General features: G+C 28.9%; 11 protein-coding genes and 1 long non-coding RNA gene across 30 annotated transcripts; 6 read left to right on the plus strand and 6 right to left on the minus strand.

Annotated features, from left to right (window-relative positions):
* Positions 1–10,351: 10,351 nt before the first annotated feature.
* Positions 10,352–11,032, plus strand: LOC111040679. Its single transcript, XR_002605229.1, has 2 exons — positions 10,352–10,812; positions 10,931–11,032. It is a non-coding gene; the product is annotated as an uncharacterized LOC111040679 (long non-coding RNA).
* A 2,192-nt stretch (positions 11,033–13,224) lies between these two features.
* On the minus strand, positions 13,225–19,744 carry LOC111040659 (farnesol dehydrogenase-like). Of its 4 annotated transcripts, none has more exons than XM_022324648.1 (7): positions 19,594–19,744; positions 19,113–19,274; positions 17,360–17,549; positions 15,767–15,893; positions 15,168–15,297; positions 13,545–13,694; positions 13,225–13,429 (listed from the first exon to the last, which is right to left on the minus strand). In XM_022324648.1, the coding sequence occupies exons 2-7, from the start codon at positions 19,242–19,244 to the stop codon at positions 13,346–13,348; spliced, it is 813 nt and encodes a 270-aa protein (XP_022180340.1). In that variant the 5' UTR covers positions 19,245–19,274; positions 19,594–19,744; the 3' UTR covers positions 13,225–13,345. The 4 variants fall into 4 exon arrangements, with proteins under 4 accessions (XP_022180340.1, XP_022180341.1, XP_022180339.1 ...); XM_022324649.1 differs by having other exon boundaries at positions 19,528–19,744; XM_022324647.1 differs by lacking the exon at positions 19,594–19,744 and adding an exon at positions 19,343–19,521.
* A 2,955-nt stretch (positions 19,745–22,699) lies between these two features.
* On the minus strand, positions 22,700–24,718 carry LOC111040684 (protein ABHD13). Its single transcript, XM_022324686.1, is given in 6 exon segments — positions 22,700–22,980; positions 23,045–23,205; positions 23,275–23,468; positions 23,530–23,761; positions 23,851–24,067; positions 24,271–24,718. Coding segments are annotated over 5 exon segments (1,047 nt in total). The 5' UTR covers positions 24,041–24,067; positions 24,271–24,718; the 3' UTR covers positions 22,700–22,710.
* A 1,265-nt stretch (positions 24,719–25,983) lies between these two features.
* On the plus strand, positions 25,984–29,444 carry LOC111040632 (tyrosine--tRNA ligase, mitochondrial). Of its 3 annotated transcripts, none has more exons than XM_022324601.1 (11): positions 25,984–26,211; positions 26,295–26,523; positions 26,683–26,830; positions 26,901–27,076; positions 27,225–27,438; positions 27,500–27,578; positions 27,895–28,103; positions 28,158–28,224; positions 28,288–28,476; positions 28,540–28,665; positions 28,946–28,983. In XM_022324601.1, the coding sequence occupies exons 2-11, from the start codon at positions 26,360–26,362 to the stop codon at positions 28,981–28,983; spliced, it is 1,410 nt and encodes a 469-aa protein (XP_022180293.1). In that variant the 5' UTR covers positions 25,984–26,211; positions 26,295–26,359. The 3 variants fall into 3 exon arrangements, with proteins under 3 accessions (XP_022180293.1, XP_022180292.1, XP_022180291.1); XM_022324600.1 differs by having other exon boundaries at positions 25,985–26,211; positions 26,269–26,523; XM_022324599.1 differs by lacking the exon at positions 25,984–26,211 and having other exon boundaries at positions 26,360–26,523; positions 28,946–29,444.
* Positions 29,156–43,898, minus strand: LOC111040633 (serine-threonine kinase receptor-associated protein). The gene is made up of 7 exons (XM_022324603.1): positions 43,784–43,898; positions 43,574–43,713; positions 33,240–33,387; positions 30,501–30,628; positions 30,318–30,430; positions 30,113–30,249; positions 29,156–30,044 (listed from the first exon to the last, which is right to left on the minus strand). The coding sequence occupies exons 1-7, from the start codon at positions 43,896–43,898 to the stop codon at positions 29,848–29,850; spliced, it is 978 nt and encodes a 325-aa protein (XP_022180295.1). The 3' UTR covers positions 29,156–29,847.
* Positions 43,899–47,829: 3,931 nt separating this feature from the next.
* Positions 47,830–64,535, minus strand: LOC111040620 (kinesin-like protein unc-104). Of its 7 annotated transcripts, XM_022324568.1 has the most exons (37): positions 64,147–64,535; positions 63,889–64,073; positions 57,964–58,208; positions 57,703–57,872; positions 56,851–56,933; positions 56,711–56,789; positions 56,455–56,624; positions 56,213–56,391; positions 55,816–56,071; positions 55,159–55,161; positions 54,940–55,097; positions 54,734–54,873; positions 54,607–54,642; positions 54,284–54,397; positions 54,082–54,215; positions 53,711–54,023; positions 53,594–53,653; positions 53,328–53,530; positions 53,151–53,265; positions 52,915–53,087; positions 52,676–52,845; positions 52,459–52,602; positions 51,974–52,230; positions 51,758–51,907; positions 51,525–51,696; positions 51,368–51,458; positions 51,187–51,308; positions 50,955–51,106; positions 50,513–50,898; positions 50,261–50,450; positions 49,908–50,131; positions 49,662–49,841; positions 49,468–49,571; positions 49,167–49,389; positions 48,908–49,044; positions 48,358–48,459; positions 47,830–48,287 (listed from the first exon to the last, which is right to left on the minus strand). In XM_022324568.1, the coding sequence occupies exons 4-37, from the start codon at positions 57,800–57,802 to the stop codon at positions 48,203–48,205; spliced, it is 5,205 nt and encodes a 1,734-aa protein (XP_022180260.1). In that variant the 5' UTR covers positions 57,803–57,872; positions 57,964–58,208; positions 63,889–64,073; positions 64,147–64,535; the 3' UTR covers positions 47,830–48,202. The 7 variants fall into 7 exon arrangements, with proteins under 7 accessions (XP_022180260.1, XP_022180267.1, XP_022180261.1 ...); XM_022324569.1 differs by lacking the exon at positions 54,607–54,642 and having other exon boundaries at positions 47,831–48,287; positions 64,147–64,534; XM_022324570.1 differs by lacking the exon at positions 52,459–52,602 and having other exon boundaries at positions 47,831–48,287; positions 64,147–64,534.
* A 270-nt stretch (positions 64,536–64,805) lies between these two features.
* LOC111040644 lies at positions 64,806–66,305 on the plus strand. The gene is made up of 4 exons (XM_022324618.1): positions 64,806–65,045; positions 65,114–65,328; positions 65,494–65,881; positions 65,975–66,305. Exons 1-4 carry the CDS (start codon positions 64,975–64,977, stop codon positions 66,270–66,272), a joined length of 972 nt encoding a protein of 323 aa, XP_022180310.1. The 5' UTR covers positions 64,806–64,974; the 3' UTR covers positions 66,273–66,305.
* A 925-nt stretch (positions 66,306–67,230) lies between these two features.
* Positions 67,231–69,068, plus strand: LOC111040681 (transmembrane emp24 domain-containing protein bai-like). Its single transcript, XM_022324678.1, has 2 exons — positions 67,231–67,601; positions 68,336–69,068. The coding sequence occupies exon 2, from the start codon at positions 68,377–68,379 to the stop codon at positions 68,989–68,991; it is 615 nt and encodes a 204-aa protein (XP_022180370.1). The 5' UTR covers positions 67,231–67,601; positions 68,336–68,376; the 3' UTR covers positions 68,992–69,068.
* A 2,579-nt stretch (positions 69,069–71,647) lies between these two features.
* LOC111040680 (activating signal cointegrator 1 complex subunit 2-like) lies at positions 71,648–75,587 on the minus strand. Its single transcript, XM_022324677.1, has 12 exons — positions 75,234–75,587; positions 74,289–74,440; positions 74,027–74,213; positions 73,772–73,969; positions 73,489–73,706; positions 73,253–73,414; positions 73,052–73,186; positions 72,890–72,989; positions 72,719–72,817; positions 72,500–72,654; positions 71,945–72,330; positions 71,648–71,880 (listed from the first exon to the last, which is right to left on the minus strand). Exons 1-12 carry the CDS (start codon positions 75,243–75,245, stop codon positions 71,732–71,734), a joined length of 1,953 nt encoding a protein of 650 aa, XP_022180369.1. The 5' UTR covers positions 75,246–75,587; the 3' UTR covers positions 71,648–71,731.
* Positions 75,588–78,057: 2,470 nt separating this feature from the next.
* Positions 78,058–85,150, plus strand: LOC111040646 (GMP synthase [glutamine-hydrolyzing]). Its single transcript, XM_022324620.1, has 14 exons — positions 78,058–78,307; positions 80,463–80,624; positions 81,277–81,474; positions 81,533–81,627; positions 81,690–81,807; positions 81,864–82,017; positions 82,099–82,408; positions 82,468–82,613; positions 82,683–82,898; positions 82,958–83,137; positions 83,932–84,057; positions 84,122–84,355; positions 84,413–84,604; positions 84,680–85,150. The coding sequence occupies exons 2-14, from the start codon at positions 80,554–80,556 to the stop codon at positions 84,779–84,781; spliced, it is 2,142 nt and encodes a 713-aa protein (XP_022180312.1). The 5' UTR covers positions 78,058–78,307; positions 80,463–80,553; the 3' UTR covers positions 84,782–85,150.
* Positions 85,151–86,527: 1,377 nt separating this feature from the next.
* LOC111040645 (DNA repair protein REV1) lies at positions 86,528–93,907 on the minus strand. Its single transcript, XM_022324619.1, has 10 exons — positions 93,442–93,907; positions 93,255–93,381; positions 91,789–92,689; positions 90,905–91,025; positions 90,677–90,830; positions 89,357–89,483; positions 88,564–88,759; positions 88,380–88,498; positions 87,438–88,139; positions 86,528–87,375 (listed from the first exon to the last, which is right to left on the minus strand). The coding sequence occupies exons 1-10, from the start codon at positions 93,481–93,483 to the stop codon at positions 87,255–87,257; spliced, it is 2,610 nt and encodes an 869-aa protein (XP_022180311.1). The 5' UTR covers positions 93,484–93,907; the 3' UTR covers positions 86,528–87,254.
* A 377-nt stretch (positions 93,908–94,284) lies between these two features.
* Positions 94,285–100,361, plus strand: LOC111040647 (cap-specific mRNA (nucleoside-2'-O-)-methyltransferase 2-like). Of its 8 annotated transcripts, XM_022324626.1 has the most exons (4): positions 94,292–94,337; positions 96,765–96,858; positions 96,959–97,218; positions 97,299–100,361. In XM_022324626.1, exon 4 carries the CDS (start codon positions 97,404–97,406, stop codon positions 99,531–99,533), a length of 2,130 nt encoding a protein of 709 aa, XP_022180318.1. In that variant the 5' UTR covers positions 94,292–94,337; positions 96,765–96,858; positions 96,959–97,218; positions 97,299–97,403; the 3' UTR covers positions 99,534–100,361. The 8 variants fall into 8 exon arrangements, with proteins under 8 accessions (XP_022180319.1, XP_022180317.1, XP_022180318.1 ...); XM_022324625.1 differs by lacking the exon at positions 96,765–96,858 and having other exon boundaries at positions 94,286–94,337; XM_022324622.1 differs by having other exon boundaries at positions 96,765–97,218.
* The last annotated feature ends 22,999 nt before the right edge of the window (positions 100,362–123,360 follow it).

Here is a 123,360-nt window from a genome sequence, read left to right on the forward strand (position 1 = left end):
CTAGACGAAAAAAAATAAAAACACATCATTATAAAATCAATACATTCATCACTACGATCAGAATCTAAAATGTCACACATTCTTTTTCATTGAGTTTTACTGTAATAGTACCTACTAGTGGGATGTATCATGCATGTAACGGATATAAGAAGAGGCAAAATTAAAAGTATGGCCATAAATTATTGCCATTAATATAATTTAGAAGGGGGTGGGCAAGATTTTATAATTATGTTTGTACATTTATATTATAATATATTGTAATTTAATACATTTTAAATTTGTTTTGATTAATTCTCACATCATGGCCAACCAGACTGCCAGACATTCAGACACACCAGTCGTGTCATTTCTAAATATTTGTGATCCTCGACTCGTGCCTAATTTACCGACAATTCGCCGGTACGAATCAATGAGCACCAATTGTAAATGGGAAAGCTCCTAGTTCCCACACAGCTGCTCACTGGTTAGTGTGGCTTATACAGTTATACAATTCAATATTGGCTTGCGAGTACGCCAGCTGGCTTAAATATAAAATAATAACGTTAGGTATTACCGCGTTGGTAATAATTTGTGTAGGTATATTAAAAACTACAGTATTTATTATATTTATATACTTATACGTTTTAATATTATATTATTGAAATACCTATATAAGTAGTATTTATACATAAACAATGGTTGATTGGCTATACAAAAATAATAAGAGTATTAAATATAAATAATAATAAAACCTTAAAAATATTCATTAATGTAGACATGTAGTAGACAGTTGTATATAATATTAGGTGTAGTCGGTACCCATAGATAATATTATGTACGATGTACATTTGTAGACAAATATATTTAATATATCTATAATATTATGCAGAAACAAATATAATTAAAATTATTTTACTACGACCCTGGTTAAAATGAAACCTGTCTAAAATAGAAAAAATGTAGATAATTTCCATATATCAAGCATACAGGTTTTACTGGTTATATTATTGTTTACCGACATGTTATAATGGCATAACTAATGCATAATGCCGTACATATTTCTAGTAGGTATGCCAAGATCTTTAAAACGTTTAAATGTATTACTTATGTAATTATGTATTATGTTATTGTTCATATTTTAATCCCACAAGTAACTAACATACATGATACACGTCACACGACTACACGAGTAAACTTTGAAAAAAATATTCAGATCGTAGATCAAGTAATATGTAGGCCTGTGCAAAATTGTATTTCTTTACAATTAACGAATACTTCAATTATTGGCTTAAGTACATTTTCTTAGACGTTCGGCGTCACTGATTATAATAAAAACAAGTATAATATTATGGACTATGGAACCACAGAGGAATTGTTTATAATTTTGGATATAATTTTCAAATAATTACGTATTTACATATACCTACATTCATCGTAATAATTTTTATACGCTCATTCTTATCATATTTTCTTTAATCTGATAATTATTATAGTTGACATTCTGCCAAAAATAATTACGACATATTTCTGTAGGGCCTAATAAGGCCAGTTTTTTTAAAAATCATATGAACTAGACAAATTAAAATATAAAATGAACTCCGCCATTTTTTGTGGGACTTTGAGAGTATGTTTTTGTTGGATAATCATGTTTCTACAAACAACGAGGCCCAACGCACAAGTACTATTGTAAAAACAAACGTACCAATATTTTCGGTTTAAAAATTACGATGTTAAAATCGTGCGAATGTACTTAGAGCGCTCAGGCAGCCAAACGAGGTAGTATAACAGCTACGTTTAACTGTTTCAGTTAAGTCGCAGTTTTTGCTTTTTAGTCATTCAAGAACAGACAACAGTTGTTTTTTATACCATATACTGATGTAATAGCAGTTCCACACAACACAAAAGTACCTACCGGTTTGTATACAAGCTGTTTATAAAATAAATATCAAAATAGTCAATAAAAAACAAATGTTATGTTTGTTTTATTTTATTTAACAATGATCCTAGTTTGTATTACCATACGATTATATAGAAATGACATTATATGAAATTATCTTGATTTTAAACTTTTATTAGAGTTTTAACCTGCAGTGATCTACTGATCTGAAGTCTAAACCTCCGAGAAACATGGAAACGAACCCGGGTACGTATCTGAGGTTTGAAATTTGTTAGGCGGAGTTAGTTATAATTATGAAAACGTTTTTTTGCAACCACGTTTAAGGCCAAAATCGTCCGATTCGACCAAACTACAACATTTAGTAATAAGCCATGTCACATAATATACTTTATTACTTTAGTATAGTGCAGCCTTCTAAATCATAGCAGTTTAGTTTATAACATATAACTTACATATCTTAAAATTAATATTAAGCTACTAAAAAATGTATGATTTGAATAATTAATTTTAATTTTAACTTTTAGGAAATTTTATGATAAAACGAATATTTTTAAACTTTGTATCAAACTTACCTATGTATTGTTGTAAAGGTAATTATTGTTGTGCTGCCTACAGTCAATGGTAAATTGGTAAATTGGTAAGTTAACAGTGGTTCAATAGAATAGGTGTCACACAATATAGTAAATAATTGAAATAGTCGTACTCGTTCACTTAATAAGCTCCTAACTCGTGATTAATATTTATAACATATGTAATACCTCATATTATAAGCATCCCCAACACGGTAAGATGCATAAAATGCACGAAAAAAATATAGTTTATTTACGATAATAGTCAAGCACTAGAGGCCAAGGCGTCTGGATTCTGGAGCTGTAAATCTTAATACAGATTATGAGCGCGGAGTAATGGGTAACATTTTGCAGATACGTCATAATACTTTGAAAAAAATATTCAGATCGTAGATCAAGTAATATGTAGGCCTGTGCAAAATTGTATTTCTTTACAATTAACGAATACTTCAATTATTGGCTTAAGTACATTTTCTTAGACGTTCGGCGTCACTGATTATAATAAAAACAAGTATAATATTATGGACTATGGAACCACAGAGGAATTGTTTATAATTTTGGATATAATTTTCAAATAATTACGTATTTACATATACCTACATTCATCGTAATAATTTTTATACGCTCATTCTTATCATATTTTCTTTAATCTGATAATTATTATAGTTGACATTATGCCAAAAATAATTACGACATATTTCTGTAGGGCCTAATAAGGCCAGTTTTTTTAAAAATCATATGAACTAGACAAATTAAAATATAAAATGAACTCCGCCATTTTTTGTGGGACTTTGAGAGTATGTTTTTGTTGGATAATCATGTTTCTACAAACAACGAGGCCCAACGCACAAGTACTATTGTAAAAACAAACGTACCAATATTTTCGGTTTAAAAATTACGATGTTAAAATCGTGCGAATGTACTTAGAGCGCTCAGGCAGCCAAACGAGGTAGTATAACAGCTACGTTTAACTGTTTCAGTTAAGTCGCAGTTTTTGCTTTTTAGTCATTCAAGAACAGACAACAGTTGTTTTTTATACCATATACTGATGTAATAGCAGTTCCACACAACACAAAAGTACCTACCGGTTTGTATACAAGCTGTTTATAAAATAAATATCAAAATAGTCAATAAAAAACAAATGTTATGTTTGTTTTATTTTATTTAACAATGATCCTAGTTTGTATTACCATACGATTATATAGAAATGACATTATATGAAATTATCTTGATTTTAAACTTTTATTAGAGTTTTAACCTGCAGTGATCTACTGATCTGAAGTCTAAACCTCCGAGAAACATGGAAACGAACCCGGGTACGTATCTGAGGTTTGAAATTTGTTAGGCGGAGTTAGTTATAATTATGAAAACGTTTTTTTGCAACCACGTTTAAGGCCAAAATCGTCCGATTCGACCAAACTACAACATTTAGTAATAAGCCATGTCACATAATATACTTTATTACTTTAGTATAGTGCAGCCTTCTAAATCATTGAGTTTTACTGTAATAGTACCTACTAGTGGGATGTATCATGCATGTAACGGATATAAGAAGAGGCAAAATTAAAAGTATGGCCATAAATAATTGCCATTAATATAATTTAGAAGGGGGTGGGCAAGATTTTATAATTATGTTTGTACATTTATATTATAATATATTGTAATTTAATACATTTTAAATTTGTTTTGATTAATTCTCACATCATGGCCAACCAGACTGCCAGACATTCAGACACACCAGTCGTGTCATTTCTAAATATTTGTGATCCTCGACTCGTGCCTAATTTACCGACAATTCGCCGGTACGAATCAATGAGCACCAATTGTAAATGGGAAAGCTCCTAGTTCCCACACAGCTGCTCACTGGTTAGTGTGGCTTATACAGTTATACAATTCAATATTGGCTTGCGAGTACGCCAGCTGGCTTAAATATAAAATAATAACGTTAGGTATTACCGCGTTGGTAATAATTTGTGTAGGTATATTAAAAACTACAGTATTTATTATATTTATATACTTATACGTTTTAATATTATATTATTAAAATACCTATATAAGTAGTATTTATACATAAACAATGGTTGATTGGCTATACAAAAATAATAAGAGTATTAAATATAAATAATAATAAAACCTTAAAAATATTCATTAATGTAGACATGTAGTAGACAGTTGTATATAATATTAGGTGTAGTCGGTACCCATAGATAATATTATGTACGATGTACATTTGTAGACAAATATATTTAATATATCTATAATATTATGCAGAAACAAATATAATTAAAATTATTTTACTACGACCCTGGTTAAAATGAAACCTGTCTAAAATAGAAAAAATGTAGATAATTTCCATATATCAAGCATACAGGTTTTACTGGTTATATTATTGTTTACCGACATGTTATAATGGCATAACTAATGCATAATGCCGTACATATTTCTAGTAGGTATGCCAAGATCTTTAAAACGTTTAAATGTATTACTTATGTAATTATGTATTATGTTATTGTTCATATTTTAATCCCACAAGTAACTAACATACATGATACACGTCACACGACTACACGAGTAAACTTTGAAAAAAATATTCAGATCGTAGATCAAGTAATATGTAGGCCTGTGCAAAATTGTATTTCTTTACAATTAACGAATACTTCAATTATTGGCTTAAGTACATTTTCTTAGACGTTCGGCGTCACTGATTATAATAAAAACAAGTATAATCTTATGGACTATGGAACCACAGAGGAATTGTTTATAATTTTGGATATAATTTTCAAATAATTACGTATTTACATATACCTACATTCATCGTAATAATTTTTATACGCTCATTCTTATCATATTTTCTTTAATCTGATAATTATTATAGTTGACATTCTGCCAAAAATAATTACGACATATTTCTGTAGGGCCTAATAAGGCCAGTTTTTTTNTTATGATATTATTGTGATTAACTGATTTTACTATTAGCCATTAATACTACGCAATAGGTAAAATTATTTTTGTCGTAAAAATTGCATTTTGAAATGTCATTTTTTATAAAATATAATGATATACTGATTTACCTACACTAAAAGTCACGAGTAGTGAGTACCCACAGATAATATTTTTAAATTACAACAAAATAACTAGAAATGTTATTCTTGGTTTTAATATATAATTTTATCTTGTAAAAAACCGTACTTATCTAATGCTTATAAACCTTAAATATTTTTCAACAGCTATTGACTTATGATACATTTTGTATTAAACTTTCAAGGTTTTTGACTCAACAAATAACATTTAATTGATATTTAAAGAAAAAAAAATTGAAAAAATCGCACAATTGAATACTAACAGATCAAAATAAATCAGAATATTTTGAAAATGTTATCAATAATATACAAAATGATACATTTTAACATATAGGTACTGTGAATTTCAAGTATCTAATATTGAATAATTGTTGTTTTTGAATTACAATAAAATAAGAAAATAGCTCCATGAGAAATCGAGTAAATATCTCAATGTTGTCAATATATGAACTTTCGATGATCATATAAAATTATTGTGGGTTTATTAGTTTAAAAAAAATAATAATAATCGACAATTTCATCTGCCCATAAATAGCTCAACAAGAGCCAAAATCGTATGGTGTATAGAAAATGCTAATATAAACATTCACTAAAAAATGCATGTATTTAGGGTAATTTTTTATTGAGTTATCTAGACGAAAAAAAATAAAAACACATCATTATAAAATCAATACATTCATCACTCCGATCAGAATCTAAAATGTCACACATTCTTTTTCATTGAGTTTTACTGTAATAGTACCTACTAGTGGGATGTATCATGCATGTAACGGATATAAGAAGAGGCAAAATTAAAAGTATGGCCATAAATGATTGCCATTAATATAATTTAGAAGGGGGTGGGCAAGATTTTATAATTATGTTTGTACATTTATATTATAATATATTGTAATTTAATACATTTTAAATTTGTTTTGATTAATTCTCACATCATGGCCAACCAGACTGCCAGACATTCAGACACACCAGTCGTGTCATTTCTAAATATTTGTGATCCTCGACTCGTGCCTAATTTACCGACAATTCGCCGGTACGAATCAATGAGCACCAATTGTAAATGGGAAAGCTCCTAGTTCCCACACAGCTGCTCACTGGTTAGTGTGGCTTATACAGTTATACAATTCAATATTGGCTTGCGAGTACGCCAGCTGGCTTAAATATAAAATAATAACGTTAGGTATTACCGCGTTGGTAATAATTTGTGTAGGTATATTAAAAACTACAGTATTTATTATATTTATATACTTATACGTTTTAATATTATATTATTAAAATACCTATATAAGTAGTATTTATACATAAACAATGGTTGATTGGCTATACAAAAATAATAAGAGTATTAAATATAAATAATAATAAAACCTTAAAAATATTCATTAATGTAGACATGTAGTAGACAGTTGTATATAATATTAGGTGTAGTCGGTACCCATAGATAATATTATGTACGATGTACATTTGTAGACAAATATATTTAATATATCTATAATATTATGCAGAAACAAATATAATTAAAATTATTTTACTACGACCCTGGTTAAAATGAAACCTGTCTAAAATAGAAAAAATGTAGATAATTTCCATATATCAAGCATACAGGTTTTACTGGTTATATTATTGTTTACCGACATGTTATAATGGCATAACTAATGCATAATGCCGTACATATTTCTAGTAGGTATGCCAAGATCTTTAAAACGTTTAAATGTATTACTTATGTAATTATGTATTATGTTATTGTTCATATTTTAATCCCACAAGTAACTAACATACATGATACACGTCACACGACTACACGAGTAAACTTTGAAAAAAATATTCAGATCGTAGATCAAGTAATATGTAGGCCTGTGCAAAATTGTATTTCTTTACAATTAACGAATACTTCAATTATTGGCTTAAGTACATTTTCTTAGACGTTCGGCGTCACTGATTATAATAAAAACAAGTATAATATTATGGACTATGGAACCACAGAGGAATTGTTTATAATTTTGGATATAATTTTCAAATAATTACGTATTTACATATACCTACATTCATCGTAATAATTTTTATACGCTCATTCTTATCATATTTTCTTTAATCTGATAATTATTATAGTTGACATTTTGCCAAAAATAATTACGACATATTTCTGTAGGGCCTAATAAGGCCAGTTTTTTTAAAAATCATATGAACTAGACAAATTAAAATATAAAATGAACTCCGCCATTTTTTGTGGGACTTTGAGAGTATGTTTTTGTTGGATAATCATGTTTCTACAAACAACGAGGCCCAACGCACAAGTACTATTGTAAAAACAAACGTACCAATATTTTCGGTTTAAAAATTACGATGTTAAAATCGTGCGAATGTACTTAGAGCGCTCAGGCAGCCAAACGAGGTAGTATAACAGCTACGTTTAACTGTTTCAGTTAAGTCGCAGTTTTTACTTTTTAGTCATTCAAGAACAGACAACAGTTGTTTTTTATACCATATACTGATGTAATAGCAGTTCCACACAACACAAAAGTACCTACCGGTTTGTATACAAGCTGTTTATAAAATAAATATCAAAATAGTCAATAAAAAACAAATGTTATGTTTGTTTTATTTTATTTAACAATGATCCTAGTTTGTATTACCATACGATTATATAGAAATGACATTATATGAAATTATCTTGATTTTAAACTTTTATTAGAGTTTTAACCTGCAGTGATCTACTGATCTGAAGTCTAAACCTCCGAGAAACATGGAAACGAACCCGGGTACGTATCTGAGGTTTGAAATTTGTTAGGCGGAGTTAGTTATAATTATGAAAACGTTTTTTTGCAACCACGTTTAAGGCCAAAATCGTCCGATTCGACCAAACTACAACATTTAGTAATAAGCCATGTCACATAATATACTTTATTACTTTAGTATAGTGCAGCCTTCTAAATCATAGCAGTTTAGTTTATAACATATAACTTACATATCTTAAAATTAATATTAAGCTACTAAAAAATGTATGATTTGAATAATTAATTTTAATTTTAACTTTTAGGAAATTTTATGATAAAACGAATATTTTTAAACTTTGTATCAAACTTACCTATGTATTGTTGTAAAGGTAATTATTGTTGTGCTGCCTACAGTCAATGGTAAATTGGTAAATTGGTAAGTTAACAGTGGTTCAATAGAATAGGTGTCACACAATATAGTAAATAATTGAAATAGTCGTACTCGTTCACTTAATAAGCTCCTAACTCGTGATTAATATTTATAACATATGTAATACCTCATATTATAAGCATCCCCAACACGGTAAGATGCATAAAATGCACGAAAAAAATATAGTTTATTTACGATAATAGTCAAGCACTAGAGGCCAAGGCGTCTGGATTCTGGAGCTGTAAATCTTAATACAGATTATGAGCGCGGAGTAATGGGTAACATTTTGCAGATACGTCATATTATTCCACTCTATACCGCTCATATAAACTTGAACAATATATTCTGTGGACTGTGGTCATGACAATATACGTATGCCGATAATCTTAGATCATATGATCTAAGGCGATAATAAGACATGAAAACCAGTCTATTTATAGAATTCTTGTATTGATACAATGATATCTGTTAATAAACTAATACAATAATAATTTTATATATCTTAATTCCTAATATTATTATTGTATTAGTTTATTACTTATTGGTTATAGCTACCTTGCTGACTACATGTTTTTAGTTTTATGTTTATTGAAAACATTTAAAATTGTTATTTATTTTTGTACGTTACTTAATTTGTTTTTTTTTTTCATTAAAAACTAAATGGCTTCAAGGCAATATTTGAATAGGGCTCAAAAATTAAAATTAAAATTAAAAAAATTAAAGAACTTAAATTAAAAGAGTCATTAGATGATTTTATAAAACCACAATTACTTGATTACCTGAAAATCTAAACACTAAACCTATCAAAGGTATGTTTTTAATAATAATAATTAATTTATTGCAATTAATGTAAAAGCGCTATGTAACCATCATACTCATACAGTCATACATTACTTGTTGGGACTTTTTTCTGTAGGTAAATAAAAATTTTTGTTTTTTAGTTTAATTTTAAAATAAAGTAATAAAATATAATAAGTAACCATCATTTAAAATTGTATTTTTTGTACAGAAGTTGTGTATAATTGTAATATTAACGACACCGATAATGACAATACGAATTATGCATGTGTATCTAAATCAACTGAATCGGTTGTTGTTATTGCAGAAGTAGTTAATGTTACTGATGATGAAACATTATTGTTAATGCAAATATTATTGGTAAATGTAAATAATATAATTCAATTTTGATTTTTGTTTTTTGGTGTAGTAGATCATTGAATTTAAAGCATGAATATCCAACTCATGGAGGTCATTTTAACGAAAATATCAATGATAGTTATATTAAAACATCTATTTTGGCTTATGAACCCTGTCGACCAAATATAGCTTTTCCTAGTGGCTAGTAGTACACTTGAAGATGTTAATACCCATAAATTCTTTTCTTACTTTTACTCAATAACATTAAAATCTAGTGTTCCAAGATCCAAGATTTTAGTTGTGTTACTCAGTTGGATTAAATGTTGCCTATTGTAAATTTATAAAACATGTTGGTTTTACTTATTTGCCAACTGAAATTATTTATTAATTTATAAATTAATATTAAATACGGGACGAGCCCACTTACATTGTACTGTATTAAATAATAATTTAAAGAAAATTACAAAAAATTAAGAATGAACAGACAATAATTACACTAAATATACCGTGGGGATTGTGGGTCCTAATTGGCCAGTTACATCCGCCGGTTGTCATTTGCGCATCGCTATTGTTAATTTAGACCTTTTTTGTAAGACATTTGCGCATCGTTCGATTTTTGGGTTATATATCATTTGCGCATCAGCCGTTTAAAAGGTCTTACATCATTTGCGCATCAATATTATTTAACAATAGAATTTTAAAAAAGGTGTACACCCAAAAGTGCTAGTTGTTTTCTAACTTTGATCTTGAAATTCATTCATCAACTTTCAAATATTGTACAGATATTTCTGTTTTAAAATATGTTTGACGACGCATATGGTAGAGAGAAATGGAGAGATTTTGTGATAGCAGCGATGGCACTTAATGGGCCGATAAGCTGAGAATATTGAGATAATATTGTGTAGGATTATCATTATAGTTAGCAATAACATAACTAAGATAAAAAAATTGTTATGCCTCAATAAAAATTGATGAACATTGAAGATTTATTCAATTTATTTTAATTATATGGGTTTGTTTATTACATATGATTTATGAAAATCATTACATTTTCAATGAAAAACTATTTTTTATACAATTCTATTGTTCAGCATGTTGATGCGCATTTGATGTATAATAATTTGGTGCAGGTAAAACGGACAATGCTCAAACGATAATTAGCGCTGATGCGCAAATGATGTACGATATTTTGGCACAGGTAAACAGACGATGCGCAAATGATGTACGGCCGTTACATCATAGGTACGGACAATAGGACGATTAGTAAAATTACAGCGGCTAAAAAGAATGCGGAAAGGGAAAAAGTATCTGGAACAAAAAGTAGGAACTCTGAAATTAGATAGGAGGACTAGGGCATTAATAAGTTTAGAAAAAACTTAGAAACGTTAGATTGCCTTGTTTCATCCTATCACATGGGCCATGGGGTAAACAAAAGGAGTAGCTGCAACACTGGTTCATAATCGTGAGGTAAGGTTAGGTACGCCAAATGCGAAAGCAGCAAATTTCAAAAATTTACCCTGAACGGTCAAAACTCTTTCAAGTTGACAACTACCATCAATTGTGCATGGTTAACAAATAATGATACCATATCAATCAATCTCATAAAAAAAACCCTTAAAAATTGTCGATGTTGTTCTGAGTTCATACGATATAATCGTTGTTTTAATTATACAGGTTAAATGTTTGATCAGTGATATTATAAATTACTAATTTTGTCGAAAAAAAAAATATCCAAGTCATGCGTTTTCGAGCTTATTATGTATAGCGACTTTAATATATCTGGTTTTCAATTTTTTATTTATGTAAAATATAGTATTACGAATACGAATTATATTATTTAGTTGCAAAATATTCAAAATAATTTTAATATTAATATTTCCGTATTTGTTATTAGAGTACTTATATGTATAATATAAACAATATACGGCTAGAAAATCCTGTTTAGAACCATGGAGCGGTACTGCTATTATTGCTTGCGGGGTGAAGCGGGCGTTTAGAAATTATAACGCTGAGTATCCAAGGCTGCCGCTGTGTACAGGCGCAACACATGTCGAACGTGATCAAACTTTTTTTTTACCTAATAACACGGTTTTGTAATTCGAGTAATACTGCTTTCTAGAGGGTTTTACAATAAAAACATAAACTAGAAAAATTGTTGAGAAGAATTTTTCGTAGAATCGTAGGAAGCCAGATTTGTGATATCGTATATTCAATCGTCCAATGACCAAAATACCACTATAAATTTAAAGTTTTTTTACTTTTTATAATTTAAGTATTTCAACAAATTAATAAAAATATTTATTTTTATATATCTATATTTTCTCTTCCACAATTTCCATACTAAATATTTACGCTGTGAACCCCTCCAGTACTCAGTAGGCAGTACCTAAGCCATACACTTTAAGTACGAAACCAAGTTCTAAATCCATATTATTTTCACTGTTAATTTTAATTTTGAGGTGCCAGGCTGACAAGTGACGGACCTCTATTGCGCTCTCTTAAGTTAAGAAAGTTGTTAAGCGGGATACCAGGGTCATACGCACTCACTCATACTACAATTACTTGCCAATTTCGGTTGTTAATTTATAATCAGGGGCCATATTACCATTAATTACATAATTAAATCCCACTGGCCACTAGATCTATTACTATATAATACCATCAATATAGTTTTTCAATTGGTTAAATACTAGCTGATCCTGAACTATGTTTCCTGAGACGAATTAAATGCCCGTTTGGCCTTGGACTACCCGTTCTTAATTTCCATTAAATGTTAACTACAAAGATTTTCAACCCAGTTGCTTTGACAAAATTTAAAATATAGGCCTAAAATAATTTCCAATCATGATAATTATTTTATTTTTTGAAACTAATGGCAACTATATTATATCAATGAAAAACTGATTATTTTTCACGAAATCCATTACAGTAGAAACTCGATTACCAGTCACTCGATTTACCGTCAGTTTCTGTTATCCGTCATCGGTCATCGTCAAAAAAAAGTTTATGTGTAGGTAATGCGATAGCGATAAAAACGTCGCGGTACCTAACGCGACGACTATCATATGTATAACAATAGTGATGATTAAATGATGATCAAATTATTTTTAATGTCACTACCGTTGACGAAGAAGTTGATGACGACGTCGAAGATTCAGTACTTGACTTAAAACCATCAACTAGTCACGCAGAAGTAGAAGCAATGTTATCAAAATGCATTGATTGGTTTGACTGTTTGAGGTACAACAGGAGGCAAATGCAACGCAGGTCTTACTTCTTCGTAAAATACGAAACATGTGTATGTCAAACAATTTAAAGTTAAATGCTCAAATTTAGAAGTAATTTAATCAATATTGTTTTTAATTGACAATTTTTGTTAAGTTCTTATTAGTATTTACATATACATAGTATACATAGTTAGTAGTTACAGACAATATAAACGTACTTATTATACACTCTTCAAGCAAAAAATAAAACATAAACATGAGTTCATTTTGAGTGGGATCTAATACATACTAGGTCGACTATAGGTCGTAAAATTAAATTTATTTATTAGATAAATTGACTGGACTAGGCATTCCGTGGGATTGTATAGTTGATCCTGTGGGAATAACTGTTAGTTCTGCTATCTGCGAAAAAATTACAAACATATTATATACATAATATAGATTCGTTGATTCGTCGAATATCGGAATATTATACATTGACTATTGATATTATCTAATTGTAACTTAAAATACAAACTTCCACACTGGGAGGCGTCTCCAAAGTAGCGATCACCATGGCTGCTACATCTTCCGGTTTCAAAGCTGGTCTTGAACTGACGACCTGAGATGATGGTCTGAATTTTGCGGTGTTGAAAATTTCCGTATCCACGCTACCCGGGCTGATACTCTGAAATACAATTTTTTTTAAATTATCTATATACATACTCAACGTACAAGATAACATATCAAATATGTATAGTTATTAATAATAGTGGTCAAGGGACAAAAAGTCCGTGGAATAAAATTAATATATTATTGATATTATTACGGCGCCGGGGTAGGCAACTTATCGCTATTCCCATATTTTATTTTACAATACTGGTGTCGGGTTGAACCACTCACAACAACAAGATAATAATAAAGTGTAGCGATAAAAATGTATGTATTATAGTTAATTCAAAACTTGATTGATATGTAATTAAAAATGTTGAATCGGTAGGTACTTAAAAATAATTGTGTATGAAACGAATAATATTGGGGAGCTAATCAAATAAGTGGTCTGCAGTAGACGAAGAGAAAGGCAGTAGCGCCGAATCCATGTATCAAGAGCGACAGCCGCTCCCTTGTTAGAATTGGTGGGTGGGTGAAATGTGAATTTGTTTATTGGGATTTGGGAATAACATTGTCCTTCAGAATCTCTATAAATTCACTGTATGCTACTATTGTAAATAACAACACTAAATATAGATTAAATTTATATTTATGGTACAGACGTGAAAATATACCCATCGTCGATTGAGTCAGCCACTCAGTCAAATGTCAAATGTCGAAAGGGATTACTGGAAAATGTTAAAGAACACAATCTATGTGCTATTTAATATGTGTGTGTGGTGGCTTGGTGCTATACGCATCGACTGAGTTTAATTCGTGTAGGTGTGGTAAGTTGTTGAACAGATACACAGAAGTTAACGACTCTGTTTGAATTGCTTGTGTGGGCAAGCTATTTCAATCCCATTGCCCCCCCCCCTCCCAAATAAAATTTAGTTTGGTGCCACTGCGAAGAGGGACCGAAGAACGAGTATGGCAGCAAAAGTATCATTGAAATATTGACACGATTTAGTATTTCGGGTCAGTAGATTCACCTGTCTCACAAATCGAAAGCGAGCAGTTTTTTGTTACATTTGATACCGCTTTATTAATTATATTAAGCATTACGAATTAAGACATACTAATCAATATATTAGAATACCTACTTATTATCGAATTAGTCGGCGTCAATAATCATTATGCAAGCATAATGTATTATATTATCTATTACGGCGATTAGAGGTGATGGTATTATTATATATATACCTACTATTATACAGACATTATACTGTATTAGGTACACATGCGCAGAGATTCATATGTACTAGTCATAATATGTGGGTACAAAACGTGTATAACAAAAATAATATCATAAATAATTTTTAAAAAAATGTCGTGTTAATAGGGGTCTGAGATCTCAAATATGTATTCATAATACACGTATAGGTATATCAAGTTTTTTTTACTAGCCTTTATAAAAAATTTAGCTCCACAATTAAAGTATCTTACAGCTAAAAATGCGAAATTACAGTTAAATAGCTGCAACCAGCTGTAAGTATATCGCAGAACTCACCGATACTTTGATTTTTGAATTTACAAGACTAAGTTCGTGTCGAAGACCTTCGCACAACACCGTAATGGCTCTTTTAGAAGCGTTGTACATTTTGTGCGCGTAATACGGAGTGATAGAATGACCGCCAATACTATGGATACATAGGCATAAATGCATTATAATATCAAAATAGGCATACGATTAAATATATATTACTTATTAATTATTAGTTATTATCGTTATACATTTATAATAATTAATAATAATACATGCGAGATGTGCATCAATATAAAACGAACAAAACTTATTTGTTCGATAAATATATTGGGCGGCACAAGCCTGCATTGCAGGGGTATAGCCGGTATAGTTATATTATATTTAGGTAATAAACTGTATTATCAATGAATAAACATTTACACATTATAATATAATGAGTTGCGAATTACTTACATAAGATCAATGTCACATATCATATGAGTATATTTATACTATATGTCTATATTATGACATTAGAAGTAGTATAACATTTCATAATATTATTACAATTATTGGATTATCAAGTGACAAAACGATTTTGTTCTCACCACATATTTTCTATTAAATGTTTGTATTGTATTTACCTGTTTATTTGAACAATGTGCCCGTTAATATTGTTCGTAGACATCGATCGGTACGCTTCTCTCGAACACACACATTGAGCAAACACATTGATGTTTATAAAACATTTCCAATCTTTCAACGTACCGTCTAATGAGTCCAATGTAGTTTACAACAACATAAAATTACGTTAATATAATTTTTTTAAAACATACGTGATTACAGCTGCATATATGTATTGTTAGTACCTACTACCTAATATAATAGGTGACTTCTATTCATATATTATACCTAACTAATAGTGCCGAAACCAAATTAGCCAATCTGTATAGATTCTCCTTTAATACACCTTTAATAGTGGGAGCAACTAATTATACAAGTAGATAATATGATTGTCAATTGTCATTGATATCGTATGAATTTGAAACATTATAGTCCGTCTTAAGAGGACGCTATACCCGGTGTGTTATCTCCGTTTTACAAGAGCGCAACGTATCAAATTTTTCGTTCAGCAGATCACGTTTAGTTCAGTTAGCTTAAAAATTAGAGTGCAGAATTAACTTCTTATTAAAATTAAAAGTAAGATTATTACGGAGGACTCCTCGTAGGCTTTTTATTATATTTTAATTTTAAAGAGAGTTATGAGTATTTTAAGTTGTACAAACAATTTACAATTTTTAAATACTCATAACTCTCTTTAAAATTAAAATATAATAAAAAATCCATGAGAAGCCCTCCTTAATAATTTTACCTTTAATTTTAATAAGAAGTCAATTCTTCACTCTAATTTTTAAGCTAACTGAGCTCAACGTGATCTACTGAACGTAAAATTTGATATGTTTCTGCTCTTGTAAGACGGAGACAACACATGCGGGTATAGCGTCCTCTTAATCAAAATTGTAAGAAAATTATATTGTTTGTCACTTTATACAAATAATCCAAAATCCCAACAATTATGTGGTAATTTCTATAGAAACCATTTCTACTGATGAATTAACAATACAATTTGTGAAGGGTAGATGATGGAGATGAGGCAAAAAATACAAATACCTAGGCAATAATGAATAAGTACAGGTATTATGTGAAAAGTTACAACAGAGATTTGAAGAATTTGGAGCAAAAACCAACAGTAGTTATCCTTTCAAATTTAACGGCTGTGATCATATTGGAGATATCTGTTTCAGAATTTCAAGTTTAAAAAGAAAAAATTTAGAAAAAAAAATTAAAATCAAGAGAAAAGAGTGATAAATTCAACAGCAAATAATGCAAGCACGAAACCTTTGATTGTGAAAATAGTGTTTATTTTTCAATAATTGGAGATCGATTAAGACCGTTGAAGATTCGATTACAAATTTTGTTTCACTAATTAAAATAATTATGTTGATAAAAAGCAATACCAATTTGACATTTATAATAGAGTTGAAAAATCTGAACAAAGTCTTTGTTTCCAAAAATTCAAAATAGTTATTATTTGTTTTTAGTTTTATTTCACCTGTTGTATAATTATCTATCCGATAACAATAACATTAAGTTTATTTAAATTCGGTGGCTTGGCAATCGGCCGGATGATACCTTAACACACCTATGTATATTGTATATTAAAATATGGTACTTGCCCAACAGACTACTTCGCAATATGATGCCAGCGTTGTTGACCAACACGCTGACGCCACCGAGCGCAGCGTCCACCCAACCAAACACATCTTGTACTGCTCGTTCGTCGGTGATGTCGCAGGTCTTGGGATAGAAAATTCCTCGCCGGCTGCCTTCCTGAGTTGAGACGTCTTCTAACGAATTTGCCAATTTCTAAGTGGCAACCAATATTATTTATATTTCACATATTATTAATTATAATGTCGCGTGACGAAGGGTGTAGTACATAGGTATTAAGTACCTATGTGTATATCAATATATTATATACAAATAAGGAGATCAAACCTATGTGGCAGGTGGGGGGGGGGGATTATGATTAAGATACTAAAAAAAGTTAAGCGTTGCACACTTTAATGACAAACATATATTTGTATATCGTGAATTGGTTCCAATTAGATAGGCATCTCGTAAGCCATGGCATCAAGGTTAAATAAAATATGTTCTTATAGTTTTGTAGTGTTATTGTTACGTGTAAATAGTAAATACCATTCGATATAAATGAACTCAGCATGCTGCAGTATTTAATTAAATTTGTCAGCTTGAATCCGGGCAGGTTACTCATCTTTGCCTCTGGAAATCTGGTACAATGCCCGACCAATGTATGAACAATTTGAGTACCTACTAACATCTTACTTCTTACATTTCCCAAAATGTGTTCGGGCGTTGTTATGCAATGCCCGGATTTCCTACTTTGACCTTAACATAATTGTCATAATATTATGTATGAGAACGGAGGTCAACAAATGCTGCATAGTATCTATAATCTTTAATACACTAATGTCTAATTCTTACACTTTGCCTTTATCTGGCCACTAGACATAAATACCTAATATACCAATATGATGGTTTTAATTGGAACAATTAATTCCGTGCAATAATTTATTTAGGTATACGTTCAACGATTTGTGAAAAATTAACTGTAACTTGAGAATACTATATTAGTATACTATAAACATCAAATAATGCTCTGAGTAGCAAAATTTTGTAAAATCATGAAAAAATAAAAATAAAATGTAAAATAAAATCACATTAAAATAATAGTTTCACCTAAAATACATTCTCGACCTAAAGAGCTATGTTTAACAAAACCAGAAAAAGAAATGACATTGCATCAAAATAGACTCGAGATAACAGTAATAATCGGTCAACTTTTTTGTTTCCAACAAAAAATAAACTATTTAAATTTTGGATTCTATGTGAAAAACTTTCCTGAGACTTTTTTCCTAATCTTCCCATATTAAGTATACATCGTACAAGACATACATGACACACCCATATCCTATCTTGTGTCATTACGAATATAGTTAATAACCCCCTTCTCACATAAACACACGCACTCTCTCTGACTCTCTCTCTCTCTCTCTCTTTCAGTAGCGTATTTATTCAATGTGTGCAATGGTTGGAAATGTGGAATCAATAATGATCATGCACGTGGTTTGGACAGTCTGGCGAGTTTATAAACCTTTTTTTTGTATTCAAAATAATTGAATAGAGAATTTTCTCGTCGATATTGACCTACTGCAGTTGCTCCTATCTCGTCGATACTGACCATGGCCATAACCCCTTGAAATATCCCATGTAAATACGCCACTGCCTGTTATTCCCTTTATAGTTTTTGTATGGCTGTATATATACACAGATATATTTTAACATAGACTATATATTGTGTACACTGTACACAATTACTGATTAGGAAGAAAAAAACTAGGTAAGTACCTCAAGCTTTTCCGACTGGATGTCCAACCCGACTACGTTTACTCCTTGTCGGAGCAGCTCTACTGACGTGGCCGCTCCTATGCCCGATCCGGCACCTGTGACGATCGCGTTTCTGCCTTTCCACTGGTCCATTTTAATGTACTGCAGACACGGTGGTCGGTGCTGCAATTTTATAGTTATGTTACTCATTGAGTTATTTGAAGAGTAATTGATATTGTCTATAGCCTAACTTTTTATAAGTCAAAAAACGAGTTTTTAATATTTTTTTTAGGTTCACGTATCGACCGAATGTTAGTTTAGACGCGAGACTCGACAATATGTAAGGGAGCCAATGGGTATAAATATTAACGGTGTCTCATTAACTAACAGGAAGGTAATATGACAAAAAACAAAAACAAAACTTTTAAAATAATACCTAACAATAGTTTTAACTTGAAAGCTATTTTTTTTATTAAAAATCATTCATTTAATATATACTTACCTATAGTAGATAGGTCGCAATGGAAATAATGTTGTGTTTCGACATTATTTTATGTTTTAATTAATTTGTGGCACTTAAGTTAAGCAATGATAAAGCTTTATTTATTCAAATAATAATAGTATGTTCTCTCTGCTGTCATCAACATATACACAGTGGGTTTTAAAAACCATACACTGCAGGATCTAGCAGGTTGACAGAACGATACGGTAATACAAAAAATCATTTTAATTTTAAGATTTGATATCATTATCATATCATTTTTCCTTTCAATACCTATATCATCCATAATACTACACTAGAGAGAAGTTCACTACTTTAAAATCGTCTATATTATTTACCTCTTGTGCGAACAGTGTATTTTTATAATTCCATGTTTCAAAATTTGCATAGGTAGGTAAAGCCAAATTCAAAATTTGGTTACTTATTTAGTTTATGACAAGGTACTTATTAAGGTTGGCGAATAATGAATATACGTCTATACCCATTTCCAGTTATTTTTTATATTGGTACCTATGTATAAATCTATTATGAAATTTAAGCTGTATTATCTGCGAACAAATTATTAATTTATTAATTAGGTGGGTAACTAGGTCATGCGTCATGAATAATCATAATGTAATTAATAGGCTATAAGCAAACAAATCAGTGAATCACTCTGTATAATTTGTATGACTTATCTAGAAACTTCAAAGCCGAATCATGAAGACTACAGAGATAAACCTCAGGTTTATACGTCACCGTGGTACAGTGGTGTATCCAGGATTTTTTTTCGGAGGGGGCTAATCAATTTTTTACACAGCGGTGGTTTAGTTTTTGATCGAATACCATAGACTATATTAAAATGATTTTTAAATTTTATTAACATTTCGGGGGCCCCTCAGCCTCCCCCCTGGCTACGAAACTGCCGTGGTAGCGGCTCGGTGCAGGTGGTTTGCGTAACCACTATCCAGTAAACTTATACCTAGTACATTTGTGCATCACATTTAATCACAATAATTTTTAATATTTAATTGTAATATTGGGTATTTTAGGTTTTTGAAATAAATAATCAATATATTAGTGAATGACCTATTCAGGCTGTTGCATATATCTCATATTTTGTTAGTGATAAAATTACGATTTATACACCTAGTTAATGATGAGCTATTAAAGCAGTAAACTTTTAAAAAAAAACAAGCCTATAATTGGACTTCTATCACAGATTAAATTTTATTTTATTTAATCTGTGCTTCTATCATAGGTACCCAATTATTAATTAATATTATTTATCAAAAGAAAACTTGACAATTTTTATCAACATGAATACTTTCAGAAACGTTTTACCGAGTGGCGATTTTATTTTTCAATATTTACTTAATATTATTTTGTACTATCTGGAACTCTTATTTCTTAAATTCTTATTATAACCAACTGGAACGAACGTAAAGGCTATTATTACGAACCGGAACGGCGTCTCGTGCGTTCCGATTTATTTCGAGCACTGGACACAGGTCTATATAGCCTGTATTACTTCATTACTTCATTAATTTATAAATATTTTTAAGAGCAGTACAAATACTTATTTAAAATTATGTTTTCATATTTTATTTTAAAGTAACTATTAGTAGTTATAACTTATAACTTACATTAAACATCTAACCATACGTCCATACCATATAGGTAATTAGAGTTTCGACACTTTTACCAATATTTCTATTTTTTGCAGTGTTTCTATAATTAGCCAATTTTACAATGAAATGTCTACGTATTGTTATATAAATCTAATGCCTAATATTTTTTGTCATAACCACCTTATGCTCATCGCAACCAACAAATGGTTATTATTTTTAAATGTATGCTTATAGCTTGGCGCTTATTCTGCTCTTTGTAATCAAAAAAAAAAATCTTGATTTATAATCTAAGTACCTAAACTTTTCATGAACAAAGTAGTCACAACAGACTACAATTTACAATCTTAATTGGCTTGAGTTTAATTAAAATATATATTGAATTTCAGAATGGATGTTATTTTAAATTATTTAGTTTATTACTTTTACATATTATATAACAATAACTGGGTTATATATGTTGGAATATATTCATAGCAAAGCATAATTTATAGTAAATTATAATATAGATGCAAAATCTCAATTAATACAACTTAAATGTTATATAAATATATGATACACATAATGATTTTAATTTTACAACTCAAAAAATCTGTGTAATTATTACAATGCTAAAATAATATAATAAATTCCTATACCTAATATGCAAAGTTTATTTGTTAGTTGCTACTCAAACAACTTAGACCCTACTGTACTTTATTCAAGTTAATAAATACAGTTGGCAGCCGACTTGTTCGCAGGGATTTGGCAATACTATATAGCAGGTATATAGATAGTTGACTTGGTAGGGGTTACAAATGGGTGTTGTCTCACTGCTGTACGCAATAACTGGTCACCGCTGACTAAAGTTTTTTAACTTGGAAAAAGTAGCTGCTCAACAATAAGGGTTTTCTCAACAACAAGACTTTTTTCTGTTAAAAGTGAACCATTAGGATTAAATTAGGAAAAACCAATTTAAATTATTTTATTTAACACTCTGTAAAATGACATGAATTAATTTTATTTAAAATACAAAAATATAGGGAGACACTCTACCTATAAAAGTAATAAAAAATCGGTATATCTAAAATTATTATTGTTTGGTTAAAGTATATAAGACAATCAAATATATATTAATTTATTATGCTGAAAGTAAAAAATTATTCAATTTTATTAAATAAAAATACCGGCATTCATGATACATATTATTAAAAGCATACAATGTTACTTCTTGGTGTAATATAAAATAGTAGACTAACACTTAAATAAATATTAAATTAAAAAATATATTAAGTATGACAAATAAGTAGAGAAACTCAATATATATTTATAATAAATAATAATAAATATTTAAAAAAAATTTCAGGCATTTAGTAATAATATACAATTGCAAAAATTTTTAAAAATTTGTGCATTTATGTAAAAATTAATATTGAAAAAATTATATATTACTATTTTTTTCAATAATCTACTCTTTTGTATTAACTATACCATTGTTTTTAATCATGTTTAGGAACTAATACAATCAATGTCAAACAATTTTGATGACACAATGGAGATCTTCAGCGGTAGGTCTGTGTTTTGCTGTGATCTTTAAAAATTTTCTAATCTTCCGGTAATAACCTGGACAGTTCCATGTAGTATTATGGGAACCTCTTCTAAATCGTACAATCTGTTTTAGAGGGCCACAATAAGCATCAAATAAATTTGTCATCATTGATGGAGGAACTAATGTATCTTCTTCGCCCGAAACAAATAATATTGGTACTTGCAGTTTGCCCATTTTCCAATTGGACATATACTTTTATAAAGTAAAAAGAGGATTAAAAATTAGATAATTTTTTAATATATTTCATTAAAATTACCTTATTCTTGTATAAAAATAAAGGGATGTATTTTAAAAGTTCAGAAGACATAAGTTCTGTTGCCATATCTGGTATACATGTAAATGTATTCTCAACAATTACACACCAGATTTTTTGGGTATATTCTAACCGAGCAGCTAAATCAATGGCAACTGCACCACCTATATAATAATATTCATGATTAAATATTTGTCAATGATTGGAAAAATATCCACAGAAAAATGAATTACCTAACGAACGTCCAAATACTATAATTCAACCAAGATTTAGATCATTACGAGTTAAAATAAAGTCTATTGCAGCACTTGCATCCATGTAGAACCCTCTTTCTGAAGGTGATCCTTGTGACAATCCATACCCACGATATTCCAGCATTACTATGTTGCACCTCAACTCATTATAGAAGCCCACTACATTGGTTAATCTATAAAAGCATTTTAAAATATTTTTAAAACCAATATACTTGAGTAAAATATTTCTCATACCTATGGCCCATGTTCCCTGCATTCCCGTGCAAGAATAAAATAGTTGGCACCATCTTAGAAAAATCCCCTGGTTGTTTAATCAAGAATAAGTGTAAACGTGTGCCATCTAAACTTTTGATGAATATGTTCTCATATGGTAGACCATACATTGATGGTTGAGGTACAAAAATACGAGAGTGATCAGGTAGGTCTGGATAATATAATAAGTAGTCTTCCGAATGGTAAACAAACCCTAAAATATATTTAAAAAAGGAAGAATTATATTGTTACACAATATTGGTGTGTACAATAGTCAATAATTAATAGAATGCATTTACTTACCGACAATACTCATAAGCAGAAATGATAGTGCCAGTAATCCGCCACAGAACCAGTATATCAAAAAAAATGTTATGACTGTGGCTCCAGCACTGAGGGCACTGAACGCCATGTAACATTTTGTCGACATAGTCCGCCACAGTGGCAGGCTTAGTTTGTCCTTGCGGACAAACCATGTTTGCAATCTTTCCATCTCGAGACAAGGCCAATTAGTGAAGAGCTACAATCAAAACACCATGAATTATTCAAGTAGATAATGTTGAGTACTGAAGGCAAGTATTCCTTGAAACGGTACTGAGGCCTGAGGGTAACAAATCTGAGAATATTTTACTTATGTACAGATGGAAGATTTTGAGACTTTAGTACTTAGAACTGCTTAAACATTTAAATCGCCGTTATTTGTCATTATCGTCGGGGTTTTACCTGTGAATCAAACGACGTTTTTTTTCCTCTTCGTTTTCTGTCCGCGTTCCATTTTACATAAACCAACAGACACCTCGGAGTGTGAGATTTGTGATTTTCGAGCCTTTGTGATTCACAATTAAAATCGGAAAGAAAAAATTTTAAATAATGTCTCCGAATATGATATAAAAAAAGTGTGTAAGTCCGACTAGTAGGCCGTAAAAAACTAAAAAGTAAATAAATAGGGAGAAAAAAAACAATCTCCGGCCCCAATAATCGCTATCAGAATACTTTATTTATATCACGATGCACTATAAGCTGGACGGTGTTATCTGCATTTTATATTATAAGGAAATTGAGATAACGAAATTGAACGGAGTGTACTAATCTTATATAGATCCAGTTCCGTCCGCTGTCCAGTACTGCACTATGCCACTATGGCAGCAGTGAACTAAAGGCTAAAGGCCACCAGTCTTTGCTCATTGTAGACAGTTTGTCGTCGTTTCATAATAACACCCAAGTACCCAACACGTACTGTTATCATGTCAAGACGTATTATATTATCATATCAAACCCATCATGGGTTCATGCCTTCATGGTTTCATGTGATCCATTGAGATACAAAATAAATAAATAATAAGCAATCTTTATAATCGTGATGAGTACAGAGTACAGACTAAATTAAATGATAATACCACAAAATAGATTCATGGGCCAAATATTAACTATATTTAAGCATAGACCCATTTATTTGTCTTCACATTTAAGCATGATTATTTTTCCCAGCCTCATCATTCATCAATATTAACTACTTGAATATCTATCGGAATATTCAAATATGCTCTGGACCCCACACTGAAGGTCAGAAAAAAGCCCAACAATATTAACTAAAGTTAATTAATATATTGTGGTGTCGAGGAGAATTTCTCCGTATCCATGGATACTCTGCTGAGTTACCTATGTTAAAATCTTGTAATCTATAGGTACTTATAAAATATCATTATTCATCTCAAATATTCTTCAACTGATAGGTAATATAACAACTTATGAAAACCTTGTATTAAATGTTCAAGCTTTTTGACCCAATAAAGAACAGTTATAGAAAAAATTTCAAATTTCAAATGTTTATAAAAAGCTGAAAACCATTCAAAATATTTTGAAAATTGTATAATGTGTAGAAAATTATAAAATAAACATGTGTATAAAGTATCTACGGACTACGGTTATTCGTTTTTGAATTATAACAAAATAAGAAAATCGTTGTATGAGAATTTGTTAATTTACGGGTAAATATCCGTGTCTCACTAAAAAATAAAATCTCTCTTAAAAAATAATTATACTCTTTTGTTTAAAGGGAGGAAAACTCAAAAAGGATCTATTGTATGAAAATTTCAAATCTTAGATACTGTGGATATAACTTTTTTTTTAATTTCCAGTTTCCAGAAACAATAACTTATGAGAAATTTGTTTTACATTTTCTAGTAGTTTGATAGAGACAAAAATTTTATCGACGACAATAATTTAAAAAAAAAAAAACTATTAAAACTACCTATTTACTAATATAGTTTTAATTTATTTCGTCATAATAACTTTGTCTATACAAAGCATGACGAAAAATCTTCGGTATTTATCTGACAATGATTTTGAACACTTATTAAAACTTATAAAATAGGTCTTTGATTTTGATTTTTGAACCGTTTTTTGTAAATCGTTATCACATCATTATCTTTATGGGTTATGGTCATGTTATCTAAATCTAATATTATTGCCGAGTGCCTCCGAACATAAAAACTTTTTACTATGCTATGGCCTATTGCCTTATGCCTATTTCCAGTTGTATATTTTAGAGTTATAAGTTATAACTTATTAGTCATTACCTATTTATCTGTCGGCTATCGGCAGTAAGTTGTCCCAAATACTATGTACGACAGTATATAATATTTGGTTGTTCACACTCCCAGAGTAAGTTCATTTTCCTCATTCCATAATGTGTGATATGATATTATTTCACTATTTCAGTACAATTTCCGAACCGTGTGCTAAAGAAACCCATTGCCATCATTGACGTTTGTTCAATTATTGCTTGTTTGGTACACAATTTATTGGAAAAATGTGCCGTTGTCTGTTATCCAAGCGCCTGCTAGTGGCAACTGTCGGCCGCATTTACGACGTTTCACACAGTCATCATCGTATCCAACGATTCTACTCGAATAGGAACGTGTTGAAATTGTATGAACGACAAATCATACAAAACATGTTTCCCGATAATTCTAGGTAAATAAAGTGAAAAATTAAATGTGGGTGGATGATTTTGAGAGCAGAAAACTTCCGAAATCATGACTACGAATTTAATTGTTCGCACCTAGTCTAGTATTTCAACAAAATTATTGTACCATTATTATTATTATTATTATTATTATTATTATATTCCAGTAATGAAATAATTGAATTATTGACAAAAAGAAACCAATGTGTTTATGCTGGATTCGACCCGACAGCAGACAGTTTACATATAGGAAACTTATTGGTCATTATAAATCTATTGCATTGGCAGCGTGCCAACCATAAAGTTATTGCATTGGTCAGTCATCCATTAATTAGTCGTTTTGTGAGTGGTCTTATAAATTGTTAAGTTATATTTTAATTTTTAGATTGGTGGTGCTACAGCTCAAATAGGTGATCCAAGTGGAAAATCAAAAGATCGAGATAAACAGTCTTCACAGACTTTATCCCATAACATTAAAGGCATTACCCACAGCCTACAATCCATTTTTGACAATCATGCAAAATACTTCTGGAAACAAAAAGATCCTCTACCAGAGCCAATGTGAGCATTTTGAGGTACTCTTGTTGACTTGGCTTGATTTTTTTATTAAAATAATTTAAAATTAATTGTTCAAGTTTTTTATGTGAGCTTTATTTTAGTAATAAACATTTACTGGTTTAAAATAATTATGATAATTTGTTGTTTCTAGAATAATTAATAATATGGAATGGTATGAAGGTATTGGGGTCATAGACTTCATGAACAATATTGGTAGACATTTCAGGATGGGTACCATGTTGTCCAGGGACAGTGTTAAGACTCGTCTATCTGGTAGTGGGATGAGTTTTACAGAGTTCACTTACCAGACTTTTCAAGCTTATGATTGGCTACATTTGTTTAAAAAATACAAATGTTGTTTTCAAGTCAGTATGACAAAATAATTTTTTTAAATTTTATAAAAAATATCTTTTTATTTTATATTAGTTAGGAGGAAATGATCAAATGGGTAACATTATGTCTGGTCAAGAACTAATTAGTCGACAAGAAAATGCTCAAGTTTATGGTAAACTAATTGTTTTTCATTAGTACATGATTCATGAATTATATACATAGTTATATGTTGTTTATATTTATTGTTTAACCATGGTTTAATTATATACTATTGAAACATTCTCTTTTTGTTGTTAAAATACTGACAAAACTTACAAAAAATTAAGTTTTATTTTATATTATATAAAAAATAGTTTCAATTATGAAATGTTAAGTTACTTATCGCCTACCAAATAATATTTATTTTATGGTAAACATGTATGTGCAAGCTATTAATTTCTCAACTATAAACTAACATAAAGCATGTGTAATTGTATAATTTTTTACAGGACTTACAGTACCATTAATAACCACAGACTCTGGGGATAAGTATGGTAAATCAGCTCAAAATGCTGTGTGGCTGAACTCAGATCGGACTTCACCTTTTGAACTATACCAATTTATGATACGCACAATAGATGCTGATGTAGAGAAACTATTAAAAATGTTTACATTCCTTTCACTGCCTGAAATAGCTGAACTGATGAGAAGACACAAAGTAAATATTAATAAAATATTAAAAGAATGATCACTTTTTAATTTTTTTGTTCAGGCTACTCCTGATAAACGAATTCCTCATGAATCATTGGCACGGCAAGTTACCACTTTAGTGCATGGAGGTATAGATTATAGTGTATATATTTTTAATTATCCTGTACTGATTATTGTGTCTACGTTTTTAGAAGAGGGTCTTCAAGAAGCATTAGTTGCAACATCGGCGTTATATGACAACAACATTGAAACCCTTAGTACATTGAGTGTTAATGATATTTTAAAAATATTTAATGGGGCAACTGTTGTTGAACTAATGCTAGAACCTGGCATTACTGTTCTGAAAATGGCAATGAATGCAAAATGTTTTTTGACAGATAGTAATATTCTTAATTTATTGTTTAAAATAAATAGAAAATTAATAATTATGTTTTTTTTTTCAGGAGATGCATATCGAATAATTTCAGCTGGTGGATTTTATATTAACCATCAAAGAATAACCAATATAGATGAAATTGTAACTTTGTCTATACACATTTTACCTAATAACATTTCTTTAGTAAGAGTTGGTTAGTAAAAATATTTATAAAAAGTTCTCTTAAATTAATTTTATGTCCAAAAAATCAAGAGGTAAAAGAGAAATAATACAAAGAACTAAAAAAATTATCTTCTATTATAAATATTTTAGTACATTGTAGTATCCTAAATGTATCATTTTCTCCAAAAAAATTAAATTTTAAACTCATTAAAGAAATTTATTGTTTACCAATATTTTCAACCTTGTTGATTTCTTAGACTATCATAAAAGTTATTTAAGTATAAATGTTTAATGTATTTTACCAATTGTAGGTAAACGGAACTACTGGATTGTCAAGTGGATAATGTGAAATGAGAAGTATAGATCAAGACTGCTGAGAAAAAAGAATTGATATACTAGACAATAAAAATACATTTTTGAAAAACATAAATAAATTGTTTATTTCAAAGTCCTTTCTCATAATATTAAGATCTTAAGTCTTGCGGTATAAATAAATATATTAATAAATAAAAAAATTATTATCAAGTTGTAAAAACAATTTAGTTACTTGGAAAATAACTTAAACCGCGTATTAGACATAATCTGCATTCATAAAATTGGAACACAGTAGATACAGTCTTGTTCCAAGCAATAGTAAGTAAATAACAATATTTCACAATAATTACAATTTTAAACAATTTGTTTGGAAATAAATATAATTACAAACATTTTCGTACCCCACAGTAAAATAAAAAAGAAATCAGCTTTTAGTTGATTTTTTTAACTTTGTATTTTCTTTACGTAATAAGACATTGACATTGCAATTGGAAACACAAAGTATTCTAGTATGCTATGTTTGTATGTCTAAAAAGTAAAAGATTTATTAATTTAAAATTCGACACATGATAGTGTGAATGGAAAAAATTAAATCTTATGGCATATTTAATTCATCATGAGAAAAATATTTCATACATTATTAGGGTACACAATTGATAAGTAATATTATCATGTTTTACCAAATATATGATTCATTATAAATTAAAGGTTGACAATTATGTAATCAACTGCTATTGATTTGAAAATATTCATTGATAAGATTTTAGAATGATAAATATTTTTTGACTGGTAACGTTTTGGTCATTCATTAAGTGATTTATATAAACGAAAATTAAATTTTCAGTAACATAAATAAATTGGCTTTGGATGAAATATGTGCTGCATTTGATTTAAAACATTAGATGGCTGTTATTTCTTGTTGGTGTAAATCTTGAGGTGAGCCTACTTTGTCAACACACTTCCATAATCCATATGTCTTTCCAATGGTTGTCTGCCACAACCGCAAAGTTCCATCTTCAGAGCCGGAAGCATATAGCTCACCGTCAGGTGAGAAGCGGACACAATGGACAGGCCCAAAATGACCCTTGAATGATTCTGAAAGTAAAATTAATTAAACATATACGTTAAAAAACTTGGTTGGCGTTCAAATTCACCACACTTACCGATTTCTTTTCCGGTGGTATAATCAAATTTATACATTTTAAGATCTTCCCCCCCACACACAAACATAGTTTTGTCTCTGTGCAATGATGCAGTATTAACGAGTGTTGGCACAGTGACTTCATTGACTTTTGACAAACTGTAAATTAACATAAATAATTATTAAATTTAATCCTATAAAAATATGAATACCCGAATAATTATTACCTCTCAGCGTTCCAAAAACTGACACAATTTCCATGTGCGATTGTCACAATAGATTCGTCTCTGGACACTTCTAAACTGGTTGGTATAGCACTGAACTCCATCTTGTGAATTTCCTTAATAAATAATAAATTAGGTATTTTAATAAAAAGAAATTGGTGCAACATTTCAAGTTTTTTGACGCACTTGTCCAGACAGGGGATCCCAAATTCTAACTGTCTTGTCATCAGCACACGAAATTATCCTTCTATCATTTTGAAAGAACATGACATGTTTTATACCAGACGTATGTCCATTGAATGTAGTAACAGCTTCTATAAATTATTATAAGACATTTAAATAATATTAAAAATAACTAGGGTTATGAATAAAATCAAATCGAAATACTTATAAAATCAATAAAAATGCATTTAAATTTGTAAAAAAAAATTATAAGCATCATTTCTTATTAAAAATTAAAACAAATATTTGTATGTTCTTAAATTAAAAAAATTTTTTTTATTTATATAAGAAGATAGTTACCGATTTTAAAAAGAGAATAATAATTGTTGTTGGAAAAAAAATACAATGCTTACAATAGAATTGTAATAGTGTCTAAAAACAATCGCACGTTAGAATAGTTGGATTTTCATAATTTATTGTATTCTGGTAGAGTAATAAATTTTTTAATTTTACAGCAAAATATTTTGTAGTGTTTTTATATATCACCACATTATAAATAAGTAAATATGCATCAATGTTTAACTTTCAAAGTGGTTTCTGGTTGCAAATCAGATATTTTAAGTACTTCGAGGTGGTCAAAACTAAAAAAATTGTAGTTGCAATTTAAAAATGAAAAACTGTAGGAACCTCTTACAATTCCCTAGGTATGATACAGCTTTCAAAATATTTTGCTATTTTTAGACATTGGAAATTGTTGATTTTTTATGATATATTATGGTATAAAAAAAAAAAAAAAAATTAAATCATTTTGTTGTAAAAAAGTCATATTTACACATAAAATAATGATTTCTCAACAAATGATCTTTGTCACTCAAAAAATATTAATATAATAGAAACTTGAAACATTTCATTATAACTTATATACATTTTCTATTTTACAGAATTAAATATACAAAATATTAAGACAGATTTTAGGCTATTTCTATTTTAATGGCATATGACATTTTGGAAATTTTAGATTTTTTTAGAGTTGACAAAAATTGCAAGGCTGACATAAGTTTTTCTTATAACAATTTAAAAATACATAAGTAATGTTTTTTTTTATTATCGTTCGTAACTACTAAAATTATTCATTAGATTAATATGATAAACATTTCAAGATCAAATGTTGATGAACTTTTTTAGCAATTTAAAAAAAAAAATTACAATTTTTAATATTATTAGAAAAATAAATTTCTAATTGTAATATATATATATAAATTAATATATTAATAATATCTCTTGAAATACAAGATAGACTTATTTGACAGACCTCTGGTCAGAATCTTGTTTTGTATACAATGAGTACCTGTATCATTGGATTCAAATTTAACATACCCAATGACGAGATAGACTCAACACATACTATACAGCAGAGCAAATTCCACAGTTATTTAAATTTAAAAATTCAAAATTAGCTTTAAATACCAAAGTGCTATATACATTTTATTATACTCAATAATTTGTGATGTTCATTATAGCTTCTGTAAGTAGAGTTTTTCAAATTTAAGTCTAATGCAACCCGAATAAAGCTAAATTCGACTTTTATCTTTCGAATAATAATAAATTGTTAAAATCTGACTGTTTCATTAGTTATGAGCAATTTTCTTGCTGTACAAGATTTTGTACTAAAAACGTGGTTTTGACTCTGACACCCTTGATTGAAAATAATTAAAAATATTGTTGACTACAATAAAAAGAAAATTAATAATAATATCAAAAATATTTTCTCAATAATGTAAAATGTGCTTAAGATGCAAATGATTATTGTTTTACAATGATTATTTTTTTGTCTATTTGTAGATATCTACAAGTTATTTAATGGATATTGTAAAAAATTATCAAAACATAGATAAACTAGTTCCTAATTCTCACAAAATTTTAAATTTGTAATGAGTATTTATCCAATTCTAATAAATATCCAATTATATAATGCAATTTTTATAAAAGCTAATTCATTAACATTTTTTTGAAAACCTGTTCCCAGAATTTTTTTATTTAATACATATAGCGTGTAGTATAATATTATACGACATCTTAAAATTGTTTAAATAGTTATTTAAATTTGAACACAAGGATATCATACTCCAATAATATTCCAAAATGTAAGTCAATAGTTAAAAACCACAAAAATAATAGTTAATACTATTTTGTGCAGAATGGGGTTTGAAAAGTGTTAGCAATAACTTTCAAATGTAATATGATGTTCATAAATAATCTAGGTATGTAAAATATCAATTTTTATTTTCGAAAACAAATGTGTATTGGAATTAATAAAAGTTTTATTTTTAATGAGTAAAAAAAAAATGCCTTAGGGAAAAGAAATATAACAATTGCCCCTCTCAATACCTGTACAATTGCTCCTTTTTTCATAATACTATTATATTTAGGCTGGGGTGGGATATAAAAACAGTTTGCTATTATAAAATAATCCAAGGCCAATAGGCCAGTGACAGATCGACCATGTAAAGTTTATTGGCTTGAGCTACTGTTACGAACATTAGAAGTGGAGGGCCTTGAATGAAAATCATATACAAAGATAATAGTGTTGTTTAAATGCATGAGAAAACAGTTCCTGATAAGACTGGATAGTACTATATTAGAAAAAAACAACAAAGGTATAATAATATTGTCACTAAAACTAATATGCCCATATATAATTCATTCCTCTCTAATAAATAATGTCCATTAAAACGTATAACTTTTCCTGTATAGAATACTAACCAGCTGATTTGTTGAGATCAAATATTCTGAGCAATTTTTCATTGGAGCCAGTTGCAAGGAAAACGCTGTCTCTTGAGAAATTTACACTTTTTACAATGTGTTTATGTTGAAAAGATTGTACTTCACCACCCGTTTTTGCATCCCAAATCTGAAAATTAAAAATATATTAATTGAAAATATTCCAAATTATGTAATTTTAAAATATTAGAGAATAAATTTATTTTTGGAACATAAAATTCAATAGCTATACTTAATTTTTATAATTGCACTTAATAGTTGATAGTTATTAGAATAGTCATTATTTACACAATTACATACTCAGTTTAAACATTTACAAATAATTCAAATATTTGACTTTTTTAAGAATATTTTTGGTTGCCTTTTAATAAATTATAATATTTATTGTTGTTAATTATTTATTGTTACCTAATTAAATTCATATTAAATTATTTTAATGCACTATTTAGAGATTGTAGTTCTAACTAAAGGATTTAATGATAACAAAATTGTGTTCTAAATAAACATATAGTAACACATAATAATATATATTTATACATGGATATAAAATAAAAAAATATAGTTGACACTTATTATTTTTCAAACAATTTAAGTCAACATAGTTCTGTTTTGAATTCAGTTAATTATGTTTAAAGAACAATTGCATTTTATTATGTATTTTTTAAATATTAGTAAAATGATACTTGATTGACAATTTATTATTATATAATACATAATATGATGCAGTTAAAAGGATCCTACACTCGTAATGCTGTCTTTGCCTTACAAGTGCAAAAACCGTTTTGCGAGGGATAGAACCACTCAGTCTGTAGTTTTAGTAGACATCAAAGGTTTACAAGAAGATAATATTTTTTGTGTCGTACAGTTTTTATTTATTTGATATTATTAATGAGAAAAAAGTTATAATACCTATTATATAATACTTAATGCTACTATTATGTAAAAGATAAACTGATATTATTCTCAATTTATTTAAGTTATTTTCAATTCATTGGGATTTAGGAAATCAGATGTGTAAATTATAAACCAGAATATGATAATCAAATCAAAATGTCCACTTTTTAAACATTAAATTTAATTAAAAAATTAGAATTGTAGAAAAATAATAAGTTTAATGAACACAAATGTCTAAATTCTTTTTTATCCACATTTAAATAGGATTAAAGAACTTGAAAATCTAAAAGAAGATAATATAATATTATTATACATAAGGGCATACCATACTGAAAATATAAAATTATAGTAACCAAAATAATAATTATTAGAATATAATTAATTACCTACACATATAATATCAAGTATTATCCAATCCAGTTGTAATTCTATGAATGAGTACAAATATAATAATAAGGAATACCTATTAACATTGACTTAAACATTATTAATCAATAAATTGAGATTAATGAGTATAGAAATGTGTATAGACTATGGGATACTGAGTAAATAGTTATATTTTTCTTTTCTCAATGAAGATCTCTAACTTTTCTGTTTAAAATATATATAATATACTCTGTGAATATGCAATAGTATAACCAGGGCTCAGCATGTTTGACATAAAATTTAGCAAATGGTGTCATGTTAGCACTACGTTCAATTATGAAATCTGAAATATGCTTATTTTGTTTTGCTGTTTTTTACATATCTCTGCTTAATTATGATTTATGATAACATGTGCCACTGACAAAAACCTAGACATTTTAGACTTCAGTCAATTTCTAGTTGTTTGTGTTTTGGTTCAGAGTAAAGCTAGAATTAAAAATAATTATTCTCTTTTGTATCATATTTCCTAGTAATAAATAACAAGACTCGTATTTGCTCGATCATCTACTAATCGGCCAAATTAATCAATTTTTTTTCGGTTATCTTTTACATTTTTTAATTTATATTAGAAATTCTATAAGAAATATAATAAAGAAGTTAAAATGTTTTCAAGTATAAAAAATAAACGATAATATAGAACAATGTGTGATGATAGTTTTTGTCTTGGTTTTTTTTAACTTATTTTAATATATTTTTAGGTGTTCACAAATTGTATTGAAGGATTTTTAGAGCATATTTTTTATGATAAAAGTGCTGTAAGTCCCGAAAATTGATGATAACCATTAGTGCAATAGTATAGTGTGTGGCAAAGGCAGATTTCACATTTTGCCCAAGACTGAAATTGTGTTCCTGCACGAGCCACACATACTAGTTTTTGTCACGCCTCTGCGTCCATCGATCACGACTAAGGTAAGGTTGTGATCTAGGCAACAACTAGATTATTCTACGAAAATAATTTCATGAGAAAATTTTTCACGCGTCAATGCATCATGCAAGGAGATTATAATATTAATATAAGATTAAGATGTAACCAGAAGTTTATGTTTTGTAAGGACTGTGGAATAGATTTCAGTGTCTGGTTGTATGGGCATACTTTTTTTTGATTTCCACTTTATTGCCCGCTTGGATGGGCGTTGGATCCAACGCTTCATTTGCAATTAAAAACTTAAATTTTGGTGCAGGCATACAAAATTGATTATTTATTACTTTCTATATTTATTAACAATATTTAATACTTCCTACAAAATACAATATATTATTTTAAATCTGTGGTTTTAAGACAAAAATAACTTAATGTGAAATACAATTAATCAACTCATATTAAGGTACCTACTTCAAACAAAAAAAAATTTCTATCTAATCTAACTCCCTAAGTTAGAATTTACTATTAAAAAAAAGTAACTAACTTGTTGTGTAACTTAGTTAAAAGTAACTAAACTTAAAATGTTTAACTCATTTATGCCCAGCCTTGGACTTATATTTAATAAAAAAGTAAACTGTCTTTAAATGTTAAATTTTTGAAGTTGAATTTAATAATAAAAAAAACTTGTTTATGGTATGAATAATGCTTGTGATGTTTGACTATTTCATAACTTAGAGAGCTTTGTATATAATATGTTAATTCTATATATTTAAAAATACCCTTAAGTTCATGCATACATTTGATAAAAATATAAAAAATTTACTTCAAGTAGTATATTTTAAAAGTACAAGATAATTTATTCATTGTAAAATTAAAGTAATTTGACGATAAAATAAAATAATATTATAAAATTGAATCAAGGTTTAGAATCTGTTTATTAAAAACCTGAATTTATTATTAGCTGTTTACTGTTATATAAATTATTTAAGTCATAAAATAATAAAAGAATTGTATGTTATTAAAATAAACAAAATTATATCCTGTTCTACAAACATTTATCCTTGATGAATATGAAATATCTTGCATGAACAGATTACTAATATAAAATTAAAATGATCTAAAACAACACTGATTTTATACATACATTTTTTATATAATATAGTAAATAACTTGAATTTCTAAAAAAAAAAATTCATATCAATATAATAGTTTTTAAATACCACACTGATTGTAATTTAATTTAGTGGCTATTAAAGAATCATTTAAATTTATAATTATTCTAATTAAGCAATAGGTATATAAAAATAAAAAATGTTATTGAAGTTTTTTGTGAATGCATCGCCTACATATTTTTGGGATGTAAGATGCATTATGTATGTTTGTGTAATTTTCAAAAAAATTTAAAACAACATACTGCATGACGGTATATAAAATGTTTGTCTAAAACAACTATCATGAAAATACAATAAAATAAATTGATTAGTTAAGATATTTAGGATTAGAAGATTAAAACATAGAAAATCCATACTTGAAAATGTTTGTAATGGGTACACTTCACCCATAATACTTGTTTAAGTAGGAATTTAATAATATGCTTTCAAATTGTAGATTATCATATTATGCTACCTATTTTAAATTATTTAAACTTAAATGGTTTTCTTAATATTATTTAAATTTTAATAAAAGCAATGATAAAATAATTAGTCAAAACTTAAATTTTATTATATATACTAAATAAATGTCGAAAAGAAAATATTTTTATCATTTTTATAATTCTATTAAATTTATAACACATTTTCTACCGTTTCATAATAAAATCTTAACTTTCATCAACATGTTCCGAAAAACAGCTCTACTGTGACAGTTGAAGTATCCTAATTTTTTTCTGAAACACCTTTTTATTGAATGCTATTCTTATAATTAGGATTTGCTGGAAACTAAGATATTGAAAATCCCTAAACAGTGGGATTGCTGAATCAATATTTTTTAAAGCTACTCCGAGAATAAAGGCTTAATTTTACATAATGATAATGTAAATATTCTTTATGACATAAATTATAATATAATTATGATTACTTGCTAATTATGATTTTTTGATTACAATGCTTTTCTTTTCTTTTTTTCCCCCCTTTTGAAACGCCTATAATTCCAAAAGATCATTCCACAAAAAAATCCCAGATTAGTTTTTTTATCAACAATTTGATTATCAAAAAAGAATAAACATATATAATTTAGTATTGTTCTATTATTTTTACTTAGCCAAAATTTATAGGTAATATAAAATAGTAAAATATGCAATACAAATATGATAAATTATATTTTAAAAAAATGGGAGCATCTTATTTTTTGAAGCACGTTTTTATTAAGTATTGTCATGTAATTTATGCATCATATTTACACATTAATGCATATTTTTATTTTTGTGTAAACTAATCACATGTAACTAAATCATTCTCGTAAGTCTTACCCATAAATAATCTTTTAAATTTTTAAATTTTATTTGTCAAACTCAAAAACCCTGATTTATTAAAATTTAAATTAAGAGTATAATAAATGCTGCGTCTACCATAATTTTACATCGCTTTTGTTTAATATGCTACTAAACATGTATTGTTTTGTTTTTGCAGTTAAAATTTGGCACAAGTAAAGTAAAAAGTAGATTATTTGTAACAATATGATGGAATTTGTGAATATTACTAACCAAATAAGTAAAAGTAAACTGCAAAAAAGATATATCAGTGCATATAAATCTCAGGCCAAATTATTTCATATCATAAAAATTACTTTTACTATTTTAAGTTGGAAAAAAATTTAAAAGTAAAAAAAGTTATTTATTTTATAGCAAAACAAAAATTAAAAATGTGTGAGTGAAACTTCTAAATAGCGGAGTCTGACAATCAATGCAATATTATCCGCTATTCAGAGGGGTTCAACAATATGAAATGAAGTCTATTTCATATTTAAAGTAACTATATAGATTTAATGTAATAATGATAAATGTATATTTTTACAATACCAATTTTTTCCTATACTGTTAAATATTTATGCTGCTGATCAACCCTCGTCCCTCTTTACAAAATACTCTTGTCACTGATTATTCCGACAACAAAGTCATAATATCAGTACACAATGATCCAGTAATTGCTTCAAGAAATTTACAATCTTATTAAAACCTACTCTCTGAATGGTACAGAAAACGGTGAATAAAATAAAATAATAGCAAATCCGTTCTTATGACCTTTACCTTTAGACCTGGAGTTTGCCCTAACATAACTCTAAATAATCTACCTATCCCTTTACTTGACCCAGTTAAATATTTAGATCTAAATTTTAATAAAAGACTAAGATGGCAAAATGTTAAAAAAATTAATACTCAATGCCCGCTCCAGATCTTTAAAAATTTAAATCTCAAAAAAAAATAAATCTTCAGCCTTAAAAACTAAATTTCAAATATATAAATCTCTTCTCAAGGTTAGGTAATGGAATAAAAGGATTCAACTTTGAGGATCGCAAAAACTAAAATTAAAATAAAATTCAGGCATTTCAAAATATCACACTTCGAAAAAATCACTAATGCGCTCCACCCTTTATCTCAAATCTGATCCTCTTCAAAGAGCTATAAAAAGGTATAAAAACTGTAGAAGAAGCTGCGGTTTTCTAAATATAACACCTTAGATTGGAAACCCCCGGTCAAAGTCTTAAAAGAAAATGATGTAGAGGTCAGTTAACTTAATCCATAACAAAGTGACTTCCAAGTTCAGTGGTTCTACGGCAATTGAGCGAAAGAAAAAGAGTGAACGTAAATGAGCGAATGAAAAAGAGCTCTTTTTCATTCGCTCAGTTGTTGGGATACCAAGTTCAGTACTGCTAATGGGTGGCTCCTCATAATGTTTTGTTATTCAAATCTCACATATACTTATTGTGCATAACTGTATAGATTGTATATTTCATGTGAAAATGTTCAAAAAAAAAAAAACAATATCAATCGATGGAGATGTTGTAAACTGTTATTTATACAATCCACAATCGAAGACATATATATCAAAAAAAATATGTCCCTTATTTGGACGTGTTCCTAAAAAAAAATTGTTAAAATATCCCCGTTCCCAAAAAAACGACTCCATTTTACACGATTAAAGCAAAATGTTCTAACCTATTGTTCACAAAATGTTCTGCAATAGTCCTTATTTATTATAAAGAATTCAAAAGTTATTGTTCCTTTGTTTTCCAAAAATCTATCTTTTTTATTTTGTGGAGATTTTTTGAACATGTTCAGCAATTGTAAACTCTGTACTTGCTTGTTCTTTTTGAACTTTCGTCATTTCAGAATAAAGATTTGAATGTGCTTTCCAATTACAAGGTGGGAGTGATTGTGCCAACCCTGCAGATGTTCTTTCTTTTATGTTAGTTATTTGGCAGTTAAATGCTGATTAGTGGTTATTAATTCTAGTCTTATTTTTTCTTTTTCTTGTTGTTCAAGCACTTAGAATTCATTGAAATATTGAATTATACCTATTACATGTTAATTTATAGCTATGACTACATACACACTATTTAATATACTTTTATGATCATACAGGCTATAACCTAATCAGAATAAAATTGTCGATAGAAAAATTAATTTAAAATTTTTATTTTCATGAGTCTTTTGGAAAAACTCATAATTAATAAATTATACATAATAAAATAATAACTAGGATTCAAGAATTTGGACTTATATTGTGTTACTACAATTTAAAATATGAAATTTGTAAGTGCTTTTCAATAATTTGTATACATATTTACAACTCTCGAGACAATACAACAAATGCAGGTGATCTACTAACAAATCCTAACTATGATTCTTTTCTCAGTGTATATCCACAATAGAATTAAAACTATCTAGCTTACACCTTAATAGTAATACTCAATTGTCTATTTTTGTCATATATTTGTTGTGCGAGTTGTAGTTGGCCATGGGATGCAAAAAATATACAACACTCTAATAATAAGGCAGTATTACGGGAAAACCAACATTAATTAATTCCTATTTCCTGGTATACTGCTGGTTTCAATAAGCAATATAAAATAATATTTGTTAGCAAAATAGTTTGAAGCTAAAAGGTGTTCGGAAACTATAAAGCTCAAGTTAAGAAAAGCTAAAAAGTCAATCGACATTTTTTAATTTTTATTAAATGCAATTCTTTTATTAGTTGTAATAAGTGTTAACACAGTTGAATGGAATAAAGATATTTTCTAAGAAAAAAGATCAGTCAGAATAAATGATTTATTTTGTAATTTTAGAAAAATGTACTTGGCACAGGCACATAGACCTAGTATTTTTTTTTTTTTTTTTAATATGAAAATATACAACTATACAATTAAGCACAACAAGTAATAGTGATGAAGAGGATTACATAACATGAAATGGCACGATGTAGGAGGGCTCCCAATGGAGCTACCTACTTGGGTATTTTATTAATTAATGGAGGAGGTCTCTAACCCATTTACGTTTGAGCCTTCGAGGGGGATTGTCAGGGATGTGTAGTGAAGCAAGAAAACTAATGTTGGGGTTACTATGGGAGCTAAATTTTTTGTGGAGTTTTTGGTAGGCAGTTTTAGTGACTTGGTTTACATAGTTTATTCTCAGGTCGGAGTGAAGGGTTTTGTTACTTAAAAACCAGGGGGATTTTGTAATAGTGCGAAGGCAGATGGATTGAAATGATTGTATTTTTTGGATGTTGCTAGGGGCAGCGTTACCCCAAATTTGAATACCATAATACCATAGAGGAAAGATCAAAATTTTGTAAATAAGGATTTTGAGTTTGATGTTTAAATTTGATAGTAAGAGAGGACGTAGTAGATGTAATCTGGAGTTTAGTTTCTTTCTTTTGTCGAATATGTGGTCTTTCCAAGTTAACCTTTTGTCAAAAATGAGTCCTAAGTATTTAACTTGATTGGTTTGGGGTAATAATTGGTTACAAAGCTTGACTGGTGGACAAATGTCTGGGCGAAGGGAGAAAGTAATGTGGCTGGATTTGTTTGTGTTAATTTTTATTTTCCATAGTGTGAACCAGTTTTCGAGTAAGTTGAGGTGGTGTTGGAGTTTGAAGCTTGTTATTGAAGGATCAGAATCGGTGGCTAGGATACAAGTGTCGTCGGCAAAAGTATTGAGGATGGTGCAAGAGGTTGTAGGTATATCTGCAGTGTAAATTAGGTATAAAAGAGGAGAAAGGTCTTGGGGTACACCGGCGTTAATCATAAATTGGTTTGAAATTGAGTTGTTTAGATTTACTTGGAAAGAACGATGAGTAAGATAGGATTTGAGTATTAAATAATATGGGGCTGGAAAGTTTGTTTTTAGTTTGTAGAGGAGTCCGTAGTGCCATACTTTGTCGAACGCTTGAGCGACGTCAAGGAAGACACCCGAGCAGTATTTTTTTAGTTCGAGAGAAGATGAGATGGCATCGGTGAGGCGGTGCAGGGGGTGGATAGTAGAATGGTGAGCTCGGAAGCCGACCTAGTATTTTATAGTATAAAAGGAAAAACATGGAAGTCTGAAAAGTGAAAACTTATTTTGATGTTTTAGGTGCTTTAAAACTTGGACTCTGGTATTAAGGTACCTATTTAATATTATAACATAAGTGTAACTATTTTTTGATGAAATAAAGCTAACTTGTTGTAGTATTTTAAAAATAGGCAGTAAATACAGTAATAACTAGAGAAAAGTTACAGAAAAAAGGAGAAAAGTGTAATTTAACTCTTATCATAATTTTATAACTCAAAAAACTGTTCAGTCTTAGAAACAAATAGGACTTAACATATTTTGTACAGGGAATGATAAATTTACTTATGCCACTGTGCCCTCTTTGAAAATAAATGTATATTTTTTTTACATAATAAGTTTGATAACATATTTGGGTATATATTATATTTTACTGAGAATGTTTGTTTTTTTTTATATATTAAAAAGCTATTAAGCGATATTTAAGATAATATTTAAAGTGCTATAAAATCCAAACCCTGGTAATGAGTATATGGACTCAAGTAGATGAAATTTATCAACGGTGGCACATGAAAAATTAGAATTTTCCAAAACCTGTTTTAACCAGTAACCAAAAAAAAACTAATACACGGCTATAAACGTTACTGGTTTTCCAAAATTTCCTACAACCAATTTTTTTGGAAACGGTTTTAAGCCCTGTTTATAAGTCAACTAACATCAGTTTTGTTTGTAATTCGTGTAGGGATATTATTTTTTAATCAACTGAGAAATTAAAATGACATAATCCAGCGGTTCCCAACCAGGGGGGTATTTAGAGTCTGCTCGGGGGAGGAGAGGAATATAGCGATGATGGAATTACAAAAATAATTATGTTATTTATAATTGAAAACACTATTTTACTTTTCAAATTATCAGATAACAATTATATATTAGGTATAACAATAGAGTCGATAGACCGAGATATTATTTATACTTTATGTTAATATTTTTGTTTTTAAATTCAATATTTTTTTTTTATATTTAATATTATTACTTCGTAAGTTGATTTATAATACATTTCTAAAATGATGAAAATAATAAAAGTAAATAGTTGTGTATTGTATAATATATAGTTATTTTGTATGTTTTATTTGTAAGGCTTATAAAAAAAAATTTGCCTAAATTCTTATTTAAGGGGGAATGAGATTTTAGTAAATTTACAAGGGGGCGTAGAATGAAAAAGGATAGGAACCGCTGACATAATCAATATAAACTATCAAGATATTAAAAGAGATATTGATTCTAAATAATGTTTGGTCCTGTAACACATATTAGTCCAAGTTAACTATGTAATAAATACATTATTAAGTAGAGTTGTACTAATGTCTTATGACTTATTTGTTATATAATATTATCAATTGATTGGTTATACTGATTATAATAATTGTACATTTTATACTTTTCAGTCAATATTATTTAAGTATAGATATAACTATTAAAATTAAAAAATTAATTCATTTATTTTTGTTAATTATTTAAACAAATAATAAAACAATGTCCATATACAAACACGTACAATGATCTAGGAAGCAAATAAACAATAACACACAAGGAAGTTAAACTCAAGGCTGAAACTAGTTATTTATTTCATTAAAAAAATAGTATTCATACCTTAGCTTCAAAATCTGCAGCACCACTTGCAGCTACTGTCGCTTCTTTGTTCAAGGCTACCCCCCAAACGGCACCTTTGTGGCCTTCAAACGTACCAATCCAATCACCAGTATCTCCTTGTCTCAACATAGGTTTTCCATCTGAACCAATAAATAAAAACAATTTAATAAACAAATCATACTAGCAGCACCAAAGGAATTTATATATTACCTTTGCACGCAGATATTAAGAAATATCCATAGTCGGTGTTGTCGCTGAAATCCAAGTGTACGACGGGCCTGGTGTGTCCGCTGCAGGTTAAAGGCGTTTGCTTAAAACTCGACATTTTTCACTTAAAATATAGACAGTTAAATACAATTATAATTTCCGATGTGTGTGTGTGTATAGGACTTTCAATTAAATCGAAAGAACTTTGTAAATTAAATAAAAAACTTTACTGGAGGATACATTAATGGCAACACGTTACACGAACGCTACGCTAAGTCGCAAACGAGTTACTGAAGTTGTAAATAAATGTAAAAAACAGGTTGATAAAAGATTGTATCGTACAGTGTAACCGGATTAGCAAAACGGAATTCCCCTATCCTCACCTTCAAATACAGTGTGTACATGCTTAAAAACTGAATTTGTAATAAATTCACTAAATAGTAAATTGTATTAAGGTTGGTATTTAAGTAAAATATAAATAACCATAGTTGTAGGTATTTTTCATTTTTATTCATGAATAGAATAAATTTTAATATGGTATAATTCTTTTATTTATATATTTTAAGGATAGGTGCCTTATATCACGAACTAAGATATCTTAGTTCGTGACTTATACATAGCTCACAGAAGTGTTATAATATAAGCATGAGGGTGCGGGTGCCACACGCATAGGTACCTACGTACTATTTTCCATATAATTTATGTATGTATATGTGTATACAATTAAGTACATATTAAAAATGTTTCTTTCTTTTTGTATTGTATTGTATTTACTTCGGAAATAATGGAACAAATGCACTTTACCACCCCCCTCACAATTTTCGATTTTTTTTTTTTGAACTTATTTGTATTAGTTATTTAAGAACGATGGTGCAATCAGAATTTGTCGATCGGACTTAGTTTCGAAGTTATGGGCTTTGGAAGTTAGCAATTTTGCGTTTTTTTTTGCATGAGCGCAACGCTGCGTTTATCACGTCTTTATTCTTGAAACTTGCGTATATTAATGAGTTAAGAACGATGGTGCTGTCAGAAATCATCGGTCGGACTTCGTTTCGAAGTAGTCAATTTTGAAATTTGAAATTTTGTGTTTTTACTCATTTAATTATAAATATGATTTTAGATAATATGTTAATTATAAATACGATTTTAAATAATTTGATATTATTATGAAAATTGATATTGACATACAATTAAAATAATATAATATCCTTCGACTTGCTATGCAACAAAATCTTAAGTAGGTCACAGGGTAAGTTATGTCGTTTAGTATGTGCAGAGATTACACGTTTTGCGGCACTCGTCGCTACGATCCTCGGCGCCGTCGCTCCGCTCCGCAAATCAAAAATATCCCTCGACTTGCTATGCGACACCACCTCAAGTAGGTCACAGGGTAAGTTATGTCGTAGAATGAAATACACATGTTTCCCCAAAAAATAATTCAAAAATTTGTTATAAGAGCGGTAAAATAGAGCGCCGTGAGCATGAGTAAAACACCGAAACTCGTGAACTCCGTAAGTTAAAAACTTCAAAACTAATGAACACAGAACAACTGTATTTAACAACAACAACCTAGGCGCTAGGCGTATAAATAAGTTAATTAGATATGTAGTTTTTACGTTATATAATATAACCATAACTAAAATTCTGACTGCACCATCGTTCTTAACTACGCAAGTTTCAAGAAAAAAAATTAAAAGAATCTTAAAAGATGTGATAAACGCGGCGTTGCGCTCATCAAAATTGCTAACTTCCAGAGCCCATAACTTCGAAACTAAGTCCGACCGACAAATTCTGATTGCACCATCGTTCTTAAATAGCTAATATAAGTAAGTTCAAAAAAAAAAAAATCAAAAATTGTGAGGGGGTGGTAAACTGCACTTTAGCCGAAATAATTGTTGAGCTGTTATAGTTACTGGCTATAAATGCTAACAAAAAAAAAAAATAATAAAAAAAAAAAAAAATGAAAAGTGTGAGGGAGATTGATAGAGTGAATTAATTGTTCCTTAAACTATATATAGACTTATTGAATACAGAGAATACAAACTACAAAATAAGTACTGATATAGTGATATCTGTAAGTAGTCACATATCACCATTGGCGTGAGAAACTGAGAACAATTCTAGTTTAGCAACCTATCGATTTTTTAAGTTCTTTTTTCCAGAATACATGTTTTAGGGTATTGAATAAGAATGTAAAAAAAAGTCGGACGTACTTCGTTTTTTAAGGCATCGGTGAAAAACATCAAAAAGTAAATGTTTTTTGTAACATGTATTTAAAAAAAAAAATACTTAGAATTGAATATTTTTCAAAGTTTTCTGAAAATTATACTTAGCCCCCCCTCAACCATGTCTTTGGAGTCGCTCCTGCTTCGCCTACCGGCTCCACTCGTAGGAATTTTTTTTTTTGCACCATCATTCTTAACTCGTTGAACTGTTGAAGTACGTATGATTCAAAAAAAAATAATTCAAAAAATGCTGGGTACCTAAAGGTGTAGTTATGTCAAAAATGTAATCATGTTTACAACAAAAATATTGCTAACAATGCACGCGGTATTCTCTATGATGAGATTAAGTAATACGCGTCCAGATGACTCACGTCATGCTATTTGCTACGCTAGCTCGGACTGTTTAAACTAAATTACGGAGTACCTAATCTTCTACTTACCAATTTTTTAATTTCTACTGGTCGTTAAAACCACACATTTGAAAAAATATTCAATTCTAAGTATTTTTTTTTTTTAAATGCGCAGTACGAGAAAAAAATGTCTTTTCTTAAGTTTTTCATCAATAACTTATAAAACGAAATCCGTCTAACCTTTTTTTTACATTTTTGTAAAAAACATATTTTGGAAAAAAATAACCTTAAAAATCGATAGGTTGCTTAACTATAGAATTATGCCTTAATTATATATTTTATTCTTATATTATTTTGGTATACCATGTACGTAAATGTAAATTTGATTTTAATGTTACGTCTATATATTTACATTACATACATACATTTGCAAGTTGCAACCACGTCTTTAGTATTAAAAACAAGTGCTTTTCTTTGGACATCAGACTTAATTATTTATTAACAGCTGTAGAAGTCGTTTAATCATTAAAAAAGTTCCTTATTTATATGAGAAATACTGCGTTTTCACAGATATTTATCAAAAAACCTTTTAATGTGTCGAAATCATGAGATTGAAAGTACACAAATGAAAAAAAGAAGTGTCCATTAAAATTGACTGTTCGAATACACAGTGGTATAACTATTAGTCAAAAGGAGAAGACATGAAGGTTTCTAATTTCTGTATAGATACTTTTCAACATTGAATCATATAATTAGTGGAATTAATATTAGATAAACTATTTCATATATTTTATAAGGTAGGCATCTACTTAAAAAAAGTTGTTGCAAATTAAAAAAAAAACTTAATTTAAAATTAATTAAATCTAAAAATCTAAATTATATGAATGATTGTAAAACGTGACAACTTCTACCGGTATTCAAGCAAATTGGCAAATTGAAAATTAAAAAACTTGATACATTTCAGTCATTGAAATTATAAAATATACATTTTTTAAAAAATTTCTATGAATTTTAACTGGAAAACTTTTTACATTTAAATTGAAATCACCCACTTTTTCTAAATCCACATTTATACTATAGGAGATTTTATACAATTGACTATTACATTATATTATATTAAGTTAGGGATGAGCCAAATATTTCCGTTTTAGTATTTTAAATATTAAATAGGTACCAGAATACCAGACAGTAGACAAGCATAGTTGGTTTTATTTCCCCTGCTGTAAACTAAAGAAACATTTTCTGTTGAATTATTTAAGGTTCTTTAGATTTTAGATACTTGTAGACAGGATTCAGCAACACAACTTTGTAATTTTTTCAAACTTTATTTCATAAATAATTTAATTGTATGCATTTGAACATAATAAATAATAATATAATATATATTTGACTAGAGCAAAGGATTAATTTATATACTTATTTTGCATTTAATTACAAACAAAACATTATGTATACAGCAAATATTACAAAACAAAATATCACAATAATGATTGAAGAAATAATAAAAATAGTATTATTTGATCTTTTATGCTTTTTACTTTTAAGTAATAGTTTGTATCGGTATACAAAAGAAGAGATAAGAAATACCGATAACTATACAATATTGAATCGACTATTTCACAACCTTTGTTTTAAAATTTAAAATGTATTAAACCTTTTTTAAAGCAATCATACGTGTTTTGGCAGCATAATAAAATAAAGCGCAACATTTCAATGGCACATTACTAAATGGTATATCGCAAAACAACAGTGCTGATATTTAAATGTGATTAAATTTAACATTTTAGAACATACACAAACAAATATACACATAGGTATAGAAAAAAGTATGCATAAATTTTTGATATTTATTGATGTGTGTCAATTGGGTTGGACACAAATGCAGGCTTTTGATTTTGTCCATTTGGCATTATTTGCCGCGATGTTTTCGACCTAAAAAAAATTTGAGTCAACATTATAATATTGTGTATAAAACTACTATCAATACCTACTAATAACATACCGAATTTGACCGGCTAAAAGAGGGTTTATGGCATACAGCCATTCATACACTTCTTTGTCTAATAATGTTTGCATTAAATAGCCTCTATGTTTGGTAACGACACTAAATGTAAAATAAAATATTCTTGTTAACATTTTTTTTAAAACAAAAAAATACAATGTATGTACCTACTTCAATGTGTACCTTTTTTGTCTTTTAAATTAAAATTGAATAATGAAATGCCCAGAATATAATACATGTAGGTGTATAATTGATAACCATTAGAAAAGATTAGAATTTTTTTATTTCTTTTTTCTGTTCATGGTTTATATTCTGTACAGTAATCTCATACCTTATACGTTCACCGTAGGAACTACCACTACACTCTGTCTAATAGTTTATGATTGTAATATTATTATTACTAGATGTTAGATGTTAATAACTTAATAAATTGGCACTTGTAAATGTTTGTACCCTAGGTCCCATTTTAAATTAATACTATATTTTTTTAGTTTCAGTATTTTCAAATAAAAGTATTTTATATTTAATGAACTGGAATGTAAATAGCTACCTGAATGAATTTGGTACTTTGACCATGGCTAATTGATCTTCAGAATATTCAACTTGAGCTGTAGTTAAGTTGATCAGTGCCCTTTCTACTGGATCTTTTTCATCTCTGAATATAAACACATATGGACGTCTAACTGTCTGAAAATTAATACACGTGAAAAATATCTAATAACAAAATGTGAACATTAATCAATAATTCTCAATTTTAAAATATGTTCTTTTATGGTCAAATGTAAACAATAATTAGAAAAAGGATTTACCACCCATCGTTTCTTCCATCCATTAGTTTTATGTTCTAGTATGTTCAGATAACCTTTTCTCGAAATTACAGGACTAATTCTTATCTCTTCAACTTCTGGCACATATAACACGAGTTGTGGTTCAGATGTTGATGAATGAGAAGAAATCATAACATCTTGATTAAGGTATATAGAGTCACTCATATTTGAACCACGTTGAAGGCTACGGTCCGGAGAAAATAATCTAAAATTAACAATTTTAAGAAAATGCTTGTAATAACAAATACATTTTAATTTAATAATAATAATTTGGTTATTATACTCATGATTTGAAATGGTAACACAACTTGATGAATGACTGATGTTTGAATCTGTTTTATCTTCAGTAGGAGTTAGTACATTGGTGTAAGATTGTAACAAATTTTCCTAAAGAAGGATAATTTATAAGATTAATAATTAATTTATATTTTCTTTATATTATTTATCAATTCAAAATATTATAATATGTCAGTATACTTTGGATGGGATTCTTCCTTGAATAAGCTTGATACATTTGGTAGCCAAGAATCGTTCTCTCTCATTCATCTGCCAAGGTTCGTAAACACTAGGGTCAATATTGCGCAATGCCACAGGACTAGGCGGCCTCATTATATCTTTAGTGGAACTTGATGCTTTGGCTATTATGTTACATACCTCCTATGATACATATGATTTATAATGAATATTAAGTATAAGCTAACATGGACAAGCATGGATTTAAACCTTTTCAGATTTGGTAATTGGTACTTTGTCAAGACCCAGGCGTTCTCTAAGAAGAATCATGTGTCTTGTACGGCCTACTTCTTCGAGTCTGGTAAGTTTCTCCAGTTCCCATTGATGGTCAAATATTAAACTGTCACCACGTGGTTTCCAACCTTCAAGATTTTCTTCACCTCGGACATATGTCGAACTTGTATCCAAAACACGTCTTTGTCGTCTTTGGACACCTGCACAAAGTATTACAATCAACATCTACCATAACACATTTCTAAAATGGAATAAGCTTTAACTACAATATCTACAAGCCAACAACTCTTGTGGTTTCTACTGCATTTCTCTTTTGTCACGAAAACTACCTGGACTACCTGCTTCTGAAGCTCTTTTCAGCACAAGTTCGTAAATGCCAGATAACCGATTTGCTTCACTGTTTTTGTAATTGCCACTGAATAAATGTTTCAAGGATCTAGGTCCCGTACGTGCATCTCTACCATAGATAACCATGCTTAAGTCTTTGGTAATTATTGCTGGACATCCACAGTTTTCCAACTGTAATTTATTAGATACATTTATTTAAAATTTCATAATTTACTAAATTTTTCAATTATTGCCTCTAAATAAGCTGATATAGTCATGAAGATGTGTTCTCCACCAGTTGATATTCTATTAAGAAGTACAGAATTATGTAATGAACTATCCCATGCTGCTTCAAAACGAAACATGCATCGATCTTCACCAGGTATTTCAAGGTATTCTCCAGGAAATAGGCCAAGCGAGAGCACTGAATTGTCTGTATCGTCATCTTCTGATTGAGGTATATTGCGAATACGACCCACAACAAGTTCCCGTATTTCTTTCCAACGTAACTCTGGAGCAGTTTCATGTACTACTGTAATACGTATACGGCGCTGTAAACCTTGATGTAGCATAAACAGTCCACGACATGGTAGCTCTTCACTATGATCAACCACACAAGGTACATAATCCCCATCAGGACCTAATACATATATTATATTTTATTATAACAATATATTAATTAATTAAGTAGCTTACCAAGTTCACATATTTCAAACCAAACCAGTAAATCATACTTGGCATGTATATGTGATGTGCACAATGAAGGCAATACTCCAAACTTTGGAGAACGCACTGGTAAACTAATGGGTATTGATGGAGGTAACATTCTTCTTGGAGGCTGCCGAACACTAAAATATTGATAAAACAATAAGATATTCTATTTTATAGTAATATTTCTGATTTTATATAAATATTTAATAAATCATACAAAGTACTATCTTGTTTAGCATCATTGTGAAGTGGGTGTTTTTGATAATGTCCAAATACTTCAAATACAATTGGCTGTGTCTTTATATATTCTATAAATGATTTTGTAACAGGAACAGTAATCTATGATAAAAATAAAATTTTATTTCATGGAACATTTTATAACTTCTAGGTGTACTTACATTTTGAACATGATAAAATCCAACAGGTGTGCCTTTACCACAATTTTTTACAGGTTCAGTAGAAAATGCATCATCATGTCTATGCAAGAAACTAAAAATAAAAACATATATTTGACAATTATTAAAACATTTATAAAATATTTAAACATTAAATTACTTGAATTGACAAAAAATATCAGCATATTCGTCGGGAACACCAACAGCTTGTAATAAGGTAACTCTAAATGTAAAATCTTTACTAATTAACAGGTGACTTGGAAGTTCTTCATCTTTGTTATCAGAGGACATAGAACTATCTCCATGACCACTATCGCCATCCGCTTCAATTTCTAAATTTATTTCTTAACAATTATAATTTCAAGCAGACAATATAAAAACTATATTTAGTACCATCTCCTTTGTTGCTACTTTTTCCTGTGACAATCCTTTCAATAATATCAGTATTTTTTTTCCCAGACAACCGGCCTAACAGATCTTTGTCATTAAAAGAAATTTTTGCAAATTGTCTTACTCCACAAGAATTATCAGAAGTCTCGTCTTCTATAAATACATACATAAATAATTATTTGAATGTAATTAAGAATCATTATACAGTTATCAATCTACCTGAAACTGCTTGTATAGCAACACGAAGGTAACCCTTGACATCACCTTTTTCATTAACGATTGATACTTTGTGAATTAAGGGTACAGGATACATAAGATTGCTTAAATAGATAAACGCTCTGCCAATAAGTCTAAACCATGGAAATCTATCATAAAATGGATCTCCACCTGTAATTGCTTCTATATTAAAGTCTGGTGATGTAGGCGACATCTCAGCTTCATTTTGATACATTTCTCTCATAAGCTCCAATCTTTGTCTGTAAATATCATAATATATATTTAAAAAAAAATACAATGATATATAAATCAATAAAAACAAAAATTGTAAATAGTGCAGCAATATCTCAACAATTTTGATGTCTTAAAATATTTATGGGAAAATTGACAAAATATAACGGGATAATTAGCCTAAAATATTCTCGAAATAAGTATGTCTGACAAACCACTTAAACATTATGTATAGGACTTATATAGGGAACACTAACCTTGAGGGTATCAAATAGGAGAAAGACTTGTTAGGGGTGCAGGCAGTCAGACATTGGAAAAAATCATCCTTGAGCTCGCAAGGTGAATTCTGGGGGCTTTCAATATCCCCATTATATATTTGGCGCATAAGATCCAACCTCGTTCTAACACAAAGACAAGCGTTAGAATCACCCTACCTGATAACCTGATAAATGTGAGTAACTCACAAATACTCACTTTAATTTATCTAATGTCCAATAATGGGTAGCACCATTTTTTGTGTCAAGTACTTCGATTGCAACATATGTACGAGGGAATGGTCTATCTACATCATCATCATCGGACAAGAAATCCAGAAGTAATGGAGAATACAAAGTATCTGTTAACAACGTAAATTGAAATTGAACCTGAAAAATTAAATTAATAAAATAAATTAAAATAAATTAAAATATATTATGTTCGTCAAAATGTTATACTTTTTTCTTTAATTCGACTGATATAGCATTGGCTTCTTTTAAAAAGACAGCATTTCCCCATAAATCATCTCGCAAGGATGTAAATTGGTGATACTTCCATTTACGACAGGTTGTCAAAACTAACTGATATTCTTTGTCAGTCCAATTGCATTCAGCATCAAACAATGGGTTAACTAAAATTCCAATTTAAAACAATTTATAATGCTAGAAAATTAGCAATAAACAATATTATATACCAAAAATATCTTCTTCTTGAATAAAATCATCTGGAGTATAAGAACTGTACATTGACATAGTCATACTTTGTTCTTCAACTTGTTTCTGAAGTGCATCTATTCTAGCCTCATAATTCTGCAAGTAAGAATGAAAATATTAGAATATTTATTAACTATTTAAACATTTTTTTTTTTCACTTTGCGTTGTTCTTCAAATATTTGATCTGCCGTTTCTTTATCTTTTTTGAATTGTTCCTCAAGAGCATTTAGCTTTAGTTTCATATCTTGTTTCAGGTCTATTCCTTGTTTTTCTAATAATTCAATTTGTGCAAAGTTCCAATCAACATACTCATTACTTATTGGGGTTTCAGCAGGAGAACTCTTTTCTGGTTTAGATGTGACTAAAACATAGTTGTATTCAATATTAACAACAATTTTAAATTATAAATTAATATTTCTATTACTTTCTTTAATATTTTCTGCCGTTGCTTCTGTCTTGTTTTTATTTTCTCTGCGCTCTCTCACTAAACATAATTAATTCAAATTATTTTATCATATTAATGATATAATTATCAGTTTACCTTGTTCTGGATGATTAAATCGGAAAACATGATTTTTTCCAAGAATCACCCTTGAACCTGTTTTCAAGACAATAGGTTCTGTAAGCTCTCGTCCATTTACATAACATAAGGCACCTTTTATCGGTATCAAAGTAACAACACCATTAGAATTCTCAAACCGACAATGTTCACGCTGTATATATGAGCCACACAGTCGAATATCTTGAGTGATTTTAGATTCAGCAGATCCAACACGTGTTACACCCTCTTTGATGTAGTATATAAGGCATTCAGACATAAATGGATCTTCATTTAGATTGACTAAATGTGGAGTCTTAACAAATGACAAACAATATTAATTGGCTGCCAACCACAAACGTTGAAATATTTACCTTTTGTGGAGAAAAAACTCCAACTGTATCACCATCTTCCTTAACCGCTACTCCCATTTCAGCAAATACAGCTTCCCTTTGAATTCTTATTTCTTCTGTACGTTTTAATTTTTCTTCCCATGTTTCATTCAGTTCTTTTAAACCAAATTAATTATAACAGTTAAATTAAATACATTATTGAGCAATAGACATATTTTTATACCAGCAATCAATTTTTCACTCGCTTGAAGTTGATCAACAGCCTCTTCAGCAATCATAGATGAAGGAATATTAGGTTTTTCATCACCATCCTTAAGCATTTTTACTCCGTCATCTCCTAAAAATAAATTGAAAATTATTATAAATGTAAAATTGAATATATATTTTGAATGATGCAGATAATGGTAGCTAAGCGCATTAATTATTATTTTAGTTGTTTATAGAGAATTTAAGTATAATTATAATTATGTATTATAGTATATGTCAAAGCCAAGCTAGCTTTATAGAAACAGGACACTGAAAGCATGAGAGGAGACCCCTACTTACGGTTTTCTTTTAGTTTCCCATAAACCATTTTACCACCTGATGTTCATAAAAATAAAAACCACTGTCACCAAACTAATTGAGATAAATACTTAATTGTATAGGTACTTTTCAACTATAAATAATATACCTTCTTGTACTACGATTCCTTCAGCTTTTAATAAGTCTCGAAGTCTTTGTATTTCTTCTTTGAGTTCTCGGATAAGTTTAGCATTAGCATCTTCATTAACAATAGCTTTGCATACTATTTGTTTTGCACGATCAGCATACCTGTAATAAAATACAATAACATAGAGCAATAATAATTATCACAAGTTAATATTATTCATAACTTGCCTTAAAGTAGATAATGTTTCATCATAATTAATATCTGCAGGACTAATAGCAGCAATCATTGCTGTCTTAGAATTTCCCCCAAGATTCTCTCTCAAAAGCCAAGTTAAAACGGAATCACGGTAAGGAATAAAATCTCCTTTTTTCTTTTTTTTAGAAGCCTAATTTAATGAAATAGAAAATTATAATAAATGTCAAATAAACATCGACAAAAATACTTACTGACTATAAACCGTTTGAAAAATGAAAAGCATGAAAAACAAAATATAATAATATATTATAACATTCATTATTTTAGTTATATTCAAAATAAAGTATACCAAAAGTACTTTGAAATATTTTTTACATCATTTTTGGAAAATTAAAAAAAATACAATCCCAATATTTTTAAATGTACAGTAAAACCTCATTAGTCCAGACTTTGCTTAATCTGGGCAGCCGTTTATCACGCTAGTTCATGATGTAGATTCAGATAAACATGAAAACGAGTTCAATTATACAACGATGTACTATTTTCTAGGTTTAATATTGTTAGATATATGTATTAGATAAACTTAAGTATTGTAAGTATGGTAAAATATCCAATACAATTTTTCTAAATTTATAATTTACGATTCTTGGTTATTTTGTTTAATCCGGACTTTCAATAATTCGGCCAACCTAGAACCCCAATTATTCCGGATTAATGAGGTTCTACTGTATTTCAATTATTGTGTAGGTACTACATGTTGATATTTTTTTTTTAAATAAACTACTCCCTTAATTGCTAGAATTATTGTAAAATACAAATAATTAGGATTATACTATTGTACTATTATATTTATACTATTGTACATTCACTAAAAGATATTTCATTATACACATAATTGGAATTCATACCATTTCAGCTAATCCAGATATAACTTTTCCTAGAGTAGTCAAACTTTTGTTAATATTTGCACCTTCTTTAAGTCTTGTTCCTTTTGCACCAGTTGAATCTGCTCTTTCTGAACCAGCTAAATCGACTAAAGATATTTTACTAACTTTTTCAGTAGTTAGCTGAGTCATTTCATCTAGCCGTTTTTGAGTAAAGAATATAGTAAAAACTGCATGAGAACGACTAGATGTTTCATTCATATTTGTTGCTGCAACTGTTCTGATATAAAAAAAAAAAAAAACATAAACAATTATTTTTAAAAACTTATGAAAAAAATAGTTGACAAAACTAAAATTAATTAGTACTTTGAAAAAATAAATGTATACCTTTTAAAGATTTTAAACATATCAAAATGTTTACCTGGCTTTGTTGCCTTCGTCAATGAGATCATGGATATTTTGGTAAGTAGTAACAGCAAGTTTTGATAAATCTTCTACATAAGGTCCTAATAAAGGATGTTCACGAACTCGAAGATTACCTTTATTTTTAGGATTTAATAGATCGCGGACACGTTCACAGTATATTTCCATATAACTAACCTGCAGTTAAATATTAGATACATAATTATAAAATAAATAATTTTTTAATTAAGTATTTTTAACCTCAACAGAATATTGTAATTCATCACTGGTAGTTGATCTAATCCTGTGAAATAAATCTTTGCAAATCAATGGTATTATGCCTTCTTGGCCTTCTTCTTCTTGCCGCCCCATCATAGTGTATGATTTTCCAGCTCCTGTTTGACCATATGCAAATATGCATACATTGTAACCTACAATATTACAAACAACGATGTGTGAGTAAAAGAAATAATATTAGAAACGTTAGGGTTAAAAAGTAAAATGGTAATGAATATACCTTCAAAAGCATGCTGCAACATTTCTTCACCAATATCTCTATACACCATAGTCTGGGATGCAAAATTTGGATCTGAAGGCTAAAATAAAGAAACATGGCATTTTATTAAGTAAACAACAAAAATGAAGTTTATTACTTACGTTTTGAGACCAGTAAGAATAGTCAAAATTAAAGCTTTTTGTTGCATCCTTAACATTAGGGGGAAGTTTTGGATTCGTTATAGCTGCAAAATTAAAAATGTACAAAAAACATTAATTGCATCATTGCAACATTCACAATGGCTGTACTATTTAGATTCTTTTTGAGGACACAAATTCTAAATGTAATGGTCTAAGAATGGTCTAGGTGTTTTGTTTTAAATACTTTATTAATTAGTACTAAATAGAAACTTTTTTTCCAAAATTATGTCTGAAATTAATGGACACCTTAAGCTCATAAAAATAAATGTGCATACTGCATTTTAAAGCACACACAAATAGACAATTACATACGAATAAATTTTTTTTTTTAATGTAGTTCATTTTGAACAAAATCAACTTTTTATGTTATTTTATAGCCAACAAAAATACTACCTATAGTATAGGTCCTATACCACAATTTACGAGGTAAATTTAAAATTAATAGTCTACTATTATATTATTAATCTCAGTAGATATCTATTTATAAATAGGCACATTTAAACAAAGCAATGTTTGCTGCCTCCCCCTCCACGAAATATTTTACGAAAATATTTTTAATAATACATTAAAACTTTTAACTGTAAAAGCGTAATAAATGTTTAAATAAAAAGTTCATTTAGTTTTATTTTTTTAATTGTTAGAATGATAATAATTTAATTTATGATCGAAATGTAATATACATTTTTTAATTATATATATAAATACATAAAAACAAATCGTTTCTATGATAGAAATTATTGCAAGATATTTATGGGGAGGGGCCAATTTTTTTTATATGTTTACATTTTGAATGTTTTGTAGAACAAAACTTACATGTAGTGTAACCAGCCATTTCTATGATGCATTTACAATCTCTAGATATTTCTCGATTGTTATAAGGCCGTACTCGAACGGCTACTTTCACAGAAGACATGATTGACGCCTTATATGATCGTACCTATGATGTGACGTTATTTAAATGATTTTTCTCCTACCCTATAAGACTATAAAATACATAGATACACATTAAATATAAAATATAAAAAGGTTTCTATTTTAATTAAAACAAGTATGAGTACATGAATAATAAATTACCTGTAATTTAAATATCACAACATCAGTGGTGAAAATGTTCGACCTACAGACACGAACTCATCAGCCTCCACCAGTAGACTACTTGTGTATACCCCTTAAGTTGCGCCTGTGCATGGCCAAAGAAAGCAAGGGTGAAAATCAATAACAGAGATGTCGGGCGGGGGTTGAAGGGTGACGTCATTTCTAGGCTTCCGCCCACTCAGTATGTAGCTGCAGGACTAGGGCAATGGATTAATGTCGAAACTCTATACAAAACAGAGACGTTAAAATATATATTAAAACATTTTGCGTATTATAAGAGCAATAAAAAGTAATTTTGATACACAAATTATTTTAGTTTCGATAGCGTTAGGTATTGGAGAATATTTATTTCATAAAACTTTTTAGCTAAATATCAAGGACAGAGGTTGTAAAAATACAGTCGGGTAGGCAATCATATTAAAGAGGAGGTCGATACCAGTCTGTGTGGCGCCCAGGAAATTGTTTGCTGGTCGTTCTTAAGACCTACCCACCACATAAATTGTTATGATGAGATACACATTATGCACATGCACCAGAGACTGTTTGATAAATTGTCAACTTTAAGCATTTTCGTACATTAGTTATGTATGTATGGATAAAAACATATATGAATATAAATATTAAAATACATAATATACTAAAAGTACCTATATCGCAATGGCATATCAGCACATATCCGATATCGTATATATTTGTATGAAACATCATCTATTGATTAACGAATTGTGATTCATTCATACATTAATACCCAATAAGTAATAAATATATACGTTTGATTTTTTTTAACGTAATAAATCAGTAAATCACTTATTATTTTGGAGGTATATGTTGGTCAAATGAATGTTGTTTTTATATAGATTACATTTTTAAATAGTTATAAATTATTTAATTTTATGACGAAATCTTTTTAAAAAAATTGATGTTTTAAAATAAATTGTTAAAATGGTGATTTTCAAGATTTTTGATGAACACTTTGAATTTTAATTTTAGATTTCTATGCAGAATACTTTTCTAATGCATATGGTATATCAAATTTTGAATAATTTATGCTTTTTTTTATTTATAGAGATTGAATATTTTAATGGGAAAGGAAACTAACGAAATATGTGATACACTAAAGACTATAGTCTAAAAGTATGTAATAATAGTACTCAAACAAGAGTCATGCTAATCTAAAATGTACATCGATTATTATTTATTAAGAAACATTTTGAAATTTGATAGCTAATTATCTTTACATACCTAACATTTAAAAAGTAATAAATACCTATACTATACTATAATATGTAATGTATATAATAAAACCTCTATACTTTTAGATTCTGAGCGACGCGAATAAATGTATTAGAATTACAATAAATTTTTTTTTCTCTATCGGTCATCAACATTTGGGCCTTGGGATAGTAAAAATGCTCCAATAATTCTCAAAATCAGACACTTTTCTAATAGAAAAGTAGTTTGTTCTTTTGAGAGGTCAAAATGGAAAATTCCTAGAAGTTCTAGAAAGCGTCGGGAAAAACGAAGTAAAAATTAAGAAAAAAGTGAATTTAATTTAAAACCAGGTTTTGACTAAATCGATTTTATATTTGTTTCGTGTAACCATTAAGGCCTTAAACTAATAACTTTGCACGAAATTTTTACTTAATATTTATATATATATAAGTTTTCCATATATGCTAATATTTTCGAAATATTTTTGAGCTATTTATGGCTTTGAGAAGTTTTTCGAATTTATAAAAATTTTCTTATTATTAAAAACTTTTCACTAAGTAAAAAAGCTTGACAATTTATTGCAAAGTTCCCCATAAGTTTTTTAAGTGGAAGTTCAAAAATATAAAGAATATACAAGCAAGATTATTTTTCTATCATGTAAAGTTCAATTTTGACAAAATTCATCAAAATCTCAACAATTTCCAGATTAATTTTCAGTTATAAATTCGAGCAAATTTTTCTTTCCATGGCTAACATAAAAAATTGTATTCCAAGATTTCTACAAACATTTCTATGTTTGACAATAAAAAAAAAGTTTACCAGAAAGTAATTTTTTATAACAGGTTGAAAATTGTACAATATTGGATTTTCATCGGTAAATGATTATGATTTATTTGTAGCCAAGAGAAAGTTTTCAAATATTTGTAAATTATTTTTCGGTTGGAAATTGATAAAAGTTTTTCTTTTCATACCTAACATTAGACATTTTAATTCTAATTTATTTGTATTATTATTATTTAATGATTCTCAAAAAGTTTTCCTACCTCTATCAAAAAAAAGTTCACCATCCACCAGTTATTTAGCTATCAATGAGATATTTATGATATTTATAATTTTTTTTTAACTATTAAATTTGATTATTTATACACGTATGCTAGCTAGGATGACATAACGTCAGAAATCTCAGAATTATTTTTCGAATGCAATGATTTGTCACTGAATTCAATATAACACATCCATTACAATGACATCTAGACAAATATGACACATACATAAACTAACCATATTTTATAGCAAAACGGTACCCCCTTAACCACTTTTTTTTAATTAACAAAAACAATTTTCATTCGGTCGAAAAGCTTGAACATTGAATAGAAAGTTCCTCACAGATTGTTGCAAGTGGAAATTTGAAAAAAAAGTTGAGAGTAAATCCACATTAATTTGTGATGTAAAACTACTTAACGAGACGACCCATTTTTCAATTTTTTTTTTAAGTGTTACTTAATAAATACATACTTCTTCAAGTGTTTGTAAAATTTTGGGAAATTTTTGATTTAAAAGTTAATTTTTATTTAATTTTTCTTCCTGCTATATGTATTATATATAATATATGTGTATGTAAACTGAACACTAATCTAATGTACCTACAATATATTAGTAACAGTTTACTTTTTTAGTTATTATTTAATACCTAATTAAAATAGTAGGAATACTGAACCATTGGTGGTAATCGGATAGAAGGAGGAGAGTTATCCCCCAAAAATCGTCATAGTCACCCTAAAAACTATTGAATTATTTAAGAAATAAGAATTCTATAAAAATAATTTTATATTCTTTTAAGAATTTACAAAACGGGTAAGGTTAGGGTTATGGACATATCACATTTTAATTCAATGATAAAGTATATGAAAAACAAAGCTAAGCGCAGAGCGGAGACGATCTGGCGGACTATATTTTTAAGGATATTTTACTACATATTTTATATTGCTAGAATTATGGTATAAATAGCTTCAAATTATTCCAAATATTTTGAAAATTGAATAGTCAATAATAATATACTAAAATACATAATGGCGAAAAGTTTCAAATCCTAACGAATACAACTTTTGAATTACAAGACAATAACGAAACCCTTTTTTTTAATATTTATTTTTTAATAGAGCTTCTAAGTATTATTTTTCATTTTAATATTCAATTTTGTCAAAATTATTACTAGAAATGTGTATGAAAAAATTGTGCATTGGTACCTGTATATTTTTGAGATGTTAAAATTATTGTAAGAAAAACTTTTGAATACCTTGTATTTAATTTTAAAGCTTTTCTATTCAAACTAAAAATGTTATAAATTATTTACTACAAAATAATTAGGAAATTTTCATGTTTAGCAAATATTGTAAAAATTTGAACTTCAGACACAATAACTATGCCCAAGTATTTTCGATATTTTTAAATTTCCATGGTTGATAGAATTATGAGGAATCTTGTTATACATTTTAATTTACCGACAAAAATGATTCTATGTAAATCGTAAGTAAATAAAAGCTAATCATTGCTTCTCAAAAGACAAAACGTATAAGCTTGAAATTTTGAATAATGGTTTCAGCATTTCGAAGCATTCTCTAGATGTGCATGAAGAATTGATTTTAAGAAATTCGTAATTAAATTTAATATGCAGCAAAAATTTAAAATTTTTTATATACATAAAGAGAATATGGTGTCCATTCGTGATACAGAAAAAAAAGGTTATTAGATTGGTTATAATTTTCAATATTGGGTTGTTCTATTATAGTATTATATTTTCTGTCATGGAAACTTGACTCGTAAAGTAGGCTGGATTATATTTGGAAAAACCTTGATTTTCTAACTTTTTTTTTGATTTTCTATTTTCTATTATTCTATAACTGACACTTTTGCAATTCAAAACCAATCTTATTTTTTTATTGTTTTTCCATTTATTTATCTTGTATATCATCGATTAAAATATATAATGCATAATATACGCTGTGATTATTAAACTAACACGATTAAATGTAATACCTATCACATGAAATACACACATATACATTTTGCTATCGGTCTGTTTGTCTGGGAAAGGCTTCAAACACGGGTGCACTGATTTTGATACGGTTTTCACAGGCATTTTATTAACTGGTAAATATTTACCTGAATTTTATGTTTGATCAAATCAACCCAAATAACTGTCAAATATTATTATAAATATTTTAAAAATTATACCCTGCTTTTCGAATGCAAATAAAAATATTTGGTGAAAATTAAAAGTTTTGACAGTTCTTCAGTTTTGAATTACAATAAAAGACATTTTTAATTTTTGAAAAGTATATTTTATTATTTATTGTGATGTAAGTTATTTTGAAAAGTATTGAGCAATTTTTACATTAAATATAACCCATTGTTCTAACTAGATACAAGTTGCTAATAGAAACCACACTTGAAGTTGAAGATTGAAACAAAAAATAAAAACAAAAACATACATCATCGTCAAATTAATGTAAGTAGGGTTGGTTAAATATATTCAATTGACCTTGTAACTTATATTTTCACTATTCATTTTTCCTAATCGGTTGAACCATATAACATTATTAGATTTTGATTTGGAGCTATTGAGTAATTTTACAATTTTTTTATTTTTTAAGTATGTTTTTTCTCATTTTCTTTATAGAGAGCATCAATGCTTATATTTAAAATGGATGAATGTAAAAATATTCATTATATCAATTTAGATTTAAAACTATTGTAATAACTTATCTTTAATGTTGCATATAGGTAGGTAATTCATATTGTACACATAGATGAAGTTAAATGCAAGTAACAAAGTCATCTTGAAAGACCACATTAATAAACATCAATCCAAGCTTTGAGAATCTATTTAATTTATACATAATAATATTCAAGTTAACTTTACATCTATTTATATAGAGAGTGTGGATATGGCATTGATTAGGCAATGATAAATGTTATAAACATGACAATGTCAGTTATTACGAGGAACAGCTATAACTGTAACCGTTTTAGGCAAAAATAATACAATATATACGTTTATTATAAGATTTTTCTAACTCATTATTGCATACTTTAACTACAAAAAAAAAGAATGTTTTAAATTCATTCTAATTTTCTATCTAAATAATTCTTAAGACTTTAAACAGTTTAAACTACAAGTTTGATTGCATACTAAGAAAGTTAGTATTATTATTCATTAAATTTTCTTCATTTATACATTTTAGTTCAAATTATAGTTACTAGTCCTATCATTTAATATGGTATTTTCTTACACCTATTAGACTAGGGGATGCTTTTTCAGCACATTTTTTATTACACCAATATAATTCACAGATGTTTTTATCGATTAGAGCAACAGTTTAAATGCTCCTCACAATGTCTATAAAAAAATAAAGTAATATAGGAAAATTCAAAATATCAAAATAATCTCATGATTTATTTTACTAAAACTAAAAGGTAGGAAGGTAGGTTTAGTAGATTTTTTAAAATTACATAAAAATATTTATTTAATATTTTTTTATTTTTGTTACTTTGTTGTTAAGAACTTTTTATTTATGTTATTGTAATCATGCAGATTTATATTCTTATGACTAAATATCAGTTAGGTTAAGAATATGAAAAAAAATTAAACAAATAATGTAATAAAAATGATTATTTTTTAAAAAATTTTACCTTTTTTGATAAAAAATGGTTTTGAACTGCAATAAAATACTTTTTTTGTCTAATAGTCAACACTTTGATGTAGATACTTGCATAAGGTCTACTGGACAATGAAAAATGTATGGCATGACATTGTTCATTAATGATGGTGCTCCCACAAACTTAAAAGTTGTATGGTTTTGTAAATCTAATTCCAACTAAAATAATAAATTTTATGTACATACTACAATACAAGAGCACAAGCAAAATGTTATTCTTATTTATAGGTACCATGATCCACAGAAATTAAACTGAAATGATCTTCACAAATAATCATGGTTCTTTAGATTTGGCAGAATCAACGCATCTAGCTGCTTGAAACATTTGCCTAGCCGTCTAGGTAATAGGTTGAGCATCATAGGGGGCGCAAGTTGCGGGTATACACCCAATAAATAATGCTCAAAAACCAAAACCCACTTTACTTGTCGTTTGGTGATTGTGATCGTGATATTGTATACTACTAATTACTACATGAATCCTGATTTGTGAATGTGATAAAATTCCTATAAAGTATCTATAATATAAAATATTATAAATTATAAAAGAATTAAAATATAATAGGTACAATGAACAGACATAATATAGATCTAAATTATGTCTATGGTACAATATATAAAATACAATAACTTTTACAATATAATCACTAATCACCATGGACTAAGATATAGTCCGTGCTAATCACTAATCGCTGTTATCTTTGATACAACCATAGACCTATTAACTAAATGGACTGCGCCTTGAGCTCAAAAAAATCAGACAACATCTGATAAGCAAAAACCAGTATCTCGGAAGAAAAAATTAATATTTATTTGATTATTCCAAGACTTTTTATAATATTGATAAGTATTATCATAGACCTATTAACTGATAAGTAAAAAAGTGAATGATAAAAAAGTTAAAAAGATTAAAAAAATTGTTTGTTTACTTTGTCAAGCGCCTACTGCTCACGTGTTTTTTAAGAGTAAAATAAACTACATTTTGAATTCTAACTAGAACCGTGTTGTTTTATTGTTATTGCCATTTTTGAACGTTTTTTGTTGTTATACATACTTCATCAAAATGGTTTTGATGTGCTCAATTCCACTATGTAAAAGTGTTGCATCAAAACAACACAATGTTAAACTACACAAGTAAATATACAATATACAATATATTACATATGTAGTATTTTTAATAATGATTTTGCTATTAATTATAGGTTTCCAGCATCAGAAGAACTTCGGCATTTATGGATAGACCGTATTAAGGCATATTATCCTAATTTTAAAATTAGCAAATTCAGTTTAGTGTGTAGTAAACATTTTACTGAAATTGATTTTTTTAAAACCACTAGATCTACATCCTTTTCACTGCGTAAAGATGCAGTGCCCTCATTATTCGACGTTGATGAATGTGTATATGTTTTCAATGATGGTAAGTTATTATTTTATTATATTTTAGAAATTATGACAATAGTACATTGTACATAAGTAAATAAATTACAATACAAAACGTAGGGGTTAATATTCTATTATGTTAGCTATATACTTATGAATGTATTATATTATTAAATCTTTTTACTTTATATAATTATCTTAGGTGAACTTGATGGTGATTCGGATATTACTAGCCCATCTATTGTTGATGTTATGGAAACTTCCATAGGTGTAACTACACCTATTACTGTTGATGGTATGGAAGTAACACCATCAAAGATGAATGATAGTTTTGATATTGTTGAAGTTACACCAACATATTCATTTTGTAAAGATGCAGTATCCCCGTTGCTTGATGGTGATTCAGATATTACTAGCCCATCTATTGTTGATGTTATGGAAACTTCCATAGGTGTAACTACACCAATAAAGATGAGTAATAATTCCAATATATCTGAACCATCCAAAGCTGATGTCATGGAAACTTCCATATTGGATATTCAAGTACCAGTAACTCCAAAAAGAATGAGGAATACCTCCAATAAGCCTATGTAATTAAATTATTATTTATTTAGTTATAGCACTTTTTATTAGTTTAGTTATTGTTATTATTTAAATTAATACTATTAATAATGTGTCTACAGGGAAAGAAAATGGGTATTTGGTGATTTTAAAGCTGATGACTTGAATACTCCGAGAAAACGCAAACGATATTGGGATATATCACAACAAAATGTATCCAAATACAAATCTAAAACAAAATTGTTGCAAAATAAGAATACGTGGTTGACCAAGAAAGTGAAAAATTTATGTCAATTGATCGATCATCTCAAAGAAGAGAACAAAATTTCAGAAAACTGTTTTTCTCATCTTAAGGTTTGTACCAAAAGAATAAATCAGAAACCATATAAATATACAGGGTTAAATTCAAATTCAGATTAATAATCCTTAAAAATGGTTTTACAAAAATATAAACTATATCTTATATTGTATATATTTACAAGACTGAGCATTAACAAGTTAATAAGTTAAAATTTAAGTTAATTTAACTTACTAGTTTGCTGTTTTAATTATCTTAACTTTGAACTAACTCATTCAATCACGCCACTACATTAACTTAAAAATATCAACTCTTTTTATTTATTTATTTTTTAAAAATAACCCTGTATATAATTACCCCCAGTGGCGTATTAAGGTCGGGGCCCCAAAGTTAAGTCTAAGTTGGGGGGCCACAGGACTCACCTAATAGAATCACTGTTTAATTTTTACATTAAAGAGGGCCTCCAACTTTTATTGGCCCCAGGACCACAAAGTTTCATGCTACGCCACTGATTACCCCCCTTACTTTTTTTAAAAAGTAGAAACATAGTGGATATTTTTTATTGATATTGTATTAAGAAATTAAAGATTTTTGACACGTTTCATATTTGTACTATATTATATTATTCATTGTATTACGACTGGAAACCATGTACAAATGTTTTTGAATAACGTAAAATATAATTAATGTATAAATATATAAATGTGCATAATTAAAATACAATAAAGAAAAATTAACAAACAATCCAAGTGTTTTTATTTATTATTTATTGCCTTACAGAAAAGATGAGATATCTTCTTGTATGTTAAATATTATTACACTTTTAGGAGAGTCTTCCCACCGCTCAAAGAGAAATGTTATTGAAACAATTAAATCGCCAAACAGAAAAAAAAANAAATACAATAACTTTTACAATATAATCACTAATCACCATGGACTAAGATATAGTCCGTGCTAATCACTAATCGCTGTTATCTTTGATACAACCACAGAATCGAAATCGATGGATATTATCAGGTCTACAATACTGTTACGCGTTTATATGAAACTGTAAACATCATCAAAACATTTTTGTGATAACACTGTAATATTATGCTCATTGCTTATGTGTAACTACTACCTATGTGTAAGCCGTAGCCCGTAAGGTGTAACCTAATATAATTGTGTACGATTCACGACCATGATTTAAGTTATACCTACATAGCTGCTGGCTACACATTTTTATACGACTCGCAAATGACATGAATTCTTTTTAAAATATGAATTAAAATAATAGGTATATCAGTTAACCAAATTTAATGTAGTTGTTGATTTCACGTTACGTCTGAAATGAAAGTCTTATTTTAAATACACGAAAAAATGATCACCACCATCCACACGAAAATACAATAGCCGAGCACAACAAATACAATCGAAGAACAAATCATTTTTAACAGATAACGAATTTAAAGGTAAAATTTATTTTGAATTATGTTATACGTTATACATCATTCAACTGTTCAAGAACTTATGACTTGGTTCGACCATCCTTTGACACTTGACACCCTTTATGTTTTAAAGCATCATGCATTTTTAATCATTATTTACAGTTCATCTCCTTAAATATGCCTGTGGCCTGTTATCCCTAATATCTGTGTAAATAAAGTTTATTAAAACTTTCGTTTTAATATTTTAATACAAATTGTACCTATGTATGTTAATTTAATTCAGTATACTCACCTATAATATTATATAGGTTAGATTTTAACTATTATTTTGTTATTTTCTTGTTTTGGCTTTAAAAATCAAATATAATATTTTTATTTAAACTGAATACAAATGTTGCATCATATTTTCCCCACAATTGACCCATGTTTATTAGGTTTAAGATTTAAGGTATACACTCAAAAAAAAAAAAGAATTGTGCTCACGTATTCCAAATAATTTCAAATTGAATATTGTATGAACTTATGAAGATCCTTGTGTCACAAGGATTTTGGTTGTGAAAATAAATTCCCCATCACAAACCCAGAATCCTGGCCTAGCCACTGACTGCATATATACCAAATGCAGTTCAGATTTATAGTTTATACATAGCCATATAGGTTATATATTTATATCTGTTATGAATCTGTTCAAGTATATTATCAACTCGCCTTGTAAGCTTAACTATTAAGTTTATAATTTATTGTTTTGGTTATTACAGAGTTCAATTAGATAATCAAAAGGTGCTATTCATCAAGAAATATGGATGTTAAATTGAGTTTAATCCTTATGTTATCATTGCCATTTGTAACACCAATACGTTGGCTTATGCATCCGAACACTCAAAAATGTTTACGTGAAGAACTCAGACAAAATGTATTAGTAAAGGGTGATTATGAAATTGCACCAATTGATGGTCAATTTATGGATTATATTGTGAGGGATTCTAAAGGACACATCTTAGCTAATAAACAAGACATTACTAAAGGAAAGTTTACGTTTAGTACTGAAAATTATGATATGTTTGAAATTTGCTTTACCTCTCGTGTACCTGGGTATCAACGAGGAACTTTGCAGGAGGTTGCATTAAACATTAAAACTGGTGTCGAGGCAAAAACATATGAAGGAATTGGAGAGGTGGCTAAATTGAAACCTTTGGAATTGGATCTGAAAATGTTGGAAGATTTATCATCATCTATTGTTCAAGATTTTTCTGATATGAAGCATCGTGCCGAAGAAATGCGTAATACAAATGAATCAACCAGCAGAAGAGTTCATTGGTTTAGTATGTTTAGTATTATTTGCTTATTCGGATTGAGTGTATGGCAGATCTTGTACTTAAGGAGATATTTTAAAGCTAAGAAACTCATTGAGTAATATTAATTTGTTGCTATTAAAAATGTATTTTTTTCTCTTACAGTCTTACATTAAAATCAATTGTAATTAAAAGTTAATTTGGTCTAATACATTTTATTTGCTATGAAATTATATATTTACATTTAATAAAAAAAAATTCAATAAATTATGTTTTATCATTCCAATAGAAGTTGTATAAAAAAATTATTACATTTTTAGAGGTTGGAGATCAATAAAATAATAAAACATAATATCAGTGGCAAATGCTGACTCTGAAGTATGGGCATGCTCATTTAATATTTATACATTATACAGTCATACCTGGAATAGCCAAATATTAATAATGCAATTCATTGGGGAAACACAATTTAATGTATTAGGGAGGCCTGAGTGGTTAGTACAAATAGTACCATGATAGCTAGTAGTGCTGTTCTACGTACAGTTGGTAACAATTCAATTTGAAAATGCAAAAAAAAAGATTATCCTAAATGTTAAATTGTGAATCCATATTATATGTTTGTAAAGTGGTCCATGCACTATCAATATTATTGATCGTATATAGCCCATGGTTTGCTTAAGTCAAAGGCAGACAATACATGCTTATTGAAACAATAATATAATTGAAATTGTAACACCTATTACGGTTCTAGGCCTAGATTACCAATGATGAAGTATTTGTAAAATGATTATTAACAAAACATTATTGTAATACTACTCTAATACTACCTATCTACTTAATTGGCATTTATTAAATAAAATTCATGGGCATAGACTATTATGATACTGTGGCGTTTAAGCACTTGTAATATAATATATTAGTACCCCATAACATATAATTTTTTTATTTCAGGTTTTTCAAAAGTAAAAAATTATTATTTCCCAGTGTATAGTTTTAAATCAATAATATTATATATTGTAACAACAAATTAGTTGTTTTGTGTTGTTGTAGTGTTACAGCAAACTATTACAGAAAGTATAGTAGATTATTATTTATAGTTATTAATTTTAACTTAATCGTTATATAAAAAAAACACTATTTCTTTATTTTTCAGTTACAGTGTGAACTACTTAGAAACCTTGCTTTGAATTTTATATCTTCACCTATACAATTTGAACATTTTATAATTTTTTAATTATAAAATAATTTTGTAAATTTTTGTGATTCTGATGAATTTTGTCAACATTTGAACGTTATAAGTGGGTAAGTGGATGTCCCTTTGCTGTACATCAAGTGTCCAGAAGGTCGCTGTACCTTTTTGACCCAACCATTAAAATTTTATTGACGCTTATAGGAAAAAAATTGAAAATTGAAAATGTCCACCAACAGCTTAAAACTAGTAAAAATAATTTAAACATTTTATCATGTATACGAATTGATGAAATAAAAATATAGTGTAAATTTTAAGTATCTACAGAAATTCATTTTTGAATTATAACAAAATAAGAAAATCACTACAAGATAAATCGAGTGAATATCCAATGTTGTAGAAATTTCAACTTCAAACGCTCATAAAAATTTAATTCGACTTTCCGGTAGAAATTTTTTTTTCGATTAAGGTAGATAAACTTATAAGGAATATTGTATTAATTTTTTAAATTTTAGATATAAAAAATTTTTTTTTATGAATTCTTTAATCAAAATAATTTGCTAGTTTTTATGATTTTTACGTATTTTGTCAACATTCTAAATTCAAACGCTCATAAAAAAATATTGTGGATTTATGCCCAACTTTCTTTTTAATTTCTACTAACAACTTACAATTAACCATGTATTACATTTACAATATTTTTGACAGTGAAGAAGTTTTTATTGACATTAGTTTAAAAAAGACAAATAATAATCAAAAATTGTGTATGTCTATAAATAGTTCAAAACGAGCCAAAATATTTTGAAAATTGTATGGTGCATAGAAAATGCTAACACAAACATTCATTAAAAAAATTCTAGAAAGAATTTCCCAAAATATTTTCTTATTAATGTCATATTTTCTAAGAGTTGCACTTAAAAGTAAAATCGATTTTTTGGAAAACAGGTTTTACGTGAAAACTATAGGTGTTTAAAATTTTTACCTTTCGAATGCACCAACTAGATTCACTCTCCTCCCAGAAAAGTTGCTGTTGAAGAAAAGAATTTTTACTGTCCCAAACTGTGATGACCGACACAAAAAAAAAAAAAATAATTGTTAAATCAATACATTTATTGCTTTGCTTGGAATCTAAAAATTGTACGTATAAATCTTTAATGTTTTTAAACTGCTAATAGAATCTTGAATTGAATTTTGACAATTTTATACCTAGCAAAAGACATTTTATCGACATTTATAGAAAAAAATAAGTGAAAATTCCAGTCAATAGACAAAATATTTTGGAAATTTTAACCAGTATGTTTGTATAGACATTTGGTAAAAATGTAAAGTATCTCTAACACATCAACTGTTTATGAGTTACTACAAAAAAAAAAATTTTTTTTGATTGAAAAATGGTTTCTTGTAAAATTTATTTTTAATTTTATTTTTGCTCTTCTCAATGCTTTTGGAAATCACTAGGAGATAAATTTGATGCCAGAAATCACCCTCAAAGTTGAAAGTCAAAGCATTTTTTTTTACAATTTTTTTTGTACACACCAAAAAAACATAATTGCAGAATCAATAGATTCATCACACCACTGAGTATCTAAAACTATTTAAATAAGAATATTTATTATTTGTAAACATCTTTTATTTTTTGGTAATTTTATAAGAGAATAGACAAATAGAAAGCATCAAAACATTCCTCTCTGTTGTTTGTTTCTTGCAGCATTTCTTCTGTTATGATTACCGCTGAATGCTTTGTTCTCATTTTTCCTCTGCCGTTCCAACTCAACATTTGATCCAGACGAGGTAGCTGACGAAGAAGTTGCTTGTGGTTTACCTTACATAAATACACATGTTTTCAACAAATGTTAATTTTTTTGTTTTTACCATCAAATACTTACTTCGGTTGGATCTATTAGATTGCTTTGCAGCATATCTCCTAGCTTGTCGTTCTCGAACTTCTTCAGGATTTTCGCAGAATGGTTGAAAATTCAATACTTGCTGTGGTTCATCATCTGAAAACTCTTCTTCTACAAATTCAGTTACAGCTTTTTTCTCCATTAAAACCCTTGGTACAACATCTGGTCTTCTCTTTTCATTTTCGTCTGCTGGTTCTGGTATAACATACTCAACTTCATCATACGTGTCATCATATTCATCATTATAATATGATTCTAATTCAGCACATGTTATTTCAGTGGTATTATATTTTTCATAAAATGGCCGCATTTCATTTCGGAAAGATTTATCGTCTAAGACCGCCTTAAGTTTTTTGAGTTTCTTATTTCTAAATAAAAATAAAATATACTATTGATACAATTTAATTATTGTATTTTGATAAATATTGATGTACATCATATTATAACAGAGTCTCCTCCGTTGCCGGTTAAACAGGAAAAAAATATCTTATTGTATATTAATTTATTTCTTGAAGTAATAAAACATATTCAGCTTACTCTTTAATTGAAGGATCATAACCAGAAGCAGTATCCTCATACTCTGACATCAAAGGAAGATTTAAATCGTACTGTGTAAGTTCTGATGGAAGACAATCTTCCAAAATCATATTTATAACTTTTTCAGAATCCATGTCATAATATTCTAAACATTTCTAAAATACAAAGGAACATAAATTATAATTAAATTTTAGAATAAAAAAGTATAAATTAACTTACTTGGATGAATCCATCTCCTAAATGGGGCAATAAATCTTTTACGTTATTTATAAGAGACTGCAATTTTGCATTCTCTATATTTGTACTAATGTTTTGTAGCTAAAAATACAAATTCATAATTATCATTTTGTGATTATATAAAATAATTAAGAAACTTGACAAAATGAATACCTCCAACTGTTCTTCTTGTAATTCTTTTTGTTCAAGTTCAGTATATGGTTTGTTAATTAATTCTAATGATTTTAATAAATAATCATATCTTGTTGAGTCTCTAAATGGTGTTATTTTTATTAAAATGTTTTCAAATAAGTTTTGATCATTAAAAAATCTTACATTTCTTTATTAGATTTTTGATACTTCTTTATTTCTTTAGTTAAATTATACACAGTAGTATAGTCATTAACAAATTCATTGTATGATAACAGCTCGCTGACAGCGTCTAAATATTCTTCTACTGTATTCTTTGATCTTTACAAAAAAATAAATATAATTAACTTAAGATAGGTGTATTAAACTATCATTGTATATATTTACTTATTTGTAATTTGAGTAGGTATATGAATTAAACACTGTCTAACACTTTTCACAAGTAATAATCTTGAAGCGTGTAGCTTTTCCTGGAATTTTTCTAATTTATTCATAGCAATTACTTTCTTATAAATTAATGGTTTTATACTATGATAGAAGGAAGCTATTCTAAAAAACATAACAGAAAAAATGAAATGTAGAAATTAATAAAAATAAATAAGTTTTACTTTTGTAACACATACTTAAGATGCAATTCCTCTTGATAGAATAAACTAGAAGCCATTGGATAAATTTCCAAAAAATTTGAAATACTATATGATGTGTCTAGTAAAAAATTAATAATATCTTCAATCATACAAAGATTTCTTTCTTCAATGTCGGTAGAGGTTTTATTACTTTGTGATATGTGATTACCATATTCAATGTCTATTTCAATTTTATCTTGAAATTGACTTAAACACTAACAATTTTGTTATTTAAAATGTTTAACACAATTATTTATTTTAATTATTTTATGTAACTCACTTTAATTGTAAATTGAATAGAGTGTTTTAAATTTTCATCGTATAATTTTTGACAAGTAAACAATTCTTTGAAAATTATTTCTAACTCTTTTTTATATGATTGGCCATAAATAGAACATACATCATATAACATAGGAATACTTAAAATATTGTTATTACATAACAAGCTCCACATATAATGAGGTGACATATAATTATCCTAATAATATAAAATAAAAATAATTATATATTTTTTAAGAACACTGAATATTATTACTTCATTTTCAGAGGATGTAGTTAGCCGTTTAAATAATTTATATGCAAAATGATCAATTTCAATATAAATGGTCAACACATCATCATCCTGTGGAAGTTGGTCCATCAAATGAGGCGAGGCAGCTTCTTGAAGAAATGTACATAATCCCATAGTAGCTTGTTTGTTAAAAACAACTGTAGACCAAAATCTATACCATGAAAATAATATTAATAATAAACTTAAATAAATATTACCATACAATACTAATTATAATTTGATTTACTCTTTAAATGATAAATTGAGAAGCATTTTAAAATCTTGAACCAAATACTTCATCTGTTCTATCCAACATTCTTTTTGATCCAGAGCATTGGTGATAGATTTCAATGGATGAATATACCTCATAAACTGTCTTTTGATAGCCAACTTTTTATTCTAAAATTAAAATAATATTTAATGTTTCATTATCATAACAAATTTTGTTTTATTCCTAATTAATATTATAAGCTTATTTTTCTTAACTACTATATTTATATTGTTAAGAATGTCTGTATTCTTATTATTAATAATGTTAGAATATTTTGTTTATTTAAAAGTATTGAGTTGAAACTACACCAAACATGTTGTACAACATACCAAATTTGTATTGATTAATCTATTATTATTTTCATATTCAACAGGTGAAGCACAATTTATAATACTCACTCATGTTATAATAATAATAATAATAATAATAATTAGATTTAACAAATTAGTCTTGCTTAAATGAAAAAATTTAAAGGTAAGAATATTATATCATTTAGGGCATATTGTAAGGAATTATTAATACTTAAATTTTAAAACGAATTATAATTCACTTTAAAATTAAAATATTAACAAAAGCTAAATCACAATTATATTGAAAACAAAAACACATAATGGATTCCACTGTATGGGCATCTACAATCTACATATTAAATATTAATATATTTTGAAGTATATGTGTAAGTATATACTACACAATGTATTAAATATAAAATGAAATACAATAACAAAGACTAAGTATGCAAGACTTTAAAACTGAAGTCAAAAATAATAATTATGAAAATATTAAATCACATAATGCTCTGAATATTTAAGTCAAATTTGAGGTAGGTATTTATTCAAAAAAGAAAATATCAAATTAATTTTTATCCTCCTTTATTTTTGAGACTACTGTACAATTTAGTATTATATTTTAAAATTTTACTTCGACAGCCATTTAGGTGTTAGTTTTGTTCTGTTTACTGCGACAAAATACAAGTTTTAATGCTTAATGATAAAAAATTTAAAATTTAAAATATAATATATTTTGTAATACAGTAATACACTATCACGCTTTAAGTTATAATTCAGATATTTACTGTGAAATAAGCCAGGACTTGGGAAGTTAGGACACAGACAAATTTATATATTGTATTAATAAATAGGTAGGTAAGGATCACAAATTGTGGAAAGAATGTGATGAGGAGTAAGGAGTAAGGACTGAATTTTTAAATAAGTAATAAGTACTAATAATTTAATCACAATCACTGAATCCAACATGGGTTTTTTTATTTTTGTTACAAAAATATTTGATCTACTATCATTGATAAGGAAAAAAGGTAAACCATAGATATATAATATATATATATGTCTATGGAGTAAACAGGGTCGCTACCTTTAGTTCCACTATGTAGGTAATCTTTAAAATCCTTAGGTTTTATCTACATCGTGTTTAGTTCCAAACAATATTTGTTCCACAGACCTTATCACGATGTAGATAATACATATCTGTCTTTGACACGGACTAAGATATATAATAATGTATATCTTAGTCCGTGGTCTTTGATTATGAAATTCTGGAGTCTTAATTTGACGGCATTTAATGCGGGAATTGTCCGCCAGCAGCGCTAAAAAGGCCGTTTCTTTAAATAATTCTGTGTAGCGGAATACCCAAAATGTATACCCATTAATTTTAAGAACGAATGTAAATTTTTAGTCTTTTAATTTTTTAACCAGACGATTTTTTGGAACTGTTAATATTGTTATGCTCAACGTGTTGGTGAAATCAGAAATACCTATCTTACTTACTGTTTATGTTATTGTTAATAAACTACATACAATTTAGTTATAGGTGCCTTGTGTTTTTATGAACAATAATATAAAAAGTAAGTAAGATAGGTATTTCTGATTTCACCAACACGTTGAGCATAAAAATATTAACACTTCCAAAAAAAATCCAAAAAATTGCTTAGGAAGGTTAGCTGTGTTCGTTCGTAAAATTTTTATGTGTATACCGTTACACAGAATTATATAATCAATCTTCTTAATTCTTAGCGATCTTGACGGACAATTCACTGAACTAAATGTCGTCATATTATGCCTCCCTTGATGACGCTGAGCGACTACAAATAAAAAATACACTGTATTTCCTACATCGTGAACAGATCTTATAATACTCAAAGCCGGAGCATTGCCATAAATAATAAAGGATTATAAGAACCAATTTATGTATTATCTACATCGTGACTAGGGTTATTATCATCCAAGGGTTTTATACTGTGGCGGCTACTCCACAATACTAACGGACAAAGATGTAATGGAGTAATACACTATCTGTTTAGTTTGTCTTTAATTTGTCTTATCTTGGTTTAGTAACGACGACACGACTTGGTCGGCGGGGCCGCGAGACGGCCACGACTATAGTCGGGTGAATGAAAAGTGGCCGCTGATGCCCACGCGCCTAGCGGTGAATTTTTATCATTGTACCGCAAAATTATGGAAAAAAGCGCGCGCATTTTAAATTATTAATCATAATGCAATTACATGTCTTTACGGCTTATCGAAAAATTCAAAAAAAAAAGGTTCCTATCATATTGCCAGCGGCCACTTTTCATTCACCCGACTATAAAAGGTTCATCACACAGGGCACGGAATGTTTTCAGCGCTGACGGTGGTTTTATTTGGCTTCACATTTTGTAACTTGGTCTATGTTTAAGATCATAATATAGAATACATCATGACTAAATAAATATAATAATAAATTATTTATTTAGTCATGGAATACATTATGTAGTAGATTAGGTTATATATATAGTATATGATCAGCTAAGGTCCCTCGTTTTATACAGATGGCGTTGTATGCTCTAGGTGCCCATTGCCGATCCCCCGCACTTGACTCTTGCATATACATTCGTGGCCACTGATAAGCTGTCTCCCACATTTCAGTCCATTAAATTTATCGTTGTCCGTGGCACGAATAATATTACATAATAAATTAATAATGTATACTTTAATTTGTAATCCGTGGGTAATACTGTAGGTGTATCTTGAATAGTGGTACAGAAAAAGTGGTACAAGTATTCTGTGGTGGTACAGCACTACAGTGTATTCTGCCATCGACCATTTTACAACAAGATTTTACTCACACTGTGGTCCAGTGCTGCCAATAATGATTTCCCACTGATTAGGTACCGGGGGGAAACTGGAAACTTGCCGCCGCTGATTACAATTTACTGAATATACTTTTTGTAGTTATACATAAATACGTAGTTCATGTTGTCTAATGTGTTATTACTTATTACTACTTTGACAGTTGACTTGTACAGTAGTTCTAGTTATGCACTTATGAGCAATTACTACAACGAATTAAAATATTCGTGATTACTGCGTATGCGATGTGCCGTGCGGCCGTACTATGGCTTAAATAATACCTTATATTTAGGTGAATAGGCCTATAGACAATTATTGTTTATTAAAATGATTATGTATTTGTGTCTATGACCCTTCAGATTCAACCTCAAGGTGTTCGGTGTAAATTTCACTAAAATCGTACGACTTCTGACTTCACCGAAGCCCCACCACAATACGCTGGTATCGGATTTCGACGAGTCGGAAAAAAGCCGCAAAACGCCGCGTCGTATTAGATTTCTGGTACCATCGGTCGATGGGTGGGACGGGGGAGAAAACCGACGACGACTACCCGGCGTGCTTGGTTGGCAACATTGCTACTACGAGAGGAAAGATAGAGGAGAGCTCAAAATATAGTACGGCGATCGGTTGTTTTTCCTCCGTTTGTCACCGCTAACGCGTTTTGATAAATTTTGCGCGTCCGCCGACCGAACCGACCGGACACCGTGAAGTAACGCACGCTCGTCGACCGCAACGAGACCGCCGCCCGTCCGTTCGACCACCGATTCCACTAGCTACGTTGGCCGTCGTACGGTTTTTTTTTAGTTCATATCGCACACACCGCAGTCTCGTTCGACCATGTCTTCGGCGTGAATTAATCATTATCAGGCGGTAAAAATTATTGAAAACACGTTATTCTGTCGGTTTAGTACATATATATATACGTATGTATATTATACATATATGTATATGTAATTTAGTTTATTATACATCATATTTAAGTGTGTGGATGCTTATGTATAAATAGAAAAAATCATAATATAACATAATATTATATATTTTATGTATATTTAAAATACTTTAAAATTCGATATACCCATATCTAATTATAATTTCACCGGGACGTCCGAAAAGAGTAAGTTCCATGGTTGGTTTAATGGCTAAGCAATATACGTACGTGCCATATTTTTTATATTTATGTTATTCCTTTAAAAGTTTTTGTCTCGCTCCCCTCAACTGATCTCTCAAACTCCCAGTCGGTGGCGTGTGCCTTTCGATCAAACAAAATGTTCTTGCTCGTTTTATCCTCCCTGCCTAGAACCACTAATCTGTTAGTTGATTTTGTTTGCTTTGTTTTTATCATATCCCTGTATTTTGCATGTTACATGTTAATTCATAATTTGACTGTGATCATAATATTATGTGCTACTTCTTACTACTAACTTGTGTTCCATATGATTAATATTTCATTTCAACCCTTGCTATCAAATGCATTGGTTAAAATTGAATCATAATTTTGCATCGACACTCATTAATTGGTAAATATATTACTTGTATAATGATCTACCTATATTTTCATAGTTAGCGTACACTGTACAGTTATTTTATTGTACAACATAACTTATAATTTATCCTAGTAGGTAGTTAGTTTATCATGAACTTGTAAAAAATTAAGGTATCCTCTTTTATAATCTATATTATTTTATCCTAAATGTATATAGATATTATTTCCTTATTTTGATTTTAAATTTATTACGTACTTAAAGTTCAATGTAAAAACTAAATTTTTAATTGTTTTTTAAAATTATTCAATTTACAATTGTATTAGTGTATCTATTTAAACTTTTTTATTAGTTTGTAGAAAGTGTATGCATTCTAAAAATTCAGGATAAATTAAAAATTTAATTAACACTTACCAAAAATAGTAAAGTTAACTATCTACATGTATACTAATTTTAAGATTAGGAAATCAGCTAAACAATTTATAATTTGAAGATCTTATATAAGAATTTTAAAAGTATATATTCATCATTTCTTAGCAAGATGTCAGAGATATTAATTTAATGTAGTGAACTAACAGATTTTATCAAGAATCTATACAAATTGAATTCTTATATTATAATTCCTACCTAAGTACTATTTTTTTTATATGGTTTAATTACAGTAAGCTATTATAATACAATTAAATTAAATTAAATTTTGTCTAACTAACTAATTTTTTTGTAAATCATCTATATTGATTTTTTAACTAGTATTTAAATCAAATATAAATATTACAGACTCATATATTCTAGATTAATTTTTTATCTTCTATCTTTTAGACTTCAAATACATTTTATAAACCAAATATTGCATAGAATATTGTATAGTAAAATAATGAATAGGTACTCAATGAAAACTAGCCTTTAAATATTATCACTTGACATGTTGAGTATGTTTCATTTTTAATAATTAAAAAAAAATTAGTTTTAAGTTTGTTTGATTAAAATAATTGACAATTTAATATTCTTCAAACTAATATAGTATATTCTCTTTATTGGTTTAATGTGAATTAGCATTCTAGTTGTTTCAATCAGATTATAAAATATGAAGTATACAAGTCCCTTTTAATTAATGGTTTTCTAGGTTTGTAATGTTAAAGTGAACCTATATTTTGTCTGATTCCTTGATAATTTGTAAAAGTGTATTTTTAAATAGTTTGTAGTAAATATGTTACACACCTATATCACATGACTAATACATTAATATATATTTAAACTGATAGATGATATGCAAATTTAGTTGAGTCTTATCAATCAGAAATTTATCTTGAAATTAATTATAACAATTGACCTTTTTTGTATGAACAATTTTATAAAAATTTAAATTTATAAAGGTTTATATAGGATATTGATTATGAAATTGAAATGAATCAATTATATAGTATCATATTTAAATTTAGTTATGTATGTTTAATAGAATTATAGTCTATTATTAAATTTAATCAGTTAGTTATTCTCTACGTTTGATATATTCTTGAGCTTGATATTATACCATCCTCCTGCAGATTGAATAAAAATAAAAGTTTGTCGCTCTTACCCTGACCGGTCGTTCAATTAATGTTATTGAAATAAACGCATGAATCCGCAATCTGGTACATGGCCACAAAAATCGATGAGAACCCGATTAAACGGTACAAACCTTCCAGTCCGTCACTTCAGTTAAGATAGTAAGTTGTAAATAACCTAAATTCTTAATTACAATTTTACAAAATCATTAGGTACAGTAGGTATACTTTTGGTTTTGGGCTTGTATGCTTTTTAAGAACACTTCCTATGTGGTATAACATGCCTATATCTAGTAATGTTTGTTTGTACTGTATTCTAAAACATACATTTTATTTGCTTTGTGTTGCGTTGTTTTCTCTACATGTATGATTATTTATAATAACTAATCATTAAATTTTTTTCAATGTACGAATTGATTTTTTATGTTATTTATTTTATATCTTAATAATTATTTTAAAAAAATGATTATTATTGACTTGTTTCACAATAATAATCTACCTACCAGTTTAAAACTGATAAAACTTACATGTGCAACACATTTTGATTTTTAATTAGTACACTGTAATTACCTTATAATTTGTGCAGTACATTTAAAAAGAATTGTATGTTTTTTTTTATATAATACATTAAGAAACACTAGGTAATTGCTTAAAAATAATCGCTCTGTATATTACAGGTACTTACAGCCTACAGGTTTATTCTAAAATTGTCTATTCAATTATTTTTTGTATTCATTTCTTACTTATACATTTATAATTACCTACTTGTTCCTGTTTTTTTAAAAATGTAATTAATTGTATTTTTATTTAACAGTCAAGAAAACGGAAACAGTATAATGGATCCAATGGATATATCAGTTGAAAACAATGTAGCAACTGAAAAAATTGCCATTTTGGATGCAGGTGCTCAATATGGCAAGGTAATTGATCGCAAAGTTAGAGAATTAAATGTTGAAAGTGATATGTTGCCATTACATACTTCAGCAATAGCTCTAAAAGAAAAAGGATACCGGTAAGTTTCCTATTTTTTAGTTCATAACTCTCAAAAATATTAAGCATTTTAATTTTAGAGCAATTATAATTTCTGGAGGTCCGAATTCAGTTAATGCTATGGACGCACCAATATATGATTCAGACATATTTAGAATAGGATTACCAATTTTAGGTAAGATTGTATTTAAAAAAAAAATATTTTATAATAAAATTAATGTTTAATTTTTAATTTAGGGATTTGTTATGGTATGCAAATGCTAAATAAAGAATTTGGTGGCCAAGTTGCTGCAACTATTGGTCGTGAAGATGGTATTTATAATATTGATGTTGATTGTCAATGTTTATTATTTAAGTAAGTTCATAATGAAAACAGTATAGTTCAAGTTTTGATTTCTTTTAATCTTGTAGATCATTGAGTAAGACTCAAAGCGTTCTACTTACACACGGGGATCATGTTGTCAAAGTTGCAGATACCTTTAAAGTGATAGCTACATCCAATAATATGGTTGCTGCTATTGGCAATGATACAAAAAAAATGTATGGTCTTCAATTTCATCCTGAGGTTAGTTACAGTTGTATGTCCTTTACTTATAAAAATTAAATTAATTAAATTTTTGTTTTGTTTAAAAAATACATATATCAGGTAAATTTAACAGAACAAGGAACTCAAATGCTTAAGGCCTTCCTTTATGATGTGGTTGGATTAGCAGGAAGCTATACAGTCAAAAGTCGTGAACAGGAATGTATTAAATACATAAGACATCAAGTTGGCCAGAGTAAAGTTTTGGTCCTATTAAGTGGTGGTGTTGATTCCACAGTATGTGCTGCACTTTTACACCGTGCATTAGATCGAGAACAAGTGATTGCTGTGCACATAGATAATGGTTTTATGCGTTTGGGTGAAAGTGAACAAGTAATGAAGTCTTTAAACGCTCTAGGGTTAGATGTTAAAGGTATGTATACAATTAGATTTTTCTCTTTACTGTAACTTCATATAAAATTTGTTTTTCAGCTGTAAATGCCACATTTGATTTTAAATATGGTACAACTATACTGCCTGATTTGCATGTATCCAATCGTACTAGAATTTCTCCTCCCTTGTGTCAAACTAGTAATCCAGAAGAAAAAAGAAAAATAATTGGTGATGTTTTTGTCAAGGTAATAATTCATTTATTTATATAATTATATGATGATTCAAAATTAAAATTAATTTTTATTCATGTTTAGACTGCTGATAAGTTCCTTAAAACATTAAATTTGTCATCTGAAGATGTATTCTTGGCTCAAGGAACTTTAAGACCAGACTTAATTGAGTCTGCTTCAAGGTTAGCTAGTAGTAATGCAGATACCATAAAAACACATCATAATGATAGCAAGTTAATACGTGAATTACGAGATAAAGGACGTGTCATTGAACCTTTACAAGATTTTCATAAAGACGAGGTAAGTTCATATTATGTTTTATTTAGTGTAATTTCAAGTTAATACATTTTTTTTTTCAGGTTAGAAGGTTAGGAATGGATTTAGGATTGAGCGAAAGTATTGTATATAGACATCCATTCCCTGGACCGGGTCTTGCCATAAGAATATTATGTGGAGAAGAACCTTTTATTGATAAAGACTTTTCTGAAACACAAGTTGTTGTTAAAATTGTTGTTGAATACAATGATATGGTTTTAAAGGTATGTTATATTTGTGTGTGTATGTGTGTATGTATGTCTGAATTGATACAAGAATAGTTAATTTAACTTAATAGTAATTTTTATTTAAAAAAAATGTCATGTCAATTAAATTTTTTCTATTCAACTCATGTAATTCAGCAAGTTAAGAACAATGGTGCAATAAGATTTGTCACTTGGACTTAGTTTGAAGTTATAGCCATATTTGAATTTCACCAGTTTTCTATTATGCTCATATCCCCAAAACTACATAAATGAAAACAAGGCATAAATCCAATTTTTTTATAAATATGTATATTTTTTGATGATTATGAAGATAGTGTAATGAAAATTTGGTTTATAGGTACAAGTTTGGCTTCTGAACATAGTGAGTTACTACTTATTACACTTTGACTAAATATATAAATTGTTTACTTAGTTCTGCCATTTTAAATTAGGTTGGATAAACTTAGAATTACCAAATAAAAAATTATTATTCATATACTTTACAAACAAAACATTCTTAATACTACGATAAAACATTAACATACAGTACTGTGTGAATACGTGTAATAAATTGAAACTCCAATGACTAATTTCAAAAGTAAGTCTGAACAAATATTTCTGGTTGCACCATTGTTCTTAATTTGTCTACTTCCATAAGTTACAGTAAACTAAAACATCAAAATTTAAAAACCATAAAACAAACATTTTATTTGATCAGGATATAAAATTGTATCTTTGTTGTTTATAATGCTAACTTCTACATTTTTTTCAATGTTAAATATTAATGATAATAATCTTCTATTTACTTATAGAGCCATGCACTTTTAAATAGAATAGAAAATGCAACTTCTGAAAATGAACGAAAGTTGTTGCGAGAAATCTCATCCAAACAAAAAATGTCTGCCACGCTATTACCAATTAAAAGTGTAGGAGTTCAAGTATGTATTTATATGCCTATATACATTTTTATACCTTAAAAATAAATAATTAATTTTGTTGTAGGGTGATAAACGTTCTTACAGTTATGTGGTAGGCATTTCTTGTACAGACCCTGAACCCGTGTGGGAAGATCTTTCATATTTGGCCAGAATAATCCCTAGAGTATGTCACAATGTCAATAGGGTATGTTACATTGCTGGTCCACCTGTGGTTTACCAAGTATTGGATATAACACACACATATCTGAATGTTCAAGTGATAGATTTGCTGAAAGAAGCTGATCATGTTGTTAATAAAGTAAGAATTTAAATTAAGTCAAATATTTTTTATTATTACGATATCTCTGGGTTTTAGGTTTTAACAGAGTGTCCAATTAGTATGCGCAAAGTAAGTCAGATGCCAGTAGTACTTGTACCGTTACACTTTGATCGAGATATCGCTTATCGTCATCCATCATGTCAACGTTCAGTTGTCATTAGACCATTTATTACAGAAGATTTTATGACCGGCATTCCTGCGCTACCTGGGAAACATATATCCGCTGCAGTTAGTAGATAAAAAATTATATTTTAGTACCTATTCAAAATATAATTTTTATTTAAAAAATTTAATTATTTTTAGCTTGTGCATAAAATGATGGCTGCTGCTCAAAACATACCTGGTATATCTCGAGTATTATATGACCTCACACCAAAACCACCTGGTACTACAGAATGGGAATAAAAATTTGTTTCAATAAATGAATAAGATTTTGAAAACATAATGAAATAATGAAATAAAATTGCTCATTGGTGATTATCAGCAGTTAAAAACCAAAAGTAAAGAGTTATTTTTCTAATAGGTTTTCAAAAATCAAATTGTCTTACAATATTAATGATTTAACTATATTGAGCTATGTTGATTTTTTGAGGAGACAGTTATGGTCTTGATTGGTGTTTATACACTAAGTTTTTATTAACACAAAATAGATCCTTTGAATATTATTTACATTTTCCAATGATAACCTAATTGAACTGTTGATTAATATGTAAAGCTAAATGGAAATAGTAAGAGCCTTTTGTACAAAATCAATTCCCCATTTTAAAACTGTACCACCAACATTTAATTAGTTTGATATGTTATGCTAAATATATTTTAGTTTAATGTATTGGTATATATTTGTGTATGTTTAATATATATATTTTTATTTACCAATGAATGATTAAAATCAGTTTTATCTCTTTTTGTTAATGTTTTAAAATTGTGTAATTATTGAATAAAAATTAAATTAAAAAATATATGCTTTTATTTTTTACCATTTTGTTATTGTACATATTATTTTTCTGTGAAATATATTAGTTAATTAATTACATATATGTACAAAAACATAACGTAACATGTATATGATATTGGAACCTAAGCAACTCTTAACTAAATGTATAAGCTATTGTATAATTTACAGATTTATATGATAGATATTGTGTATTATGCATTTTTTATGTTTTAATTTTAAAAATAAATATCTACACATATAGTGTCTTAATGATATATAATATATTAGCTACGCGCAGTTGTTTAAATTCATGGAATGATGTGAATTTTATAGTAAGAATTTGTTATTTGTCCTCATATGACATAGAAAACAACTAAAAATAAAAAATTCTTAAATTAATATGTTAAACTTTTTTCATTATATAAAACTGTTAAATTTTAAAAGATTTATTTTGATAATTTTGTTTTTCCATTTGAGAGGAGTAAGATACTTGGTTTTACAATTAATGATTTTATTATTACTATCATTCTATGAATTAATTTGTTTAGTACATGTGATCAGTTTCATGTAGTACTATTACAGTCTAAAATTTAGGTGGATGTTAGGTATCTAATGTAGGTGTTTTGTTAAGAAATATCGGAAGTTTACAATTGTAAGTAGTTACTGAATTTTTAAATGCAATGATTTATAATCACTTTCATTTTAATATTACAACATACTACCCGACACCATGATAGATGTGATCATACCTAATATAATAAGCTAACCTGGCCAAGTTAAGGTAATAGAACAATTAAATAAATTACCTATTATATTTCTCGATTAGGTTAGTTGTAAATATTAATTTAACTTAAGTAAAAGATGACATTTGACATTTTCCAGTTGTTGAGCATGGCTCCCAATAGATGAATTTTTAAATTTTTCCTCAATAAGCTATGAGCCAATTTAGGAACCATGGGACAATGGGAGTGACAAGCTTGATTTGCTGAAAAAAATTAGTTAGTTCATTTACCTATTTAAAAGTTGAATCGACCACTGACCTATAAAATACAAAATTACGAAGTTGTGCCTTATACTTTGATATTTGAAAATAGAAATTGTGTATATCTTAAAATATAATACTTCAACATTGAGAATATATTAAATCATTAGGACTATAATAAAGTTATGACATTTTAAGCATATCTAATGTTCCATTAAACAAATTGCCTAGTTTCTTTCATCACAGTTTACCTTTTCAGCTTAAGTGAGACATGCTTGGCAAATAATCAAATTTTTAGAAATAATTAAAGTTATGTCCATCAACCTTTCAACAAGTGGTCCTATTTTTTTTTATAATATTAAAAATTAATTTCTTAAAACTCATTAACTTAATCTAAATTTTTAATTCTTCGCCCAATGCACATGATAGATAGCAGTGGCATACAACACCAGGGGAGTATCAAGACTATTTCCGGTGGTCGAGGGCAGTTCATTCAAATAATAATTAGGCATTCGTGTTTATGACTATAGAGAAAAATTGATGGAATAATATTGATGCGGAAGACATTATTGACACAGTTCAAAGTAAAAATAAATTATTAGATAAAAACTATGTAGGTACCTATTTTATATTCTGTTTTTATTCAGAGCAAAGTATGAGATAATTTGTTTGTGTTAAATAATTATTATATTGAGGGCAACATGTTCAATAAAACACACTTATATGTATAGTATACATTCTTTTATGTATTTATACCTTAAAAAAAATCATTAAATGTATCTCAGAGCAAACAAAATCTTGAGGCCCGGTAAAATAGTATTTTTTTAATTAACTTGAATTATTGTTGCATAAACATGTAAGATACCATTGGTGTAATATTTTAGCAATAGATTTTGGGTACATAGTTTTTTATTTTTTATTATTCAATCTCAAAAATTAAAATTATATATAAAATTGAATTATTAAAATTTAGTTTCAACTTTCATTTTAGCATTATACAAATTCAACATTACTTCTTGAACATCTTTTAATATATCAAAGTAACTTTGTTTCCAAGCCAAATGGTCTTTATTTTTTATTAATCTATAACATAAAATGACAGGTTTTTAATTAATTATATGGGTTAAATATATTTTATAATTTACCGATAAAGTTTTCTTATGATTTCATAGGCGTCTTCTGTCTTGGTATCTCTAACTAAATTACACAAGTATTTTGAAACCATAATATTGTCACACGTTTTTGGTTCATTTTCGGTGACCACCCATTCCTCAATAAATTCTTTCATCTGATCAATCTGCACATGTTGATATAACTTAGAACTTTCCTCTGTCATTGTGATTTCCATTGGGGATGAATTTTCGTTTGCAACGGTTAGAGAATTTTGGTTTTCATTAGCTTTCAATTCGTTTTCTATCTCAAGACGTAAATCTGCAGGCAATGCGTCTAGAAATGATGGATCTACTTGAGACATTTTTAAATTATTGACATGTGACTTATGTGAGATATTAAATTTGGTGTTTGAGATCTTTAAATGTTTTTTAGAATTTAAGTCTTCTTTGGGCTTAAAAAAATCCATGACAGATTTTGGTTTATTAAAATTGTCTGTAGATGAACCCTGGAGACTTTCGGGTTCAGACACTTTTGTTGATATTATTTTATCATTGTTAGTATTTTCAATAAGAGAAATATGATTTCTTTTTGTATCAGATTTCATGTTTGATATAAAATTTTCTATACGTCCAGCCGCTGTTACTGTGCGGCTTTCTAATTTATTCATCTGTATTCCTATTCCACGTAATTCAGATGGATCAATATTCAATTGATTCATTATTTTATTGACAACTCTAAACAAAAATTAATTTTCAAAACAATGATAAGTGATAACTATACTCCATTTGGGATAAGAACCATACAATGTAGTGACCAGTTTTTGGCTGTGGTCAGGCCACACATTCAGTCTGTCATCCATACCTAGTCTACTACCTGCATGCCTGATGTGCAGTGAACCTACACACAAGTCACCGAGTACATTTCTTATCCAGAATAGAGTATAGACTATGAATGTGTTTCATTTTAGTACTTACTGGAAAATTATTATGGAATTTGATGTTGATTTAGTTAAAGAACTTGATTTGGTAATGTTATCACAAAATCCATGCCCTAAAAATTTTGCGGACTCTTTTGGTGCTTCTGCATTTCGAATCTAAAAGAATGCACAAATTAGATTCTTTTTTGTCAGAAATAGTTATACAATTTTATTAAAAATACCATTAACTTTAAGGTAACTGTTTTGCCTTTCATTTCTATATCATTAAGTCGTTTTTCAACCTCGTCACATAGTTGTCTTACAAACTTCTCTGACTCTTCTTTATTTTGAAACCTAATACCATAATTAACTTCAGCAGACACCGACTTTGGCTTATAGTCATAGTTAAGTTTTCGATCATCTTCTCCTCGACAATGCCTAAAAATTATAATTACATTTTATTTATTTCTAAATAAAAAGTAGTATAATTTACCATGATAAAAATAATTAAATCTTATACGGCACAGTTATAACCTCATTACAAACAAAATCAAAAAAATATGTCTCTTAATTATAACCTAACCTTATCAACACACATATAGTATTTACAATGCTATTAGTGGGGGCTTGTGGCTTGGATGACGGGACGATTACACCACCTACTCAAATTAATGAAAAAAAGAAAATTAATTGTATACCTATTTATACATTTAAAAAAAAAAAAATTACATTGAAACTGCCATTTTTTTAATAGTATAATATTACAACAGTTATAATACATAAAACTGCGTAATTTTCTTTTTTATTATTTGTATATTTTGTATATTTTCTAATTTTTATGAATATAAAAATGGGACATAATCCATTTTTATGAAAAATTGGAAAATTAAGTGTTCAAAAGCTTTTGTCGGAATATCGATACAGCCTTTTAAAATACTATTTCCTGTAACTTCTGGCTACCTTAATTTCAATATTATAAATTCATACCATACAATTTAAAATAAAACATAAGTAAGTAAATTTTTAAACAATTACTTATACAGTGAAAGCCCAGTTTTGTTTCCAAATTCACTTTGAAGAGTTTGCAGCGACAGTGCACTTAGTTCACCACATGTACTGACACCAAGAGTTGACAATTTATGTCCCAAGGTCCTTCCAACACCTTTATTAAGTTCAGCATTTAATGTTTATACATATAAAAATTCATAAGTAATTTATTAAGGTACAGATTTTTATGTAGCAAAAAGTCAGCTTCGGTATCTCATATTGTAATTTTTAATATAGGTTATTCTCTGTTCAACTAATTACAATATAAGTTCTAAATGTAATTTAAATTTATTTTGTGACATTTTTTTTTTGTTTAACTCATAATTTATCAAAAGATTTTTAATTCTTGTATTGTTTATATTGTTCCTAAAGCCGCTTGGCGTTTATTCTAATAAAAATAAAAAATGAAAATAAAAGTCAAAATATTATATGTACTTATACATATTTATTTAGTTGTTTTTAATAAAATATTTATCAAGAAAAATAATATAAACTTATCAAAAATTAAAAAGAAACCAATTACTTAAGAAAATGTAGAATGTATTTAAGCCTAATGAAAACAAATATTAGAAATCAATTTGAGTAGACTAGCCCAGTTGGCTGGATGGCAATAGCCAACTGGCACCTTCATTACTTTATGTTTGGCCCCTATGCTATTTTTCCTACAAAAGTTTTAGTCAATTGCATGTGTTTTAGAATATTATAGGTTTACTGCTTTTTTATAGTTTTCCCACAATCCAAGCATATTGATATTATTATTATTAACATTTCCCACTCTCAAATCAACACCTCACCTTTTCAAAACTTCTCATGCCTCCGTCGCCAATTTTAATAATATCCTATCATATAATAGCTCAATTAACAATAAACCGTTTTCCAAATTTATCTCAGAACTGTTTGCATTAATAAATCCCCTCATTTCCCTCCTTACAGCTGTACTCACAACTGATATATTCCCTAGTTCAAATTATTTCTATATCATTAACTTAATTACCATTACCCTCAAATATCTTAAAACCCCTCCTTTCCCTTCTTACTTCATTATTAAGTAAATAACAAGTATAATTATCTCTACTCGCTATAATTATGCTATTTTACATTATTCAAATTATCTGTAACTCATCAACTTAATTTTACTGCATTTATATATTACATCATTAATTGTAGCAGTTGAGCTATAATAATTTTATACTCATACCTAAATAAATAAAAAAAAAAGATATTATCTACAGTTATTAAATATGAATATCCCCATTTTCCATAAAAATCTGTGTGCTGGTAATGACTCAAGTTTTTGTTTTTAATTACCTGGAACATCAGATATATCTATGTTTCTCATAAAATCCATTACAATACCAGGTTCCAAATAAAACTGACCATCTGGTTTGGCTTTCTTGGTGGCTAACCTGGCTAGCAGACAATTTGAGCCAATACCAGTAGAACATGGACACTGAGTTTTTTCCTATAAGATGAAAATTCACAGTATAATAGAATAAATATAAATTAAAAATTATCATGTTATAAAACAATATTTACTTTAATTTCTTTTCGTAGAAATGTCGCTAATTCAAAAGGTGATGCTTTTGTAGTCTCAAGAATATGCGAACAATCTAAATATAATTCATCACAACTAACAGCTTCCACGTCTAATGTATAACTGCATTGTAAAATAAAATGTATATTGTTATGTATCGATATTTAGAGTAAAATTTTAAAAATTAATTATTATTTAAAAAATTCTAATTTACATAATTTAAGTATAAGAATCTTTTTTTTTAAATTACTAACCTTTAGTCAAAAAAAAATGATGTAAAAATTTAAATTTGAAATTATTTCTGGAAAAACATGTGGAAATCAGTAGCGTAGCAAGGATTTTTTCCTAGGGTGGGAGGACTATTAATGCATTTATTCAGAGTCCATCTAACTAGGGTTCCTATAATTTTAGCATAGTGATGTCCCTGCTCAGCTATATAAATTTGTATTTGTAGTAACTTCTATAGACCAATTGAAGATAAAATAAAAATGTTAAGGTCCAGAGCTTTGAATTATTTTGTATTGCCCTTGTGTAAAATAAAATGGAGCTGGAGACTCAAGCCAATAGGGCTAGTTTAAATCTGGAGGGAGAATACTTTAAATTATAAGTAATAAATAATAATTCTACTAAGGTATACTTAATTACAACTATGGAGATCACCTATCTTAGTCTGTTCAAAATAAGATCATTATCAGGCGACGACCAGTTTTTGTCAGTGGCTAGACACTTCCCCTACCAAGTCGACTTTGGAACAAAGCCATGCCCGAGAACACAACTTGGCCGCCAGGATCTTATTTTGAACATAGTAAAGGATATAATATACATTAAATTTAGAATTTATAATTTTAATTACATTGAATTTTAATTTATAATAAATACTACTTACTCATTCATAATGTGAGTGTATAGAGTATAAGCTACTCTTTTGTATTGCTCAAAATTATAAGGTATTAATTTTAGAGCTGGACAAATCTTTAATGCTTTACCAACCAGCATGCCGTTTTTAATACCAACTTTTCTAGCTTCATAACTACAACAAGCAATCTCTGCCATTGAATCTGTTTCATTAATACCATCCCTTTTAGTTGATCGAGGTCTAATTTCTTGTACTTCTTCTTCGTCATTTTCATTATCATCACCTCTCCAGCGTTTAACATACAAACCAAACTCCGCTCCAAGATCTACCCCTTCTCTTTTCTTAGACAAGTTTCCTTTGGCATGTGTAACAGCTACAGGCAGACCTCGCAGTTCTGGTCTTTCAACTAAGCCAGCAGAGACAAAAAAACAATCCATGTCAATGTGCATGATTATTTTGCCCAAGTCAAGCTCAGAGTCATTCGTTAACAAGTCTTTAACTCCATTTTGTTCAATCCATTTCATCAATCGTTGTCGCCCAGGATAATCAGTTTGATTCCTTTTTCGTGTATCATTTACTAAATGTTTGAATGTCGTTGCCATAGTTGCTATTAAGTGCAATCGGGAATTTTTGTAGAATTCAGATAGAAATGTTGGTTCTGAAGCATTTTTTGCACGAATTGGGAAATCAATTTTTGGTTGATTTGGTTTATCAATAAAAAGTAAATAGCTTCCATAGTTTAAAAGTTTTTCTTCTTTTAGACTATCAGATATCCATTCAGGTTTTACAATTTTGAACTGTTTGAGTAGTTTTAATTTGGCAGTGGGCAAGTTGCTTGCTATTATATGTGTAGTAATGTTAGGTCTGTGGTAGTGGTGGTAAACTCCTCCATTCTCCATCATTATACGTTTCAATTCATCAGCTGAAGGCTCTAAAATGCATTAAAAATACATGTTAGGTAGTGCAATTATTTAAGTATATTGTGTTTCATACCTATTACAAGAGGGTGATAAAAACATTTAAAATGGTAGAGTACAAATCAACTCTCATAATGTACATAAATAACTTCTTGAACCAAAAAAATTGATTTAAAATATTGTAACACAATAATGACATAAAAAAATATAATATAGGTATTACCGATTCCAAGCTTAGAATAACAACTACATTTAATTTAGTAAAAATAAAAATAAATATACTAAACTATAGATTTAGTTATAAAGTTAACGATATAAAAATACTCTAATTTAAATCCAAATACTACAGTACAAATATAATAAATTTCATTTATGTTGACTAAGTGTATTAGTCAATACATGCATCATGGCTAAGATACTTAAATAATTTAACTGTTGGTATAACAGCTCATACAAAATTAATTGTGGACTAGAATAATGATCTATTTGTATCCTTAAAACTAAAATTCTAGATTTACAAACACATTACTATCATACTTAATTCACATTAACAATTTATATATTTATAGTTATACATACCAGTATACCCATTGACAAAGATCGAAATGCCTTTAAAAATTTGACTTTTCACATGGTTACTATCACTAGCGGCTTTTTCTGTGAATTGTTCTTCAAGTTTGGTCTTCTTAGCTTCCATGTAACCCCCCTGCAAAATGAATTGTTAAACAGATTTGCATGTACTTATATATTTTTTCTATGTACATACCCACTTTTCAAATCCATTAGGTTGCTTTCGATTTCGTTTCATTGTATCGTAAACTCCAGAAAAATAAAAAATAAAACAAAATTTGAATAGTATAAAAATATAATTTATTATGAAAGGTAAGATATGCTGATAATAACTAAACAATTAGTTCAAATCAAGATTTAACATAGCAAATAAAAAATAAACAAATCTTAAATCGTAGTTCAAATTCATGTATTTAAATGACGATAATCGACAGAATTTTGGCAATTAACCATTGCCCATTGAACGAATGGCTCGATGACTCAATTGACGTTTTTTTGGATGTACATCATGTCAACACTAATCATCTCATCATTATTGACATGACAGTATTGAATATTAGAATAGGACATACATTCATTCATATTTCAACTTTCAAATTCATGCTTTCGTATTACGACTTAACGAATTTCGTATTTCTTACTATCATTGATAATTATAAATTATTGTTCTGCAGCTATCACGTGCATGGTGGAGTTATCAAAACACAATACGTTTTTCACCATGTGCCAAACTGCAGTGATAATTTTATCAAATTTATTATAATCATTAATAGCACGGACTAAGTCATTAATCACTAATTAGCAGTTAGCTCTATACATTATAGTAGTCTTTAGCATTTTTTTCTTATTTGTTTCTTGTTAAGACATGACGTAATGTTTAAGTCTCACAAGTCATTAAACATTTTTAGTAGTGCTTAAAAATAAGAAGTAACAATCATTAGCAGTTAAATTATTCTTAAGTTTTAAATTTTGTTTCATTTAATTTTTTCAGAATAATATCAATTTATTATTGTTACCTACCTAGTGTATTTTTTTTTTTTAACAAAGCACCATCCAACCAACCAATGTTATTTTAATAATAGCACTTCACAGGTACTTATAATATACTATTTTTTTTTTTTTTGTATGCTAAATATCTACTTACACTTTAATAGTAATCGCGGTGAAAAATGATTCAGTTAAATGGAATTAGGTCACTATTGAATTTATGTATGTTGTTTACGTAATCGTCTGAATTTAGAAACATAATATAAATATTAGATATTAGATATCTAGTTACTAAATACATTGTCCTCTAGCTTTTAGGCCTATCTTACATGTTGAGGTAAATTAATTAAAATGCTTGTAACTTAAATGTTCAATTCATTTTTATTCAATGTCTATACTAAAAAGCCCTGTAAGATTTGAGGTTCCCAGAGATTTTTGACTGCCCGTTCATATTTGTAGTTTATTTATGTATAGTTTTCTATCAATTTGCCTGAGGACTGATCATAGGCGTGTTTACTTACAGTTTACGCTTACAGACCCGAAACTTTGAATTACCTCAAAATTAGGATTTTTCTATGTAGTTTCAGTAACTGATTTTATATTAGGAAATTTCCAAAAAATGACTTGGTCAAATCTGTGAAATGGTTTTGAAAATGCCTATGTGCTTGAGTGCCATGCATGTCTTATAAATGATACAAAACCAATTCTTACATTAATAGTTTGAATTTTTAAATATTAAATTTGATATCTATACTATTTGTACATATACAGGAGTTTTAATAATTTCTACTCAACATTTGAAACAAATGATAAATATTCATTAATCATTTTTTATTTGGTTTTTGTAACGTTCTAAGAAACTTGAATTAAATATTATTGACTACAATATAACTAAAAATCTAAGTAGGTATAACTTCTTAATTCTTCCTTCACATACCAAATACAGCAAAATAAAATAATTTCTGTATTAGAGAATTAATTTTCTAGTAACTATTTTTAAAGTAAATATATACCCTACATGAAGTAAATGTAACTTAAAATAATTATGAGGTTATTTTTATTTCATCTTGGTGGTTAATTTATTTTACCTAAATACCTAATAACAATTTGTAATATAAAGCAATTATGTTAAATATTTGGAAGACTTCATTATTTTTATATTATTAGTCTTATCAGTAGATGATACTTTGACAATATATAATTGGATATAATATACAATGGATAAACATACAGAATATCTAAAAGCAATGGATTAGATTTTAACCACATAAGTTATGTCTTCAAAATGTGGATGGTATACCAATTTACACCTATTTTAAATACTTTACATACTAACATACTACTATTAATTAGAAAGTTAAATATAATATTTAAAAAAAAACCATATTTTTTATTTGTCATAAGAAAACATTATTTATTAATTTAAAAATTATTAAGTGTATATTTTATTAAAATATATCCCATAGATGTTCTTTGGATTCCATATTTGTGTTTACTTCTTTTAAACTGTCTTGATTGAGTATAATTAGCTGAGCGATGTTCTTGTAGCCAAAACCTTGCGTACATTTTTTGGATAAATTTTTTAATAGACCATTCGATTTTATAAACATTCAATGAGATACTTTTGAAATTAACAGTGATGATCAAAAATTTGTTTTAATGACAGTGTTAGTTGTCATACACAAGTATAACTTTTAAGTGTATCTATACAATATTTTTTTTATGTTTAGTATACCAAATGTGTTATTGGAAATATTGATAATCTAGATTTTAGAATCTATTTTATACCACCAAGTATTCTGACTGCAACAGTAGGTACGTTTGAACTTTGAGTACCTAATACCTACAATTTATGGGTTGTAGATAAGATAATGAATAAGGACCACTACTTAGAATAGTGATTTTTACTTTTTAACCTTTGTTCAAACACCGCACACTGTGCCTACTCTTTACTCAATTTTCATAGCACATGTATCAGCCATATAGGCATAATACAATGAATTTTATACTCCCCTTGGCTACATTATTTAATGTTTCGGGTACATATTACTACATAATATATATATATATTCTAAAAATGTATGAGGGGCTATGCCTTCTAAGCCCCCTCCCCCATTCAACGCCTATGTTCAGCCATGTACAACTTTTTATTCAACAAAGACCTTTTTATAGGTCATTATTACATTTTTTACACTACATTTTATAAATAAAATTATACTTAATTACACATTAGTAATATTTTGTTAATTGTTATTTAAAAAAAAAACGTTCAAAAGCCACGCTTGTTGAAATTTCCTGTTTTTGATAGTAGTGGTCCTTATCCATTATCTTGTCTATTATAGGTAGTCTTATGTATCTACCAGTGCTTAAATCATGGTTTCTTGTGGTTGAGGCAGAATAAATGTATGCTGAATAGATCAGTTAGGGATAAAGTACTCCCCCCTATTACCTTACTCTAAACAAAACAATTTTTACATCTTCAAATCTTTATATGCCACATTCTGTTGATACATTGTTATTATTAATATAAAGGTCTGTCCCATGAGAAGGAGTAGGAGTTTTCAATACCCCTGGTTTTGCTGAACTCAAGTTTGCTATGTTGCACATGGCTAAGATCGTGAAATAAGTGCGTTGAGATCTTCTTAACCAATCTTATTCATTTTTAATGATAAATTTAAAAAGAATAATTAAATATAAATATAAAAGTTAAATCACTGTATTTTAAGTTTACAGGAGCCATGTTTGCAGTTATGTTGTGTCGAAAAAAGGTCATGTTGTAAATTTTATTTAAAAAAATATTTAAAGGGTTATAGCTTATAGGTACTCTGGTCCACCCTTCAATTACGCTGATAGTACCTACTGTGATCGATCATCGACATATTTGTATGAGTTTATTAGATGAAATACAATTTATTTTGTGGTGTTTTGAATTTTCCGTTCCATAATTGAGTGCAGAGAAGAAAACACCGGATATTCTTTGCAAATAGTAATGCTAAATAATATAGCTGTGCTATTTTAATATTAATTATTGATGATTAATTTTACATATTTGTGTCGTGATTTCAGGTAGAAATAATAATTACTGTACCTGCAAACAAAAGCCACAAGTTACGATGGTAATGTTTGTACACTGATGAAAACTGCAATCAAGCAAGACAGCTCTCAGAGAAAATGTTTTTCCTAGAAGAACTAGAAGAGACGACGGAGAAGTACTATGTACACGATAAAGAGTTTTGCAAGATGTTCGTTCTGAAACCCGGGTGGCCACTGCCGGACGTCAACGCCATGTACACCGAGCCCGAGTGGATGTTGAACGAGTTCCAAGAACTGAAAACGTTGCTGAATCTCACCAAACAGAAATTGAACGATTTCGATCTGGATGCGTGGCACGTGCACACGGGAAAAATGAATCCGGCGTGCCAGGTGGTAAACCACGTGAGGAGGCATGTGCGTCCAAATTTCCTAACACAGGCGTGGTGCAAGTTCTACGAGATCGCGTGCAGTTCTGACCTAGTGTCGTTGGACGAGATCCGCGAGGAAGGTGGTACATCGTTCACCAGCGTGCATCTGTGCGAGGCGCCTGGTGCGTTCATTGCGGCGCTCAACCATTTCTTGGCTATCAACTACGAAGATCTGCGGCTTGACTGGCTGGCGATGACCTTGAATCCGTACCACGAGTCCAACGGGCACCCAGACATCGTGACCGACGAACGGCTGATACTGCACACGCTTCCGAATTGGGAATTCGGTCCGGATTATACTGGCGACATATTCCAACCGGGGTACGCCGAACACCTGTACCGGACGGTACTGGAGCGGTTCAGCGGAAAAGGTGCGTGGCTAGTGACGGCAGATGGGAGCGTTGACTGTTCGGATGACCCCGGTGAACAGGAGACGGTGGTGTCCCGGCTGCACGACCACGAGACAATGGTGGCGCTCAGCGTGCTCCGAGACAACGGATCGCTGGTGCTGAAGGCGTTCACTATGTTCGAGTGCAACACCATCTGCCGGATATTCTTGCTGTGCTGCCTGTTCCGGTCGGTGGTGCTCAGGAAACCGGCGACCAGCAAGCCGGGCAACTCGGAAGTGTACGTAGTGTGCAAGGGCTACAGGGGCCGGTCGGTGGCCATGCCGTACGTGCAAGCGTACTATGCGGACGACCAGCACCGGAAGGTGGGCCTGGGAGGCGCCTGCATGTTTCCGCTGTCGCTGGTACCCGTCGAGTTCAGGCGGAAGCTGTTCGAGTGTGCAGAGCACTTTGCTCACATGCAGATTCGCACCATCGACGCCAACGTGGATGGTCTGCAGCGCAGAGAGGCACTCTACCGTGAGATGAAATCAGTACAGGAGTCCATGTGCCAGGAGTTCATGGCCAGGCTCAATCTGCGGCCGATCCGGTACACCCAGGAGCTGACGTCCTTGTCAAACAACTTCAACCACAAGCACAACTGGGAGCTGTTGCGGATTGGCCGCAAGCCACGCGGCATGTCGTACGCAGAGAAGACGCGTATCCGGCACATGGACGCGGGGCAGGAGGCGGGCGCGCTGTATCAGGAGGTAGCCCAGTGCCACGAGTGGAGGGCTGTTCGACGGTACACAGACGACGTAGTCTGGTGCAGTTCCGTGAACCTCATATACCGGCTATCGGATGTAGCGTTCCGCATGGGAAAACCGGTGACCGTGGTCAAGGGTTCCAAGTTTTGTAGCGAGGCGCTGATAAACTACAGGCACCGAGTGTTGTCCAGGTTCCCTCGAAGTGGTGTCGCCGTGGACGCCGAATGCCGGCTGTCGCACTACCGCACGAAGATGCACAAGCCACGCTCTGTCGTTTGCGATCTGACGGACGTTTGTGATGAACACGCCTCTGATAACACCGCCTTACAGCACCGGTGTCTGGCGGCCATCGTGGACGCGTTGCAAGCCCTGTCAGACGGCGATGATCTGATAATTGTTGGCTATCCGCTGTACACGCAGCTGTCCGTCGCCAACGTTTACGCAGTGGCCAAGATGTTCAATATGTTCGGCTTGTTCAAGCCCAACCCCGTGTATAGCCACGCGTTCGTGTTCCTCGAGTTCAGCAGTGCTCATTGCGGAGGCTGGCTGTCCATGTTGGCTAAAGTTGTCAGGTACCTGGTGCCCAGCGATCATGGTGGCTTGGCAATAATCTCGTGGATGCCTTTAAAGGTGCTGATCGAGCAAGAGGTCTACGCAGATATCGTGGCCGCCAACAACTTGTGCATCGTACACGAGATCGAACCCATTTTGTCATCGGCTTCGAGCGCGGCGGCTTCGTGCTCCTAATTGTGTCAAGTCAAAAATTGTTAAACTAAAGGCAAAGACAGACTGTACATGTACAGTGACTTTTAAGGTCGAGAGCGGGTTCTTTTTTTATTGAAGTCTGGAAATTGGATATTCCTAGTTAAGGTGTGTACCTATAACTACAGAGACGCATTTTTATTGATTTTTACTAAATTTTGAGTTGAGTTGAATTTTTAAATTGTGTCGTAAAATATTACTTGAGGTGCAAGCGATCGTAATTTACATATGTCGCAATGGTAGTAAACTGTTCAAGGAATTTCATCTTATACTAACGAAAAGTTTTGAGCAAACTGCTAAGCCTTTTATTCGCTCCACAAATGAATTATACAGTTCTTTTTGACTGAAATGTGTTAATTTTATACACAATTTATATTTTTACTTCAATTCTTTGTTCGGAGCTAGTGCGTTAAATTGCAAATTTCAGTGTTGATCTTACTGTTTTTCGGTTACTAATTTACAACCATGTTTTTGTTGTATTCCGATTTCCGATTTTCTTCACTATTCAAAAGTTTACTAAAATGATGAAAGTTATATTTTACTCATTTTATCCGTTTCAAATTGTTCGAGCATTAGACGTTTTCCACGTATAATATTGGCTCATATAGTCATATCGATTGTAATTAATAATTATTATAATATGCGTATAATGGTAATTGGGTATATTATACCAAAGGTCTTAATCATTTTAGCCAACTAACAATTTTATCACAGTGATAAGTAATAATATTTACGCCACACATAATATTTCAACATGTTTTGACGCAATTTATTTTTGTACGATTTATTTTTTAATTTACATCACTATTATATTTTAAATACCTAATATTATTGTCATCAATAGAAATAATTGTATTTTTATCGATTGCTTAATTTTAAAAATTGTCCTATACTGTGTGATATTAAAATGTGACCTGCCTAAGGTTTTTATTTTACTCATTATAACCAAATCGTTATACTTTGTTTAAATATCTAATATCAACTTTAAATAACTATACAAAAAACAGTGTTAATATAATTTTTCAGATTTTTTGGTTACATAATTCATTACTTGCGTTTATCTTGTTTTATATTTTCAATTTTTAGTTATAAAAAGTTAAAATTTTTAACTACAAAATAATTTGTAAATTTTCAATTTGATAAATTTTGTCAACATTTGAACTTATAATGCCTTTAAAATAAATTGTATGTATGTATTTTTAATATTTTACATCTACTGCTGTTGTTACAATATATAAGAAACCTTGTATTACATTTTCAAGGTTTTTGGCCTGGCCAAACATTTTTTATCGATATTAATTTAGAAAAAACTAATGAAATCGAAAATTGCATATGTCTATAAATAGCTCAACATGAGTCAAAATATTTTGAACATTTTAGATGTATAGAAAATGCTAACATAAACATTCAGTGGTCATTTCATGTAACTTTTCTTAGTTTTTTTTTGTTTTTCTCAGCTCTTTTGAAACCTACTGACTTAAATTTTGACTTCTCGAATGTATTAACTAGATTCACTTTCGCACTGAAAAAGATACTGAAGTTGAAAATCAAAGCATTATTTCAACTACTTATCGTGTACCCTGTACCTAGACAAAGAATTTTTTTTTTAACAAATTGTAAATCAATAATAATCAATATATTTGTTGCTATGTTTTTATTCTAAAATAATAACGACTATTATAATCTTAATCAGGTGTTTAAAATAATTAGGTAAATTAGGTGATATAGGATAGGTACATTATTGTTTCAATTACATAACTAAAAATTAAAATATAAAAAAAAACAGATTGAAATTTGTATCAATAGTTAGTAATAACTAATATTCTGAGAACGCCTAGAAATTGCATCTAAGTTCGCCTTGAAATGTGTAGGTAATAGGCATATGTTAATAGTTGGTAAGATTTATAATGTAGGTTCATAATAATGTTTGTGTTTAAGGAAAATAGGTAGGTACTACGATAATTTAGTTTATAATTTTCTTGAGGAATCGTCTATTGATATGGAAACTTTTGTGCAATATTTTGAATATTTAGGGGGAATGGAGATACGTTTTAGAACTGTATTTTATATAAAATATGAAATTATATATGAAACAACTTTGTTAAAATATTTCTGTATTTTAAGACTAGGGTTATTATTATAAATTTATTTACAGCCACCAGCAGGCAAATGTATGACTACAATTGTTTTTTTATTTTACGGGATCCGCAAACGGCAAACAATTTATATCCAATTATTCCAATTATTCATTCAAAAAAGCTGAACACGCTACTGACTGAAAATACTCACATTTTATTGTTTTGATTAAAAGTCACAACTTTTTAGGTACCCAATGCGTCAATTTTTTAACTTTATCTAACAGGGTTTTAATTCTATCTATTTTAGGTGGAGTTGAAGGGGGTCAATTCACTACTTGGTAAAATTGAGATAATTGTAGACAACACATCTTAAGATATTGGATTTGCAAATTTGGTTCGAATACATAGTAAACTGACGTGACAAGGCAAGTCTTTCTTGCTTTAAGTCATCTTATAACCCAAAACTTATCTATTTTTCATCTTATTCTTATCGTAGACACATTATCACACAACTATGGTGTTTAATTTATACATTTTTAAATTTTAATTCGAGATTTATTAATACATGATGAGAAAGTAGTGTTTTAAATTTTAAACAGCTGCGAAATGTGTATTTTTCGGAATGTTGAGTTTGATGAATTAACTATTTGAAACAAGATTAGTACTATATTATGTATTGTATTATTTTGTTATGGAGTTTTGTATATCATTTGTTACAAAATATTGTTAGCATTTTAAAAACGTATTATAAATACTAAATTACGAACTAACTCGTTACTCGACCAACTGCAGCAAATCGAGGTCTACTTGTAATAATTACCTTTCGAATGCTATGATGTATTATTGTTGTCGCTTGTCATATTAGCCACTAGATAGGTATAGTTAAGTTTTGAGAATTTTATAGGTAAGTATAGATAGGTACCTATGGTTATAATAATACATCGTTGAGGTTGAATATAGTGAATACGGATTTTACTTACGCTAAGTTTATCTTATATGAACGTTGTAAATGCTGACTTGACTTTTTTTAAATTCATTTTAACAACATACCTATCCGTGTGTTTTATAATTCAAATTTGCGAATAAATGTTCATAAAATTACCGCTGTTGACAAATTTTGAATCGTTGAACCGCTTTTTTTGTTGATATGAATGTGTTCATTTATGGGTAGTCCGATATCTACAATCTCGAGTATGCCAAGTACAAATTTGAAATGCAAATAGGGGAGAGAAATGAATAACTAAAAAAAAAAAAAATCGTTGATCTGCGATTTGATGTATTGTTAGTTATTAAACTCGTTTATGAATTATGGTAAATTTAGGTACCTCCATTAATTTTTTTTTTCATTCACCAACCGTCTTTAAATATTTATTCATCCGTAACACTTAGTTACGAATTGCCTTGTTTATCACCGAATTATCCGAAAAGGTACTTACCAAATATGCGTCGGTAATGTGATACAAAGATACATACAATGTTTGAATAATAGGTTATATTATTTTATATACACGACGCATTGCGCACATGGTAATACGCCCGGCCAGGCGCGTGTGTTTTATATCTTTACCATCGACAAATATTATAATATATTTATATAGGTAAGTCGTACCTGTTTGAGTATTTGGTTGTCAGGTGCATAACTAGACATAACTAGGGTCAAACTCGTGGGGGGAGGAGCTACAGCCTTAACTAGATTTAAATAAAAACACAATACTATGTGATGCGGTCGGAGGGGATATTTGATAAATTATATAATCCGTACTTCGGCGTAAATTGTAATTTAGTTTATTGAATACAATAGATAGCAGTAATGTAACGCTCCAGAACGGTGTGTACTGTATGTTTGTCTATGTTAGTTATGACGCCACTACTAAACTATAATAAGCTAAGTGCGATAAAGTTGCCCAAGCGACGTCTTATTTCTCGCTTATTATCGTACCGCGTGGTCTACCTGAGGCAGATGTTGTGATGATATTATTTTAATTTTCTCGGCTTCAACGTGGAGCTTATAACAAAAAAAAAAATTTAATAGACAAATCACAAAAAAAAATATTCATAAATACCTACACATAGGTACTATTAATTAATTTCTAAACAATACAATTTTAGAGATTTTCATATTTTGTTGAAATTCATCAACATCGAACTATATTACTTGACGAATAGTGATTATTGTATTAATTGAATATTCATATGACCTGGAATCTGGATACTATTGGTCATAAGTACGTTTTTTTCCTAAAGCATTTCTGCTTTGACCTGCGTCTCCATCAATATTAAAGATACTAAATAGGCCCTAAAAATTGGATGAGAGTCAATTCGGAGACTAAGGGAGGCTTAAACTCCGTTAGAGCCCCCACCCTAGTTGCGCCACTATCATCAGAAGATAACTATCAACTATATTGAAGGGTAGTTACAACTTACATTTGTCGCTGGTACATAGGCGTGTTCTATATAGACACTACCAGAATCTTCATTGTACATTTCCAAATTAATATTGTTACCGCAGAAATGTGCAGAAAATAATTAATTTTTTTTTAATTTCTACAGGCAAATGTAGGTACACCACTTCCCTTTTGCTCAATTAATATTACACGGTATCATCAAGGTTCAAGGGTCGAGAAAACATTGTTGTCTCTTCCCTATATATTTCCATTAAATAATAATAATATGCTATCACCCTGAGCAGTAATCGACCCTATTCAATCCCTGTCTACTTGCACCCCGCCGAACAAGGCACGGGACACAATCGTTTTGAATCCTGGTAGGTACGCTGTATGCATTACACAGTACTTATTAAAGGTTTGCAAGCCAGACATAATATTACACTAGAACGAAGTCATTACTCTTTAAATAGATCTATGGATGTTTTAGGGGTATAAAGTACGCCCTAATTGACGAAACTGTAACAAATAGGTTAGATTAGGCAGTATTGACATATAGTATTATAATAATATATTACCTATGTTAATATGTTATACTTACACTATTAAGAGTATGTCAGCTCAATATTTGATTTCTTTTTCAGGCCCGCGCGTAACACAGATAAAACAATTTAACCTAAAATCGTTTTTATGGCTTTTGAGTAATCTTAGAGTAAAATTACTTATTAAAAACATTATAGAGCATAATATTTTTGAGGATAATATGACATCGATTTTATATTTTATTATTATCTGACTTTGTATTCGACTTTCAAAAAAAAAATGTTTGTAAATTTAAATGATGTTTAAACTGTTTTGAGACAATATTTAGACAAATCGGTATGTCATACCCTCCAAAATATTATTCTCTATCGTTTGTGTAATGGTTGATTTTACTCTAAGATTACTCAAAACCATAAAAAAGAAATGATTCTGCTTAATGCGTTTTGTCTATGTTGCGTGTGAGCCGGAGAGAGAAAACAAACGGTGCGCTGACATCCTATTAAAAAAAATTATATTTGATTTAATCTATACAACCTTGCCATGATATTGTTCAATGACCGGTAATAATCTAACATTGTATACAGGTTTACATCGTATTATTGTAATATAGCATGAAGCTTATATATTTATGTACAATTTGTGACTTATCTAACCTCCGAAATATTGTATATTTGTATTCATAGTAGAATTTATAGTAGTCTGCTTTAGGTTATTTACCCCATAATGTCTTCACAAACCATTTTACTCGAGAAGACTATTTGAGTTCAAGTCGGAGTCAATGAAATTATATAAAAGTCATATTGAACTATGAATCCGCCTTCACTTCCTTTGATTATTATATACATACCTATAGTTGTAATATTCATTTATATACTATATCAGACAAATACAGAGAACATAATATGGGTCACATATATTTCAATGTTTCTTTTCAAAAACATAACTCGTAACTATAGGTATAACAATCCGCAGCTTATAATCGCTTAACGTAGGTTATTTTTTTGGATTTTTACTTCTTATTTAGAGGAAAAAGATATAATTCAATATTTTGTTATGGAAGACAGCAGCGGTATTGGGACGTATACATCATGTGTTGCTAGTATTGTATCACATAATAGTTAAACCTTGGACGTTAAAGATATTTAAGAAGGGCCGTGGAGTTTTATTGAGCACGTGGTCGTACGTATTTACGATGTAGTAGGTATGTACACACCTATACCTAATAATATGTAAAAAGTAAATGTACATTTAAAATATTGTTGGCAAGGACCGAACAGATATAAACACGGATAGCGAAATAAATATTCTAAGCTGAATAATAAAGACAGTTTACTAAATACGAGTATATTTGTAATTCAAATCGAATAAAGCGAGAAAAAAATGTTCGAAAATTACATGGATGGATATGAGCTCAAATCCGGTTCGTTCATGTTGGTCCATTGTGTTACACCGTGCAAAGGCATATTGGAAATTTTTATTTCGGCACAAATTATGTAATGTATTAACAATCTGGAAATACACAGTCATTGTCTGCAATATACCATCGATCAGCTACGGTTTTTTTTCTTTCGACACTCGATATATGCGGACCCTTTGTGTGTACAGCAAAACAAAACAAGTACCTATTTATATTGAAAATAAAAAACAAATTTGCTTGTGTATAATTTATGTAACTACAATTTTTTTTTTTTGCACTTAACCGATCGAGGACAACCTTCGAACTTGACATTTATATAGGTACGTAATTCAACGTTAGATTTTCATCTCTGTGCACACAGTGTACTTTTGCGTTTTACGTTTTTTCCACGTGTCTGTACTGTTCATTTCATCAATTGTACATTTATTTTTTATTTATTATTTATTTTATTACTGAACAACATTGTTACTGGGTATAACACCGTATCTTTTGGGGTCATTGTAACCAACGGCAGTGGATATGGATTGAAGGAATTTTGGTTTGTTTCGTCTCATTCGACGACCAGTAATTTGGAATACTATTATACTATTTCTGCATACAATCTACACATATTATAGTACAAATACATCTATTCATGTCATTGAGCATTTTGTTTCAGTGGTAAATAATTGAATCTCTTAGGCACCTATGTTATTTTCTTATAGGTATACATAATATTGCATTATTTTTAAACGTCAAAATACATTCATTTTAAAAATATACGGTTTCAAAAAATTACTACCTTACCATTAAAAATCCCTTGAATAAGTGTATCGACCTACTAAAGACAATTCATTTTTTAAATAACAAATAAGCGATCAGTACCTTCTACCTAGATATATGAAATAATTTTAAGTAGGCAGCAATGATAATTTTTACCTCGTGGTCATTATCATATTTCTAATCCTAATAGGTGCCTAATTAAAATGCATTTGTTGATATTGCTTAATTATAACTTATATGTTTAAAACACGAATATTGATTATCCTTGTTACGAATGTGAGTATGTGACAAACTATAAAGTCATCATCATTTATTATCATAAAATATGTGTTCAAGTTAATGGGAAACAATAAATATTTCCATGCGATGACTTCATATTTCGTTAAAAAATTATAAAAATAGGAATTGAAATTTCACTTAATCACCTTGTTTCATCGTCTTATTTATTTTTTTACCCCATGATAGTTTGGTCTTTGTATATGATATGGTATGTTTATAATTTTAGATTCTGACCGGAGGAATAAATGTATAGATTATACAATGGTGTGGCTTTTTTGTGTCAGTATATACAAAAATTAAAAGAAAAAATGATTCGATAATTAACTTTGAGGAAAAAATTGGATCTATAATTGTACTTTTTATTAAGACGTAAATAAAAAATTCTCAGTACTTTTCAAAATAATCAGGAAAAACTATAAAAAAAAATACAGAAAAAAGGGAATTTTTATGTAAAACCAGTGTTCAATGAAATTGATTTTATTTATTTGGTGTAATACCATATAACAAAAAAATAAGTTTACAGGAAATAGTTACATTAAAATTAAAATGTTGATAAAATTAGATATTTAAACGGAGAATAACAGTGTTAGTTATTATATTTATTGTAATTTAAAATACTTAGATTACTGATAAGTAATAATAAAATCAATTACTATAATCATTAATAGCTTTTTATTAATATGATAATAGGTTGATAGACCATCCCTGCTCAGAACCGTTTTTAGTACGCAATGATTTATATCATAATTGAATTCAAATTCGACATAATACTATCCAATGCATTATACGCAGTGACCTACTAAATGACGAGGTATACCTTAACGTGACCATACGTCTCGCTTTCGAGCTAAGTGTCCCGCTGTCCCCAAAGAACCTAAAAATGTCCCGCTTTAAGAAAAGTCGACTTGTGGTAAGTATTTATTGATCACAAATCACAATCATACATTATTTATACTATTATACTGTATAGTCGTATAGACGTATAGTATAACTACATAATATATACATATATGTATTACGTAAAACACTAAAACCCCTAATTAAAATGTACAGGTGTCCCGCTTTGAAGAAAAAAAAATATTGTCACGTTAGGTATACTCCACTCATATACCTTATTTATTGAAGAGTGGTTACCTGTTTTCCCCTTTTTTTTCGAAAAATCTTATTTTTGAAAAATATTGTATTATCTCGAGTAAAAAATTAAACTAATTAGATCAACTCACACTTGTTTGGGTGTACGAACACATTTCATGGTCGATTTAATGTGATAAGTGCAAAAACTTAATTCATCGGAATTAGGAACTCATTTTACACTTTTAAAGCATCAACAGTAGAGCCTACCTAACCTACCTATATTTTGTGATTATTATATCGTTGAGTTTTGGTTGTTTCCAGGTATATACAGATAACAAAACCAGTATGCAATAATTCAATAGTTGTTTTTTTATTTGTGATAGTTGAATATGAATAATTAAATAGTAATAAAACGGTAAAACGGTACTAGTGTACTACTAATATCTAGAACGTATATATATATGTATACACATACGATGTAGGTATAACATAGATACCCCCCAAAGGGTAGATCTGCAAAAATCAATATGACGTGTGTTTGAACTACAATGTGGCTGAAAAGAGATCTAACAACCTCTACATTTCAGTGACCGTTATCGTGTAGGTATCAAGTACCTTTGCCGTTTTTATACTTGCATAATGATTATTAATATTTTATTATCGTATATAGAAATATTAGCTGCCTCTTCGCTTACCTACTCGATGTGTGTCACATATTGGCCTAAATAAAATATGTTAAATACAGCCAATGTAGAACGGAAAATCTGTCTCGATAAATAAATGATTGCCTGGTGAATGTTAGTATGAGCTTGGACATTCATGTCTCGCTTGAGATAACATTAAATTTACCAGGGAAATGTCGAACTAAAGAATGACCTTTCTGTGGTAATGTCCTTGGACATAGAAAATGAAGACGTATACTTTAGTATGATTGAACAGAAATCAATATAGAAATTGGAAAATAATTAGATTAAGGGGAAAAAGTGTGTACCGCTTTGCATTTATTAATAAATAAAAATAAACAATAAACAATAATCTATGCTCATGTTTTTATCATGAAAAACATGAAAAATATCAACATGACGTATTAGTTTTCAGGTTTTCTAGTGTGTTATAGACAAGTAAATTAATACTATTATGCTGTACACCTGTATGTTTAAAAACGTGAAAATGTGATAGACCATAATATCAATTATATTGTAGACCTCTGCACATTTTTCACCTGTTCGACATTGCCATTATATTTTATGATGAACTTCTCAAATTTTAATTTAATAGTATGGTCGCATAGAACACAATAATATATAATTTATTTTGAATTAGAAATCAGAAATCGGTACATTCGAAATGAGTTATGCTTGATAATAATATTGTATTGATTAATGTCATTGAGACTTCTATTTAATTTTTTGTTACCTCCATAGTCAACCAAATAGAATACCCGTGAATATCGTATTGGCACAAAAAAAGAATATAACAATACAATCAAATCGACGACTGGATATTACAATGAATTCCAATAATAGGTGTTTAAAAAAAAGTTTATATATATACTGGATTGTATGTTAAGAAAATCCAATCGTCTGTCTAAACTCTAAAGTCTAGACAAACTGTCTAATATGATAGGAATTTTTACCGAATCCTAATGTATTGTCCGTACGAGAAACCCCCCATACAAATGGTTACAGACTAGACAGACAAGACATAACGGAAGCATTGTGTCAAAAAAAAGTATTACATTAGTTTTTACGCCGAAACGGCTCGACCAAAACTAGTAAAGAATTCTATTAACGATTGTAAGGATTGTGTGATCGACTGATGTATTAATTAGAAGAGGGCGTTGTATTTTCTATCAGCCGAGTATATTAGTCCATAGGTGAATCATTTTACAGAGGTTGGTGCAAAATCGCAATGCCAATCATGCAACTATAGTGGTAATAGACATCGGCCAAGGCGTGGAACGATTTCGTTATTTAAATGCATTACACCTGAAGCTTAGTTAAGGCCAACAGAAAATACGTATTGTATTTACATTTGATTTTTTTTACACAATAATGTGCTAGTATATTATATTGTGTTTATTAATATTAAAAATGACAATCTTCAATAATATAGTGCCTATGACGTACCTATATCATAAGCACATAAACTATTGTTGGCTATTAGGGACTGTTACTTATAGGTACTAATTAATACATCTAAATCATCTAATAGTCTGCAAAAATCAAAATCTTGTAATCAAGTTGGAATAATATATTTCTATTATACCTATAAGTATGTTATTGCTACTTAGGCGTTGATTCTAAATATATAGTTGCATAGTTATTCTTAATTATAATTATGTACGTAGTCACTTGCAATAGCCTAGCCAGGAATTGTTCAAGGAGGCGAGGGGATTTTAATTATTTATTAGAAGAATAAAAAAAAACATATGTTTTCATTATGTACAGTAAAATATTTAAATTTCCAATCTGTAATTTGTAAAATCATACGAATTACCAATGTTAACCTAACATAATATAATTTTCAAACAATAATTCTTATAAATTAATAGGTAACAGTTACTAAAACACCAATTATAATATACCAAGTATGATGTTATTCTTCAAAAATAATACAAATATTTCACCGACCTAATTCATCTGAAGTCTTCAAGTAATTTGTTAATTATGTTACATATTGATTAGATAATTAAGAGGTGAGTTTAAATTACTCGTAGCTGAGCTATTCATCCAGTCATCATATCTATAACCTATTATTTTTTGGTAAGTGTTTAACAGTTTTAAAGTAAGAATTAAGTATCTTTCATTGCGTTCCATGATTTCAGCTAGGTAATGTTTTGAACATTTTTAGAAAATTATAAGTTGATGGAAATATAGAATGTATTGGATCTTATAAGTAAGTATCTACCTTTAATGTATTTTTCGGGCAATCGGGGTTTCCAAATTAGGAACGACTACATTTTTTGCTTTAAAATTTAACAAATAATTACTAAAATCAATTTAGCCCAATTCACCAAAAAATAAATTGTATTATGTAGACACAGTCACATACGCAGTACCTAACATAAGTCTTGACTGTATGAGTTTAGGTCTTCGTTACAAACAAAGTTTTATTTGTATACCACGTGCTCTGTAGTCTTCAGAACTGATTATTGTTTAAGAGTTAAGCCATGGATAATAACAATAAAAATATTTTTATTTTAAAACCATTTTTTTTTTTGGTTTAAGGCTTCAACTACTAAGGTCATTAACCTGGTACTGTGCGGAGAGGGACAATTGGTTGGAACACTTTTGTATGTGTGCCAAAGATGTGTTGCGGCAAACCTGGGTGGTCAGTGGTCACCCATCCGAGTGCTAGCAACGACGGCCGGTAAGTACGCTCAGAGCGTTGCGGTACATTGACAGCACCTCACTTTTACACCATTATAATGCTAAAATCTTAATTGGTGACAATCTCATAATTTTGTTTCGTTTTTAAAGAAAATATTGCATAAATGGACAGGAATGATGGATCAATTAGGTGAATTGATGATCATTTTTCCACGATTGTTGACGAAACGGAAAATGAGTATTATGTATATAGAAAAAAGTTATTTCAGTTTCAGATTATCATTTAAACCAAAAAATGTCTATAAAAAACGTTTAAGAGTTAAGTATCAATTTATTCAGAAGTACTACTATAGGAGTAAAAATAAAAATTATACCTAATATTACCCAAATTACAAAAATAGTAATTTGATTGATTATAATTATATAATATGTATGTGTCGCAGCTTCAGTCACAAATGTGTTCTGACTGCCAGCACCGGCCGATGCTACACATACTATAATTCCCGGATGGGTGAAAATATATAATGAGGTGATTCGATCAATTACAATATATCAACAGCCTAGGTTTAAAATACCAGGCTAATTAAATTAGTTTAAGTTATGTAGGTACTTAATTTTATTATTTTATTTTAAATTGAATGAATTTCCGATATTACTTTGTTGTATTAAATTTAAATATATAGACATCAGTCGTCAAAACCTCTTATTTTAAAAACTTTTTGGTGGAATACACACTTATCCAAACAGACCAAATTTTGGGTTGATTTGCTCAAATGATGTACGCCCTCCTACGGCCTACCAACGTATGTTCCAAGTCCATGTAAAAAGACGTGGTAACATTTTCATGAGTACAAAGAGTTGTACAAATTTGAACTTCAAACGCTCATAAAAATGTTATTTAATATTCCAGTAGACATTTTTGTTTGACAGCTTGTTGATCAGCAACTCCACAGAAAACCCCAAACATTTAAAATAATTAACTTTAAAAATATGAAAGATAGTTGATACTGCCCCCTATTCATATTATGGTGACAACATAAACAAAACTATACATGCAATATAAAAACGAAATAATGAAATAAAACAAAAAAATCAACAATACAACATTAGGATGCACTAAGAAAGGTGAGGTCCTCGTTGCCCAGAGGCATAATGTAGTCAATTGGTTGGTTTCTACCATAGTTGGTGCTATGTAAAGGTACAGCAAAAAGAACTCGGGACCTTGTGTAGCGATGTGGAATTTTAAAGTTAATTTGCTTGAGCAGAGAAGGAGCATTGATAGAACCATCAATTAACTCTTCCAAAAAGACTAAGATAGGCTAGGGAAGTAAGGCTAAGCGCATGCAATATTGGAGAGTAGTCATGAGGTGGATGGTCAATTTTGAGCATGTATGCAGCAGATGACAAAAACCGTCTTCAAACTCCCTCTAAATTATTCAGTTACCACAATTTTTGTGCAAATTAAATTTTAAAAAAAGTACTAGAGATATGACGTAGGTGCCTATATATAACAAGTCAATGACATTATACAGTTAATAACGATTTACATAAAACGATGTAGGTATCACTGATGTATATTATCATATAATTTTATATAATATTCGACGCAACAAACCTGATATAAATATTAAATATGGAATAGGTACCTACTGAATAAAGTAACCTAACCAACATAATATGTATTTACAGTATTATCTATGTTTGATATAGGTACTAAAATATTTATGTATGCATATTATAGCCTTAATAGTACATATTATTATATAATATTAATATGGGTACCTATATGTATAATATATTTTAGACTCCAGGTTTCAAAATAAAAATTATAATAATATAATATCATTTACATTTTACACGAGAACTTCGGTACCTATTTAAAATAATATAAACCTATAACTATTTATGAATTAAATAATGTAATCTTAATTTAAATGTATTGTGTTATACGGGGAACGAGTATAAACCTGGATTCTGGAATGTAAAACTCTGGACAGTACAATTCAGAACGGTACAAATCCGGATAGTGAGAATCTAGAAATAACAATTTTTAATTTTTTTTTACTAAAATTTTAGTAGTTAGTTTAAGTTATGGTCTTATGGAGATTATTTTATCCAGCATAAAACAATTTTTATACTATATATGTGGAGAGTCGTGTTTAGGATTTTAATACCTGGAGCCATATAACAACTTGGCGACCTCTACCCATAGGAGCAGAATGGAGGGGGGCTAAGAGAGTTATAGCTCCTCAAGTATTCTATTAAGCACCCTCAGAATTCCCAAGAAATTCCGGCAGCGTCGTCAATACCACAAGGAAAAAAGGGTGTAGCCCCCCCAAATAAATTCTTCACGTTACGCCTAAGCCCATACCCAACAAAGGCCTTACCAAACAAACCAAATATATATTCAATATTACCCATAAATTAAGAATTAATTTAAACATTATAATATTTATTATAATTTTAAATATATAGTATAATTGAAGGTGATTCACTATAACCATGCTTACCCGTTTTTTCTTCTTCAATAAATCAGTTATTCAAAATCTAACTTTTGGAATTTTTAAATATACTTTAAGACCATATTTTCCAATTCTTAGGATTTTTTTTTACTGCTTAAGGAGTCCTATGGAGATACAAACTTTTGTTTTTCAAATGAGATCACTCTTTTTCAACTGAAAATTATTTAATGGATAATTTTTCTGAAAATGTTGGCGTATCAGAATCAAAATTCGTACGAGTGGACCACTCTGTAAAATACATGTATTATAGATTATTAGCATTAAAGCAACGAATATTGTATTGATTTTACAATGATTTCGTGTGTTTATTTTTTTTATTTTGCTTAAACACTCCATATATTTATTTCGAGGGAGTTTTCTAATAGTAAATTGTCTAAATTGAAAACTCAATGGTGCCTGGTAGCTATACTTTTTAAAATAATTAGGAAAAACAACATAAAAATACGATGTGAAATGTTGATATGTTATTATTAAAAAATTGTTTGGTAACCTTGGTAACAAAAAAGTTAGACCGTCTCGGCGTCTTCGCTCAGAATTATTTTTATCGTATATGATGATAATTGAAACATTTAATTCAAATAATTTAACTCGTCCATAACACTGGCTTACTCAATGAGGATGTACACTCGATATCTTCTCTAATCAGTCTAATCTCTATAACAAAGCAGGTTACCTACTTGACGGCGTTTTTAGTTTTATTTTTAGTAATTAAATAAATGGAGGGACTTAATAGAAGCTGTAAAAAGCCTTAATGGCAGTATTCATAGTCAAATTTTTTTTATAAATAAACATCTAAACGCTTTTTTGATGGAATGGATTATAATATATTGTATAAAAAAAATGAAAAATATGTCATACTTTTAATAATTATAATTGATAATACCTATAGTAATAGTATAATCTGTAATCAATTATGGCGACCATTTACATGAAAAAAAAAAAATCGATTTTCGTTATCCAAACCATTTGCTCGTAGCCGTTGCCACTCTATAGCCACGTATATGGGTTGGAAAAAGAAGCTGAGAACAGCCCCCTTCCGAGTCTCTATGTATGTATATAAGTATATAAATCTTATTGAAATCAGTCAAGTACCTTGTTTCTGACATTAGCCGTTACCCACTTGCGTTTGTTACGGTAACGCGGTTTCGTTCATTTGCACAAAATTACCACAGCCATAAATGTTAACATATCAAAAAAGTGTGTATACCTTGTTGTGGTTGTCGAGTATGTCTCTTGTAAGAACATTGTATATAAAATACCGTTTTGATCAGAGTCTGTCCATTTATATTTCTAAGGATATTTTATTTGTATTACAATTAATAATTTATTTTTCTGCCAGTAAATCTGATAAATTATATAATATTTGATAAATCTTTGTGTACAAAAAAATGATTTCAATTTCCCAGGTTATAACTAGAGCTAGGATTTTAATGACCTTTACAATACACAAAAATGCACTAAAAAAAATACAAAAATAACTTAAAAACTCTAAAAATTAACTTTAAAAATGACCAAAAAATGTACTTAGATGAACTAAACAAATTTAATTTTTAAATAAATATTATTATTAATTATTATTTATTCATTTTTTATATTACACAAAAAAGGTAAAAATGTGTTTTAAGAAGTAAATTAAATAAATTAATTTAAATTTAAGTTGACTTGTGAGTTTAATATATTATAATACTTTTTCGATTCACACCCACTTTGCCAAATCCCATTTTGCCGACAACTCAGTTTGCCGACAAATATACCAGTTTTAAAATATTTTTAATATTATTTTATGAATATATTTTCAATTTTTCCGATTCACAGACAGGTGACAATAATTTTATCGAAAACAACGGGTATAACAGTGATAAAATTATGGTATGTTGTCGATATAAATTCAAAGGCACTATTTTTATAAGGGTTCTATAGGTACTCATTGAGATTACCTATTCAACATATATTAAAAAAACTTAAAATTAACAAAAATTAGTTTAAATACACTAATTGAAAGTAATATTAAAAATATTTTAACACAAAAATGCAAAAAATACAAAAAATACAAAAAAATGCAAAATAAAAATTACACATTCTAAATTGTTGTATCATGAAACAAATTTAGTTTTTGGTTAGAACTGCATAGCACTTCAAGAAAAAATATGTAAAGTCACCAAAATCTTTGCTCTAATTATAACTTATATTATATTATTTATATCATTAGTTTTTTCTTAATTTAGAGGGTTTTATAATTTTTCTAATAAAATCGAATACAAGTCAGTGCGTACCAAAGAATATTATGAATAAGTTCGTGTAGTTATTAATAGATGTAATTATTTAAAGAAATTACAACGTTTACTTGTACAAAATAATCAATAATGACAACAAGCTACAAGTTTCTAAATTTATATTTTTTTAGTCATAAAAAAATTACTACCTACCGTACGGAGTTTTATGGAAAATTATTTTTTTGTTCAAATATTTTATTTTATCAAAAAAAAGTGAATAATGATTATAAGTAATAATTTTAACGTTTTTAAATTGGCATTAGAACGTTAAATAGCTTCCAATGAACCTTATATTACATTTTCACATTTTAAATTTTATCAGTCATCACATATAATTATGTAATATATTTATAATGAACAGAAAAAAAAGATCCAATTAATAACATTAAAAAAATATAAATTATTTACATATTAGGGTGGTAACTAAAACCTCACCCTAGCACTCCCCTCTCCTATCTCCACCTATGCTCGTATATTGTTCAATATAATATAAGTATCCTTTATAATTGTATTTATTTACTAATCAAAAAGTTTATAATTAACTAAGTTCATAGTTAAAACACATTGGATAAATACAAACAACATTCTAATATTTGTGTTTAATATAAATTAATAAAATATATCATAATATGTAATGTTTATATTTATATGTTAATTATATTCAATCATAATTAGTTTACATTGGAATATTTAATGATAATAATTTATAGTATTAAAAAATTTCATTCAATGTAAATAATAATAATTATCATTGATATTTTCCATGTTTTTTATTTTAGTACGATAATATTGTTATCAATATAATATGTTACATTGTAAATAGATTGATCATTAATGCAAATATCGGTAGGTACTTACATAATTTTAATGGACCATTTCTGCTATTGTTATATTATCTAAGACATGATTTGGCGGCTGTATTATTCTACGTGCAGCAAGAGTAATGAAAAATAAATAGTTTTGTACATTTTACGACGTTCAGATCTTACAGTAATATGTTACATTATAACATGACATGATTATAATTTGTTGTAAACAAATAGTTTTGTTTTACCTTGGAGGTTATTTACGAGACATGTATGAAGTATAACAATACATAAACATTTTTTAATTTGATTTTGAATTAGTTGGAAAATAAAGTGAACTAAAATTTTTTTTATAGGCTTCAAGTAAACCACATTCTTAAACTCATTTTACTATAGGATGTTTATTGTTAAAAATCATTATTATCAATAAGTGTATTTTTATTTATTTTCAATTTATGAGAGAAAGGTAATAATGAAAAGCTCTTAGATGATTTATCTTAAGGATAAGTGACGAGTATGATGTGGTGTAAGCAAGAGGTCACGTCGAGATCTCTCCAGTGAAACCATGATATGTACAAACCATAAATTTTCGAAGATCCGAAACAGTAATGTTTAAAATAATACTTGCTGGGAGCTCATGACTTCATATAATTTATTGCAGTTAACGTTTTGCATTAAATTTTTCGAGGGCATCCAACTTACTTTTCTTGGAACAATGCCTTTAGTCACTTTTATGTGATGTTTTTTATCATTATTATGTATTATTTAATGCGAAGTACTTGTTCAATAAGTCTGGTTATGGTTGTTGGCCATTTTTTATTTTCATTTTTTTTTCAATTCACCACTGCAACAAGATCATAGATAGAGCATACACACTCAGACATACGATCGACAGTAACATCTTGCCCTAGTGCAAGGACAGGTTACATTTCGGTTAACACAGACCTTCGGACATTCTATTCTTATTCTTGTTGCAGTATGGGCGCCACCATTCAGACAATCAGACTGCAGACCTGTAAAACGGAGATAATTTTTATCATTATCAGATAACTATTGTCATCAGTACAAGATATTCCTACGATAGTTAGTTAAATGTTTTTGTACGCTTTGCCATAATACATATTCTATTACAGGCGTATAAAAAAATGTTTTTCATAAGAATATTGTTTATAGTGTTTGGGTGTACAATAATTCCCAAGATGTAAAAAATGTGTATATAAGGGTTGGAACTTGGAAGACAAAACAGCTGATCGAATATGCTCAATTCTGGCTGAACAATAAAAAAAAAAATCATTCCTAAATTGAAAAATTGCTTATTTAAATTAATATGCTATATAAATCTAGATCAAAGTTCCCTGAACTTTTCAATGGTGGAGGTTGGGGGTTTAAAAATAAAGAAATGTATAGGTACTTATGTTATATAAAACGACTTTTTTAATGATTTGATGATTTTATTAATTTGGAGTTATTTTATAATATTATATGGTTGCCAGATGAGCGAAATGAAACATGAGATCAAAAGATTTTTATGCGTTCTTCATTTTTACGAAACAAACAATGAAAACCTAATAAATAAATATAGGTATACAATTATTAGTAGTATTCGACCAAGTCAACTTTAAAGTACATTTAATTTATAATCAAAAACATGATTATTAAGTTATTGGTATAGTATTAAATACTAATCGTTTGAAAAAATTTAAATTATTAAGAAACCTTACATAATATCCGTTTAAAAATCTGGCTTTTAGTTGATTTACAAATGACTCTAAATAAGGAATTAAAATTAGAAAAAATTGTACAAAAAATGTACAAAAATATTTTTACTGTAAATTAGTCGGCATTGATTTTGCATCCGGTATTACCTACTATGGAGGCAGGCATGTGATTTTCATTTACATTTGAATCAATACTATCAGTGTGCTTTTTCTACTTTCATCCACTAAAAAATATTCGTTAATTATTTTCAATATTTAAACAACAGTAAAACGTATGATAATAATATAATACTTTAATATTGTTCTACGCAATCTAAACATCGAATATTCAAGTGATAACTACCTATCTAGATGGGTAACTAAATCCAATACACAGCTGTAGATAGAAGTATAGAACCATCCTCTATCTACATCCGTGATCCAATAGTTTCATAGTTATTGTTTACCTATATATATATAATATATTTGAATATATACCTCGATGGTCGACCAGTTCACGGTTAATATTATGGTATAATATATATTTTAAACATAGTACCCACTATCTGCAGTAAAATGCATTTAAAAGTAATGCAAATATTGTAATAAAATATAGAATTCATTTCAGATATTGTACACCGGAGTCCGGAATACCCCGCTTGGCGTATAACTGCCGCGATGACGGCACCTACATAATATTATTACTATTGACGACACGACACAACGACAGTTATAGACTTATAGTAAATGCAGTTAACACAGCAGTGTGTGTGAATACGTAGAGGTTGATTTTTGCCTTTGATGTTATTTTAACACAACATAAATATAATCTCCAAAAAAAATTTGATTTTCATCTAGATTAAAATCACTGAAAACTTTTACTATAGTAAAAAAAATCAATGTGAGTGTGTGTGTGAGAGAGAGAGAGTGAGAGAGAGGAGTGGTACTGGGAATGTAGGTGACTAGGTTGTTGGTTCCTTTGTATAATATTAATAATAAATGCACTTGTATTTAAATCGGTGACTCGACTTTAAATATAAATATGCTTAAAAGTAGCTTATAAAGAAGGTGTCAGAAGGGAGAAATCCCTGTGGTCATTGTTAAAGTAGGTACCGAAATATTTTTGGATGTGTAGATGTGGTAATCTCTTAGTTTTGTACTAGACACCTATTGTATCACTGAGTGGTTGCAAAAAGTGAAGGTACACCCAAAATTATCTGGGATTTACAGAGGATTGCATTCAAAAGTAACATTTTAATCGTATAAATATGATGAATAGTCAACTTTATCACATATGATAATAAACTGGAGAACAAGATTCACTACTATGATTTGGTTATCTGCAGAACGGAAGTGAAGTTTCCTAGTTCCGACAACAATATTATGGTCGTATTATAATCTCTGATTCTTATCTTAACGTATTATAATTTGCGATTCCTATGAAGGTTAGCATTGTTTGTATAATTTAATAAATTTAGACGTGTATTTTCAAATTTTGCAATGTCAATTGACCCGATAACATACATTCCTCGTGTTCATATTATATTTTTCCGTGTAGATACTAATGTAAATAAGAATGTTGTAAAATAATTGTATTTTGTTGTCGTAAAATGATGAATTTTAAATTAAGTAGTTTCATATACATTGTAAATAATACATTATATACACCTACAATAATATATTTGCGGACGTTTTGTATTAGATCAATCGTCTAGACTACAGACAGTCGACCGGTTTTGCTTTCGTTCGACCCGATTTTAAATTTTTTTTAGATTCCCATTGAAGATTAGGATCTAGCGTATTTGGAGAGCCATTTGTTTTGTTTTATAGCCTGAAGGTAGGCATTGAAGGATGGCGATGCTCCCGTGTGTACTTCACATAATCCTTTTTTTTATAACTGTGGAATGCTTTTAAATTAGCACAGATACATGTGAAATCCTCTCCCTTTTGCAATGTTTTATCAACCCAAATTATAATATTATGTTTGAATCCCTTGGATGAACGCTAAAACGCATAACATTTTCGTTATATTTTTGACGGGTAGATTAATTCATTTTGCAAAAACGTAAATTGAAAGGAGTAAGTAATTAAAAATTAATTAGTGCATTCTACGTGACCACATTTTATTGGGTTGACACATAATATAAATGTAAATCGTATAGTAATTAGTAATAATACCATTAAGAATACGTATAAACTATAATATTTACGGAAGAGATTTACAATTTGATATTCATTTATATTTTACTAACGGATTAATGTTTTAATTTAAAATTATATATTAATTGGTATTTGATATGATTTCAAGTTTTTTGCCTGCGGAGTTTAGAAGACGTAACATAATTATATAGATGGGGAAAAGAAGACGCATTTGTACTCTGTATCATTGATTTTATAATAGACAGATACGTCATGGAATGCATAGGATTGTGTGCTACTATTTTTATAATTATTGTTTTATTTATTTCCGCTAGTTGCCTACGTCGCTATTGTAAACCAGTTATGTTTAACTGTATTATGTTTACTATCGATCGAAGCACCATTGATAACAATTAATGTCAAAACTCATTATCGTAAATCGACACCAATATTTTTCAAAATACTATTATAATATTACACTGAAATATTAAAAATTACCTACAGGTTATTCATTAGGTAAAATATTATATTAGATATTCCTGGGTTGGTTCAACAAGGAATAATTTCAAAAAAAAAAGTTTATAATAATTAGGTAGGTCGTAGAAAGTAGGTATTGTACTGTAAAAACATGAAAATAATCATTTAATATGTACGGTTGTAACTAATAGCAGGTACAACACTTTGTAGGACCTACCTCCTATATTAATTAAAAAAAAAACAATTTAAGAAACATTGCTTTAATATAATACAAATGAAAATGTTTACCATTTACGTAGGTAATACATTATAATTTTTAGTAAGCTTCATACATAGCATAGCATAGCATCGGTATGTTCCATAAGTTCCCATTTATTGTTTTAATATTATAATGAGATTTTTCCAATCAAATAATTTAATTCACGGAGCATTTGTCTATTAAAAATATATAGGTGATGAGTGATAACTGATGATGAAACAAGGAACATGCTGTACAATAAAACATACAAGTATAATAGAAAAATTACTTAATACCCTCCACTATTTTAGAATAAGGAACTGATATTATAAAGAAATTAAATATGATTGAACATTTTGAACTTTGATTTTTTGACTAGTTTCAATGTAATACAAATTTTTCAAACTAATAATTTTTTTAATGATGCATTTTTTGTGTTTCTTATATTCGTCATAATTTAACCATTCCCAAAGAAGTAGAGTTTTTATTTTTAAATTTGTTCTCATCTAAATTTGTTTTAGTTAAGCAAATTATTTTGACAGAGGTGACAACTGCATTTTTGAATACATTTTTATCAATATACCCGGCCAAATATGCCATTGAACCTTTTAGCTCTTAGGAGATTTTTGTTGTTACATTGTCATTAGAATGCTCATCAGTTGAATCTTCAGTATGATTCAATGTCACTGGCATCAGAATAATATTTTTTATTTATTTCACTACTAGTAAATGAGAGATATTACCCGATTATCTATTAGGTGATAAAGGCCCACTCTACTTCGCCCTCGGCAAATTGAAAATATTATTGTATTCAGTAGAAAATATTTTTCTAATTTTGTTGCATTATAAATACCTTATAATATTAATTGTTATAGGTATATTATCTGGCGGTGACAAATATTACTGTCGTTGGTTGTAACTTTAAAAGCTTTCATCGACAAAGTCTCTTCTGACGACGAATGTTTCAAATCTTCCAATTTCTACATTTTTACGTTTTCATATTTTAGGTTAGGTAAGTTAAATTAACTATACTATGTTAAATATTAAATTGTAGTGTATTGTATCTGTATTAAGTTAGGCTATGTAATGTAATACTTAGTTTGGTTTTATTTTTTTATTTTTAAATGTTTTTTTATTTGTTTGGGGTTATAAACAATGAACTAGTGAATATTTTCTTTTGCGATATGTTGTTTATAAATATGATAAAAAAATTATCATTACATATTATAATATACGAATTTTTAAGTATCATATTGTACCTAATAAATTAATAAATATTAGTGAAATTATTTAATAAACACTGTTAGGTAGTACTGCTTACTTTAATTATTGAATACTTAGTAAAACTAAAGACGTATGTAGGCAATGTAGCTAATTAATTTGTAGGGGCCCTCGAAATGTTAACTGCCTATCGGCTCACAATCAGGCTCTTAATCAGGCACAGAAGGCAGGCACGGATCCAGAGCAGTGATCTGGTTGGGGGGGGGGAGGGGAGCAACAATTTTTTGTTAATGTAAAATTACAATATTGTACTATCTCAGCTTGTGCACTCCAGAATGATACGCATAATAATATATTAAATTATCAGACAAACATGCGATTTGAAATATAGTAATTTCAGGATCTGTAGAATTATTAAAAAAATTGGAGAAATAATACGTCAGGGGGGGGGGGGCTGTGCCTACTGAGTCAATTATTATACATTCGTCTGTTTCTTTGTTTTCATCACAGTTTCTTTTGGTCACGTCATACTGACATATAGTCACATATAAAGTAAAAAATAAAAATACA

The sequence above is a fragment of the Myzus persicae genome, unplaced genomic scaffold, assembly GCF_001856785.1.
Source record: "Myzus persicae strain clone G006 unplaced genomic scaffold, MPER_G0061.0, whole genome shotgun sequence".
Classification (NCBI taxonomy): Eukaryota; Metazoa; Arthropoda; class Insecta; order Hemiptera; family Aphididae; genus Myzus; species Myzus persicae.

Coding starts and splice junctions, on each gene's coding strand:
- LOC111040659 (XM_022324646.1), bottom strand. CDS start 19,301: ATGAGTAACATAACTATAAAATTGCAGCACCGACCACCGTGTCTGCAG. Junction 17,550..19,112: donor TCCAGTCGGAAAAGCTTGAG/GTACTTACCTAG, acceptor GTTGCCACTTAG/AAATTGGCAAATTCGTTAGA. Junction 15,894..17,359: donor ATTGCGAAGTAGTCTGTTGG/GCAAGTACCATA, acceptor TGGACTCATTAG/ACGGTACGTTGAAAGATTGG.
- LOC111040632 (XM_022324601.1), top strand. CDS start 26,360: ATGTGCCGTTGTCTGTTATCCAAGCGCCTGCTAGTGGCAACTGTCGGC. Junction 27,579..27,894: donor AGAAAATGCTCAAGTTTATG/GTAAACTAATTG, acceptor AATTTTTTACAG/GACTTACAGTACCATTAATA. Junction 28,225..28,287: donor TACCACTTTAGTGCATGGAG/GTATAGATTATA, acceptor CTACGTTTTTAG/AAGAGGGTCTTCAAGAAGCA.
- LOC111040633 (XM_022324603.1), bottom strand. CDS start 43,898: ATGTCGAGTTTTAAGCAAACGCCTTTAACCTGCAGCGGACACACCAGG. Junction 30,431..30,500: donor GGGATCCCCTGTCTGGACAA/GTGCGTCAAAAA, acceptor TTATTTATTAAG/GAAATTCACAAGATGGAGTT. Junction 30,045..30,112: donor TACCACCGGAAAAGAAATCG/GTAAGTGTGGTG, acceptor TTTTACTTTCAG/AATCATTCAAGGGTCATTTT.
- LOC111040620 (XM_022324568.1), bottom strand. CDS start 57,802: ATGTCTTCTGTGAAAGTAGCCGTTCGAGTACGGCCTTATAACAATCGA. Junction 56,072..56,212: donor GACGAAGGCAACAAAGCCAG/GTAAACATTTTG, acceptor TTTTTATATCAG/AACAGTTGCAGCAACAAATA. Junction 48,288..48,357: donor CTTTTAGCCGGTCAAATTCG/GTATGTTATTAG, acceptor AATTTTTTTTAG/GTCGAAAACATCGCGGCAAA.
- LOC111040644 (XM_022324618.1), top strand. CDS start 64,975: ATGGTTTTGATGTGCTCAATTCCACTATGTAAAAGTGTTGCATCAAAA. Junction 65,046..65,113: donor CACAATGTTAAACTACACAA/GTAAATATACAA, acceptor TATTAATTATAG/GTTTCCAGCATCAGAAGAAC. Junction 65,882..65,974: donor AATACCTCCAATAAGCCTAT/GTAATTAAATTA, acceptor ATGTGTCTACAG/GGAAAGAAAATGGGTATTTG.
- LOC111040681 (XM_022324678.1), top strand. CDS start 68,377: ATGGATGTTAAATTGAGTTTAATCCTTATGTTATCATTGCCATTTGTA.
- LOC111040680 (XM_022324677.1), bottom strand. Junction 74,214..74,288: donor CTCAATTTATCATTTAAAGA/GTAAATCAAATT, acceptor TTCATGGTATAG/ATTTTGGTCTACAGTTGTTT. Junction 73,187..73,252: donor CCTACTCAAATTACAAATAA/GTAAATATATAC, acceptor TTTTTTGTAAAG/ATCAAAGAATACAGTAGAAG.
- LOC111040646 (XM_022324620.1), top strand. CDS start 80,554: ATGGCCACAAAAATCGATGAGAACCCGATTAAACGGTACAAACCTTCC. Junction 81,628..81,689: donor AATAGGATTACCAATTTTAG/GTAAGATTGTAT, acceptor TTTTTAATTTAG/GGATTTGTTATGGTATGCAA. Junction 84,605..84,679: donor GGAAACATATATCCGCTGCA/GTTAGTAGATAA, acceptor AATTATTTTTAG/CTTGTGCATAAAATGATGGC.
- LOC111040645 (XM_022324619.1), bottom strand. CDS start 93,483: ATGAAACGAAATCGAAAGCAACCTAATGGATTTGAAAAGTGG. Junction 91,026..91,788: donor TACACTCACATTATGAATGA/GTAAGTAGTATT, acceptor TTTACAATGCAG/TTATACATTAGACGTGGAAG. Junction 89,484..90,676: donor AGATATATCTGATGTTCCAG/GTAATTAAAAAC, acceptor AACTTAATAAAG/GTGTTGGAAGGACCTTGGGA.
- LOC111040647 (XM_022324627.1), top strand. CDS start 97,404: ATGTTTTTCCTAGAAGAACTAGAAGAGACGACGGAGAAGTACTATGTA.